The 144,179-nt window shown below is 33.3% G+C and overlaps 17 protein-coding genes across 19 annotated transcripts in view; 14 read left to right on the top strand and 3 right to left on the bottom strand.

Moving 5' to 3' along the window:
* The window catches only part of LOC142972979 (larval cuticle protein 16/17-like), a 1,481-nt gene extending 344 nt beyond the window's left edge, over window positions 1-1,137 (top strand). The window contains exons 2-3 of the mRNA XM_076114445.1: window positions 331-449; window positions 649-1,137. Of these exons, the coding sequence (XP_075970560.1) occupies window positions 331-449; window positions 649-865 (336 nt within the window). The 3' untranslated portion in view covers window positions 866-1,137. The remainder of the gene's footprint in view (window positions 1-330; window positions 450-648) is intronic.
* Window positions 1,138-3,693: 2,556 nt separating this feature from the next.
* On the bottom strand, window positions 3,694-5,080 carry LOC142972977 (larval cuticle protein 16/17-like). The gene is made up of 3 exons (XM_076114443.1): window positions 4,925-5,080; window positions 4,361-4,479; window positions 3,694-4,161 (listed from the first exon to the last, which is right to left on the bottom strand). The coding sequence occupies exons 1-3, from the start codon at window positions 4,988-4,990 to the stop codon at window positions 3,945-3,947; spliced, it is 402 nt and encodes a 133-aa protein (XP_075970558.1). The 5' UTR covers window positions 4,991-5,080; the 3' UTR covers window positions 3,694-3,944.
* Window positions 5,081-8,067: 2,987 nt separating this feature from the next.
* LOC142972978 (larval cuticle protein 1-like) lies at window positions 8,068-9,109 on the top strand. Its single transcript, XM_076114444.1, has 3 exons — window positions 8,068-8,191; window positions 8,265-8,383; window positions 8,677-9,109. Exons 1-3 carry the CDS (start codon window positions 8,183-8,185, stop codon window positions 8,891-8,893), a joined length of 345 nt encoding a protein of 114 aa, XP_075970559.1. The 5' UTR covers window positions 8,068-8,182; the 3' UTR covers window positions 8,894-9,109.
* A 4,762-nt stretch (window positions 9,110-13,871) lies between these two features.
* On the top strand, window positions 13,872-15,149 carry LOC142972976 (larval cuticle protein 1-like). Its single transcript, XM_076114441.1, has 3 exons — window positions 13,872-14,024; window positions 14,496-14,617; window positions 14,770-15,149. The coding sequence occupies exons 1-3, from the start codon at window positions 14,016-14,018 to the stop codon at window positions 14,990-14,992; spliced, it is 354 nt and encodes a 117-aa protein (XP_075970556.1). The 5' UTR covers window positions 13,872-14,015; the 3' UTR covers window positions 14,993-15,149.
* Window positions 15,150-16,458: 1,309 nt separating this feature from the next.
* Window positions 16,459-17,736, bottom strand: LOC142972975 (larval cuticle protein 1-like). The gene is made up of 3 exons (XM_076114440.1): window positions 17,584-17,736; window positions 16,991-17,112; window positions 16,459-16,838 (listed from the first exon to the last, which is right to left on the bottom strand). Exons 1-3 carry the CDS (start codon window positions 17,590-17,592, stop codon window positions 16,616-16,618), a joined length of 354 nt encoding a protein of 117 aa, XP_075970555.1. The 5' UTR covers window positions 17,593-17,736; the 3' UTR covers window positions 16,459-16,615.
* Window positions 17,737-18,976: 1,240 nt separating this feature from the next.
* LOC142973255 (uncharacterized) lies at window positions 18,977-27,182 on the top strand. The gene is made up of 9 exons (XM_076114893.1): window positions 18,977-19,028; window positions 19,325-19,570; window positions 19,835-19,925; window positions 20,182-20,257; window positions 20,559-20,827; window positions 23,300-23,431; window positions 23,794-23,963; window positions 24,263-24,383; window positions 26,842-27,182. The coding sequence occupies exons 2-9, from the start codon at window positions 19,326-19,328 to the stop codon at window positions 27,001-27,003; spliced, it is 1,266 nt and encodes a 421-aa protein (XP_075971008.1). The 5' UTR covers window positions 18,977-19,028; window position 19,325; the 3' UTR covers window positions 27,004-27,182.
* A 4,844-nt stretch (window positions 27,183-32,026) lies between these two features.
* LOC142973362 (endocuticle structural glycoprotein SgAbd-8-like) lies at window positions 32,027-32,836 on the top strand. The gene is made up of 2 exons (XM_076115016.1): window positions 32,027-32,102; window positions 32,339-32,836. The coding sequence occupies exons 1-2, from the start codon at window positions 32,091-32,093 to the stop codon at window positions 32,717-32,719; spliced, it is 393 nt and encodes a 130-aa protein (XP_075971131.1). The 5' UTR covers window positions 32,027-32,090; the 3' UTR covers window positions 32,720-32,836.
* Window positions 32,837-37,610: 4,774 nt separating this feature from the next.
* On the top strand, window positions 37,611-38,427 carry LOC142973361 (larval cuticle protein LCP-17-like). Its single transcript, XM_076115015.1, has 2 exons — window positions 37,611-37,720; window positions 37,867-38,427. The coding sequence occupies exons 1-2, from the start codon at window positions 37,709-37,711 to the stop codon at window positions 38,236-38,238; spliced, it is 384 nt and encodes a 127-aa protein (XP_075971130.1). The 5' UTR covers window positions 37,611-37,708; the 3' UTR covers window positions 38,239-38,427.
* Window positions 38,428-44,679: 6,252 nt separating this feature from the next.
* Window positions 44,680-46,291, top strand: LOC142972974 (uncharacterized). Its single transcript, XM_076114439.1, has 5 exons — window positions 44,680-44,784; window positions 44,954-45,270; window positions 45,388-45,460; window positions 45,735-45,824; window positions 46,050-46,291. The coding sequence occupies exons 1-5, from the start codon at window positions 44,725-44,727 to the stop codon at window positions 46,146-46,148; spliced, it is 639 nt and encodes a 212-aa protein (XP_075970554.1). The 5' UTR covers window positions 44,680-44,724; the 3' UTR covers window positions 46,149-46,291.
* A 9,967-nt stretch (window positions 46,292-56,258) lies between these two features.
* Window positions 56,259-59,408, top strand: LOC142972972 (larval cuticle protein LCP-30-like). The gene is made up of 5 exons (XM_076114438.1): window positions 56,259-56,366; window positions 56,598-56,650; window positions 57,092-57,313; window positions 58,286-58,495; window positions 58,773-59,408. Exons 1-5 carry the CDS (start codon window positions 56,352-56,354, stop codon window positions 59,308-59,310), a joined length of 1,038 nt encoding a protein of 345 aa, XP_075970553.1. The 5' UTR covers window positions 56,259-56,351; the 3' UTR covers window positions 59,311-59,408.
* Window positions 59,409-66,738: 7,330 nt separating this feature from the next.
* LOC142973360 (uncharacterized) lies at window positions 66,739-69,884 on the top strand. Of its 3 annotated transcripts, none has more exons than XM_076115011.1 (4): window positions 66,739-67,053; window positions 67,181-67,291; window positions 67,656-68,305; window positions 69,615-69,884. In XM_076115011.1, the coding sequence occupies exons 2-4, from the start codon at window positions 67,271-67,273 to the stop codon at window positions 69,772-69,774; spliced, it is 831 nt and encodes a 276-aa protein (XP_075971126.1). In that variant the 5' UTR covers window positions 66,739-67,053; window positions 67,181-67,270; the 3' UTR covers window positions 69,775-69,884. The 3 variants fall into 3 exon arrangements, with proteins under 3 accessions (XP_075971126.1, XP_075971127.1, XP_075971128.1); XM_076115012.1 differs by having other exon boundaries at window positions 66,746-66,892; XM_076115013.1 differs by having other exon boundaries at window positions 66,748-66,892; window positions 67,187-67,291.
* A 5,175-nt stretch (window positions 69,885-75,059) lies between these two features.
* On the top strand, window positions 75,060-77,754 carry LOC142972970 (uncharacterized). Its single transcript, XM_076114436.1, has 3 exons — window positions 75,060-75,154; window positions 75,985-76,217; window positions 77,200-77,754. The coding sequence occupies exons 1-3, from the start codon at window positions 75,140-75,142 to the stop codon at window positions 77,678-77,680; spliced, it is 729 nt and encodes a 242-aa protein (XP_075970551.1). The 5' UTR covers window positions 75,060-75,139; the 3' UTR covers window positions 77,681-77,754.
* Window positions 77,755-79,539: 1,785 nt separating this feature from the next.
* On the top strand, window positions 79,540-91,120 carry LOC142973254 (uncharacterized). The gene is made up of 8 exons (XM_076114892.1): window positions 79,540-79,608; window positions 79,685-79,941; window positions 80,129-80,300; window positions 80,737-80,810; window positions 90,163-90,205; window positions 90,342-90,616; window positions 90,701-90,872; window positions 90,979-91,120. Exons 1-8 carry the CDS (start codon window positions 79,597-79,599, stop codon window positions 91,063-91,065), a joined length of 1,092 nt encoding a protein of 363 aa, XP_075971007.1. The 5' UTR covers window positions 79,540-79,596; the 3' UTR covers window positions 91,066-91,120.
* Window positions 91,121-104,794: 13,674 nt separating this feature from the next.
* LOC142972971 (endocuticle structural glycoprotein ABD-4-like) lies at window positions 104,795-119,467 on the top strand. Its single transcript, XM_076114437.1, has 4 exons — window positions 104,795-104,946; window positions 113,492-113,613; window positions 117,988-118,162; window positions 118,923-119,467. Exons 1-4 carry the CDS (start codon window positions 104,938-104,940, stop codon window positions 119,019-119,021), a joined length of 405 nt encoding a protein of 134 aa, XP_075970552.1. The 5' UTR covers window positions 104,795-104,937; the 3' UTR covers window positions 119,022-119,467.
* On the bottom strand, window positions 119,444-125,032 carry LOC142972968 (uncharacterized). Its single transcript, XM_076114435.1, has 3 exons — window positions 123,564-125,032; window positions 123,069-123,168; window positions 119,444-122,368 (listed from the first exon to the last, which is right to left on the bottom strand). The coding sequence occupies exons 1-3, from the start codon at window positions 124,961-124,963 to the stop codon at window positions 122,189-122,191; spliced, it is 1,680 nt and encodes a 559-aa protein (XP_075970550.1). The 5' UTR covers window positions 124,964-125,032; the 3' UTR covers window positions 119,444-122,188.
* Window positions 125,033-125,433: 401 nt separating this feature from the next.
* Window positions 125,434-129,777, top strand: LOC142972967 (uncharacterized). Its single transcript, XM_076114434.1, has 3 exons — window positions 125,434-125,694; window positions 125,990-126,166; window positions 127,239-129,777. The coding sequence occupies exons 1-3, from the start codon at window positions 125,540-125,542 to the stop codon at window positions 129,700-129,702; spliced, it is 2,796 nt and encodes a 931-aa protein (XP_075970549.1). The 5' UTR covers window positions 125,434-125,539; the 3' UTR covers window positions 129,703-129,777.
* Window positions 129,778-136,995: 7,218 nt separating this feature from the next.
* On the top strand, window positions 136,996-141,720 carry LOC142972966 (uncharacterized). The gene is made up of 4 exons (XM_076114433.1): window positions 136,996-137,153; window positions 139,280-139,566; window positions 140,292-140,544; window positions 140,876-141,720. Exons 1-4 carry the CDS (start codon window positions 137,142-137,144, stop codon window positions 140,972-140,974), a joined length of 651 nt encoding a protein of 216 aa, XP_075970548.1. The 5' UTR covers window positions 136,996-137,141; the 3' UTR covers window positions 140,975-141,720.
* The last annotated feature ends 2,459 nt before the right edge of the window (window positions 141,721-144,179 follow it).

The following is a 144,179-nucleotide window of genomic DNA, read 5'->3' as shown; positions in this document are numbered from 1 at the left end:
TCATATTTAGATAAAATAAATGAGGAGCTCAGGGCTTTGTATTAATAGCCGCGCGGATTGATCTCTTTGGTTAAGCTGACCATATTATATTTAGCCAGTTCTCTGTGTTTCGGAAGACACGTTTAAAATTGTGGGTCCCGCCTGTCATTTTCATACAACCTTTAACAATAGTCAATTACTGGTTGACAGACTTTCAAGAAGATGTTACGAAAAATTTCGTATTACACAGCGGATAAGATAATCTACATTTATATGATGAGGTTTTTTTGCTATTAATATGCAACTAAATTGTTGACACTGAATAATGTATTGCATCTTGTTATTTGATAGATCATTGTTGTCGCCCTCGCCCTCGTGGCTGTCGCCGTCGCTGCTCCCTCGGTACCTGAGCCGGTGCAGATCCTCCGGTCTAGCGTTGACCAGAAACCTGATGGTGGCTACGTATTTGGGTAATATTTACATTCTATAAACATTAGTCTGCTAGGGGAAAACGAAATAAGGGTGTCAACATAAACGAGGAGACAACTTAAAATTGAGTTCCTTCCCCAAATTTGAATTCACCTTATTTTTTTAAACAGAAAGTGTAATATTACTATTTTATGGGTACATTTCAGGTATCGTTAAACTAAATAATGAATTCAATTACAGTTTCGAGACTGAAGATGGTGTCAGCCGTGATGAAACTGGTGATCTGAAGGAGGGAGTTGACGAGGAGAAGAAACCTTACAAGGTAGTTGTCGTCCGCGGCTCTTACAGCTACACCGACCCCGAGGGCAAGCTACAGACCATCACTTACCTTGCCGATGAGAACGGTTACCAAGCTCAAGGAGACGCCATCCCCGTGGCTCCCGTCGCACGTAGATAAACTACCAACGATAACTAGTTAACGAGCGATTAACTACTAACTGACCCGTCTAGCTATCTATTATAGATAGTTAATTCGCTTCTACTTATATGACTTTGATGTTGATTTAAGAGATCAGGTAATGACAGTTACCACAATGAAGGGCGTACGGGTGAGCATCACCGTACTATTTACCTTTGCTCTGAGACTCGATGCTTACTGCCATATTAAGTTTCTTCTGATGAGTAATTAATTATGTAAATCATACTGTAAATAAATGTTACCTGAATTAATTTTTGTCTTCCTTTAATGCACACACCCTAGCGTGTCAAGTTGGCATGTGTTAAACAAACACCTAGGAGTCTCCTCATAATTAGAAACAATTCATCAATCTAGCAAACTAACTTTCATAAAGACGTCGGAACTTGAGATATAAATATGTGTTTCGTGAATTAACAAATATGTAATACACTCCCAGTAGCCATTAAGTGATTGATGTCCAACATCGTCAATCTATCCACCCAACCTTGAATCCCAACCGGGGCAAATATTAGGTCGGGGAAAAAGTCTATTCGCATTATAGTATGTATGAACTTGTAATAAAATCTTTTCTCTAAGCAAAAAACTCGATATTTAGGTACCTCACGAGCTCACTGAAAGAAATCTAATGTACCGTGTACTTATTTGTGTTTCTTGAAGCCAAAGAGATTTTATTACAAGTTCATACATACTAAAATGCGAAAAGACTTTTTCCTCGACCTAATACTTGTGTGATGAACACTAGTATTTGTTCTGAGTCTGGTTGTAAGTGTATCTATTTATGTATTTAGATCAACACACTTATATATTATAAGTGTGTTGATTAGTTATGTATTTGATTACTATCGATCGTACAAGCTCTGCTAAGTAAGGAAGCAAATGACCATAATAATATTATTATGTGAGTTGTCCAATGATCACTATTATGATTATAAAGATGCGATCAATAGTGCCAATACCTGCATAAAACAAGTAAATATTTGCTTACTAGTTGATCCGCGCGGCTCCGCTCACGTTTTCTACTTCTCTCCATAAAAACCTTTCCCGTGACTTAAATACAATTTTACAAAAACGGATCCACACCTACCAGGAGATCATGACTTCTTAGTGTTGCTGTCACCAGGTTCTGTTCTTCCTCCAGGTACAAACTCGGTCGGACGGGATAAAAAGTCCTATGTCTCCTGGTTCTCAGTTACCTCTCCACCAAATTTCAGCCGAATTGGTTAAGCCATCCTCGAGTTATAAATAGTATAACTAACACGACTTTTATTTACATATTATTATATAGATATTTTTTTTACCGAATTTGAAGAAAGTATGTATCTATGCATGTAATAAAAAAGTTTTAAAAAATCTTTAAATATTGAATTTTACATTATTTAAACCTCAATATCTGTCAAGGACCGATGACAATAGAATAATTTTAACAGTTCGTCTCGATGTTCTTGCCAAGAATGCCAGGTTAAACGCCCTAATTATACATGTACTATAATATACATATCTGATCTTTACATGTAAAATTACATGTCGATTACGAAGAGCCTGATATACGGAATTGCCTTTTTTGATGTATGCACCCTCTGAGGAACGATTTAGAAATATTGTACTCTAAGGGGTAAAATGGGAGATGAAAGTTTGAATGGATGTTCGTAATTTTTAAAGCAGATTTTTTTAAATTATTATTTGTTAGTTTTAATTAGTTTTTATTTAAATAAAATGTAGTTTCATTGTATTCTGAAAGTCCCGTGAGAGATTTAAATAAGGGAGGAAAGTTTAAATGAGGGGTCGTTTATTATTAGACCTAGAAGTGTTAATATTAAATTTAGGTCTTTTATTTAAAATGAAACGTGTTTCAGTATTTTTAGGAAAAAGTCGTTAAGATAGGGAACTATAGAACATGGAGGATTTTTCATTAATGTAGCTAAAAGCATAAAACTTTTTGTTTACGTATACTTATTTAAAAAAAAAAACATGTCAGCTACACTATTCGTAATTCAAGAACGGCTGACCCGAATTCCCTGGAAATTCAGGAGGTACCTTCGGATCAGGAAACGGACATAAAAAAACACGAAGACGCTTTAAACGAAATCCTACACTAATATTCACCTATGGTTATCGAATCGAAGGATTAGTATAGTATTAGTAATAAAAGAGATATTTTGATTCGCCGGTGTCTGCGGCGCTGCATATACTCAGAGCGCGACATCGAACACGTAATGAGGTAAGCATTGTTAGTGTTTTAGCATCAGGGGACGCTTATTGTTTATCTATATATCTGTCTGTCTGTTACACTTTCGAGCATAAGCCACTAAATTGATTCGAACAAAGTCCTATCGCAATTTTTCTATTCATACTTTGTAGTAAAGAACAATGATAGCTGAGTGGCATAAATTGATATCTCCCACGCAAGTGGTTGCTGGTTCGAACCCGCGACAGCACACCAATGACTTTTCGAAGTTATATGTGTTAAATTTATTGTCACTTGTTCCAATGGGAAAGGACAATATCCTGATGCAACTTTGCATGTTTGAGAGTTCTTTAGAACCGATCTTGAATGTATACAAAGTCCCCAACCCACTCGTGACAAGCGTGGTGGACTCAAGGCCTAACCCCTTCCTCATTACGGGAGGCGACCGTTTCTCAGCAGTGTGAATTTAATGTGTTAGGTTTTTTTATTTTTTTAAACTTTGTATTATACGACTTTGTAGACCGTTAACAAGTTAGCGTTGGTAATTTATGTGCTGAGTGCGGAGACCTGGGAGATAGAGATTCACACTATAATTGGTATACGTATAATAAGAAAACAAAAATATACTTAGGTAAAATTTATTTACATAACTAATTATTCAACAAAAAACTTTATATGGCAGTAAGCATCGAGTCTTTAAGAGCAATTAGTAAATAGTACGGTGATGCCTACCCGTACGCCCTTGAATTGTGGTAACTTTCATTCTTAAAACAAAAACAAAGTCAAAAGTAGAAGCCAATTAACTATCTATAATGGATAGTTAGACGGGTCAGTTAGTAGTTAATCGCTCGTTAACTAGTTATCGTTGGTAGTTTATCTACGTGCGACGGGAGCCACGGGGATGGCGTCTCCTTGAGCTTGGTAACCGTTCTCATCGGCAAGGTAAGTGATGGTCTGTAGCTTGCCCTCGGGGTCGGTGTAGCTGTAAGAGCCGCGGACGACAACTACCTTGTAAGGTTTCTTCTCCTCGTCAACTCCCTCCTTCAGATCACCAGTTTCATCACGGCTGACACCATCTTCAGTCTCGAAACTGTAATTAAATTCATTATTTAGTTTAACGATACCTGAAATGTACCCACAAAATAGTAATATTACACTTTCTGTTTAAAAAAATAAGGTGAATTTAAATTTGTGGAAGGTACTCAATTTTAAGTTGTCTCCTCGTTTATGTTGACACCCTTATTTCGTTTTCCCCTAGCAGACTAATGTTTATAGAATGTAAATATTACCCAAATACGTAGCCACCATCAGGTTTCTGGTCAACGCTAGACCGGAGGATCTGCACCGGCTCAGGTACCGAGGGAGCAGCGACGGCGACAGCCACGAGGGCGAGAGCAACAACGATGATCTGTCCAACAAAAGTAATTTATTAATAAAGTTAATCGTTTCCTAGCTTGATAAAAACAACTTAAAAAAAGTAAAAAGTTTTCAATACCGTCGGTATGATTTTACCGACACCTGTTGGTAAAAGATAAAAATATTGTTTGTTTGTGAACTTTTTCCATTACACATTCAGTAAGTCTCGGTGAATGTTACGTGAAAGTTGTTCACAAAGTAACAAACAGTTACCACATAAGCCTTTGAAATTTATATCGTGATTTCAAAGGATAATTCCAGTAATTATCCTTTGACAAACAATATTTTGACCTATAGCATAGTCTCTTGCCCGAGCTATTACATAAAGATTTAAATACTCATGAAATAATCTTATCTTCAATTATTTTAGCAGGTGAACATTTAATATTATTTTTATTTTATTTACAATAATTAATGACAATAGTTTCTGAACTCACCAATTTCATTTTTGTTAGGTTTGTTAGACAGCTGGTTACCGACTGATGCTTTACTAACATTGACATAACCTTTTATATATGTCTCCAAAGTGTATAGTTATGGGCAATTTTAATGTTGTTTATCTGGATTTAGTTGTTGATAATGGAAATGCCTATTAAAAAAAAACTGGTACTCAAATGAGGCTCAACATCAAGAAGCGATGTATATATTAGAATAACTTATTATAATTTTATAGTCGAAGAATTTGTTACTTCTCTCTGTATTTATTTATGCTGAAAAGCCTATTATTAGTCATATTATAACTGAAGTAAAATAGAGTAAGAGATTAAGTAAAGTAAGTTAAGTTCTTAAATGTTTGTGGATGTGTGTTCGTTACTCTTTCACGCAAAAAATACAGGACGCATTTTGATTACGCTTTTGACAAATATAGTAAATAAACTGGATAAACGCATAAAGGATACTTTAACTTTGGGAAATAATTTGAAGTAGATGAAGCGGGCAGAATTACAGCATTATTAGTTACTAGTTCTTAGTTTACTTTGCATGTGCCTAATAATTTAGTCGAATACCGAGTATTTTAGCAGCTTAAGGTGTTTTTACAACAAAGAGGTTGTCAAGATGTACTAATTGGCCTTTTTTTTATCAATGGGTACTATTTAGTAGGCACATAAAATAACACAAATTCGACTAAATTACTGACCTAGTCTTAACTAGACTAAAGTAAGTAATCTAAAGCTAGATAGGTTGATTAATGAATCGTTGACGGGAATTTTGTTAATTTATGTAATTTTATAATAACATCCGACGCGCTTAACTGTCTAAAAATGCGCACGAAACATAGCTCAAAATACTCGTTTTCATAAAACCTATACTAAACTCCTGTACCAAAAGTCGTAATTAGCTTTTGCACGGGGCTCCACCCACTTGAACTTTGTATAGTTGTAGTTGTAAAATGTAGACAATCATATTAAGAATATCATTGATAATACGTTATTACAAAATACTTTATAATAAATATGCACGTCTTTTTGCATGAATCAGTGAATACATGATTTTGGGGACATTTTCATGTCAGTCCTCTGTGGCGTGTCGGTGTATGTCACAGACGCACAAAGGTCGAATACAAAGCCCAGGTAGCGTCAAAAAGTTATTCAAAGTTTCTGTAAACAATTTCTCAGTGATTAGTAGAGAAGTAGAGGTTGCGGACCTCCGTACCTTGGAAAGCACATAAAGTTGATCCGCATTCAAATATCGGCCGGAGGTGAAAATTAAGGACTACTTAGTGTAAAATGAAATGTTTTTTCTAACATTTCCTAATAAATTAGCTATTTGTCTTTCTCATTCATCAATTCTAAGTAGTTGGTGTAACGGCACGTGGTAATAGTAACGCAAGGACGTTTCATATGTTTGTTGATTTCACTTGTATATAGAGATATTGAATTATACAAACACAGTTACGCCCGTCGAGTATTTCCTAATTCTATTTGACCTCTAGTTTGTCAAACTAAAGACAATTGTGAATAGCGTACTATATTCTTCCGTGATGATTAATTATATATTTGCTTTATTTATGATATTATATATGATATGACAACTATATAAAATGTTTTTTTTTTAATAAGCATGAGCTCATCATTTACCGTTGGTTCATATTTACATACATGTAGGACCAAAGGACGTCACTTGATACAATATTACCTTATGAACAATATATATTAAATGGTTCAAATTTCAAGAAACATAATTATGATAAAGTAGACTAATTTACCTATGAGTATATTTGATGTTTATTTATGTGTCATCAGAAGATTATTACGTTCAAGGCTAATACAACTATGTAAAGTTACTCCAAATAGATTAACTAATACCACTTTACCCAACCTTGATCTTGTAAGCAATACATAAAATAGCACCCGACTAAAATTCAAAATTTACGAGACTCTTGAGGTTATGAAGCTATATAGCATTCGGATCTTGGTCGGTCGCCGGAATAAATACGTGTTCCAATCAAGACATAAGGAGTACCCGGAAGTTAGGGCACCTCGAGATGCGAGAGCATCAAAACAAAATACGATCCTGCATGTGTTATATTGATGCTAAGAATACCAGTCCATAGAGCTGTGGCACCCTCACTCCTGTTGGAAAATAAGGTGTATTTCCAACATCTCATTACTTACCATAAACGTAAAAGTACGCATGTATTTTATTAAAAAATAGATAAATATACTTCCAATATGCCTTTGATATAAATAAATTAGATCGTTCTGTGTCAGTTTAGAATGACATTTCTATTTCATCTTTTGTGTATTCTGAATTAATTTGTAGCTTTTATAAGTCTAATAAAAATATATTGGACAACAACCTATTGACTAATCTCTGTTTTATAATTTTTTTGCAATAGTATTCTAGTTTATGAAACCTTTGTGACATAACATAAAATTTTGTGAGTCTTCTACTTTAGACTTAGATCTCAGCCCTTACCTCGGCAATAAGGAATTAGGCGTACTTATAATTGTTATCATTATAGTAATAAATAAATAATAATTATCGGATAGTACGCAGGTAAATAATAAAACATTAAAGTAGTGATTTGATTTTAGGACAATATAAATTTAATAGATAAGGACGATTTGATTAATGTATAAATATAGTTGTTTTAATCAATTTTACTTATGGACGCATTGACTGCCCAAGGTTCCTTATTTTTTTTCCGGTGACATTTCTTACTCGGGATACCCTACGTAATTACGTGCACAGTTGATGTTTCGTTCGTAATCTATACTAATATTATAAATGCGAAAGTAACTCTGTCTGTCTGTCTGTCTGTCTGTCTGCTACTCAATCACGCCTAAACTACTGAACCAATTTGCATGAAATTTGGTATGGAGATATTTTGATACCCGAGAAAGGACATAGGCTATATATCATCACGCTATGACCAAAAGGAGCAGAGTACCAGTAATTAATGTTACAAAAACGGGGAAAAATTTCACTCATTTTCTTTTATTGGACGCAAGCGAAGTTGCGCGGGTCAGCTAGTATGCTTATATTCAGAAGAGTTCATAATCAGTCATAATTAAATTCGTTGGTTATCATCATTGACTTTTAAATGTGCAAATATTATTCTGTGGTAATGCTATCGCGACATCGCTGTCTATGCTATTTGACATTTTGTCTAAGAGCCAATAAAATGTATAAAAGATAACGCGGTGATCGATCCAGTATCAGTTGCTGATCTGACTTCGAATCAACCAAAAATGAAATCGGTACGTTCATAAAAATACAATAAATCTTTACTTGTCGTAAAAAAAATGTTAACAATAATTTTATGTGGTCCAGATTGTATTCGTCGCCCTCGCCCTTGTGGCTGTTGCCATCGCCGCTCCTGCTGTAGAAGAGCCAGAAAAAATCATTAGTTCTGACTTTGTCAAAAAACAAGACGGAGGCTACGACTACAAGTATGTATTTTTTCTCGTAAAATAAATGCAGTAGTTATTTACAGGATTTTTTAAAGGAGAAGAAAATGTCTATATTTTTATTATCTTATTGAAGCATTAACTTAAACTAATCGACTTTTAAAATTTCTATTTTTTTTCATATACTCGTATTTTCTTATATAACTACTACACTAAAAAGGGACATGATGAATATGTCTCGTTTCTTCGTACATGTATTTTACTTATTGCTAACGAATTAAACCAGGAAATAATAGGTACTAAGGCTATACAATAATTTATAATTGTATCCACAGTTTTGAAACTGCAAAGGGCATTTCCCGCCAAGAGAATGGTGAACTTAAGGAAGTCCTTGACGAGGACAACAAACCCCAGAACGTAGTGGTTGTTCGCGGAAGCTACACCTACATTAACAACGAGGGACAGCCTGAAACTATCAACTACTACGCTGATGAGACCGGCTTCCACGCTGAGGGAGCATCCATCCCTAAAGCACCAGTTGCCAGGAGATAAACTGTCGACAGCCATCTTCGAACTATGTTAAATCTTTAACATCTTAGATTTGACGAATGTTCATTCTACTGTGATCCAAGACTTAAGTAGATATTGTAAGGAATAATTCAAAGGACCATGACACAATGTCCAGAACCTTTGGTGCTAGTCACCCTATATGTTTTTCTAATGTGATTTAGATGTTAAATTAAAAATAAATTAGTATTTTTCCCAACATCCAGTTGAAGTTATTTTCCCTTGTACTCAGCCATCAGAAATGGAACCGCATATTTTACTGTCAAGCCAACTTTCAAGAGATCGTCATAATTTGTTATTATTTTGGAGATATTATTTATGATTATGTTCGTCCTTTTAAAATTTTGCAATGACGAGCACCACACCGACAATTGTCCGTAATTGAGTGGTTACTCAATTACGGACGCCTTGAGAATTCGGGTTTTAGTCATTTGCTACCAAAAGCTTTTTACATTTACAATAATTACTTACATGCAGACAGTACTTCCTAAAAGTGACAGCTGAGTGGTGTAAATCACCTCCCACGCTGACGGTTTGAATCTAAACGGCTTCAAAAGAATGACTTTTCAAATTGATGCATGAACAATTAATGTAATTTAAAATTTTATTTATGAAGAAAAACGTGATGATACTTTACTGCCAGTAGTTTGGAAGTTTCTATCAAGTTTTTCTATTCTTAAAACTAAGGTTTAGGTAACCCAAATATGACCTAAAAAATGGTAAAAATGGTTTAAAACCTTGCTCCTTTAATGAACATCCGGACAGAATTTCTGCGATATTTTTACTTCACTAATTTAATTTATTTTGTTTATGGCTAATTTAATATGTTTTGTTCATACTCTACGCGGCCTGCTAGATTTTTTCTGCCACAACCAAAATACAGGAGGTACTCGTATCATTGAAGTAGCTGTCCTTTCAAACGGCGTATAACTTGTATCAATCGGATGGAGACTGGATTACCACTCGCCTAACCCCATTTTTTTCGGAAGTTGTAATTTGAATTCATCACTATTAGATTATTATCTATCTACTTCTAGCCTTATTTCTGTCAGTTTTATTTTTATTTTTCCTTGTATATAATATTATAAATTATTAAAATATGTAGATCGTATTATATTTTTCTTTTCTTTTTTTATTTAATTTCTCCTCTTCCTCATTATAATTTAAAAATCTTTTTTGAAAAATTACTGGAAATTTGTATAATAAATATGACCAACGATTTCGTTAGGCAAGTAGCGGAAATACAACAGAATTGCCATTGAAAGGAATTAGAATTGCCATAAATTCATTCATTCACTCTGTAAAATATTTAACTATAAAATTGTTTATTGAGCCTTTTACTGTCTTATATCCAGTAGTATCAAACACCGATTAGTGCAAAAGCAAGAAAACAATTAAATAACTAATTTTAATGAAATAAAACGACACATTTATGTATTTATTACAAGAATATGTATATTATCCCTTTTTTACACAAACTAATACAACAGACTAAAGCCTGAAACTGCGTAAAGCGGACGTCCGCGCGGTCTCATACAAAAGTGCTCCTATAAATATTTGAAAGTCTTTTCACGGATTTAATGTAAATTAATAACAATATTTGGCACAAATATCTAGGTAAAATTTGGCAAGTCAGAAACATAACAAATCGAACAAAGATACGATATAAGAGAACAGGAAATTGTTTAGAAAAAGACTCTGGGTGTTTTTTTATCGGCAAAAGTCCCATGTGATGGTTGTATCCCATTTTAGTGTTGCCCTACATCAAGCAACGAAACGGGACCGATGGAGGCAAATTACTATCGGTGTCAGAGGAGACACTATCCTAGGCAATGAGGGAAACGACTGAAAGAGAATAACAATATTGCAATTCAGAATTAAAGCATTGGACCACTTCACTAGGCGTGTCAGACATAACTATGTGAAAATGTAAACCAAAAACATTTTTTTTTGGTCTAATTAATAGATATAAAATATTGTAATGTAGACTTACTGTTATGAGATATTATAAAGAAATGAAAGCTACAGCTGCAATCATTACTATCAAACATGCCAAAGTTCTTGTTTCAACTACTCTTCACAAAAGATACCGATCTCAGTGTCAATTAATTCACATGCTTACATCGAAATTAAGTAACTAATTACGTACGTAGCAACTTTTTAGAACATTGTTACGCATGTCTTAATTAAGGTATTTGTAATTGAGTTAATTATGAACGTTTATATGAGTTTTGTTCTGGCGTAAGATAATAATATTATGACAAATTGACAAATATGATTTTCCAGGCAAGCTATTTTCCGATTCAAACATTTGCTAATTTCCATGGTAATATTCTATGCTATAGTCCAACACGACGAACACCTTAGTCGAGAGCCTTGTATGTAAGATTGGTGGTTAGCGGAGAGTATTCGAAATTCAGAATTTTGAACATCAATGATCCATTGTCGGAATTATTTATGCCATCAAAAACATTCTGTAAAAACCTCAAGTCTCGCCGTAAAAAGTTGAGAGATCAATATAATACCAAGTCGATTAATCTATTTAGTCTCTACTTAAAGGACCTTCTGTCTTAAGTTATTACGTATGTTATTATCATGCCAATTTAAAAAAAATACCTCTAAAACAAATAGACCGACCTGGCCATCGCATGATTTGATTAGTTAATGCTCCTGAAATGTTAATGGCGAATTTGTGTTTTCTTGCGATGACCAAGTCGATCTATTTGTTGTAAAGGTATTTTTTTTAAATTGGCATGATAATAACATACGTAATAACTTAAGACAGAAGGTCCTTTAAGTAGAGACTAAATAGATTAATCGACTTGGTATTATATTGATCTCTCAACTTTTTACGGCGAGACTTGAGGTTTTTACAGAATGTTTTTGATGGCATCTCACTTCTTTTTGTAAAGCGAACATAAGTCCAATTTGTATGGAAAGACGTTTTTTTTTCATAATTCAACATATTTTCCTATGGGAATGTTGTTCAGTTTCATGGGCTAAACACCCTTACCCACCCTATATCCCCTCCCGTTATGCCTCATATAGTAGGTACCTATTTACACCTATTTATTTTGTTTTCTACAGTAATAATAATTCATTAACGGCAAATGTAACCTTGTAATCTTATACATTTATATGGGATTACAAAGTTATTGTTGCAGTTGGTGTATTTAGAAAACTGGACCGAAATCAGAAAATATTAAATTTTTTCCATGATTAAAACACTAAACCCTATTTGTATTCTAAATTTTAAGCTTCTAAGTCTGCTAGAAGTACCTTAGACTTTTGATGATCGGTGAGTCAGTGAGTCAGTGAGTCAGTGAATCAGTGAGTGACAAAATTCAAAATTTTAACAAGTTGTCATTCTTAAACTACTGGTTCAAATTGACTGAAATTTTAAATATACCGTGTTTCTACAATGACTTATTAGTTGCTGAAAATCCAGGCTTCTAGTTTTATCCACAACGAAATTATAGGGGTGTGAAAAATAGCCCGAATTGCTTCGAGAAAAGGATGTTACGGCCGTGCCGCTTTTTTTTTGCTCGACTTGCGGGGGCACTTCCGTGCCCCCAGATTACTAGCGGACCCGGCAAACCTTGTACCGCCTAACAGTCAATAAATGTCGTGTTACCTTTTAGCTAAACTAATTTAGGCTTTGATGAACATGATACAATGATACAAAATAATATTAATGTTATAGATAGAAAAATAAAAGTATTAATAAAAAAAAATCGTTAATCGGATTTTCATTCAAACACCTTGTGGAAAACGACATTCTTTGTATTTTGGTCAGGTGTAAGAACAAATAAACTTCTCTACGTCTACTTTAGCATAATTATGTATCTTGAAATATGAACCATTTAATATATATTGTTCATAAGGATTGTATCAAGTGACGTCCTTTGGTCCTACATGTATGTAAATATGAACCAACGGTAAATGATGAGCTCATGCTTGTTCAAGAAAGATTTTATGTTATTGTCATATCATATAATATCATAAATAAAGCAAATATATAATTAATCGTCACGGAGGAATATAGTACGCTATTCACAATTGTCTTTAGTTTGATAAACTAGAGGTCAAATAGAATTAGGAAATACTTGACGAACGTAACTGTGTTTGTATAATTCAATATCTCTATATACAAGTGAAATCAACAAACATATGAAACGTCCTTGCGTTACTATTACCACGTGCCGTTACGCCAACTACTTAGAATTGATGAATGAGAAAGACAAATACCTAATTTATTTGGAAATGTTAGAAAAAACATTTCATTTTGAATGCGGATCAACTTTATGTGCTTTCCGAGGTACGGAGGTCCGCAACCTCTACTTCTCTACTAATCACTGAGAAATTGTTTACAGAAACTTCAGGAATAACTTTTTGACGCTACCTGGACTTTGTATTCGACCTTTGTGCGTCTGTGACATACACCGACACGCCACAGAGGACTGACATGAAAATGTCCCCAAAATCATGTATTCACTGATTCATGCAAAAAGACGTGCATATTTATTATAAAGTATTTTGTAATAACGTATTATCAATGATATTCTTAATATGATTGTCTACATTTTACAACTACAACTACACAAAGTTCAAGTGGGTGGAGCCCCGTGCAAAAGCTAATTACGACTTTTGGTACAGGAGTTTAGTATAGGTTTTATGAAAACGAGTATTTTGAGCTATGCTTCGTGCATATCATTCATCATACATTATATCATTAAACTTGTACTAGTAAAAGGTTTTTATTTCGTAAATAATGTTTAACCACATTATCCAGTGTGAATGTGAAAAAATATATACAAAAATAAAAATAGGAAGAAAAAAACAATATGCGATGATAAATTACTACAAAGCAGATTAAATTTAAATATTGCCTACTTAACTATACGCTGTCTATCCACATAATATCTCTAATTATTTATTTACTAAATTAACGCAGTTCTTATGCTACGTATAGGCCAGAGTGATTTTTGTCGGACCTGTTTCGTTACAAATATGAATTACAAATGTAAAATTGTGTGTTTACTGATATAAAAGGCGAGACAATAATCGTTTTAGTATCAGTTGCTAATCAGCCATAGCAAATACAAACATGAAATCGGTACGTTTAAATAATTATACTATTATTGTATTTTTTATCGCGGCCAGTTTCTGTTGAACTAACCATTGAGGAACATATTTATGATGATTGAGAGTGTACACTATAATACAGACGTACAGTCTTAATTTCATCACTGTCATATTTTGTTGGCACTAAAGACCGACACGAGCAGTGAGAAGCTGCAAGCAAGATGTGCTTTTGGACACACGCGAGTCTGTGATTCCATCCTCCTATCTGTCACTGAGATATTTGGTCGCCTGTATAGATCAACGGTCTGACTGGATTATTAAAGTGATAGAAGTGAGAGTGTCCATTAAGCACTCACTTGGCTATTATAAACAAACTCCTGCGAAGCCAACTTGACTGTTTTAACAAACATTGTTGTTGTCTTTCTTCTAAAAAACAATCATTGCAATAGTGAAAACATGTCTTCTGCAAAAAAGTATATCTTATTATAATTGTCTTGTTTAGATCATCCTTGTCGCCTTCGCCGTTGCGGCTATCGCAGTAGCGGCTCCCGTGTCAGATGAGGCGCCTAAAGTTGAGGTGGTTGAATATAAGAATGAACAATCCGAGGAAGGATACTCGTTCGGGTACAAATAATGATACCTATTATTAAACTTTGTCTGAGGACATTTCATTTGCAAATTTGATTTTACAGTGTTTTACCGTGTTTATTTATTCGTGCATCTGAATTTTCCGCTGCAGCTGATGAATTGCTTAATCACCTAACTTTTGTCCACAGTTTTTTAACCAGCGACGGAGTGAACAGAAAAGAAACTGGTAAAGTAGAAGAAGTCTTAAACGAAGAGAACAAACCCCAGAAAGTAGTTGTTGTACGCGGATCCTACACCTACCTCAACTCAGATGGCCAGACTGAAACTATCACTTACGTCGCCGACGAAACCGGCTTCCACGCTGAGGGACCCGCCATCCCCGTCGCCCCTTCAGCTGAAGGCAGCAGATAAACTTACTTTAGTCAATTACCAAAATACAGATTATTGACGCAATGTTTTCTACCAGAATGTTAGTCATGCTTGATATATTTAGATGTTAATTGGCGATCGTCAGCAAACTATGTATTACTGTTAAGATGTTAATAAATAAGTCTCACGTGAAGATTTAGTTATGTTCTTTGATTTACTCTTATAACTGTTCCATAGCTCAATGCACTTTAAATATCCTGACAATTTCATTGGTCTCGAAGAATACGTCATATTTAATAGTAAGTCTTGAAGGAACTTCAACTAGTTCGGACTCCAATGTAACAGATGTTCTTTTTTCCTTTATAGACCAGGGTTCAAAAATCTAAATTCTATATATTATTGGATGATAAAATCTATTAGCTGTTTTGTACGAAACGTCTTCAACGTCGTTATACTTTTATGAATGTCTCCTTAGTTCAGATACTGTTATATTTGTTTGTTTTAGACATTAATTTGTGAAAATTATTTATTGACACAAAACAAATATTAAAGTATTTTATTATGATGAATGATGATGAGAACACACTGAATGAGAATAAAAATTAAAAAAGAATAATAATAAACACATGTCAGAAAAAAAATAAGCACTTCAGACACTTGTCAGCTTGGGATACATTCGGATTAATTCATTCATAGGATTATTATTATTATTAAAAATACCGCGTAGGTACTAGAAGATCTAATTGCCATTATTGGTCCCGCCACCGGTATGTTGCATGTTTTATTAAAAAAAAACCTTACTAGAAATTATGATGCTGGATGTATTCATGCAAATGGCAAAAACGAGGCCTACCGCATGCTCACATTCTAATTTGGTTAGTAGAAAGAATTCGGTCAGATCAAATAGATGACATCAAATGTGCAGAGATTCCTGCTCCTGAAACCGATCTAGACCTACACGAATCACGAATATGATTCATGGACCGTGTGGCACTATCAACCGCCAATCACCGTGCACGGTCGACGGCAAGTGTTCCAAAAGGTATCCACGAAAATTGTCTGCAAAGACCATTACGGGAAACGATGGTTATCCAATCCTTGACTATTTGTGGCCTCAATCTAGAAAATGCATGTTTTTCTCATGGTCAATTGTACGTGGCAAGCTCACGTGTGGGCAAACCGGATGATGATTTAAGTAAGTCTAAAACAAACAAATATAACAGTATCTGAACTTAGGAGACATTCATAAAAGTATAACAACGTTGAAGACGTTTCGTACAGAACAGCTAATAGATTTTATCATCCAATAATTTATATAGAATTTAGATTTTTGAACCCTGGTCTATAAAGGAAAAAAGAACATCTGTTACATTGGAGTCCGAACTTGTTGAAGTTCCTTCAAGACTTACTATTAAATATGACGTATTCTCGAGACCAATGAAATTGTCAGGATATTTAAAGTGCATTGAGCTATGGAACAGTTATAAGAGTAAATCAAAGAACATAACTAAATCTTCACGTGAGACTTATTTATTAACATCTTAACAGTAATACATAGTTTGCTGACGATCGCCAATTAACATCTAAATATATCAAGCATGACTAACATTCTGGTAGAAAACATTGCGTCAATAATCTGTATTTTGGTAATTGACTAAAGTAAGTTTATCTGCTGCCTTCAGCTGAAGGGGCGACGGGGATGGCGGGTCCCTCAGCGTGGAAGCCGGTTTCGTCGGCGACGTAAGTGATAGTTTCAGTCTGGCCATCTGAGTTGAGGTAGGTGTAGGATCCGCGTACAACAACTACTTTCTGGGGTTTGTTCTCTTCGTTTAAGACTTCTTCTACTTTACCAGTTTCTTTTCTGTTCACTCCGTCGCTGGTTAAAAAACTGTGGACAAAAGTTAGGTGATTAAGCAATTCATCAGCTGCAGCGGAAAATTCAGATGCACGAATAAATAAACACGGTAAAACACTGTAAAATCAAATTTGCAAATGAAATGTCCTCAGACAAAGTTTAATAATAGGTATCATTATTTGTACCCGAACGAGTATCCTTCCTCGGATTGTTCATTCTTATATTCAACCACCTCAACTTTAGGCGCCTCATCTGACACGGGAGCCGCTACTGCGATAGCCGCAACGGCGAAGGCGACAAGGATGATCTAAACAAGACAATTATAATAAGATATACTTTTTTGCAGAAGACATGTTTTCACTATTGCAATGATTGTTTTTTAAATGAAAGACAACAACAATGTTTGTTAAAACAGTCAAGTTGGCTTCGCAGGAGTTTGTTTATAATAGCCAAGTGAGTGCTTAATGGACACTCTCACTTCTATCACTTTAACAATCCAGTCAGACCGTTGATCTATACAGGCGACCAAATATCTCAGTGACAGATAGAAGGATGGAATCACAGACTCTCGTGTGTCCAAAAGCACATCTTGCTTGCAGCTTCTCACTGCTCGTGTCGGTCTTTAGTGCCAACAAAATATGACAGTGATGAAATTAAGACTGTACGTCTGTATTATAGTGTACACTCTCAATCATCATAAATATGTTCCTCAATGGTTAGTTCAACAGAAACTGGCCGCGATAAAGAATACAATAATAGTATAATTATTTAAACGTACCGATTTCATGTTTGTATTTGCTATGGCTGATTAGCAACTGATACTAAAACGATTATTGTCTCGCCTTTTATATCAGTAAACACACAATTTTACATTTGTAATTCATATTTGTAACGAAACAGGTCCGACAAAAATCACTCTGGCCTATACGTAGCATAAGAACTGCGTTAATTTAGTAAATAAATAATTAGAGATACAATGTGGATAGACAGTGTATAGTTAAGTAGGCAATATTGAAATTTTATCTGCTTTGTAGTAATTTATTGTCACATATTGTTTTTTTTTTCTATTTTTATTATTGTTTTTTTAAATTTTCACATTCACACTGGTTATCATGGTTGAACATTATTTACGAAAAAATATGTACATAGCCCGAGCTTTTTAGAAGAACCTTTGACGAGTACAAGTTTATTAATTTTTCGTTAACCTACTCAACTATCCAATTAAGGTACGCGTTATATTGTAAGAAAATCTGCTACGTACGTAATTAGTTAATTAACTTTGATGTAAGCATGTGAATTAATTGATACTGAGATCGGTATCTTTTGTGAAGCGTAGATGAAACGAGATTTTGGGCATGTTTCGCAGTAATGACTGCAGCTGTAGTGTAACAAAATAATTAAGTTATAGACAAAAAGGCTAACTCATTATATACAAATATAGGTATATAGATACTAAGTCGAAAGTAAAAATACTAATAATTCGGTGGAGGGTCACAGGCTATTAATTCAGACCTTAATATTAATATGTTAGGTACATAATTTAAGAGACTTTGATAGTATATATCCTATTATCCTCCTATTCCTTATAAGTTTTTTCTTGATTCCTTTAAATCAGATTATTACATTGAAGAGACATAAGTAAAGACAAAGTCCTGTTGAGTTATTTATATTGAGTTATAATTACTATGATGTTAATATTACTAACTGCGACTACCACTGCACTAGAAGTAAAGCAACAAGTTTAGTCCGAACCGTTCAACCATGAATACCATTATACCTATACCTAGTTAACATCAAGTTGCAGCAAAAGTGACTAGATAACAATGGTTGCACACAAATAACTGTTAGTTTTACTCATTTCGTACACGACTTAAATACTCGTACGATGTTTCTAATAGGCCACCCAGCCGTTATTTCTGCAACGTAGATAATTGAGTAGATGTCTTAAGGTGCCCTGTAACATTTACTATAATTTTGGTTTCAAATTACTAAATGATTTCAAACATCATGTTCGTGTTGAGCTTTGGTGGATTCCTTGCAGCTGCATCTCGGTTAATAACGGTCGGTGGGCAAATGAGACGTGCGTAACACTCACGTTTGAGCGATGGCATAACAAAAAATATCAGTACAATGTTACCCTGGTGCCTATAAATGGAATATGCAGGTCCCACGCTAACAGTAACACTTTGTATACCTGAGCAGTCGCATTTAGCTATTGTTGAGGTAAACTAACTGTAACATGAATTCACTTATTTTAAATCATCTCACGTATTTGTCTGTATAAAAAGTGCGGTATTTAGTATCTTTTTAAACTGATGAATGTAAAAAAATAAATCTTTTTAACTAAGACTGATCGACGATCGTCTTTTACGGTCATTATCTGTACTCGATTTGGTGACTATAATGAGTAATTGGAAGACTCAACATACAAGCATCATTAGTGACATTTAAAAAGAACTGAAAGAAAAGGCTTAGGAAGGGAAGTATGTGTTTTAATATAAGTGCTTATGACATTTCAGAATGTATCGCATCATTGGATCTATAGTGCTATATAGCACACTGTGCAGTGCCTTTCCGTTTCCGTTACCTGTTGAACCACCAGTTGCACCAATAGGGCCGGTGCCACCACACTTTCCTTTCGGTCCTACCCCTAGGCCTTTAGGACCTGGGTTCAAAAACCCCTACTACAACTATGCTGGAACTGGTGCAGTACCCATCCTGTCGTACTCTAGTGAGCACGGCTTGGACGGGAACTACGCGTTTAGGTATGTATTGAAAAATAATGTGTGTACTTCAAACAGTGTTTTAATGTAAGATTTTTAACTAACTTTAAAACAGAGGGACAAACAAACATAAAAAACATAGAGTACTTAAAAGTCGTCTGTGTTTTTTTATGTTTGTTTGATTAAAATAAGTTTTTGTTTGTTGGTGCTTACTACATGGTGTCATTTAAATTCAAATCTGACTATTTTAGTTTTAATAAAAAGCACATAATATACTTAAATATGTACTTTAATACACAATTTCAGTTTTTCGACTGCTGACGGAAAGCAAGCTCAAGAAAGTGGTTATCTAAAGGACGCTTTCATAGATAATGCTGGCAATCCGCAAGGGACGCAGGTAATACTTGTTCATTTTTCTATACACTACGTTCAAATAAATAAGGCTATATTGTTGATATGTGTCGATTTATTCTGTTCCTGCTTTTTCTATATCAGTTAAACCGTACTACGATGCACAAAGATGAAGACTGGCTCAGCTGTGCGAGCTTATGTTAGCTGGTGGTGGACGCTCAGTTTTGTACTGCGTTAATATAATCGATTGAATTAATTAAATAATAAAGGAACAAGTGTTTAATATATCTGTTATACTATAGGTGGTGCAGGGAAGCTATGCCTATATCTCACCCGACGGTACACCTGTCGAAGTGAGCTACGTCGCCGATGAAAATGGTAACTTTTATACTTAAACTTAATTTCAATCGTTAATGTCAAAATGTTATCTAAACTAATATTATAAAGCTAAAGATTGTTTGTTTGAACGCGCTAATCTCAGGAACAACTGGGTCGAATTGAAAAAATCTTTTTGTATTGAATAGTCTATTTATCGAGAAAGGCTATATAACATCACGCTACGACCAATAGGAGCGGATACGAGTAAATTTTTGACCCATTCTCTCTTATGTGACGCAAGCGAAGTTGCACCAGTCAGCTCGTAAAAAAGAAATAGGTATAACAACATTTCTTTTTACAGGATTTCGTCCCACTGGTGTGCATATTCCGGCTAATGGAAAAGCGGCAATCCCACCATTCGATAAAGACAACAACAAACAAATTTTCAATCCAGCATTTAACCGTCATAACCCTTTTCTCAACCGTAATCATTATTACGGCCAAGATGGCAATGGACGTCACTACGACCCCAGATACCCTTACGACTCTGCAAGGTTCAACCCCATTTATAATAACTTTAACCCCTACCAAATAACACCCAAAAAACCTCTAGAGGCTAAACATGTACCCGCTTAGAAACGATTGACAAATGACTTTTATGACAATTTTACCTTTACAAGACTCGGAAAATATGATGTATACGTGTGTATGTAACGAAAATAAACTCTGTGATATAAATAGACTGTTTTATTTATCATCTGTTGCTTGAGTATGCATAACTTTATTTGACTTATCCAAAAAGCTTTTCTTGAACTTTTGTTTCAAGATGGTTGCTTAGCAGTCGAAAAAATACGACTTTAAAATATTTTACGATATATTTTATTTAATAGTGTGTAATTGGCTGAATTAGGCATAAAGCTAGAATCATCACGAAGCTAAACAAAAACAAAAAAAGCTTTTCTGAAATAAACACAGAAAGATATACTACATGCTGTCTCTTACATAAACATAAACTTACTATTTTCGCTAAAATTAAATGATAATAATGATTATTAATACTAGTAATAATAGACGCATCATTAAAAGTATCGAAAGCCATAGCAAGATTATATCAGGAATCTGTAGAAACATGGAGACTATAAAAACATCAAGATTTCACCGAAATACCTACACGTACACTTTCGTGTACACATACACAGTAAGTATTTTAATTCTCATGTTTCTTGTTATAATACTGACAGAAGCACGAGTATGAATGCAACAATATGTGGGGTGGTGATCAATTTTGTATTTTACAATCTGGTAACTTATACCTCTCAACCAATTCTGCAACTGTCCACGTTTATTTTATACTTTGTAGAAAAGAAAAGTGGATCTCAGCAGAATTATCTTGTGTGAGACGAAAATCACGAAGAACACTAGACCCCAAAGAAACTTATTATTTTTTCAGTTGGTTGGTTGTTAATGGTGAAACACGAGTTTATTTCATACTCCTCTGACCTCATCTTGGGTCACAATCACACTTTGATAAGGACAGACTCATTAAAGGTAATTCTATTTGTAGTTCCAGAGACTTTCTTTTAACTTCATATCCTATCTGATGACAGAAAGTTTTAAAATTCAAAGAGAAATATCAACGAGCCGACCTCAGTGACTATTTACCAAAGCAGCAAAAACGTTTGCAAGTCTCGGTCAAGTTAATAAAATACCGAACAAGAAAGTCGATTGATAATGTTTATTATTGTTTCGTATAGTTTCGTACTCGAAGATGAGCAACACTATATTTTTAGAGGTCCGTTTTAAGAATTCCATATATATTTTTACATACTATGAAGTGATGCCATTAATTTTTTTGTTGCGTAACAGTAAAAAAAGAATACCAAGTTTAAATATTGCTAATCAGATAAAAAAAATATAATAAGAAGCTTTTTGCAATTTGTTAGTCTGACTTCATTATTAACTTGTAACGAGAAGTAATTAATGCGGAGCTTTGGGAACAGTTTGCGGTAATTAGTTATAATATGTGATAAGGAATATTAAATTATCAAGATGAGTTTGTTCTTGGCCGGTTTTTTCCCTTAAACCTTGTTGAAGTATGTCACAAGAGTAAGTTCTCGACTGGTTTTTGAGATCCGCCTGCGCTGATGTGACTACGAGTTGAGGTTAACTTACGTCGACGACATACGTAATATTATTATATCGTTTACTTTTATTGTATTGCAGCATAATATATTTTATAGAAACTGTAGAATCTCTAAGGTTTGTTACGGAGGAATATTTAATAAGTGATTCAATGATCGGGTTATACAAACGAAAATGTAACGTTAATACAAAACTTGCCTAAAGTGTGCCTAAAAAAAATAAAGATTGATACGTCCATATTTTTCTAATCAAGATATTCCGTTCTTCTGAAATAATTTTCTGATATATCGATTACAGATAATAAATAACAAAGCAATTCATCAATTAAGTATTTTTTTATCTTTCTAGCAAATAAAAAAATACTCTATCAAGGACCAAAACATTAAAAATATCCTGATTCCAATTAAAATCCATTCTCTAAGACAACAAGTGAAATGTCTGGAACTGGCTGGAAGTTAATGGCGAAACCTTTTGCCCAGAAGTGAGGAGCCATTACAAATATTGCGTGAGAGAATTTGTGTTTCAAAAGACATCTTATAAGAAAAATGACTAATTACTGATTAAAATACAAATAAACTAAATATAAACAAATCTTAATGAAATCGATACATGCCTGTCACAATAAATACATATATCTAATAACTGAGTTGATCAGAATTACACAACATTTCTATACATGCACCTATTTTAACTAAAACTGGTCTAGTCACTGGCTTTGCATTTCCATTAAATATCATCAGTGTAACAACGGTTTAACATAAGTACCTCAATTATTGGTCACAGGTACGAAATTATAATTAATGAATTAAAATTTCACGCATCGGTCATTACTTTTCATTTGCATTGCTCAAGATGACACTTGTGCCTTATTAATAAAGGGATTGAGTTCTTATTCGCGTCGTTGCATCTCATAAGGGACGCCTGTCCTTCAGTGTACACATGATCATAAAATATATACAGAATCCGCTGCGATGCGTAATTGCGACAAAAGTTTTGGGTATAAATACTGGGGGTGGATCCAAAATGCATCATTACATTGCCTTTGTATTCAACTTGCACTGTACTTGCACTTGGCTCATCATGAAGTGTCTTGTAAGTTGTTGTTTTCAAGTTTTATTTTGGTTTGTAAGTTAGCTTATCAATTCAATTCAAAATAAACAAACGAATTTCTTTGTTCTGGTACTGCCATATATTCTTTGATAAGCTTTACTGAAAATTTAAAAAAGTGTTTAATTTTTGTTTAGATTTTTAAAAAGTGTCCTCCCCAAAAATATTACTTGTATTCATCATATAGTTAGTTAAAACAAAATAAATGTTACGTATATGCCGATTAGAAAACGTTTGTACAGAACACTTCAGCTCGAGTTAATTATTTTGCACTACTAATATAAGAGTATTATTATGAAACAGAGTTTTAGTACTAAGTATTTATATTTTTTTAAATATTTCTCCAGATTTTCTTGGTGTTCGCGGTCGGTGCAGCGTTAGCTGACGTCAGCAGTTTCCAGCCGTTCCAGCAGCAGGTGTTATATCAACAGCAGCAACAGCCACAGTACACCACAGAACCAATACCCATCATAAGACAGGAACAAGTTCTGAATCCTGATGGATCTTACAAGTGGAGGTAACTAAATATTACATGTGTAGCATATTTACTACGTGCATTGCGCGTTGAACTCTTTTGTACTGATAATAATTTACTTAAAGAGTAATTAAAGTTTATGACCCAGATCGACAATTTTAATCTTATTCAGCATACAAATATTATTAGGATAAAGCATTTAATTATATTATTAGAAGAATACTGGTCATAACAATAGGAATTAAATAATTTTAGAAGTACATATACAAGCATATTAAAATTACACATTTTTATAATATGTTGCATGAACAACTATAAATATGTTTCATGTATACTTTCAGTTACGAGACTGGCAACGGTATTTCGGCAGAAGAACAAGGCTATGTGAAGAACCAGGGTATACCGGAGCAGGAGGCGCAGACTGCTCAGGGACAGTACCAATACACAGCGCCCGATGGACAGGTACACTCATTAAACTCTATAAAATACGGTAGTATTTCTTGTACAGCATTTAAGCTATATTAATCGGGGAACAGTATAAGTGCTAAAATAATTTATAAAGGAAGTCTAATATTTCAAGAGATGACTGTGAGGGTAAAACCAGATATAGCTTTGGTTTAGAAATATTAGAATAACGCAAAAATTTACTTAAGATAATTAATTCAATATATACTCGTAACGGGGACCGCCGTGGCTTAATAGTTCAGGTGACCGCGCCATCATGATCGGTGTTCGTTAGTTTGATTCCCAGAAGAAACCTTATCTGAGCGTTCTATAAATAGTTCCCCGGGCTTGGCTATATTTCCAATATGTCGTTACGTTTGTTTCTCAAAATCGTCGCGACATTAGATTAATAGATAAATGCCTAGCCGGGCTTATCTCATTAAAAAAGAAGCCGCAGACGTGTGTAAATTAAATGTCGTCATTGACTGTGTGAGTGGACGATCAACTTATCATTGTTCGAAACAAATAGCTGGAATAAGAATAATATTTGTTATTTTTGGCTAAATATTAGTTTTTAGTTTATACAAAATATTTAAATTTTGGCTATATCATATTTAAAAATTTAAATACATTACATCTTAAAACGTAAAATTTCGATACGAAAAATAACTTGAAATCATGCCAGCTTCTTTCTGGATTTTTTAGGTTCTATAAGAATTTCTAAAGAATCAAAAAGTTAATAATTTCGTATGAAGCTTTTAAGACATTATAACCAACAGAATTCAAATTTACCAATTTCTGTCCCACTGCTGGACAAGAGTCTCCAGCCTGAATGTGGGCTAAGCTTTAAGTCCACTGTACTTTACATTGGGCTAATATAACATATAAAACACATTACTTTTTATATTTACTATCCCATTTTATAAATTAACAAAACGGAACTAGGTGAATTCTCATACATATACATATGTGCATTAATCTACAATCTGTTCATTCACAAGAAGCTCGTTTACATTATTTTATTACTGTATCATTCGTTATGGCTGTTAAATCAAACATATTGATACTAAACATTAATTTAAATGACTATTGCTCACTTTGCTTGGTTTAAAATACACGTCGTTAAAGTAATTTCGTTCAGTAATAGAGCCGTTTATATTCTTCTAGTAAGTAGAATATCTCATATTTGCTTTCACGAGTTATGAAGTAGTCTGTATGTGTCAATCATAAATCAATACATATCTCAGTTGACAACTAGTGTAGAATTGATGGTCACTATTCAGTACATTGCTGCTTTGACGTAACTTGTTAATCATTTTAATCTAAGGGAGAATACTATGTTTAGCATAGTGTCTTTCAGTTGTCATCTGAGATACGTGATAGACCCCCTGGTAATAAAAAATCTATGCGTCCATTGTCTTCTAAATCTATGCAGAAATGTTTGAGTGAAAAAGTAACAAACATCACAAATATTCACAGCAATAATATTCATAGGATTCATTCCTCAATTTAAAGTGGTTGCCTGTCTAAACTAACAGAGCAACATTCACGTTAGCTTGCAACTGTACTCTTGTTGCTTAGTTGTAGTTGTCCCTAGTTCCCGCTAGATGGCAGAATTTAGAATCTGCAACTAAATGCAGTTTTTACGTAACAAACTAAACTAGGTGACTCTACAATGAATTTATAATTACATGTAGAGCGATGCACTATTAGATAAAAATGTATTATGCATCAAAAGCTAACAATAATATATTCATATAAACATAAAACGAGTTATAAAAATTTTCTTAAAAAGGGAAATGAGGTAAAACTGGGCCTCATTTTCAAAAAGTAATTATATTTTGTTAATTATACACAAATAAAACTTCCGCATATTTAAAAAAGACGTTGACAAATTATTATTTGATGTTAAAATTACTCGTTTAGTTGTATTTTTAGTTGGTTTTGTCAACCTTCAATGTCGGTCATCTACATATTGTTTGGTATCGTCTTGCTGTGTCATGCTTAAAAGGTAAAATTATTAATTGTACCGGTAGTATCAAAAACTATACGATTTATAAATAATGAATAATTTTGTATGTTTATTGATCTTTATATGTTGCGTTGTTGTATGACAAAATCTAGTAGTGTGATGATGGTAATTATATTTTCCTTGCCACGAAAGGTTATTCCGGGTGTGACATTACACAAACATTGTCAAAGGCCTCGGTAGTCAAAAGAACATACTACATAACGTCAAAAAACATTTTGTCGTTGAGGAACTATAAAGTAAACTATTAATAGAATAATCCGATGACAGCATCTGCTAGCAAATACTGTAATAAAAAGTCGTTTTAAATATGTGCCGTGTAAACATAGAATTAATAACGTTTTTATTTAAATTTATTTAGTTGTTTTTAATTATCACTTGAGTTAGCTAATCTAGCTAAGAGTAACTGACTGACATGGTATTTTTAATGCCTATTTGTTTATACAGGTAATCCAGTTGCAGTACTTGGCCGATGAGAATGGATTCCAGCCTCAGGGTGCTCATTTGCCTACGCCCCCTCCCATTCCCCCAGAAATCCAGACCTCCCTAGACTACCTCGCCACGCTGCCTCCTCCCAACCCGGACACGAGAGAGTACGCGAGGAACTAAGAAACAACGCAAAATTAGAGGAATCCCATACACTTAAACAATTACAGCTCAGTCATAGGTTAAATGCGCATTTTTGTGTTATCACAAAAGGAAAAAATGTAAAAAAAATGTTGTTACGTAACGTATCTGTTGATAAGTGGTTAAGTTAGTGATAATTTTGTAAATTTTTTGCATAATATATTATGGTTTTATGTTAAGTGTTTCTCGTTTTATTGGTATTTCTATCGAAACCAGTTTTTAAGCATAAAATAAGGATTCGTTATTTTCGTAACAATAATATGAGATTTTTGAACAAAACCTAAAAAATATTATTTAAAAACGTCAAGCGAATTTGACTTTTATCAGAGTAATCTCAATTTAGCGTAACCTTAACACTTGAATTCGAAAAATAATACGTTGCTAAATTCAATTTGGCGTTTGGTTTTTGTGAATATGTAGGTTGATGGGTAACGATTATTAGTTTAAGATAAAATATGAATTGTTCAACATTTACCTAGTCTAAGTGTATATAACGAGATTATCATTAATCGTTTAACTAAAAAATACATAAATAGGTCGCCACTACCTTGAATAAATTTCAAAATAGCAAATGTAGTATCAGAAGGTACTAGTTAAACCCTCAATTAAAAACCGTTTATCGTGATCCAATATTTTTTTCTCATCTTGAGAGATTAAATATTTATTTGTTCATTGACAAGGTTGGCCTTATAATAAACAGTGATTATGCTTTCAACATGTCAAAGCTAATAGTACCTTGCAATTGCATGCACGCATGTTTAGCGTGCGAGAAACGGTCAACATTTTTAGCAAATAAGCTTTTTGTTATAACTTCATTGTACATTTTTAATACGTACTAATTTTTTTTTAAGCTTTTTGCTATCCCGCGCATCGCCAGAATATCGACAGATCATTATATTGACCGGGTACTAAATCAAATATAATTACGCATTTGTCGACATGGGGTTTTAGTCAAATTGTGCAGCTTATCTCTTTCTTAACTTATTTATTTCATAGAGCTTTAATAATTATAGAATAATGTTGTATTTACTCATCAATATGTACAAAATGACTTATGCTGAAAATGTGAATTTGTATGCAGGTTTATGAAGGAAATGCTTATGTAGAACGGAAAATATTAACAAAATTTTACAATTACAGATATCTCAAAGGTTATTTTTGAAACTTAAAAAGACTTGTGTTGTAAAAAGCATGATGTGTGGTCGAGTCCTAAGCGGCTGAAGATCGTTCGGCGTGACCCCTTGCTCAACAACCGGTCTGTTCACTTTCCCTACAGCACGCGTGTCAAGGTTGCACGAGCATCGCGACGCCTCGTACCGCTGAGGTCTAGCATAAAAAATACCAAATAATTCCTAAAATATACTAAATTCTAAGCCTTGTAAATAATTGTAAAGGTTATCTTTGCGCAACTCATTGATGTGTTTCAAGATTAAAATGAATGTGATCTTGCGGATCGCTGTATTTCGTCCTTTTTACCTACATCCGGGTAGGATCCTAGATAATGTGCATTACATTTAATCGATAATACGGTTATACCAAATTAATTAAACCGCGATGAAATTAAATAGCAACATCTCTGATGACCGCCTGCTGCTTGATTGAACGTCGTTATCAAAATAGTACAACATAATCGGATATAAAAACGCATATCTTATATTCGATATACATTTACATATATTTTCATCTAGTTTTAGAGCATTCGACCCGAGTTGTAGTTAAGTGGAATTTAGAGGAATTAATAATATTAAAGTCGGTTACCACGTGTCATCCTGAATGTGTCTTTCTAGACCAATGACTAAAATTTAAATTAATTTTGAAGACAAACGAGTTTGACTGGTCTTATCTTTAGAAACCAGGCTTAACGTTCAGAGATAATAAAAATACTAGTTTTAATATTTTTTACATATTTTAATCCAAATGAGACATCCGCAGACATAAGTTGCGATTAAAAAAAGATTCTAATTATTGATGTTCTGATATTGGAATCTGATGAGGTGGGCCAAGGACGAATCCCTCCTTTATTCTAAGAGTAGACCGATGCCTTGACGTGGGAAGGAATCGGTAAAAGATAAATTTAGTTTGGATAGGGAGTTTGTGCCTAAGCTTTATTTAAATCCATTAATAAATAATCACAACGTCTACAGACGACGACAAGTTAGAGTACCTAAATTAAAAACAGGCCTTCAAATATTGGAATAAATGTATATTGGTTATTGACAAATGAATTTAGTCGCCTAAACTTTGCTTAAAGAATTCTAATATTCGTACAAGTGCGTGTAGTAATATTGATTTAAGACCAGAAGACAAAAGCAAGCACACTCGTGTCAGGGACGTATGCATAACATTACGGGATAAGTGCATCCGAGTTATTTAATGATAATTATTGAATTATTATGAATATATAAATGAAAAAAGAAGAATGTTAATCTTTATTGATGTTGATAAATAGATCTGATGTTGTGTGCGGGTATCGAATTAACTGATGACAGTGTGCACCTTTGTTCCTACTTTTATGTGTATAGGTTTACCTCTTATTGTTTCCAATAAATTCATGACCGTGATTAAACTTTAGAGTTAATTTGTTTGATGATATTTCTTGTTAGCATTACCTACATATGGATGCTAATCATTCGAATGATATTGCTATGCCCTTCACTTTACACGCAGAAACAGCACGCTGCGGGTGGCGCCGGGACGTTAGACGTTATGCAAAACTGTAAAAAGAATATTAACGTTAAATAACTAGAAAAAAAGAAATCGTTATTCATTAGACGAACAAATATTGTACCTACTAGTTTTAAATGTCAAATGACTTCATCAAATTATCATAGCCATACATAAGCCACCCGAGCGCCACTCCCAACAAATAGATGATACGATGCGAGTGCCTGAACATTCTATTCACTCTTTCTATTCAAGAGCCTATAATAAGATTTACATAACAGATATGAGTGAAATCCTTTGTCATCTGAATACCTATTCATAAAGACTACCCAGATAATAATATCAGTTGCGTAATGCTTTAGACAGCTATTGAATACAATATTTGCGTCTGACAATTTATGACTGAAGATTTTTAGATACGTAATCTTGAACAGATACTTGTTATTGATCTGTAAGTGCCTAATAACAAGCTTATCTGGTTTCGAATATCTATGAACATGTTTATGTTTTCTAGGCTGAAATAGTCATATGGTTTGTTTGCTGTTGTAAGTACTCTGCGTATAAACAAGGAGAAGGAATAGAGCAATATTTAAGGAAACTATTTTCCTTAAGCATTAAATGATCCTACAAACTACTACAAACCTTGTCTCTACAGTTAAAAATATATTAAAAAAATAATTACCCAATTTAGTTTAGTTGTTCTAAAGTAATGGGCGTACATACATTTTGGTAATTCATCTTTATTTGGCAGTTCCTGTCAAAGTTGTGAATTTGTGTCAACTTTTGATAATATGTACACATCACCATAGCTGTCGAAAGTAGATCAATAACTGAAACTGTAAGATGAAAACGAAATGAAAGTTTTGAGAACGAGTTTTTGCATTCATGCTTCTGTAAATAAATAAAATAAATATGCACTACTTCCGATTTGAATCTATATTATAATTTTAAGTTAGGTTACAGATAGTAATTCTAAAAAGTTGATGTTTATATTTTTTTTTTCTCGAATGACTGTAAAATGTATTATTCATTTAAATGATATAATCTATTTTAACAATAATAATTAAAACTATATATATTATTATATATATATTATATATTTAAATACAGTTTGCACTTTGGAGTGGACTTTGAGATTGGTTTTACAGTCAATTTAGGCCATAAGCTTTTTGTTCGTTAATTTTAATCAACCATTTTTATTCGGTTTTGCTAGATTAAAAAAGAATCGGAATATCTAAAAATCCTATGCTCGATTTCGGTACCTTTTTATCACGGAATCAGTAAAATATTCAGAGATTTTTACATATTTTGACTATTTAAATTTCAAATAGTCTGCTAATGATAAAACCGGCACTTAGTAGTTGAATAAGATTGCTATTGGGCGCATAGCAAAGGACAATCAAATGTATGTAATCAGCTTCCCACGCGTATCGATAAAGTTTGTACACTATAACGTTCCTACATAATAGGATGTGAATCACCTATGAACTTCATAACTACCGAATCTATTAAGATTCATTGTGATAATAATACAATATGTACGTATGTTTGTTTAAAATATGTACCTACTTACAGCCTTATTTATTATTTAAATGTAAGTGTATATTCACCAGCTTTTTTTGGTCGAATATTTGATTATATCGCAAGGACATAAACGTTAAATTCAATGGTACATCCATGGGTTGAATTACAATAACCATTATTTTGTCTTTCTTTGGATATAAGAATGTCGAGCTTTTAAAATTGATTGTCCGGATCAGTCATCACTTGGAACGAGAGCTTTACGTAATTGACGCATTTGGCTACAGATGACAGCATCCGGTGCGTGTCATTGAAGAAATGATGCTATCACGCACCCGCCTCGTGAACTTCACCTCGAAACTAGACAGTTCGCGTGTATGACAATGATACCAGTTTTTGAATTAATTATATTACTTTAATGAAGATATCTTTAGAAATATCCTTATCAAGACAACAACTGTTTTAAATTTTCACAAGAATTGCAAGAGGACCGTTATTCCTCTCTTTGTGTTAATTTGTAAGTGAAGACATACCGGTGATTGTGACGAATTTGGCCGTGGGTGAGTACCAATTCGTGTGAGTATAAATGTTTTGTGCAAACACCCGGTGTTGCGCTACTAAGGCCGAAACTGAACAAATGGAAAATCCGTTAGGTTTGTTGACAACCATTACGTCGTCCCGCCAAGTTGACATACACGAGGCGAGCTAATGCATCCAATGTTTACTTATTTCATAGATTTTTGCGACATCACAATGAATTGTGAAACTAGAATGTGGGGAGGTGGTCAATTGTCATAACTATAAAAACTCAAATTTTCAGGATTGAAAACATCAGTCGACAACAGTTAACACTGCTTGTTCCATCACCACTAAACCTTACAAAGATGAAATCTATCGTAAGTGATCCTTAATAGTGCTTAGAAAGTAATTGTAACGGATTTTCGACAAGCTCCAGTTATTTTAAATAGGTTCCTTAATTAAAGTAGATCGCGCCCCGAGAATTCAATTTTATAATAAGAGAACCATTTGTTGACAGATATATGCCAATCAAGAAATTTTAATAAACACTGCAAAAGTTGTTTACTAAACATATTCTAATTAACTGTATCTAATCATAATTTTGTATTTTCAGGTGCTGGTCTGCTTGTTCGCCGCAGTGGCATTCGCCGCCCCGCAAGGACAACCCGCCGAACCCATCCCGATTGTGAAGGATGACAGCCAAATCAACGGTGATGGATCGTATCAGTACGCTTATGAAACCGGCAACGGTATTAGCGCTGACGAGAAAGGAGAACTGAAGCAGGTTGGAGACGTCCAGGCCATCTCAGTGCAGGGCGAGTACTCGTACCCCGGAGAGAACGGTGAACAGATCCACGTCACCTACACCGCTGACGAGCAGGGCTTCCATCCCCAGGGCGACCACCTCCCCACCGCTCCCCCGGTACCTGAGGCCATCCAGCGCGCCCTCCAGTACATCGCCTCCGCCCCCGCCGCCGCAGCACCCAGCGCTTAGATTTCATGTTGGCTGATGCAACAATACTCATAGTCACTTCTTAGTGATATGTATTTTTTAATTTTCTACCGTTAATAAATCTGATAAGACACTTTAAATATAAAGTTATTTTTATTACCCGACTGATGTCCACTTTAATGAGCTGGAGGAATGGCTTCAGACGTTTTTATTTTAATTAATGGAACTGGTTTAGCTATCAAATATCTGGTTCCTTTTTTACGGGCAATTTTTACTCTCTTTTCTTAACCTGCGTTGAAATGTGAAGGTCGAATGTAAATATAACATATTACTAGAAATAATTTGAATAATTCCTAGAATTGTCACTAAAATGTTTTTACATGGTTCAGTAGGATAACCTCAAACATAGATATATTATTTTACCGATTTCTATTCAACTGCTTAGAGCTTCGTCCCCTAAATCGTAGCTCTAGTATGGATGGCATTATGTGGAGCTCTATACGCATTATGCCATGCAAATTAATATGTACTATTTCTTCCACATGATTATGCTATTGTATTGGTCAAGAACGACACTTAGCAACTGACATTAAGATATTGGTAGAATATTATTACATTAAACATAATCAAATCCTTTACTTCGTTAATTAGGTAATTAGTAATACAGAAGTAATAATCCTGCATCACTTTTGTAAACATGACATTTGCTGAAATTATCGAAATGAAGATCTTAGTCAATATTCTTATGTAAATATTAAAAGCGTATTTCAGTGTGATTACCCCTGACATTAAATATGCGAGAGTTAATTGGTGTAATTACCGCACCCAATCTGTCTTGGTTAATCCAATCAACAAGCATTTAATAAGAACTTGAAGACGTTTTCGCTTAAATCAATAAATAATAATAGGTCATGAATGTTCAAGAAAATAAATTGAATGCATCTGATATGACCAGCTGTGTAAAATTGCATTTTACTGCACAAATGATTGAGGTCTCTGCTTCGTGCAGATCATATTAAGGCAATAAACGTTTTTGAAATGCTTTACCCATTGTAAAAAAAAAATCAACGATTGTTTTATTTGTATAAGTGTAGGGTCTTCTATAAAAATAGATTCAACATTTGATGTTAGAAAAATAGTGTCTAAATTAGGAAAGGAATGGCAATTTCTTTCCTTTAATAGAGATTTTTATCGAACGAATTAGTCATATATTTGAACGATTAATCGATTTTGGTAAATGAGTAGCTTATATTAATTCACATTATGTATGAATGACTTGTTTGTTAGTTGTCTTGGCATAATTAGGTAATAGTTATTATTGGCCGGTTTACCAGAAAAGAAAACATCATGAGATGGCTCAAATTGTACGATTTAAATATTCAAGTAGATAAAGAGGTCAGGGAAGTCTTGAAGTAATTATCAATATCAGGAAGATAAAACGCGTCTTACCTTATTTTTATAGATTTTATTATTTCCTTTTGTGTCATATATCAAAGGTATTTGTCCTTCGTCATAAATAAGTACTTAGATTTTAAGAACCGTTAATTAAATGGAATGTTTGAGAATTGCTTCCTTTAAAGTATACAACGTTGCTCAGAAAGGGGTTGAAAGATGTGTGAGCAAACTTTGTGGCTTTGCATAAACGCATAGAATTATCAAGGAATTTCGAAACGCATAATCAATTTGATTAGGCACGCTTAACATGGCTCGCCAAACATCGAGTTATTTGCCAAACGAATTTTGTATAAAATACGTATAAGAAATGCCAGATATTTTTATTTGTCTGTCCTTTATTCTCAATACTGTCTATCATGTAACCTTGTCTATAGCAATGAATATTTTATTTTTACAAATTTTTATGTTCTAAAACCACGGTATGTGCTAATATGTAGAATTTATTATTTACCTTGATAAGGGATAGAAAATGTTTTAGTGATAAGCGTCTCGACATGCTTCATGTATAAATGGCAGAGGTCACGGCAGTCGCGTGACTGTTAGAAAGAGTTTTGTAACAGTTTGAAGAATTGGTATTTCAGGTAATTGACAAGGCATTGTTAACTTATTATAGTGCATGCATCTACACAGTCAAATCAAAAACTTCGAGACAAGTTTTGAGATTTATCGCAGAATAACAAATACGCGTTATGGATTTCAATAAAAAAATCCCGATTGATATATATCTTCTAGCTTATAAGAATATGTCTAATTGGTGTTTTATGAAAAATAGGGGCTAATAATCTTATACTGTCTAGACTTTGAATACATTGACTTTATAATATTTTTTTTACTTAATAATGCGATACACAATCAGTTTTATTACTTTGACTTTATTGAGGGTAAACGTCAGAACAATCGCATACTTAAAATATAATAAAAAAAACTATCAAGATTTTTAAAAACTATTTAAGCACTAATAATAGTAATTTTATTATAACAACACAATGAATTCAAATAGAGTTCTACTATTTAAGTAAAAAAAACGATACGTCTATTATATCGTTTTAATTTAAAATCAGTGCAAAACAGAAATCTTTATAAATGAATATTTGTATATTTATTGCTATAAAAATATTATTTAAACTCAACATTCCTCAATAAATTACGTGAAAATCGAAAACTGTCTGGGGATTTTTATTTCTTTGTTTTCTTCTTTGCCTATGAATATTGTAAGAAGCTATTAAATTTTAATTATATTGCAAACAGGTATTATATTACAGATTCCAAATATTATATTCGAGATTCCAAATACTGCGTAATGGCTCATTTGTTTTTTAGAAATATCTCAATGAAAATATAACCGCCATTTATTTTAAGTCTTAGTCTCTGTAGTTTATGTATAACTCGGTCAAAGTTCTAACACAAGAATAAACATTCTTACCATAGGCGCTATGTTTTTATAAGGAACATGACCAATTATAGATTGAATTTATGACTAATATGAAAAACTTAAAAACATAGTAGATGAATTTCATGCTGCATATTTTATGCAATCTACGAATTAACTAAATGAACTTTATGAATATTTAAATAAATTATTTTAATAATCAAACTTATTTTCTGCAGAATTTCTAAACGAGAATCATTAAAACAATTAAGCCTGATATTAATTACGACAGGATGCAAACGAATCATTAGTATATTTTGACATAAAATTGACTGCATAATTTTATAGAATGTCCTGTAGCGACTAGATTTTAGTTATCAACACATTTTATGTAGATATAAGCAGCATACTGAAAAAAGAAATAGATTTATTAAGTATATTCACTACAAAACAAATATTTGCAACTGTGTATGAAAAATAAAACAGCAAAATTAAATCGAAGAAAAAAAGAAAATACTATATTTAAGTATAATATATGTACTATCTTAGGAGATGACCTTGTGTTACTGGTTTTATAAAACTGGTAATCTATTGTGTTCTAATGTTTGAACACATATTTTTATTGAAATTATTGCATAAAATTATCATTGAATAAACATGTTTGAGGGTTTACCTAATCGTACAGAAATAAAACACACGTGTTAAGGAAGCTTTACACGATTAATTAGGATCAATGTTCAAAAAAACAATGTTAACTATTTAAAATCTAAATCAATAAATGTATCCTGTTATTGTCAAATGATATCACCGTTTCCCTATAATTAATATTGAGTCAAATTATACAGGCATCAAAGTACATCCCAGAATGACTATTTGTGGTTGACACAATTGTTTTTTGAGCCCCTCTGGTGCAGTGATAGTATCATGTCGCCTACTAATAAATATATCCGGAAAGTGAGTTTGTATGCGCATTTGAATGCTTTTTTAATGCAAACCTACTGAATGAATGTTGATGAAACTCGATATACAGATGGATGCTGGCTTGGTTTATCACATAGGGTGAATTACCCTGTTACCCTGGATAATATTTCCATTTGGCCAGAGTTTTAAGTAAAAGCTTATCTACATAGATTAAAATTAATCACTGAAATGTATTTAAGGTATAGTGGTAACACAACACAATATGTAAATAATGGGTTTCGATGACAAAAAGTTAAACAAATCTTATAGCTTGTCATCAAACCAGACTTAACTAGGAGGAACATCTACACTGTAATAAAATATTAATTATAAAAGCGAATTGAGCTGTATCAGTCCATTTGCAACCGTTTGACAGGGACACTTTTAAACCAATGCACCTAAAATTGGCATCATGATACATTATATCCTAGAGAAAGAAATATTGTGGCATCAACAAATAATCAAGTATTTATTGTCATTTAATACGAAAATACGAGTCCCTTGTCGGAATTGAGGAGCAACTATTACCCGCATAATATAAGCGGAGTGCATACGTTGGCTCCTATGTCATGGCTAACGACAAAATTACAAAAAAACATTGACAAGATACCATCGACAGCAAAATGGGAAGTAAATACTATCACAGTAGCGAAACAACTACGACATCTCCTAGGATTAAACTAATGCTGATTAGTGTGTCATATCATTTGTTGTTTATTAAAAGCGATTAACGACCTAATCTCACAAATAGAAGAAACAAGGATACACCTTTATTTTTTATGATAGAAAGTATTCAATGCACACATCCTTTCTCGAGAAAAGTGCTAATTGATAGGCAAAGAACGTTCTCTAAACGCTAACATTATAAGGTATAATGATGACAATTGATAAAAAACGGAAACAAAGTGTTTGTTTATTTTTCAAGGACTTCCTTAATTATCTTAGAATAAGTACGCACTGTATAGTAACGAATAAATAGCCCTTTCACAGTCAATAATCCTTATAATCAAAGAATAAACTTTAAAATGAGGAACGATTAAAATATGATGCTGCAGAAAACACGCAAGCGCATTGACTGTTTACAGTAAGCACGCACATATTTTGTCGAATTTTATTCCGTCGTGCCAAATGGTGCAATACCATCCAGAGGTGGTAGGCGGCATAGTGACCCGTCCGTATATATACCGATATAACACTCTTAGATCAACATTGTCTAGTGCCTTCACCGACAAACAAACAACACAAACATGAAAACCATTGTAAGTGCTTGTGATAGTGGATTGGTACTTGAATAAAAAAAAAGTGTTTAGTGATTGCAGTGATGTGTGAAAAATAACTTGGATACGCCGCAGTCCGGAAGTGTTTGCTATTACTGTCATGTGCTTAACTTGTCGTATTCTTGCAGGTCTTCCTCGGTCTCCTGGCGGTCGCCCTTGCCGCTCCCCAGGCTCCCTCTGAGCCCATTCCCATCCTGAAGCAAGAAAGTGAAATCAACCCTGATGGTTCCTACTCCTACTCGTATGAAACCGGTAACGGTATAAACGCTGAGGAGAGAGGATCCTTGAAGGATATCGGTGCTGAGGAGCCCGCGCTGCAGGTGGAAGGCCAGTTCGCGTACCCCAGTGACGACGGCACCAACATCCAACTGTCGTACATTGCCAACGAGAACGGCTTCCAGCCCCAAGGAGCTCACATCCCCACTCCCCCTCCTATTCCTGAGGCTATCCAGCGCGCCCTCGCTTACCTCGCCACCGCCCCTCCTCAGGCTGAGAAGTAATTCAATTCATGTTTGAGTTAGGTTAAGCACTACACAATGTATTATTATTTAATGTATTCCTCTATATTACAATAGAAATACTATTGTATTATGGAGGAATACCGAGACGCCTAATCCTATTTTATACCTTTATATTATTTTGTACATAACGATTTCTATGTGATGTAAATATATTCGAAATTTAAAGTATTTTTGTAATCAGTTTTATTTTATCCTCCCATCAAATCACTGAGTACACTGTGAACTAATTTAATGATTTACGTTTTAAGGGATGCTTGTTCCCTAACAAAATTATTGGAAAGCTATAGATATTACATTGGTAGTAATAACAAATAGTACTGAACATTATACATATTAAGTTATTTACCTGAAAAGTACATGCCTAGTGCATGTACTTGTCAGTTTTTCCAATTAGCTGAAATCTAACTTCCATGTATGTACAAGATAATTTTTATACATTATCTATATATTACATTATACACGATAAAAAAGGCCTTTCAAACAAGAAATTGGATAAGGATAGAATTACTTTGGTAGAATGCAGTTGGCGCTGTGAATAAAACAGGGCAACTTATAGTATTTATAAATTAATTATATTTTTCGGAGTTGCGAGTTATCTGAAATTAATAAGATCTAAAATTATAGTACCTAAACCATGCTTATATTACAGCAGCAAAAGTATCTCCATCAGAGCTTTCGCGGCGAGAGCTGGGCGGCTGGGCCGATTGAAAATAAATAACCTAGAATAGCATAGTATTTTTTCTAAACCCCTCAAATTAACGTGTTGCGTATAGATAGATATTTACCAATTTATTACAAAGATTTTAAATTATTACAAAAGTCTTCTTTAGATTCAGGGGAATGTCGTCAATTAAAGGATAAAAAGCAATTTTCGTCAAATAGTCACCTAAAATTGACGTATTCATAGTATGTTGATTAATGCCAACGTTTTGTAGTCTTGTGTAAGTGTCAATCGCGGGAGATAAGGTTTTGTCGTTCTCGAAGATGACGGATTAGCCATTCATGCATTTTGACATATACATAATCACGACCTTTAAAACCGTTGAGTTTAATTGTGCAGAACTAACTTAATGATTGATTTGCATATGTGGGTTTATTGGATATTCCAAAATCTAAATAAACATGTAAAAAAGGAATTATGCATAAAATATTTTTGAAAATAAAAAAAATAAAAGGTCAACTGAAAATCTTATTATTAAGTTGTTGCAAACATTTTGAATGTTTAATTCTTTAAAAAAAACTTATTAACATTGATAATTACACAAGCATACTTCGCCATTTTACGTCTTCCGTCTGTATTGGGAAATGCCAGAGAATTAAAAAAAACAAATTGCAAATGTGATAACGCTTAGATTATCTAAAACATAAAAACGAGAATATACCCTGATCTGAAAACTTTTGCGATGCATTAAATATCCAGTGACCTTGTCAAATTATGCAAGTACTGAAATATAATAGATAAACGAACAGTCAACCAGTGATTATTTTTTCATATGAAACCAACACAATTGATAAAGGTTTACTTTAGTTTTGCAAACTTTTATCAACTGTGTTGGTTTCTATGAAAAAATAATCGAAATTAATTCAAATCCCCACGTTCAATGTTACCCAAATGATTCAAAGTTATCCAAATTGACCTTAGGAGCGCAGGGATCCCAATATTTCGTGCGTATTCTACAACTTTCTTTAATAGTTAAGATTTAAGGTTAAACTTCGAAGGCCTCGAAGGTACAATAAACGACTTAATTATCTTCACGGCCACTCTTTGATCGGCCTGATGGGTTTTGAAACGATATTGGCCAATGCAAAGAAGATGATCATACTAATTTCAATGATAAACATACGTTTGATATATGTAGCTTTACAAGTGATTCTCACATATTTTACGAAATAAGTGCGAACAAATGAGAACTTATCAAATAAGACGTGCTTTGAGCAATAAAAATTGTGCAGTAACCTTTACTCGTCGGTTTGTCACACCTGATTATCTACCAATTAGTTAAACATTATAATGATTATGGTGAAATATATTAAAATGAAATAACAACAACGCATTGTAAATATTTTGCCAGTTGGTTACAAAAGTATTTGATTTTTTCTGATATATTATATCTGCAAAAGACTGTAGGAATATACTACGTTAGAAATTCGTATTTTTTATTTTCATAGTAATTATCGTGCATTTATTATAACCACAATCAATGATATTGATGATAATATCAACGTACTAGTACACGAACTTGTTAACAGATGTCGCACCATTCGAAGCTTTAAGGCTCCATCTTGCGTTACTACCGCGAACCAGTAAGCTGTTAGATCAGAATATTGATTAAAATTGAATAAATTACTTAATATATTTTTTCCGATATGATGTTTCTAATTTAAATAGATAGATGGCGTTATTTTAAATAAATATTTTACAAGTCCGTACTATAGTTATTACTACGAAAGTATATATTATTATGTAAATCGCTAAGCTAAATCTATTCAACGGATATTGTTGAAGTTTAGCATTGATATATTTAAACTATTCTAAACTAGTCATATTATTATTCTTAACTAAATACAGGTGACGCGTTAATCAAAAATGTACTCCTATGCGACTGAAATAGGAAAGGAAAAGAACGCGTGCCGATATATTATGGATGGTTTATATTAATATATTATGACAACTGAATAAACATCGACAACTTCTGAATAAGCATCGGTTATCTTATGAAATAGATTATTGAGAGACTTCATCATTTCATACATCCCCTGTTACGTTTTATAACTTGTTTTTAAGTCTGTCTGAATTTGGGAAAAACGTGTACTGATAAATTATGACATGGTTCAAGCGCACCTGAGCTCTTCTAACTTGTATATTATGATAAGTATACTCAATGAATACGTGTTTAACTAGGACTTAACTAACCGGAAAACTTGTAGTAAACAAAATTTGGATATTTTTTCGTATACTTGTCACTGAATATGTTACCAACATACACTAGGTACTGTCGAGTATCGAGAGTTTGATATTTAAAATGTACTGCCAAAATAGTTCTTGCGGAGCCCGGTAGAGGCGCTAAACAGATACTTGTGTGAAATTTCTCGTTAGCTAGATGGTTGTAGGTAGTCCATAGTAGTAGAGAATCGTGCTAATCATGAATGGCAATTGCATAATACTGCTTATGATCCATTATTTAATTATATTTTATAATGTTGCGATTCGACAGGTAAAGTAGTTCTTTATTTATTACACACTGCCATTTCTGTTGAGCTTCCTCGTAATAACACTAGTTCATCTTCACACCGAATAATTTGAAAATGACTTGTATTGTACTCATAATGGCATCAACCCGGCATTTCCACTATCTGTCTGAGTCTTAGCTCCATTTCTTCCACTTCTGGATAAATCTCGGTTATCAGGCGGATTTTTGGTTTTCATGCGTTTTCTGTCACTTAAACTCTCGTAGAACTAATTTGATATAAGTTATACGAGATTTATCTATAAGCTGTGAAGGCTCTCAAACTTTTAAGGCTATAAATATTTAATTGCGTCTCGTGACCTATGTCCTCCCGGAGACTTCTTTTTCATAAAATAACACAAGCAAGGGAAGCTGAACGCTATAACTAGTAACAGTAAATACCTAGTGTAATTAATAGGTTAGTCTGTTAAATTACAAAGATGGCTTATTACACTTATAGAAGCTTCGAGGTGATGACCGCAATGATGAAGTAATTTATGTTGTATTGATTTTTTCCAATTGAAGAATCTTTTTAATCAGCATTATGTATGAGCACCCACGTTTTGACATTGGTTGTTTTCAAATAGAGGATGTCTATCGTACATCGCCAGGGTGCGACTTACCGAACTAAGAAGTTTTGTCTATATTCCTGATTGCAAATTTTGGAATACAGACAAAACTAGATCTAGCAACGTTTCATCTCGAGAACGGCAGTCGTTTTAACTTTTGCTCGGTTTGTAATAAATACACGCGTGGTTAAAATATTTTGAACAAGTTTAGTGAAAACGAGAATGATATTTGAAAAATATACTTTTAACACTACTGAGTTGACCTTTACAGTCATGTACCTGGCCATATAAAATACGATTTTGACTTAATCAATAGGCAATAACGACAAGATTAATATTTTATTTACCTCGATTGGTTTAGCATAAGAAAAAACTATTTCAAAACGGAGTTAATTTAAATCAAAGCGACGATATTTCTCTAATGTAGTAATATCGGCTTTTATCATTATTTGGGTATTATTGTCATTACCGAGACAATGGACGACAGCGGAAGATCTTTTCTCGGCGCACTGCGAAAATTCCAACTGTTCTATATGAAAATATTAAAGAGTAAATAAATATTATTCTTTACTGTTCCCCTTATGGGCCAGAATCTCTTTCTAATCCTGGTTATGGAAGCGGGTAAGGTTTTGAGGCTGGCCAAATAAGAGTTGCAAGCAGATTGTAAAAACAGGATGTAAAATTTCTGCACTATGTTCTCCCATACATACCATACATACATACTACATAATCTTTCAAGTTATTTTTATACGATCCTAGGTTGTTAAATACAGAAACATGCGGACTTTGTGGCTATCATTAGAGTATCGTGTGATATCTCTTAACTGCAGATGGTTTGTGAGTGACCCTGGTGACCCGTGGCCCGTAGCCCGCGTAGGTGGTAATAATAGTCGTTGACATTTAGAAGAGCAAACTAGTTCTATAGAGGCCCACGTTTAATTATTATAATATATGCCGTCGTAGATATCACGTTTCCAGAATATGAGCTATTTTATCAAGGTTAAACTTGCTCGCTAGTTCGATGCCTTAATTGGGAAAGCAAGGAAGTGCTTTTTCTGATTTAATATCAACTGGCTTAATTAATATACTTATAGACGTATTTAAATTGCTTGTATGTCTTTTCAACTAAACACTGTCAACGCAAACATTATAAAACAAAGTCACCACGCCGCTGCTGTCTGCCTGTTGGCAGTAAACTCTCTTGATTTTCACCAATAGATAGAGCAATTATCTTCAAAGGTTTATATTTCAGTCATTGTTTAAAGTTTTCTGCATAATAAGTTATTAAACAGCGGGTAGGCCAATAAACGAAAAAAATGAAAGATCGAAGAATTTATTACACTTGCTCTTGCCCGCGACTTCATCCGCTTGGCGTATAGTTACCTACATGACTTACAGCTGTTGGTTGCGATAAAACTATGGTCAAAAACTCTTTTTACAGCTTATCTTACTGTGATACCTAAGCTCAAAATAAAATATTCATTTATTTAAAATCTTGACACTTTTGATAGTTGTGACAATTATAGAAACTACCACTAGCGTGGAAATCAATTCAATCGCCAAAAGATTTACAATGAGGTTGATACAATAATTCATCATGCGAGGAGCTACAGCACTGGCAGGTCGTATTGAATCCGTACAGATTTAGTAAAATCATCCATCCAAATGATGATCAAACAATCGCATCTGTAATGCTAGCTTCGCTTTGCAATTCGTTCTAGTGAAAGTATTTCACGCAGTAATAATTATCCTATATGTTATTTCGGACGGTAAACTATATGTGGACCAAATTTCTGTATAAGTTCAATAGATTTTATGTGAAAGTGCAACAAACATATATACATATTTCACATTTATATTAATAGTAGAATTAGTATACCTAGATAATATAGAATCAAAGATAAATCAGCGACTAATGGACTGAATTTTAATTTGACGAACATGTAATTAGAGATCCTTAGATACAAATAATAAATCTAACTTAAACTATAATTTTCTTAATTATTATAACAAAACATTATTTATTAATGTGTGTATTTTATTTTACAAACAATATTTTTTTCGCTTTTTACTTTAAATTAGTTTTTATTGTTATTTGTTTATACAATTATACGTTATAATCAAGATAAATTGCATTGTCTAAATCGATTACTCAATAAATAAAATGTTTTACTTTTAAAGATGAAAAAAATAAAACAATGCCCGAAATTTTTTTTCGGACATTTTGGTTACAATCTCTTTTAACATATCTTATTATTATGTCTTATTTAAAAAAACCTTTACGTTGATTTCAGAATATGTAGTTTCAGTTTTGTATCACTGATAGCAAATATAAAAATCACTTTTATAGTTAATCGATACTTTAACATAGAGGTGGTGTAACTAGCCGTAAATCACGATCACGTGAAGCCAGGGCGGGTCACTAGTTTTTAATTTATGGTAATCATATATTTTTATACAGAACTAACTACTTTTATTTATTGTCATCGTAGATATAAGGTTCACCATTTAAGCAATTTTATAATAGATCCAGTATTAACGATATTCCACATGACATAGCGAAATCAATAAACATAATCCAAGGCCAAACTTGGTGTCATTACCCTTAAGATAACAAGTCGATGTTTTTTTGTTAACGACTTATTTTAATATAAAAGGACAAAAAATCTATGGGATGGTACCTGTTCGTTTCTGACATCCGTACAGATCTCAGCAATATGAAATTCTTGGTGAGATATCTGTTCTAAAAAAAATTATAGAACTTTCATATTAATTGTGCGATTGAAAGCTTTGACAAAGAGACAATTTAATCAGTTTAGAGAAGCAACCAAATCACTTTCGGTAAATAATTTAACTTATCTTTATACTCTTAATAACAACGTGATCTTTGTGTAACAGGTACTTGCCCTTTGCGTGTGCGCTGCTAGCGCGGCAACCTTCGGTGGTCGCCCCTTTGGCCAGTCACCATTCGGACAGGCCGCTCAAGCCGTCGCCCAGGTCGGTGCTCCCGTCGCCGTCCAGGCCGCTAGGGTCGCGTACACTCCCGCTGCTGTGGTCGCTAAGGCCGTAGTTGGCCCAGCCGTTGTCGCCTCCCCTGTACCCAAGCCCGCCGTCGTCGCTCAAGTGTCTCCCGCTACTAAGAACGTGTACACCGACAGCGACGCTCAAGTCGTTAGTTACGAAAATGAAGTCGCTCCCGACAACTTCAGATACGCGTAAGTTATATATTTAGTTTATTAGTGAAAGTAGCTTTAAAATTGAATAATTATTTTACTATTTTGTGAAATTTTAAACTAATTGAATTGAAATAATCTATGTAATGATATTTCCAGTTACGAAACCAACAACGGCATCTTCGGACAATCCAGCGGTACCCTGAAGCAGGTCGGAGACGCTCAAGTTCTCGTGAGTATACAACATTTCACATAATTTTAATTAGAGATTTCATTATTTATATAGGTTTATGGAGGCTATATAAATAATGAATACCTAGTTTGTTTTTAAATAATTTACTGAACATAAATTCATGATTCTTGAATTTCATATCTATATTCAATTAGGCCTTCGTATTGTTGCCTTGATCTCTCTCATTTTTTAAATACTGTGGAAGTATGATATTTTTAATTTCGATGTTGCTTTATATTCTTGTTTTTTTTAATGAACGTTCGTCTTTCTAAAGGTACAAAGCGGCAGCTACAGATACGTCGACCCCTCAGGCCAGACCATTGAAGTGACATACGTCGCTGACGAGAACGGATTCCAGCCCCAGGTAAATATTATTTATATTTTTGAACATTATCCTTTTGGAAAATAGTAATCGTTAAAATATGATTGATAGTTATTACCCGAGTTTATCACATTTATTACTTTTGCCATATGTATGCCGTAATACATTGAAGCAGTGCTACTCTGGTAGTATTTGCATACTTATTAGATACTCGCATATCTGTACCAGCAGAAGTGAGTAAGTACTTAATTTATATTTTTCTTGCAGGGCCAGCACCTCCCCGTCGCTCCCCCAGTACCAGAAGACATCGCTCGCAGCATCGAGTACATCGCTAGCCGCGCCGCTTACGCCGCCAAGAACGCTTAAATTTACAAACTAATAGGACTTGACCACGAATTTTAACGACGTTTTTTGTTAAAGATCTTTAAATGATCACGATTACAGGCAATAGCACTAAAATTTCAATTCCAAACTAAGGATGTAAATAAAAGAAAAATTATTGTGCCATATTTTCGTTTTTTTAATTTTTACTTTTGAACTTTTGCTTTTCTCAGTATAATTCATCAACATATGCTAAAAATGCAACAATAATATGTAATGATAGAAATAATGCGCTTCCTACACTCCATTTTCTAATATTCCATTGTCGTTCAAACCTATTTATTTGTGGAGGAACGAGGTGATCGTGTTCCTCCAACACAAAGGGAGGATCCTCCGACCAGGTGAGATGATCGTGCCTGGTGGGCCTAGGCTGCCCGACTGTTGTAGTCGGGAACTTGTATATATAGTCAGTTGCAGTGCAAACTTCGATAGCGCGATCTAGGACTTGTGACGTCAGTCACACTGCGCGTGGTGGTTGGTTGTGCGCTGGTCCCAGTAGATGTCGCTGTATGTAGCGAGCCGCTACATATTCATCTACACGTCTAGGAAAGACATGGTGTGTTTTATTGAATAGGCTCCAGAATTAGTAGACCGATTTACAAAAATCCGCTAATAGAAAGCTACATCATCAGCCAGTAACATTATTTTTCTCTAAAAAAATAAACAAGACGTAAGTGAAAATGCTCTTGGGTGTAAAAATCGTTAGTAAGCCTCTTTTTTCTCATTTTAAATAAATTTTATATTGTTATAACGTAATTTCATTAAGATAACAAATAAGTCAATTTCTAAAACCCTACACGAGAATGGCAACGCTCAAACCAGAACAACGGCAATTACGGAGCGGTAAAAGTAAGTGTATAGAGAAAATTGTAAGTAAAAGCTGTTCGGCATTCGTGTCCTTTCCTAATGGTTGTAAAATAGGGGGGCTGAGTCAACAAATTTTCGTATTTCTTGTCCACGATATAGCCCGAGTCACCCATACCAACAAAACTCCTTTTCTTGTGTTGAAGCAAACAATTTTATGCCATGTTGTCCATATTGATCGTAATTATAGTTATAGTTTTACGTAGGTCTTCGTAGGAGCTAAATAATTGTTCAAAAAATAAAATTTTGAAAGCAAATATAAAGAGTCTCTTTAGTCCATTGAAAAGTTACATCCAGGGTGTCCGGTTACATTTAATGTGTAGAGCTCACAATTTTCTTTATTTAATGTGTAGGGGGCTTAAGGTCCACTTTCATCCCCCGCTCCGACCTCTTTTTCCGAGATGACGGTCACTAAACAAGGGTAGCAAACCAATAAACTTGAATTTAAGCTTCTATTGATCCCCCTACACATTAAAAAAAATAATTGCGTTCTATGAAAAACGCAAGATGCGCCTAAAAATTACATATTTCAATGGACTTAAGAAATCTCAAAAACATTTTTTTTTAAATTGCAATTAAAATATTAGCTGGCTAGAACGCGTATTAATTGAGACAGATAGACTCTTAATATGGTCCAAGGAGACACGCGCTGGGTATTTATAACACGCTTAAATATCATCTTAACTTATTAAGATTTAATTTATGTTATTTTGTAAATTAGCGATGAAGTGTAATAAATAACTTTTTGAAGTTTGAACTATAAAAACTACTGCCTCGCATAATATATGCAGATTGGATATCTTGCGAATTGTTATTACATAAATAAACTCACGCCTGTTGTAGGATAAAATGAAATACAACCACATTTATCTAGTTTCTTAGTTTTCTGTATTGTAGGGGGCAAGCCTATTGCCATAAACTAGAAAATTGTCAGATTCCTGACTGAAAAACATTCTTAAATATGTATGAAAATACCAATAGTATTCTGCTTGCCACGGAAATCGAACCCGCGGACTCGTGGACAGCAGACGAAGACACTACCGCACGGGCCACAGAGGCACTCATTATGATAATTTTGAAAGCGCCTTTGAAGTTTACAATTTGATTTGCCATTTATTCAGTTGCTAAGAGAAAAATGTAAGGGTAAGAAAAGCTAGCTTCCAATGCTGCCAGCCTTCTGGGCACGTTTCCCGAGAACGTCGATGCGGAGATATGTAATGATGCCTTATTTTAATTATATTTGTATTTTTTTTTCTTTTTTCATTTGTACATAAAATTTGTATTTATTGAATGTAAAGTTTTAAAGATTTAATAATATTGTAAATTGACTATTGAAAAAAAGTATAACTATATATCGAATGAGAAAAAGAAAATTGAAAAGAAAACTTACAATCTTATGTTGTAGTATTGAAATATTTTGTGTATACATATTATTTTTGGTTCCTAATCTAAAATTATTGATAATACGCCTGACTAGAAAATATCAGCAATGGCAGCTTGTGACTAGTTCCGAGAGTAGAGGCCGCCCGCGACTTCGTCTGCGTGGAAACCCTTTCCGTGTGAATCCCGATCTCTCGAGACCTCCGGGATAAAAATTAGCCTATATTCTGGGTCTTCAGCTACCAAATTTTCGGTAGTATTTGCGTAAAATGTTTGGTACACATTTATACATTACATTATGTATTTGAATTACATACTCACAAACTTTCGCATTTATAATATTAGTAGGATAAAGGTATCATTATAGATGAGGTTAGAGTAGAGTAAAAGTTAACTGAAAGAACTCCATTCCGTAAGGCCTCCACTCAACATTTATACTGTTCAAGTAATAGTCCTTATAACTTTGTTAAAAATATATTGGATTAAGTTACATAGAATATAATATATCGTCTTAATTAATAAGCGCCTTGAACAGCAGCATCGCTTTAGTCTATACTGCGTTTTGTGTCTCTTCGATAACGATTTAGTAAAATCTGTCTATAAGGATGACTGTTACTCTACTTAAGAAAATGCGTACTACATAAGTGAGCTACTAAGCTATAAAATAGTACATGTTACATACAATTTACCTAAAGTAGAGTAGGTACCTATTTTCTATCATGTTTACTACTTCGGGCTTCCAAAGTAGGTATACACCTTTGGACTTCTTAAAGATTTTCCTCATATAACCTCGTAGCCTCTATGTAAAAACTTATTTTATGTACGTTTGAAATCCGTTTTGGCGAGGAAAATATTATTATCTCAAATAGTGTTAAAAGTATTTTCAACTGTTCATACCTTTGTAGTTAAAAGATTACTTTCTATTAAACGTCAGACAAAAAGACGATGCGAGTAAGCTTTTACGAATAAATCTCTAAACATACATAGATATGCATGTAAATGTATTAAAATTAAATAATATTTTGTAAAATTCAAAAGGCAAAGTCAAAACATAGTGACAAAAGTTAAAGGCCACGTTGCTTCCGGCGGCGCGGCGGCTCATTTGTATTTGTATTAATTAGAGCGTTAGAAGATTTAATACATTTTAATGACCAATTCTATTTTTAACGACATTAATATTAAACGTTTTTGATACCATCTTCAGCATTTTTTCAAAATGGACGTTCCAAAGTCTTTGCTCACCGCAATCTATGAATGACGGACATAGCCAATTATTTTCCGCAATACATTGTACATAGTTCATGTGGAAGCTTTACAGACTGACCAGAAACATTCCAATCATCACTTAGAATTTATGAAACTAGCTTTGAAGTCGACGTTATTTCCTAAACAATTACATTAGTAAGTACCATGCTCCAACAAGTTCATTATTACCAGTATATATAATACATTTAATGTGACGCCCAATACGTGGTTAACTTACCCACAATATTATTTTTCTATGAAAACCTTAATTTAAAACAATCGTGGCGGCATTTAGCTCTCATATCTAAATTTTCACTACTCCATCAAAAATGTCAACCCTTACCTTGAGAGTTTGATTAATAAATTATGTTCTAAGTATAATCGTTGCATGTAGTTAGAAACAAATAAAACATATATTGTTTAATTGTTAAAAGATAAAATGAACATAAAAAGTTTCTAACAATTTGAATTTAAATCCAACATATTCTTTATCTCCATTATCGTTTTGACCGTAATTATATTTGTACCAGTTTGAAAACCTTATTCGATCAATCGTCTTAATTAGGAATATATTAACACTTGATATTGACATTTTGATCTAAACAGTCATCAAATTAGATATTTTATGCTTATTACTTAATTTTCTAAAATTGAATGCCATCAAAAACATTCTGTAAAAACCTCAAGTCTCGCCGTAAAAAGTTGTGAGATCTATATACATAATACCAAGTCGATTAATCTATTTAGTCTCTACTTAAAGGACCTTCTGTCTTAAGTTATTACGTATGTTATTATCATGCCAATTTTAAAAAAATACCTCTAAAACAAATAGACCGACCTGGCCATCGCATGATTTGATTATTAGTATGTATCACACTACACAGCACGACAAGAAGTTAATGCTCCTGAAATGTTAATAATAGCGAATTTGTGTTTTCTTGCGATGACCAAGTCGATCTATTTGTTTTAAAGGTATTTTTTTTTAAATTGGCATGATAATAACATACGTAATAACTTAAGACAGAAGGTCCTTTAAGTAGAGACTAAATAGATTAATCGACTTGGTATTATGTATATAGATCTCACAACTTTTTACGGCGAGACTTGAGGTTTTTACAGAATGTTTTTGATGGCATCTCACTTCTTTTTGTAGAGCGAACATAAGTCCAATTCGCATGGAAAGACTTTTTTTTTTCATAATTCAACATATTTTCTTATGGGAATGTTATTCAGTTTCATGGGCTAAACACCCTTACCCACCCTATATCCCCTCCCGTTATGCCTCATATAGTAGGTACCTATTTACACCTATTTATTTTATTTTCTACAGTAATAATAATTCTTTAACTGCAAATGTAACCTTGTAATCTTATACATTTATATGGGATTACAAAGTTATTGTTGCAGTTAGTGTATTTAGAAAACTGGACCGAAATTAGAAAATATTAAATTTTTCCCATGATTAAGACACTAAACCCTATTTGTATTCTAAATTTTAAGCTTCTAAGTCTGCTAGAAGTATCTTAGACTTTTGATGATCGGTGAGTCAGTGAGTCAGTGAATCAGTGAGTGACAAAATTCAAAATTTTAACAAGTTGTCATTCTTAAACTACTGGTTCAAATTGACTGAAATTTTAAATATACCGTGTTTATACAATGACTGATTAGTTGCTGAAAATCCAGGCTTCTTGTTTTATCCACAACGAAATTATAGGGGTGTCAAAAATAGCCCGAATTGCTTCGAGAAAAGGATGTTACGGCCGTGCCGCTTTTTTTTGCTCGACTTGCGGGGGCACTTCCGTGCCCCCAGATTTATAGCTTATGCACACTGCAACCGATTAAAATGTCAACGCGAAGTAGGTACCGTACTATATGTATAACATGGTAAATGTAGATGGCCAAAAGAGTTCAAGGGATCGCTACAACTCAGAGCCCGTGGGCGCGTGAGGAGTTTTTTGCCGCCCATTTTCATTGACCATTTTAACCTAGTCTGAGTAAAATTATTACAATTGAATTAACTTTTTACCTTAGAATATAAGTATGGCACAAAACATCATTAGCTAACATAATTATGAACAAGGTTTTATAAAATTTTATGTATGTAAAGATCAGAACTAGTGGTAAGATGGGTAGCGCTACGTCTCTCTAATATCTTCTAGAGAATTTTAATTAATTTCAAGAGGCATAAAAAACTCATTGTTTTGCTAATTAATTCGGCTTTTATTTATAGTGTCTTGTGACATTATATAACTACCAGATGGCATCATAAGAAAGGTCAAGTACCTATATAAGAATTCATGTGGGCAGTTGATGCAGATATTTTTTTTTATTTTTATAGAATTAAAGAATGAATTGCGACATAAACGAGAAACGCCCAAAATGTGTCATGTCTGGTCTATAATAGGCGGTGATGTGTATCTCTAACACTCAAACGATAATGTGTGCAATTTAGCACCCAATCTTAGTGTTCGTTATATTTGAAATGTCAAGCAATCGTGACATTAAACGTACTGTATTCCCAAAATCGAGGCTTCCAATTTATGCAATTTTAATAATACATAAAGTCCGATGGTCATACACTCAATGCTAAGCAAGCTGTTTATGAAGCGAATATGATTATAATTACGACTGTGCTCCGAGGATGTCTACTGCCATAAGCGATAAACACAACGTATTAATATGTTTTCAACTTAAATATTTGCATTTTACTTACAGAAGTTGTGTCTATAAAATTAGTGGTTTATGTTCAATTATTATATTACTCATAATCACGTTGACAGCTTCAATTACGCATCTGCAGTTACAGAAATGTGATTGTAGGTACTGCGCAATGTTGCACCCAGTTACTCTATAACACTGTGATGAGATAAACTCGTTCATATTAATAAAAAATCTTATCATCCAGACAAGTGACTAATAGATATAAATTATGTATCAAACTAGAGTGACATTTGATTTTATTGGCTACGCAAGGATATTGGATTAAAGAGCAAAAGTTTGACCTATGACATAACGTGATCTATATATTTCGAATGCATGAAATATTATACCTAAGTCAATATACCAGCCTAGGGATTTTGTTTACTCTTAAAAAAACCGTTGGGAAGAATCACAATGATATTCGCATATTATAACCATTAAGATTTTAAAAATTCCTCATTTCTTAATGTACTTCTGTCGAGGCCTAAAAACATGTATAATTTCCACTAATACTATGACCTAGATGAGTACTATGTGACCGTGACATAAAATCACATTTATCTTATGATTTTAAAATAGGTTACTTCGCTAAGGAGTTTGAAAAGTGAACCATCTGGTTTCGAGTTACGCAACATTCAAATGACGGTAATAAAATGAAGATTTTTATGCCAATGTAATAATAGATTTTTTCTAAAATTACAATCCGGATCTTAATTTATCAGAAAAATCAAATTTATTAGTCTCACTTGATGAAGTTTATCGCTGTAGTCTGTAATACGCTGCAGTATATTTGAATGAAAAATATGCAATAATATGTATGTTTAAAAATCTTACGATACATTTATGTACCTGACAACTAGATTATATAACTTTCAAAATTAATATTTAAAGTTAATCACTCCACGACTCAGGGTTCAAAGTTTAATATTTTATATTATATAATTAATAAGATGTCTTTATTTTCTAAAAGCATACAATTAATTTAAATCAATCACCGATTTGGTTAAATTTGACGAAACGTGTGAATAATTTTATGAATTCTTTTGGATGTGCGTTCTTCTGTCAGGTGGCCTGCCACCTATTTTTGTAGTTTATTGCGTTATTTTACCTGTACTACTGTTTAAAAAAGTTTCATTAAAACATTTGAAATCTTATTTTGATTGCATTACCAGTATTATGCTGTAAAACAAGTTAAATTCCGACTACATTCTTGTTGAAAATGAATGAGAATTTGTTTTTTGAAAGCAAAAAAAAGGTGACATCTTGATATAACGACTACCGTTTTACTCCGGTGAATATACCTACTCGTAGTATTTTTGACCTTTCTTTGAATTAAAAGTGCAACAGTGTTTTTGTAATTTTTAATATTGTTATCTATAATATTAAAATCTTAATGAATAGTCTTAACTTATGAAATGTTTGATCCCCAGTGCGGAATTACAAAAGAAACACTATTTGGAGTTGGTACTGTAACAATCCAGTAATTGTGTATTTGGGAGTTCAAACCTAACACAGCCTAAAGCAGGACCAAAGATACATTAAATGAATGCGCCTTGGTAGCAGATCAACTCGTGTAATGTGTATAAAGAAGCTATCATTGTTAATGACATGTACGTAAAAACAAAAGAAAGTTATGGACTAACGCCTACTACATCCCAATGACATGATAACACCAAATATATAATAAAAACCTATAAAAATCACGGTCCAAATCAATGGCTTTTGAGTTTTGGCTGCCTATAAAGTATATTAATATATACAATGTTTGTCCATAATATTTATTAATACAATGTTGTGGATCCGATCTTATTATGAACATAAAATTAATTAGTATACAAAAATCGTTTCTCAAACTAAAACCAGTGATCACATCTGTTTAAAATAATATTTGTAGAATAAAGTATGTTTTTCTTTGTCTATAAAAGTAGGATAGGAATCTTTCATTAGCGTATCATTCTGTCTCTCTCTACCTTTATCAGCACATTCATGATAAGGTACTGGGATAAACAAACATATCCGAAATAAGGGGAAAGGTGATAAACATGTAACAACAAAAGCGTCCTTAAGTTCCATTATCAGCACTCTACGCGTACGTACTTACATATTATTGTTTCATTATAAGAAATATTAAAGTATTTTCAATACCCAATTTTTAATTTTGTTTATGATTTTACAAAGTTGCAATATTTGGTAAAGTTGCCGGCGAAATTTGCCCTAACCTTCAACGATCCAAAGTTCCGGTGCCCAATCATTTGTCGACTTGATGCGCTGTTGATGGTTTACGAAAATATAGAGCGGTTAAAGTTTCTTCTTTAAAGTTGTATACTTGTAAAGAAACGCGATTATGAAATGATAATCTCCTGAGTATTTAACGATATTTTTCTGTAAAGGGATGACATTTTATCACATTTCATATCCCTTAGATAAAAGACATATTTTGACCGCAGGGTATGGAACCTCTAGCATCGTTAACTGCAAAGTGTTTACCCAATTGTTTAAGTTATTGAAACGGTAACAAAATGCGAAAGAAGACAATGCGTGACAAAACCCTACTCGGCCATACACGTCTTGTAAAATAAAGTTTTTGACTCAACAATTTATTTTCTTTTAGTTATCTGTAATCATAATCTACATGCTTTTAATGTTTAAATTGCTTTTGAATTTTCGCTAGGTAAGGTTAGATGCCATTGCTAGGTTATAATGAACATAATAGCGACTATTTATACCCATAAACTAAGTGAAAAGCTGTTAAGCTACTGTAAAGTTTCGTTTATGTCGCTGAAAGCAACGTTGAGTAGCTTGTACAACATTTCAGGAGCTCGAATAATGTAGCTGCGCTGCAAGACAAAAATTAAACACAACTTTCTAAAAACTTTCTGAAGCAACAGATAGGATAAAGTATTTTAAGAGTGCTGCAAACAGTTAAACAACATGTAGGTAGATATATGTATTTAGAACCTAAATTTTGATTTGATTACATTAAACTGTGATGCATAAATTTACAGCATCCTGCTACTTGTATAATACTATTTATTACTCACCTAATGTTATCTTGAGCTTGTATTATTTCTAAGAAAACTGACATTTACATAGATAAAATTTTCAGACCAACAAATTTGTAGATAATTTAAATTAATTAATTGTTCTCCAAATTCTGTTCGCACGTGTAATTGTTTACACGACAAAGAATACAAGCAACATACGTGTTTAACATACGTATTTGACAAATCATTTTTAATTTCTTTTTTAAATTAATGATAGAAAAATAACAAAATTATCGACACCGTTTTAGAGGTTGTTAAAGCTGACAATGCCTTGTTATACTTTATTAAATACATTGATTTCGTTTTGTTTGACGACAAGTGCGTAAAATGTTACATGAAATACACATGCCCATAGTTGTGAGTAATTTTTAATGAGAGAGTTGTTTTTGACAAAAGCCTGACAAGGAGGTGTTTAAGCGGATGGTCTTGGCCCTAGATCGTGCTTGGACGAAGCGGGCTGGCATATTATAGGGAGCACCGTAGTCAAGGATTTGGTTTCACAAGAATTTCATGCGATCAGTCGCACGTGTCAGTTGAGCAGCAATTGTTATTTACATTTTATATTAGTTTTGCGAATTTGGTTTTTATTCCTTAAAATCGAAACAATTGTATGGATAAAATACTAACGGCTAGTCTGAAATATCTGACATTAAGCTATTTGCAATCATATTCAAAAAGCCAACTGTGGTCGCGTGGGTTTTTATAAAGATCAGCAGTAAAGTGAAACGATTTTTTAGATTGATATCATCATTGTTAAAGCTCTGTGAATAAATCAAAGAGGATGCGACTAGAAGATTGAGAAACGCTGTGCTAATGAATTTACGTCAAGCAACACATAATAAATGAGACGAACTGGACAGTAGAACATTATAAAATTAGATAAAAAAGGTATAAATAGGCATTGATCAATAGAAGAGCACATTCAAGTAGTTAAGTTCGCTTGATAACAACGGAAATGCGCGTCTTTTTGGTAAGTGCAGCGCAGTGATACATTACTATAAGTTGACAATTTAATGCACTTCTTGTGTAATATAATAATATCTATGCACATACTTTATTAATGAAAATTAAGTGATTATAAAGTTGAACGGTTATTATGCAGTATTAAAATTATTTATTAGTATTTGAGTCTTGCATTTTATTTCTTATTTCAGGAAGTTTTTTTAATGTGTTATATTGACGGTTTAAATGTTTGTTTCAGGCACTTTGTCTGTCGGTGACAGTGGCCCTTGGCCAGAACTTAGGACGGCTCAGGTAATAATTTTTCATTATTTTTAGAATTTTGCCTAACAAAAGTTGCTGTGTGAAAATCAGTTTCCCATCAAAATATTTAGTTGAAAATAATTATTTTATAAATATTTTAAAATTTTAATATATCAAAAATATAAGTTTTCTTGCTTGCATCAGAAGGACATGTCGGGAAGTTAATACTTTGTGGAGCTTGTACAGTCCTTGTTCTCAATTCTTGATGCGTCCTTTATCAGCGCACAAATCATATCGACCTAAGTGTATTATAATATCAGTATTTTCATTTAAATCATCAATTGAAGATTTAAAAAAGTCTTGTGGTCCTAAAACCCACGCTGTTTATATAGTTTCAAAATTAATAAAATATTCTTTTATTCGCACAGATTTTTTACTTACAATAGCAATTGCATCTATAATAACCAATGATTTCATGTATTTTTCATCTAGCCCGTTCAAGTCCAGCGCGTTCTCGCCGAGCCCGTTCTCGTTCAGCCCGTCAACACGGCGTACTGCATTCATCGCCACGACCCCCGCGTCAGTACTGACTTACACCCCACAACGGAACTACAACCGCGACGATTCTGGACGCTACGTAGACGCCTCGGGCCGTTACGACCCCAGCCGTGATAACTCTGGCCGTTACGTGCCTGACAACTCTGGAGCTTACAAGTAAGTACTTTTTCAAGTTTTATTATAATCAATTTCCCTTTGTAGTCTGAGCAAATAGTTAATACGATTACTGACTACAAAGTCTCGGTTTTCACGGAGGCTCTTGTTTCTTTCACTCCTTAGCGAAATGAAAACGAGAAAACATATTTTAGTAGCTTTTTAACTAAAGTATGTTTATAGTGTGTTTATGAATAAAAGGGTTAGTCTATTCTTCTATTTTTTCATAAGACAAAATTTGATCGAAAAGTGGGCAGCGTCGCTCCCTAATATATGGGAGTAGTAAAAGGCGTGAAGCGGGTGTATTTAACACACCTCTAGCTACATAAATGTGTCAAAATTACCACACCAAACTAAGAAAAAATACATAAATAACCCATAAAGCATGTTTTAGCAATGATGATCAATTTTCTGATTGTAAAATATATTATCCATTTTTGTAAGAAGAACGACAATAAGTTCTTTGTTAGACAACAGACTATTTAGCCGATATACAAAACTCAGATCGATTCCCATAAGAAACTGTCTTATTACCCTGGCATAAACCGTAAGCTGCCGTTAAATTGAAAATTAAGAGCTATTTAGGAACTTGTTACATGTCTTAAGTGGTATGCGTTTTATTCTGTTTTTTTGTTAGTTAGTAGACTTTGTATAACTAAGTAGTATAGTTATATCAGTAATTTGAATATTGACAAAGATATCGCATGTAAAATAGATAAAAGATCACAAGTTTTACAACGTAACTTATATTTGGCATTTCAATAATTTATTAAATTTAAACAATAATGCATATTTAATACAGTTAGGAAGTTAACTATGTAAAACAATTGCAAATCGAAAATCTGATATTCGCAATCATTGGCGTGCACGATTTATAACAACATATAATAATAGGTAATTCCCTTAGAGAGTTAAGGTTTTATGAAGTTATAGAAAATCCGCGGGTTGACATAATAACGCATGTGTTGTGTTCAGTGGTGACCGTGGCGACCGCGGCGGTGCGGGCGGTTTCTACTCTGGTTCCGGATCTGCGGGAGGTCCCGGTGGTGCATACTCCGGCTCTGGTACCGCTGGCGGTCCCGGCGGCTTCTACTCTGGCTCTGGAAGCGCCGGTGGACCCGGTGGTGCCTACAGCGGCGGTGACGATGCTGGCAGATACAGGCCCGACAACAGCGGCGCTTTCAAGTAAGTTCTTCTTTCGTAGATTAAAAATCTTCTTGCTGTCGACACAGCGGCCATAGATAAAAAAGGCAAAAATTGGTGCCTTATTGATTGATTAATTATACATTTTAGTACTAATGTTCCCACGAACAAATCGCCATAAATATTAATATTTAAGACATTGAGGACTTACATAACGTCGTAAATTATGAAGCGTTAATTAACCTATTTAATTATTCACAAATTTACATAAACTGGTTTGGCTAGTTTTAGCGATCTAATTTAAATTGAACTTCAACAGCGGTGACCGTGGCTCAGCCGGAGGTTTCTACTCTGGTGACAAGAACAGCGGATCTGGCAGCGGTTTTGGTGGTGCTTCTGGTAACCAAGCGGGCAGCGGTGCTGCCGGTGCCGGCCTTGGCATCTCCAGCGGCTTAGGTTCCGCAGCTGGCTCAAGATTCGGCTCTGGATCTGGTTTGGCATCTGGTTTCGGATCTGGCTCAGCATCTGGCTCAGGATCTGCCTCAGGAAAAGGCTCCGGCTCTGGCGCGGGAAGAGGCTCCGGCGCTGACTCTGGATCTGGCATCTACCACTACAAATACGGCATCATCCGTCAGGAACAGGAAGTTCTTCCCGATGGTTACCACTACCTTTATGAAACCGAGAACAAAATCCTCGCTGAGGAGGCTGGCAAGCTCGAGCAGATCTCCAACGAAGAGGATGGCATTAGGGCTAAGGGATTCTACGAGTACGTTGGACCTGACGGTGTCACCTACAGGGTAGACTACACCGCTGACGAGAACGGTTTCCAGCCCTCCGGTGTTCATTTACCGCAATAGATGTAATACTAGTTCCTCATCCAATTAAAAATGTACAAATTGTACCTGAGCTATATTTCCTTGTACCTGCACTAGTTTAATAAAGACGCTAATTTTTATGTTTTGTTTTCTTCAATTCTCCTTTTTTTGCAGTTCAATAGAAAGCATGGAATTATATAACTGAATAGTATTAGTAAGAAAAGTAAATATCCTGAGCTCTGAGTTAGTTAAGAAGGAAAGTAAAGTATTGAGCATTTCTATAAATCAGACGTGCACATTAAAATTGAAAGACCGATCATAGATGCACCATAGATGAATTCAAAACAGGATTCTGCTTACGGTACTTCTCTATGTTATGCTATAAGTTTCTTAATATTAAATTACAAAGATAAAAACATCTGATTTTTGATCTCGTTTCCGTGTTAACAAAATTGAAGATTAACATAAGACGTGACAAGTCGTCTAGTGGCAAAGGATGGCTACGACGACGATGGCAGTTCTTTAAGTAAAATAATTTCAAAAAGTCAATGATATGTATTTAAGACTTTGATCAATCAGTAACTTGGAGAACGAATGATTAAATAAGTTACTTGACTACGACTTCACATCGTAACCCGAGGAAATCCCTTCATCTAAGTGCTTGCCTTCCATTTACAGGTAGGTTTTACCCTTCATATTGTAAGGGAGACCCGAACATGGGTCCGCATAAAAGTTTCTGGAAACTGCACGTACAGCTAAAATTCGGATACAGTAATAATTATTTTTTTAAATAGCCCCATGAGTTGTGTCACAATATGTTGTAACATAATATAAGCAATTATTTATTTATTCAACACCATTTGCCCTTTTCTCGTGTCATTTGATATTGACAAATGATCTACTCTTCTACTTAAAACATTTCGCAATTGTTTTGTTTCATACATAATCTTTTCGATTGACAAAGTTTTCGAAGCATTGTACAAGATTTTATAAAATTATATTGCACTATGTTTTGAACTTATCATCTCTATAATCGTTGGAAAAATAGTATTTTACAAACCAGATTATAAAAATACGTCAAAAGTAAGACGCACTAAAATAACTTATAGAATACATTTGTGGTTAGAAGGAATAGAAGATGATTGGAAACGAAATGTTAAAAAGCGCAGAAGTTTACTCTTTCAATTGTCTGTTTCGTCGAACAATTTAAAAATTATTAAGTGTATATTGATACATGAACACACATAAAATGAACAAGAATAACACACAACATGGGCAATTTTTAAAGTTTTTTTTGTTGAAATCTGCCTAATCATATTTGTTAAATATTCAGTAGCAATCTTTTGTTGGCTTAAGTCCATTAATGGTATTTAAGAAGCCACATGCTGAGTAAATAAATTAATATAAAATTCAAATTCGTCAGCTTTAGGTGCGACTGAATTTGTAATGCAACGTTAAGGTCTCCGTTCTTTAAAGCGTAACAATGTTAATTTTTTTTGAAGCTTGTTGCTCCATGAATATTTTAATTGCAGAGTAGGTAAAATTATCTTTGACTCTGGGTATCTTTTTATTTATGGTAAGTTACATAGTTTTAACTATTTTAGCATCACAAGATATCAGCTTAAGTTATATAATTTTATGGTTATAGTTTTATGGCTTATATTATGTTATCAAACTTGAAATTCTCAAGGACTGTTTTTATGACCTGGACGGTAAAGCACATGACTAACCACGAGGGCTCTGATATAATTTAGCTGTATTAAACTAGCAATGTCCTTATATACATTTAGTTTATTTTTGGACCAGATGACCGTTTGTGAGTTTTCCAGAGAATTTATTTATTTTATTGTGGATGTATTTATTAATTTAACGAGATAATTGAACTAACATATATATTAGAAAACCCCCATGTATATCAACTAATAGCTAAATATCGGGCCGAACAGGCGTGGTGTAAAAGAATATGTAATAATTAAGTCGTATTTTAATACTCTAATAATAGCAACTTTAATAGCCATTCTAGTTATTTAACAGCTCAATCAAATGGATTATAAACATAAGTTTTTTTAAGTGTGTGTGTTTAAGGAAAACACACCTTTTTACTACTCACTTAATCTTTATGAAATTGTGACCACTTTGAAAAAGGTATACAATTGTTACGATGTAGTGAACAGTAACGTTTAAATGAACGGGTCAACCGGGTGACCTTTTAAGAAATGCAGCGAGGACGGATGTAGCCTTCTTGTCAATTGGATTATACTGGATTTTGTGTTTTTTTTTAAATAAAATTCATCACTAGTATTTATGAATGCGGAAATTGTGCAGTTGGGAATCATATCAAGTATCAGTGACGCAGTTTTAAGTGGTTTCTTTGTATTTATGCATTATTTTTGAATAGATAATAGGGACTGGTTGTCTCAAGTTTTGATTAATATATTTTTGTATGTATTTACATAAAAGGTTAATGTTATTATTTTTCAGAAAATTCCAAAGGCAATTACAGACTAAGTGAAGTACATTGATATCATAACATATTTATCTAAATCTGTTAACTGAGTTCTAATAATGGTAGAAATGCCATATTTTAAAAAAAGTAATTTGCTATTTTTTTTTATATCAAATATTCGGTAAATATCCGTATCTTTTTCCACGTGAATAAGTCACGATGTAAACCCTGTTACTTTATATTACGATATCCGCTTGGGTTTTCTGTGAATTTATATAAGACAGCGCCATTGACATTTTTATAACACAAGAATGTGTCTGCAGTCACCTTGGAGTCATATTTTTACTAAAAATCCCGGATTATTTTTTCCTCGTATTGTTCTGAGAACCATAAACTCATTGTGGTGTGGCCTATTGACCTCAAGCTTCTTTTTTTAGCAGCTAAAGGCGTTATCATGATTCACATTGATGTCGTAAAGGTGCAGCTTTATTTGTTTATTAGGGGCTTATGCGTTGATACGGATTGAGTACGGGATTAACATTAAACCTTTGGCATACAAATATTTGAGTTGCTTTTAACAATACTTTGCGCATCACGAAGCGTTAACTTACTTTTAGCGCTTTGTATTTTATTATATTAATTTCTGTTATCCATTGCAAATGTGTAAAAATTATATCTCCATATTCAAAACAAACAAACGTATATAGTATGTTTAACGAATAAAGTAATATAAACTTTTTCTTTTCAGCCCATTACCACCCTCTGGTGAGTATAGGTCTCCCCCTCAGTACGCCATTATTTACGTTCCTATGCTTGTCTCTATATAAACTTATAAAATATATTTAAATCTAAATATATACTATAACTCAAAGGTGATTGATTGACTGACATAGTGATCTATCAACGCACAGCCCAAACAACTGGACAGATCGGGTTTTAAATCTAGCATGCAGGTAGATGTTATGATGATCGCTAAAAAAGGATTTTGATCAATTTAACTCCTAAGGGGACAAAATCACTCCACAGTCCGTCACAAACCACGCAGACAAAGTCACGGGCAAAAACTAGTATCTATATAAAATGTAAACTTAGAAATTATAACATCAAGCGCCGGTAATAAAATGTTATTGAACAATAAAATAATTTATAATTGCACATAACAGTAATCAAACTGGTTTATATGATTTAGAGCCGTATAATTATTTCAAGTTTAAAAATGTATTATTTGAATGCATCAGCTATTATAATTCATCGGTCATTGACGCATGACTTCCTTCATACATTGATTATTGTGAGTGATTCAACTACAAAAAATACTTATTTATTTTATATGTAAGGGTATTGACCTAGGCTTCGGATAGGCGTTAGATAAATGGCCAAGATGATGAATGATTTATGTGCACAATTGGAAGTTTCAATGGGTGTAGGTCTTACAGTTAAGAATTTGTGATTGTTCTAGATAAGATGTAACGTTAGAAATGTTTATTGATATTTCTTTCATAATAATTGTGATTCAAATGAACTATTGTAAAGCCAGGACTTGATATAAATATGGACACTAAATATTGTACTCCCTTTCGAAGCAAGTAATAGTTCACATTGATTGACACAAATGTTTACTCATTACGGGAATAGACGTTTCGTTACTGTCACAATAGTATTATAGTGAAATTATGCAAGGGTTATCTGTCAAAAAAACCTTCAAAGGCCCGAGTTTTTCTATAATATATTTTATTTTACACATTAATTGAGGATATGCAACAAAGTCCCGAGTCCCACGCTGGACAAGTCCTAACGCGCACTTAGCCAGCATCGTAGATTCATGACCTATTCCCTCTACCATATGGGAGGAGATTCTGCCCAGCAGTGGGACAGACGACAGTTACAGTAAATCTTATTTTATTCTAGATGCTTTGATAGTTTGGAATCTTTAAATACTTCCGTAGCTGAATTCAATCATTTATAGCCCCATAAAGATAAATAATAAAACAAAATTATTATAACCTTGTTAATTGTGACGTAAGTTTTAATCGATGATCTCGCATCCTGTGATTAATTTAATTCTACAGTAATCATACATGCCAATTGGATGAGTATAAAATTAATATTCAAGTAATAAAATCATAAACATTTTAATCTTCTGAAGATTTTTGCATTGAGATATCAAACTAAGTTTCAATGAATTCATTCTTTTTATAAAACACTAGAGGACGTTCGTGACTTTGCTCGCATGATTAGGTTCCTCGTGATCTTCTAAGTAGCTCTTGTATGGTATTCATTGTTTAACAAATTACATATTTCATGTGACAAAATGTACGATTTTAACGCAGAACTATTAAAACTACTCCATATTTTGATCAAGCAGATGAGTTACAGCATTCACACCATAGACTTTTTTAAATTTTCTTTGTTACCTTCATTCATATTTACACAAAAGATCCTGGCATTCTACAATATTTATTTTTAGATTAAAGAAATACTAAAATAATGAATTGCAAGATATCCGCGTGTACTTATAATTCAATTAAAATTCTTAACCATGTAATGTGTTTGAAACCAGCTATTCATTTATTAATTCTTGGAAAATATGTAAAGAAATAACTATTTTACGTTCCTTTAATTAATGGTAACGTTATCATTACCTTGCAAATGCATTTACATTGTAAAATACCTTGGAGCCGTAAAGATGACACTCAAGCTTCAGTAAATACGTAGCTAATAAACGCTATAGCACAGATTGTGTGCCTTTTATGCAGAAAATACTGTCAACTTTTAAATAAAACATGTTTTTCTCAATGATTTTAAATAATATTCAAAGTTATACTCAAAGCTAAGTGGTTTTAAGATTTTGCTAGAAATGAGAATACCTTGTTCGAAGTTCCGGGTTATTATTAAATATGTTTTGCTAAAATAACGAATAATTTATTGCCAAAAAATAGTCCAAATATCGTAAAAGTGTAACAATTTTTATGACTTTAATCCTTTACTTCTACTTTTGTAGTTTTGATCTATAATACCTTAAATGTCAACGATGTGCCGATGTTCCAAAATCGGCGATTTAGGTTCCATTATTTTTAATAAAAGGTAGGTAATTTGAGTGTGTAGAAAAATGAAATAAATGTTATTCATTTGGGAAGTACACAATAATTCTGAGTACTTTCAGTACTAGATCAAAATAATCATGACACATAGTAAGTATGAAAATAAACAAGTACTAAATAACGAATAAACAAGCAACATTCAAAATAATCTTTACTACGTATCTATTACCGTACTGTTTTGACATCAATAGAATTAAAGTAAATGATTCCGAGTTCAAACATGGACACATTTGCTCCTTTTTATGTTTTTACATGAGTAAAGTCACGCAGGCTGGCCAGTTCTTAAATATAGCAGTTATTTTATTACTAATTGCACACAACGCCTTATAAAAAAGTATTTAATTTGCAGAATTGTGCTTAGCTTAATAATAAACGTACGGCTAACTATAATAATATAGTCAGGCGTCGAAGCAAATCCATTACTGCCTTTCATTCCAATTCTTCAAGATGTAAATACTAAGGTTTCACTTTTTTTGACTAAGGCGTTTTAAACTTCAAAAAACCATTTTTACATAAACAGCTGAAACTTACGTCTATTTTGCTGCTACCATTATTAAGGAATCAGTGCACGATTTACCTCAGTGCCTAAAAGGTGACCGTTTTTGTAAGTAGTTCCAATGTGTATTGCTATGAGTATATTATTTCGGCGCGAAACATGAATTAATGTACGATTAGACGACTTAGCCCATACCTTTTTAAATTGATTTACATTTAGCGTATTCGTTGCAATATAATCTGGTATAGACATTTCTATAGCCCTAAATTTAATTTCAATTTTAATCCTAGGCTGTGAAAAAAGCAACTCAGATAAATAAATTTATTCTATGTTTCTTATCGACTATTTGAGAGTTTTCTAAACACCTAACCAAATTATTTCTTGCTTTAAGTTGAATGTTTTTATGGGATAATTTCAGGTTAAATTAAGGTATTATCGGTGGTCTTTTACGAATATTTATGGAACTTCGTACTAAACTTTGCATTGAATAACTGAAATTCTACTACGGATTCCGAAGTGATGCACGGACTAAGTGAGATTTTAGAGAATTGAATAGGTGGAGTAATCTTTTGAAAAGAAAACAAAATCTTAGACTTATGAATTATTTTATTAGTTCTATGAAATTAATAGTCTTAGTCTAAGTTATTATATAGAATCAATCAATACAGCTATATCGATTGATTCTATAGCATAACTTAAACTAAAAATATTTTAGCTGACATATATATGTTTTTAAATAACCATCAATAATGAAAAATACAAAACTGATAAAAATCCCACAGTAAAACGATAGATATGTATACCTTAACTTTTTTGTAGTCCTTGTCGTAAACATATTAGAATACAATAGATCGTGTATGTAAACGATAAAGATGATACATTTTTAGCAAAAATAATTGTTAAGTAGTGAAAATTAATAAGCAGAAATGAAAAGTGTAATTAAGTAAAGTGAATTCCTCGAATTAAACAAAATGCTAAGATGCGATGCGACAATATGAGATTGCTTAATAATATGAGATTACTGAAAAATATAGGAAGACTTAACTTATTTATTGCTCTTATAATTTATTAATTTCATGCTTAAACCTAACTCGCAAAATAATATGAAGAAATACATTTACAACGCCTAGTTTTGTTATTTCGCATGAGGTCGACGAGGCTGTAAATGTGACTAGCTATATATATTTCAAGATGCATTCCTATATCAGTTAGAAATAAAACGAAACATCAAAATATAAACTACCGTTTAAATAAATAACACTGTAAATGGCACATTAAAGTCGTTTTTTAATGCATATTTGTATTTTGGTGATCCTTATTGACGCCGTAATAGTAAAAGTAGGTATTTTAACACCTACATAAAGGCGGGGGACTAGATTTTGTATGTCAACTAAGTCAACCAAGTCAACAATCTAGATTTAAATGGAATAAGGTCTTGTGAACGCAGTGGGCACTATATTGTTGCATTTTAATCATTTTTGTTTTATGCAAATCGATGTGTGAAGTGAATCTTCAAACATTCCATAAGAAAATTACGACTCTCTTGCAAGTCGGTCGTCTCGAAACCGCACGGGAACGCAAGTTAGTGACTCGAATTATATTTTTTAATATAAAAACATAAAGTGCAAAGTGAATGATTAATATCGTCGCAGTCAAATCTGAACTATTTATTAATTTGTAACCTATGTTAATCTTGAACTGACCTCGTCACACCTTGATATAAGGATTCTGATCCACTTTTGGTATGTATTAACAAAATTTATTATACATTTAAATGCTAATTAAATGTCAATGAAGAATTAGATGATATGGACAATATAAATCTATTTTCTGAGCGGGCTCTTAACCTATGACACATTTTTGATCTAGTTTCAGATCTATAAGAAAATTCGTGGAGTGAACAGTCTAACAAGTCGAGGAGCTAAATACATCGTCTGTATTGAAAAAATATCATCAAATATGTCGAAAGCGCTGAAATTTGTAAGTACTTTCTTAACATTAGTTACAACTTAATTACTAAACAGAGAGAGTTTTGCACTTTGAACATTACTAAACGTTAAACGTAGTCCAATTAGAGGAATATTTAATTAATAAAGTAGCATTACCGAAGTCTTTTAGGTATTGTCCTCGATTTAGAACAAGGTGACAATACAAGTTTGGAATGTTGTTACTCGAGAAACTCAAAACATTGTTGAACTTATGGTCATTTGCCGGTCATATATGATTTAATCTGCACTTTTTTTTTTGCTTTAAATATACCCTTGCGTCTAACATATTTTTGAAATGAATATTAATGTGTATGTGTTTATAAGACGATTCAAGAGTTGCAATTCTGTGTTTTCAGATACTGGCATTATCATTGTGGGCAGCGATTCAATGTTCGCCTTATGATGATGGGAAGTACAGGCCTAGAGAGTACAATGATTATGATGATGGCAAATATTATAGACCATTAGACGAGGGCAAGTACGTGCCCAGCGATGAGGGGAAATACACTTATATATATCAACAAGGTTTATATCCTGAAGATGACGGAGACTACAGATATGTACATCAAGACAGCAAGTACGTGCATCAAGTAGGCCCTGAGGGAGGATTTGGAGGCAATGGAGGTTTTGGTGGAAACGGAGGGTTCGGCGGTAATGGTGGATTTGGCGGTAAAGGAGGTTTTGGACCAAACGGACCCCCTGGCCCTGGTGGCCCCCGTGGACCTCCCGGCCCTCCCGGCCCTCCTGGACCTCCTGGCCCCGGTGGACCCAGCCCACCCCACAAACCGAACAAAATCGACTACAGCAAAAAGAACTACGCTAACAGATATCCCTACATACATAAAGTGATCAAGTCTCTGGTTGACCGATACGTGTCTACTGACAACATCAACTTCGAGTCCGAAGGAAGCTCCAACCACTACAGAAAGGTTTACGCTGACAAGGAAATTGCTGTCAAATGCAAATATTTGGAACCTTCATCTAATCGTTCGGAGTTTGTCACACAGTAAGTAAAACAATAGACTAATAGCTTAACACCGCGGTTTCACTTGAATCATGTTTTTTTTTATTTAAATTAGTAAGTTTTAACTATCTCTATGCGAAATTTATAGAAAATCAGTTAAGGTTTAAGCGTGAAGCTGAACAGACAGACTAACTTTTCGCATTCATAACATAGTATCGACTATTAGGTATCTACTCCGCACTTCTTAGAAATATAAAGACGCATATGTAGCTTTTTCTCGGTATCAAGCTAAATAAGTTCTAGCAAACATAATCGATTAGGGCAATAAAAGGAGAACTTATTTCATTCTAAAGGGCAACCATAAAAAGGCACCTGGTTAAAACAGTGCAGAATCGGTGCTTAGTCATTGGTCTATTCGATTTGCAGTGATAGCCTCCTACGATATAATATTATTATAATAACTGTCTTTATTAATAGTCATTCTTACCTATTATGGTATTCACGGTTGACGTAGCGGTATTAAATATCGTGCCCTTTACCTACATTGATAGGTTATTGGAAATTTAATATTGTGCACTGAGGTTAAGTTCAATTGTTGATTAAATCAGATTTAAGTGTTCATTATGCGTAAACATGTCATTTGTTTTTACGGGATAAACTAGTTATGCAAAGTTTGCTACTGGTGTTTTTAATGAAGTTACTAAAATTAGCAGAAACAGTACCAGTTTGAGGAGTATTATACATATATTTTATATTATAAGGCCGGTATTCAACAGCGAACAATGCAATTGCTGTGATATGTCATTCGATGATACGATGATACATTCTCTTTATAAGTTAGTCAGTTATATTTGTTCTAAGCGCTGTCACGATTAGAAATTTCTAGTCACTCTATGTATAATTTGCTTTAAATGTATCATTACATAATACTAATATTATTATATAAGTCGCGGTCATTATATCTGTTATTTACGTCCTTAGCTAAATATAATTAAGCTCCAGTTTCATATTACAGACGTTTTTCGCAAAGTTTTAATATCAATAAATTATATTATTGTTAATTTTAGTGATCGTTAAAGACATTTTGACGTTGCAAAAGTTGTTAATTTGCATCTGGTCGTGAACTTGTGTGGGTAATTAAAATTACTGGTGAATCGTGATACCCGGAACCATGGCTAAGAATTTTAATGGAGGTTCTCGAAGGATATAATCTTAATTTAGATGCAAACTTCCTGTAGTCTTATTATTTCCGAAAGTTTTGCTATTGAATTAACAGATTCAGAAAAGTAAGACTTAATCGATGATTAAATATGTTTTTTAATATAATTCTAACAATCTGTGTAAATTTCAGGTACCCCCCAACGCACCAGCTGCCTGAGGGCGAGAAGTTTGGGTCTTACTACAGTTTTAGAGGCACCAAGACCCTCAATACTGTGGCCAACTCACTTACGAATAAGATCAAGTTAGAATACGAAGTATTTGTAAGAGTCGTTGACACAACTTCCGAATGAAAACCTTTGTTTTGAACTAGACGCCTATGTTAATTATAAAAGTGATATTTATATTATGTAATTCGGCAATATTGTTATTTACTTTAAACTAATATAAGCTTTATGAAATATACACTTTTTGTTTTATTGTAAACCTGTAAATACCGTTACCAATGACGTATTAGAAAGGAATGCTTGTTAATTAAATTTTGCCTAGATTTTGATTGATTACTCAATTATACTGACTGTGGGGAATCTTTATCAGAATTTTAACTTTAGAAACTTGAATCTACTTCTACAAAAATACTCTACTAGCTCCTTGATATAAATAGTTTTAGCTTTGGCTATTACTGACGACACACGCATACTTTGGCTCAAAATCCTGCTTTCTACGACAGTTTTACAAGAATTAATTTACAAAGTAAAATAGGCAGTAGAAGTCAAAAGAAAGGAGCATGCAAAAGGAATAGTCTAAATTAAATATCTACATTTGAGGGTATTTTTGATTAAGTATATCGATTGTGGTAAACTCAAATCTGTCTGATTCAATCTTTCCAACCACTTCACGTTCAGAATAATTTTCTCATTCAAAACTGCGTGTGTAATTAAAATAACAGGCTTAATACAATAGTTATTTTTTATTTATTTTGTATACTTTTGCTTTACTACTTGCGTTTCTTGACACCTCTATTAAATTTTTACATCCTTTTTCGTTTCATAAGATTAATTATAAATTATTAATTGGTGGCGCCACGCCGTTGACAGGTATAATAAAAAAAAGAATACCTATTTATTATTTTGTGCCCCGTAAAATACCTATCTATTGTCATGCTTATGGTAGCAGAACATTTTCTTCGAACTAAAATTGTATACGGAAACTGCTGTTGAAAAGTCAATAATTGGAACGTAAAAAATAATAACAGAAAGTCCCTGTGGACATTATGAGGTAAATCAACATATTAGTTTAATTACCGCATAAGTCATTTTTTTTGCCGGTTTTGACTATGATTCCATTTCATCATTTAATTGAACTACGTGTCAAAATCTATCAAAATACCAACTTTAGGGTAAGGAACGCCGCTAATTAGACCCGTCCAATGAAAACAGTACGTGAGTTCGTTTAACTGCGCTCAGTGTTTCGTCTCTCCTGAAAAGTTCCTAACAATATACTAGGGTAGATAAAGTGTGTATTTTTTAGTGTATTGTTCTTTTCGGAATTAAAACAAGAATAAATAGAATACTGTTTACGAATCGATGTTACTACAAAATCTGTTGAAATAAAACTATTACAAACCATACTATCAAAACAACATTAAGAACGTTAATTGGAGTTTAAATAATTATTCCAAAAAGTACATTTTATGCTTACTTCGAAATAATGTTGACCTCAAGGTATAAAAAGGAGTAAAGTAGGGTTTTAGTTTTAATTAGCATTTTGATGCAAATATGCTATAGGACGTTTTTCAAAAATAATAAAAGCAAATGTAGCACATATTAATAATAAGTAATATTGACCTTTCATGATAGTGATATATTGAAATCAATTTATGTATAAGGTTTTCTTCTATGTCACTTTGCTTTGACTTTTTAAAGATCATATAAGACACAAATGCATGCAAGAAAAACCCACATCAAGGTAAAAATTTACAAAATAAAGTGCAAGGTTTCACTAATAAATAAAATTGATCTTCAATGTCTCGCTGTATACTGCCACTAAAAAGAAACTAAGGTCCTAACCGCAAAAAGATCGTAATTTAACAACAAAAAGCTTGCATTTTCTTCGAAAATGTGATTCACTTGTTTCAAACAGGATTCGGTTTTTGACCTTCACATATTATTACAAATAACTATGCAATAAATTCCTTGCAAACAAGTTTACACGATAATAATATGCTACAGATACATCTCATTATACAGAAGAGCATCAAGACATTTTGAATACAATATATGAGCTCGCTATTATGCAATGAATAAAAGAATACAGAGATTTGAATACTAATTTTGATTTTTACATATTTATGACGTGTTTGTATACTAGAGGTTATAATAAATAGCTATTAAGTGTCAAAATATCCTGTAAGAAATGTTTTTTGAGGAATTCCAGATATATTTTGGTCTATCATCTAGAACAACGTAATATATAAATTATTCGTGGTATTTTTATAAAGATTACATAATGCTATTCTAAAATGTTACGTAAGTTTTGATACACATTTGAAAAAACAAACCTATCACGTTTGTTTTGGTATTATAACGATTTGTGCTATCTTATTAGACTCCTGCGGTGCTGATCAAGTGAACAAAAATTAATACCTATGTTGGATGACGTATTTGAGGAGAAGTTATGTTTGGAACAAAATCGTATTAAATAATACATATACACTATACACATACATAATTTAATTCCTGTAATACCCAAAGATTTACTTAGATGTGTATGTTATACGTTTCACCATTAACAATGCTAGTCCCAGGCAATAATCGGCGAACCAATTGCCAAACTCCGAAATGAACTAATCTAAATATAGTCGCTGATAATAGTTTAATGGTTGCAGGTACTTAACAAAAAACGTTTACTTTACAATATACAGTACATAGTTAATTAAACTATAATTCTTTATATTTGAAGATATTACAAAGATGTATATTTGGTCAATAATTCCATATAAACAGGTACCTACGTACAGCATATTTTCGGTTATTTCAGGCCATCTTTATCCCCGAAACAAAATAAAGGTATCGTTTGATAGCAAAAATCAATTGTAAATTACATGAATGAAGTGTTGTGAACTTAATTTGTTGTCATTTAAGAACGTTCATATATATAATATCGTATTGTAAGCAATTTATAGCAGTCAAATTATTATACAGTTTTACTGAAATTTTTCATATTCGTCCCTGAGGAGTTCTCCAGGGATCGTTACTAGGTCCATATACAACTTTCTTATTCTAATTTAAGCCCTTCTCCCATTACGATACGCCCGCGCGACTCTAGTCTCGGAGACTAGTCGCCACGAAGTATCTCACATACATTTGTATGGAGACTCTCACATTACGATACTGGTAGTCTCCATACAAATGTATGTGAGATACTTCGTGGCGACTAGTCTCCGAGACTAGAGTCGCGCGGGCGTATCGTAATGGGAGAAGGGCTTTATACGTCGAAGGTCTTCGGGCGGCTTGAACAACTTTGACATTAGGTTTATCGCTACGACTGAAATATACGACAAGAAGAAGAAGATCTGTATGTGGATGACACGAAGATTTATTTGATGCAAATAAGTTCATATGACGAACGAAACTGCCGCCTGCAAGAGGACCTTCACCGATAAGGAGACTAAGTTGAGCATTATAATTACATTTCAATTACATATATTAATTTCAATTACAAATATAAATTACATTTCAATGTTACAAAAAGTGTTAAATAGCCCAAATAATCTACATGGTAGAACTCAGAACCTGAAATCAAATGTAAGAAACGCTCAAAGCCTTCTTACAGTTATAAATTAACAGTGACAATATTTAAGTAGGATTATAGTTGAAGACGTATCGGAGTGCATTAATGAATTACCATTTATACACTCTTTTGCATAATAGTATTTTTTTTTTTGTGGTTAATGTATATTAGAATTTGTTACATTGTTTCTATAAAGGAGACATTTTTTTTAGTTCGGGGTGTGGAGCGCATGTTTATTTGTTCGTTATAATATCTAAAAGACTAGAATAATATTTTAGATCTTATGAATCTAACCGTAATCCTAAGAAATCTAGGTATGAAAGTTAATACAACGAATATCACTTACTTCGGATAACAAATGTCTGCGCACATTACGTTGAAATAGCACTACACAATTAACACAAAATGTACATATATTATGGTCTTGCAGATGATATATTGATTAAAACCCTTGAAAAACTGAAGCAACAATAGTACTTTCACGAAACTTGAATAAAACGGAAATATTTTGATTGGTCAAAGTGACAGATGATTAATAAATGACATTTTGGATCGTGGGGTGGTTTTTATAGAAAAAAGAAGTTACATGATGAAAAGGATTCTTTTAAAAAATCATTAAAATCAAAGTTACAGAATATCTAGTAATAATAAAAGTATTATGACTTCTTTTACTGTAAATAAATATTAGAAAGTATTTTTACTAAAAAAATAACTTTTCGTTTTTTATAGTTTTGCATCAACAACTCGAGCAAAAAAGATTTGAAAGATATGTCAAGATATCGTCTTGGTGGTCAGTTTTATGATTTCCGTTACCACGTAAAAATCTACCAAATTTGAAAATGATAAATTAGTAGTTAAATTAAATTAGTACTTTGTATACTTGTATTCTATGATTAATTTACGCTTCCTCAGTCTGGAACTTAAATCATCTTTCTCTTTGATTGGTTTCAGGTGATAAAAACATTTATAGCTCAAGATATATTCAAGTACAGTTATTATATTTGCAAAATAATGATTGATTTCGTTATGTAAACATTCAATGTTTAAATTACGGATTAACGTTAACGTATGTGTAGATTAGAAACTTGTAGGCTTGGATAGTGTAGACTGTAGGTATATTAAATTAGCACCATTAAATGAATTCTGACTTTGGACCTTTATTTACACAAAAAGTGCAAACGAACAAATTGTTTCGTAAAAGCGACATTAAAATGAGCCAGTAAGTAAAAGGGCAGTTTATTTTTTTCTTTATAGCTTTATAGATTATTAATAAATTAGACAAGAATATGTGTGTTAAATAAAATGTGACTTTTTTGTTCTGAATAAAATATCAGCTAACAGAAAGCTCTACCGTTATTTCTCCACAACTCACACTTCGATGATTGATAGGTTTTAGATAATATCAGTGCATGAGATAAAAGTGTTATCTCATATTTTTATCTTTTATAACGTAGAATCAACCAGAAAAGGCAGTAAAGGAAATACCCAATCGATGACTGTGTGGATGAGGGAACCCTAAATGGCAGGTAAAGGTCAACATACTCACTGATCTCTCGCATATAAACAAATTGGGCTCATTCATGGTTCTTTGCCTTCCTTCATTATACACTAATGGTGATCCAATTTATAGTTGACAATACAAACATTACCTGTTGTTTGTGAACACTCAAGTATGCGTGCAGTGGGTGGAATCTTCTAAGAGTGATCTAAGTATTCTAGTTTTGGGCGCGGTTGGTTGTATAATATATCACTGTGCGGCCCAAATAAGCCATCTTAAATGACGCCTTCACAAATAAAATTTACATTTTTGCAACTTAAACCATTGTATTGTTGCAATAAATACTCCATTTTCGATTTTGATGATCGTATATAAAGAAACGATAGGCGTTTTACATTTATTCTATAGTTAAGCCTCCATAGGAAACCATGAAAACGATAACGGTGAGTAGGACAGAAAGGTTTGTGATATTAATCATAACAATAAAAACTAAAACACTCATTAAAATCCTGTAATTATATAATCAGAAAAATATGAAATATAACAGAAACATAGACTTTTTATAGATCCCGTTCTAACATCTAACATTTCACAATGTTCAGGGATATTTCCACTTTAAAACTATAGGCTAGTAAATATGCCATAGTTAATATTTCAACTTAGTTATACATAGGAGAAGATAGAAAATATATGAGCGCCTATAAACACACTAATAGTAAGTTGCGTCATAGAAAATATTCTCTGTTGATTGCTGATGTAAAGTAATGTATCTAGTGCCTCATATAATATTTACTATTTGTTGTCTAGTGATAGATTGCTAACAAAATGTTAATATAAGTTTTTATTATCAAAACTTGAATTTGTTCTACTTACTGTCGTAATCCTAGAATTTAGCATCCTTGAGATAGAATTTATGGGTTTAATAAAAGTTTCACCATAAGGGGCATGAAGTAAAAATTAAAAAGTATAAGTTGTCGTTATTAAATTTAAGCTTCTGTCTATAACTTCCTCCGCGTGAGAATATTTATGGGGTAAAAGGTATCCATGTTAATTAAAATTATGTTACTTAAAATTTTACTTAAACTATGTACATGTGTGCACAAATGGAATTTTAATGTTAATTTATTTTGTTCAGTAGTTTAACATTAAACATTTTACATGTTTACTTATTTGAGTAACAATTATCCACTTAAACATCCAAACTTTTACAATTATAATATTGGTATAGATGGGAGCTTTAACGCAGGCTATTTCTTATTTCTTTTTTTTTCAGTTCATAGCTTTAGCTTTGACCGCAGTCAACTTCTGCCAAGCTGACGATGACGGCCAGTACCGTCCCGAACATTACTCCGATGTACGGAGCCGACAAGCGAACAACGCTTATTACAGGAGCCTAGCGGAGAGGAACGGCAAATATGGCTCTATTTACAACGCCTACCGCCCGTTCTACTATCAGGCGCTTAATAGAGAACTTTTGTCCCCGCTACAAGTCAGCTACGGTGACAGGTAATCTTCTATTCTTATATCTAAACCATATCTTTGTCCTAAAAAGCTATTTAAGTTTTACCAAAAGGCAATCCAGTACTAAGAATCTGCCTTATGTCACAAGAACTTGACTTAGTACAGCACGTTTCTCGCACCTTTGGCTACTGTCTTCATTTAATACCTTTAAAAACAGGCATAATTTTTGAATGTTTGTTTTCATAAACGATTCTAAAAATGGTTGTCAACGTTTTTTTCAAAGGGACATTGCGTTGTTCACTTTACACTTATCGTTATCTTATCTTATAAAAGAACAGTAGGTACCTAACAGTCTTACTATCAAAATAGCAATAAAATGTAGAACACATAATGTCAAGTGCTCTACCCATGCGAATTGTAAAAGTCAGTAGAAGGAAGAGCGATTACTACATACGCTCAGTATTAGGCTAATTTGCTATTGCTTAATATGGTTTTTAGGACTTATACAATTTGTTTTGGGTAATCTCGAGTATTAAATGACAAGTTTAACTAAACGTGGGAGTACAAAGTGTTTTTGTAAGCAGGATAAATTAAGTTGAAAAAGTAAACATTGAACAGATGTATTTTGTGCGGTTAAATGTATTGGAAAATTACAGCAATTAGCATTCAAACCTTTTCCTTTAAAGGCTGTACCTACATCCAGTGTGAGCTCATGTTATGAGATGCTCCATGCTCCATATCCGCATTGCTAGCAGTTCACACCCAACGTGATGAATGACATTGGCTGACAGTTCAAGGACATTCCACATAAAATATGAATTATAACGAACGAGTGGGCTCCTCCACGGTGCCTTACAGAAATAAGCTGATTATTGTTATTTATGTCTGGTTAATCCATTTTGAGTAACAATCTCATTTAGAATACCAAGGTTCTTATACGAAATTATTAAGTAAACGTTTAAAGCAACGTCGACCTTTAAAAGCGCTAAAGAAATACCTTAATTCAATCTTGTTTTCTTTGTTTCAGTTTCGATCAAGCGACTTTCCCTACGCCTGTGACTTACAGTTCGACTCCAGTTGTCCCAGTGTCAACTTTCCGTCCAATTGTATATTCAACACCTAAGCCTTTTGCTAAGTCAGTGTACTCCACGTCTAGGCCAGTATATTCTACTCCTAAGCCCGTGTACTCTACTCCTAGACCCTACTCCGTTTCTCAGTCTCCCTCTGCTATCTATCTCAAATCAGTGACAGACAGCGCTGCTAACATAGTCCGAGATGACAGAACTTACGATGAAAACAACTACCATTTCGCATATGAAACTGACAATGGAATTGCTGCCGAGGAATCTGGAGTGGTTGATACTTCAGTGAACGGAGTAGGTGGTGGCACCAAGGTCAGGGGCTTCTACGAATACATTGGCGACGATGGTCACAAGTACAGGGTGGATTACGTCGCAGACGAAAATGGCTACAGAGCCAGCGGAGCTCACTTGCCCAAAGCTCCCTAAACGAATTAGCCATATATAAATTATATTCGACTTGTAAAATATTTCGAATTCCGAAATAAAAAAGTATTTGTGCATCCTTTTATTTTATTTCGCTCGACAGCTGGGATATTTTAAGTTTTATATCCTTACCTGCAATTTTATGGGCCTGTAGGCGGCGCTACATCCTTTTCCTTACGAAGCGAACTCATCTCTCAGTTTATTGGCCAATCGTGGTGAAATAATTTATCAAATAACAGTATTGCACATGTTTGAATAAATATTTTAAGGATGAAAGTAGTCGTGGAATCCAGTTTCTGTTCGATACAAAATATTAAAAACATGCAATCGATTTAAAATATAATATATTATTCATAACCCAAATTAAAATCGCCTGCCGTCAAGTTTTTTTAGGTGTGACTCAGAATGTAAAGCATAGACTTACATATATTACATTATCTACCTTTATCTTCACATGATAATGAGGATGGTAATATAATTTAGCTCAGGAAAACTACGTGTTTCTGCTTGTCGATGTCTGAAAGTTTCACTTTGTCAAATGTTGGTGACATGATGTTATCATCTTGCGATGTGTTTTTTAAAAACCAATCCTACTACAAAACAGGATAAGTAAATTAAATTAAAATATTATTAAACATGAATCCCATTATCACAACGACATGACGAATATGATTACCTGTCAGTCTGTATAATCAAAAATATAAAAGTAAGACGAGTTCAATCAGTGAACTTGTCGTTTTTTTCTAAAGATGATCTCTGTAAAAAATCTGAAAAAAATGTCTAAAGCAACTGTAAAGCTATGATTAAATGGTACACAGACACTAAAAGATTAATGTCTAAATGTCTAATGAGAATACAAAAACACAAACGATATTAGACAGATGCTTAATCTCAGAATTGTAATATAATTTATTACAATAGGTTCAAGTTACAAAGGTTCGACAACGCTTTGGAATGTTAGATTTAAATAATGTTGTAATAGCCATCAATATGAAGTGTCAATGAACAGTCAAATATGTTATTTATCAATGTTTTTTTTTATAATATTCGTCCTTAATCTAGCCATTGTGGTTGTTTAATAGTAACTGAAGGAAATCAAACAAAGGGCTCACCGCATACTCTTTATTAACTGCAACTTATCTTCACAACAAATATCCTAATTTATAAGTACATTAAATTAAAGCTTCGTTTTCAAAAATATTTTTTGTGTACATAAGAATTTCTCTAAGCGTTAATAGACCAATAATGCCTAATTGTAAATTATACGTTATTTTAACATAATAATAACTCACGCTACGAAATATATAAAACATATTCCGGTTACATAAATTAAGTTTTTGGCGCGCTCGTAAAATCAAGTATTAGATAAGTACAATATGACAATGTAATAAAAAGGTGATCGATTGAACGTCACTTCAATACAACGAATTATCTATATGTGTTGTAATGATTGCTTTTGAATTTGAATAGCCTACCGATTGTGATACTTTTGAACCTTCAATCTTGCTGGTGTAATGCAATTTTAACAAATGTGTAAGTAAATGGGAATTTGTCTATCTGATTAACTATATTGTTAAATTAGGATTCTTTTACCGACCTGTCACTGTTGCAGCCAACAAGAGACTGATTTGACTTTTTACAGTAAGTTATGCAGTTTTTGTCGAGCACTTCATTATAATATATTTGTAATTCTATTGCTTTATATCAGTGCTTTCTGTTGACAACGGCATGTTGCATCTTCTGTAATTAATATACATATGCAAACATTATGACAATATCAATGCCGACTTGCGCAAACTAATACTCGGGATTGGTATAAAAGTAAAAAAAATCTCATCAATAGACATCAGTAAACATTCAGGTCTTCCGATCTACTCATCTCTACTCCTCTTCAGTAGAAAATAATAACTTTTTCTAAAATGAAATTCGCTGTAAGTGTAATGGCAAATTTTATTGAAAGTGAAATTTCAAATACTGGAAAAGTGGTAACCATTGAATTGTTAACAGCTCGCATTTGCCGCCGTCGTGGCCGTCGCTTCAGCCCAGTACGCCGGTTTCGGCAACAACTCGCCGGGCAGATACAACGCTCCTCGTCCTGTGGCCCCTAAACTCCCTGCTCGCCCCATAAGCCAGCCTGCTCGCCCCCTCAGCCAGCCTCCTCGTCCCTCTGCCCCTGCTCCCAGCCGCGTCAGCAGCAATGACCAGAACGCCAATGTTCTGCGCTACGACAACGACATCGGACCCGACGGTAGCTACAGCTACACGTAAGTCAAACAATTATTCGTCAATTCTTTTACGCATTTTCTAATACCTATTCATAACGCTAAATTATCTCCAATGTAAAATGTTAAATTAATTACCTAACCGCTACCAAATCTAAATTTGAATACTCAAATGTTAGACCACTCCTATCAGATGATGCAAGATTAATACAAAATATATTTAATACAGTCTCCAGATCGACAACGGTATCTCCGCTCAAGCCCAGGGAACCCCCCGTGACTTCGGTGGCAACCCCCCTGTAGTCCCCGTCGTCGCCCAGGGTGCTTACTCATGGACCTCTCCCGAGGGTCAACCCATCACCATCACCTGGGTCGCTGACGAGAACGGTTTCCAGCCAACTGTAAGTAATAGCATTTTCAGTCATTTATTTTATGTAAACTTTTTATACGTTAAAGTTAATTGACAATTATTATTAACACTTCAATTATAATTCGATTAGAATGATTAAGCTTAATGTGTTCCATAAAATTGAAAATGCCAGCACTTCCGCTATAATAAGAAGAAGCCAAAAGGTTAAGTTCTCATCACCACAACTGTTCAAAGAGCCAAGTCCATAGTGACGTGTGCAACGTGAGCAAAAAAGATTACCATAAAGATATATGAGAAGAAGACCGGTCGCTATAAACATGCCAGTGTTGAAAGGATATTGCGTAAAGCTTTTATTTTTAATTTTATTGCAAACGTAACCTTTCAGAGTTACATAGATAGTCCTATATGCATAAAATTACTTCCCTTAAACTTCATTGTTTTTAACTTGTTATTTTGTGTGGTTACAGGGTGACGCCATCCCCACTCCTCACCCCATCCCTGAGGCCATCCTCAAGTCCCTCCAGTACATCTCCAAGAAGAAGTAAATTGACTGATATGATCACACGACTGACTTAGCGATTCACCTGAGCTTTTGTAAATACCTGCACATTGTACATACCTAATCATTATTTATAATAGAACGAACGGTAACATCGGAGCCTCTAGTGAAATGTTTTGTTAATTGTTATTTATAAAATGTTAAAAAAATTGTTAATAAAGGTTTACCGAATGGTTACCGTAAATAAATAATGTAAAATGTATTCAATCTTTTATTTCGTCATAGATACCTTTAACCTAAAAGTTACTACACAAAAGCGCTCACTGCAAAATATAAACATATGAAGAGCATTCATTTACTTAGATTATCTATTAAATTGTATTCGAGTAACTCGACAGTTTCAGCTATAAACGACAATGACGATAGAGGTCGAAGCATTTATTATAATTGTCGGAAAAACAATCAATAATTTCTAACATATTCAAAACTATTCACAATATTAATCATATAGACGTATTTGGTCATGATCATCCGTTTCGTATTCAAAAATAGTCAGTAGTATCGACAGATATTGAAGATTTGACATTGTCGAATATAAATAGCTCTCAATTAACTTTCTAAAACCATGAATTAATAATAAATAGAGCAAAAAGGTTTACAGAAAAACAAAATTTTGTTGAGTCATGATGCCCTTTTATGTTTTTACTAAGTTTATATTAAGGATTTTGTAATAGAAAATTAATGGATAAATACTAAACGATTCAGCTTCAGGCTAATGTCCATCTCTTAATATTAATCGCATAATTGCGTGACCTACAACTTGCGCTAAATAATCTTAAAAAAAAACAAAAGCTTCACTTTGAAAACAATTGGATACGCAGTTTTCGTTTCCAAATCGCATTTACTTACAGTTAGAAACAATATACATGCTGTTCAAGGTACAATAACAATTTACATGCAAGCTTCCCAAAAAAGATGTTGTTAGGATTTTTTCAAACGAACTTGACAAGTTAATAAGACTTATCTTGGATGTAAATAAAAACTAAATGAAAAATCAGAATCTGTGAGATACTGTTGTACTCAGTTGTAGTGGATACGGAAAGCTCTTGCGAAAAACATCAAGAAACACAAACAGGTTTCAATAAAGGTTCGATGCAGGCAGCGGTAGTTTTTGTCTCGGGTTTGCATCGTGAAGAGGTTCCTGGCTTTTGAACTCTATCTACCGTGACCTGGGTTCAATCACCTCTGTGACAGACACGCGACCAGATTAGTAGTTTAAATGTATTTATAAATGTCGAGTGCCTGTATGTTTATTTTAATATACAGTTAATATTTTTAAAGGATTTTTTGAAAGCACTACTGAACATTACTTACAAGATTTTAGTACGCACGTACGTAGAGACGATGAGTAGATAAAGGTTTTTTATGAATATTTGCTCAAAAATAGGGTCAATTAATTAAACTGCATATCTATGAAATAGTATATACTCACTATAACAATAAAAAAAATACATTAAATTATTGTTTTTAGGTACTAACATTTGAAACGCAAAGTAGTCTGTTAAATTAAGGACGGGAGTATAAAAAATATATTATATTAATTTACTTAAAACACAAATTCCAACACAAAAATGATCTGCATATTTTACAAATTATTCATAAAATCTATGTAAATTGCTACGCAATACCTGAACTTTGTCTGTATCAAACATTTCTCTTTCTGCATATATTAAACGCATGTTACTGGCAATAAATTTATCATCAGGTTTTGTGTAAAGTATCTAGGTATTTTTACTAATTGACTAGGCTACTATTTTGAAAGTTTACCATTTTTGTGTTTAAAATGTTATCTGAAATCAAGTGGTAAAAACATCTGTATAATATTTATTAATATTCATTTATAATTAAAGGAAATCAAAAATAGGTGATCATCAAAAGAAAGTGCCTAAATTCAAATAGACACATCGGATCGCAAAATATTCGGTTATCGATTATACAATAATAGTCCGCACCAGCATGTGTACCTGTGCGCGATAAACTTAAAATCTATTGTACAGATTTTCATGCTATTCAATGGCAATAGACTGATAAAGCCAATAAAAATATTTTAGTATATCTTTATATACATATAAAACCAAAAGGCACTCATTTTTCATGAAATCTCTGAAAATACAAGTAAGTTTTAAGAAATTTAAAATGTTTATAAAATTATTTTCAGGATTAAGATACTCACTAGGACGGAATTTAATGAAATTCAACCCTTAAGAGTTTAAAACAGGGGATGAAAGTTTGTATGGATTTTGTCAATTTCAAAGCTAGAAGTGTGAAACTTTCTGTTGAGGTCTTTGAAAATTAGAAATAAATATACACGTCTTTTTGGAAAATCATCCCATAAAGGGTAAAAATACTGGACAAAATTTAAAGGCGAGGTTTTTCGATCTGGAGGTAGAAGCCTGAAGCTGCATGTTCTTTAATTACCAATAAATTATATTTTTCCACCTAGGGCGTTGGAGACACGGAGAACAAAAGTTAAAATTTTGTGTAGATATAGAAGAAAACTCTAAATTATTTTCAGATATTACTGCTCGATTAAACCCATACCACTATAATGTATGTTCAAGACATGTAACTAATACGTTATACTTGAACATTACATAAAAAACGCTTCGACATTATTAACAATGGCAGAATGATGTATACTACAAGTAACATGAATTATTATGCACAAAATAAGTTGACCACTAGCGGCGCAAGGTTATTTTGACCCCACTTTACACGTGTTCGTCACTGTTACCGAATGTTGTTGGACTCATTAATCAATAATTTGTTAGGACTGTTACCATGTTGTACCAATAACCCTGCGTAGCATATGTTTACAGGAAATTTTGTATGTGTCTTTTAATACATTAAGACAATATTAATATAAATTAAACTTTATGACAAAAAAATTAGAGAATTAAAAAATGCTCAGTTGCGGTTAGAAAAACAATTAGAATTAGAAATTTCGTCTTAACAGTAAAAAAAGCTCTTATTGAGTGAAGGTTTTATACACCAGCCAAGTGCGTTTAAAATTACAGCAGGTCGCTGGTCATATAATTGAGTACTTATTACATCGTAGCACATTGAATAATTAGAATGCGTAGCATGTGCGTGCGCCAAACTTGGACAAGGATATTTCTGTAGCACTACTTCAAGCTTTTGGCATTATCGCGTCGCCTTCGACGCAAGCATTTCACACTTGTCTAAATTAGTTCTTTCTAAATACACTAGGGGCGCTGATGTATTTATTTATTTATGGTATTCGCAAGTTAAGGATATCATGCTAAGTTCGTTATCACTACAATACAAACATTAGTTAATTCCACTTCCTATGCATGTTTGTCACAGAATATTGTGCGTACGATGATGGCAAATGCACTCAGTATGCTCTGACAGTATTAGATCACCTGATAAATAATTCAATAGAAGATTTGAAACTTGTTGATTGATCGCATCTTATTAAAATTTCACCGGTTCGTTATTGTTTATTAACATAATTTATTAATGACAATATTTGTATTTTAAAATTGCTTAATCAACGTGTTTTGATAACTTTTGGGTTATTTTGTAGTTATTTTATGAATTGTTACTAATATTCGTATATGTCGCATTACGCAATATTTTAGGGTTTTGTACCCAAAGAGTAGAACGGTATCCCATGACTAAGCCTCCGCTGTCTGTCTGTTTGTGTCCAGGCTTTGTCTCATAAACCGTGATAGCTAGAAAGCTGAAATTTTCACAATTGATGTGTTTCCGATGCCACTATAAAGAAATCTTTGATCTTACTGTATTATATTTAAAGGTTTTAAAAAATTAAAATACGGGTTAAACAATATAATATGGTTATATTAGTACGCAAGTACCGTTTTTATTATCACGTTGAAGACCATTTCAGGGTTTAAAATCTCAGTATAATATTTGAACGCATAAAGAAAAGGTAAAGTGTAATAAAAGTGTTTAAACCTGCCATGTTTATATTTGTTGCTATAATAAAAGTGCTGATAAGAGGTTTCAATATTAATGATGATAATAAAATTAATAAATTTATTTTCGACACAAAAATTGGCCAGCGAAATAGTAAAATACATTTTTATAATGGTTGTTCGATTAGACTATCAAATAAAATTTATTAAAATGTTCTTTTCAATTCCGTCCTCCATAGAAAATAATATTGACTGTAATTTTTTCAAATCACTTAATTTCCATGTAATTGTTAATCATAAAGTATTGAATTATTACTTAATCGTATTTTGAATGTTACGATCTACCTAATGTAAAAATCCATTTAGACGTTAAGTTAACAATTACATAAGGCGACTGGTTCGAGTTCTAATATTATAATTAAATTATCAAAATCTCCGAAATAAATTGCATTTCTGATTTCAGTTCTAAGATTAGTACAGGCGGCCAAATAATTTAAAATGTTGGAAGCTTCTGTGGGTAATAAGGCTATAAGAAATGGCGGGCGTTAATCAGGCAAGTTAGGTCATAAAAGTAATTTCAGGTTTTAATTTACGACGACGAAATTAATAAGAATGTTATTTGGGGGGCTTTCATTTTTCTCGGTTGACAACTATTTAAAGGGCTACGAAGCTGCACATTGTTTTCTCTCTTAGATTATAGTGGTTAACATGTTAACTAAATAGTGGCCATCAAAGTACATTTGTTGATTACTTTTCAATAAATGTACTTAATATGGGTACTGGTCAAGCTTTCTATTTAAAATCATCACTCGTCTCTTATGTATAATTGGGTTCGTCTCTGGTGCACGCACGCAACAAAAAACCATTCCAGTAACTAGTTTTCTTTATTACTATAATTCCAAGATTAGATATAAAGACGTCTCGTTTAAAACTAGATTTCGATCGAATAGAAACAGCTTTAAGGCAAAGAAAAAAACACTTAACTGTTTTCATATGATCCGGGGAAAGGATATTTAAAACTGGCTATTTTAGAAAACTTTAAGTATTTCTATGTTATAAGTTTGGGGATAATTCCTGAGCCAATGTGCTCCAAGTATTATCCAACTGAAAAACTAATCGTCCCTTGAATTACATATTACATATTGTCAGATAAACACATGAAAGGTGTGACTAAAGGTTGTAAGTTGGTTAGTTGTGTAGTAGTTAGTAGATGTTAATATGTTTCTACTTTGATATAAAAAAGGTACCACAAACCTGACACGTGCGCCACTCGTGATGATGCGACGATATTTGGCTCTAGTTCGCACCTAAACCGTGAACTTGCTCGCGATTATTGCAATATCGATTACGAACTTAGGGAAGTATAATCAATGCCATCAAAAACATTCTGTAAAAACCTCAAGTCTCGCCGTAAAAAGTTGTGAGATCTATATAATACCAAGTCGATTAATCTATTTAGTCTCTACTTAAAGGACCTTCTGTCTTAAGTTATTACGTATGTTATTATCATGCCAATTAAAAAAAAAATACCTTTAAAACAAATAGACCGACCTGGCCATCGCATGCTTTGATTATTAGTATGTATCACAACTACACAGCACGACAAGAAGTTAATGCTCCTGAAATGTTAATGGCGAATTTGTGTTTTCTTGCGATGACCAAGTCGATCTATTTGTTTTAAAGGTATTTTTTTTAAAATTGGCATGATAATAACATACGTAATAACTTAAGACAGAAGGTCCTTTAAGTAGAGACTAAATAGATTAATCGACTTGGTATTATATTGATCTCACAACTTTTTACGGCGAGACTTGAGGTTTTTACAGAATGTTTTTGATGGCATCTCACTTCTTTTTGTAGAGCGAACATAAGTCCAATTTGTATGGAAAGACGTTTTTTTTTCATAATTCAACATATTTTCCTATGGGAATGTTGTTCAGTTTCATGGGCTAAACACCCTTACCCACCCTATACCCCCTCCCGTTATGCCTCATATAGTAGGTACCTATTTACACCTATTTATTTTATTTTCTACAGTAATAATAATTTATTAACTGCAAATGTAACCTTGTAATCTTTTACATTTATATGGGATTACAAAGTTATTGTTGCAATTGGTGTATTTAGAAAACTGGACCGAAATTAGAAAATATTGAATTTTTCCCATGATTAAGACACTAAACCCTATTTGTATTCTAAATTTTAAGCTTCCAAGTCTGCTAGAAGTACCTTAGACTTTTGATGATCGGTGAGTCAGTGAGTCAGTGAATCAGTGAGTGACAAAATTCAAAATTTTAACAAGTTGTCATTCTTAAACTACTGGTTCAAATTGACTGAAATTTTAAATATACCGTGTTTATACAATGACTGATTAGTTGCTGAAAATCCAGGCTTCTTGTTTTATCCACAACGAAATTATAGGGGTGTCAAAAATAGCCCGAATTGCTTCGAGAAAAGGATGTTACAGCCGTGCCGCTTTTTTTTTGCTCGACTTGCGGGGGCACTTCCGTGCCCCCAGATTAATTATCATATATAATACCTAGTGTTCCTTAGTAATCAAATTGAATATGTATTATTAGAACTGTCGGTGAGCGCGTCAGCTATGGTGAACCTTGCCTTTTGATTTCCGTTTTGCGAAAACATAGCGATTTATGTTTCGGGTTGTTGCAGATGTAATGTAATTCGCTATTTGAAGAATTATCTCTATCATATTAATGGATGTAACAAATAATAGATTGAATAATTACATCCTAAGCCACACGTAATGTATAGTTAAAATATTATGTTCAAACCCCCCCTGCTAATCCTTTTGTGGACATAAGAGGGTGATGTTAAATTAAATAATGTCAAAATAAAACCATTTTTAGAACCGATTGCGTATCAGTTTGACAAGATTTAATATTCATTAACGTTACAAAAGTTGAAGAATATAGATCGATTTGAAAATCTCATGTATATTTAATTTAGTTTCTCTAAGTGATCTCTTTTATATTATCACATAAATCACTCGGCAGTGACGTTAAGGATTCTGACTTTATATAAAACTTTGTGAATGGCCCGAGGCATCAGCGATTATGTTATTAAATTATTGAAATTTCGGCGCGTTAGTTTCCTTGCGTCTTAAAGACTACCATTTAAAAGGTTTTTAATTATTAAATGATTGATGATGTTATTTTTCATCGATGACTTAAACTTTGTCAGTACCTAGTGTTGTATTATGAACTCTATTGAATGTCATATTATATTTGTAAAATTAGCTGCGTTATGGATTTACTAATATCTTAGTGGTTCTCGCTGCATCTTTCTAATAAGTTTATATAGAATAAGTAATTATTTATTGGATGTAACAACAAGTAAAAGCCACCAGAAATCAAATTAAATCCAAACACAATGACACGTAGAGTCATGCAGTGAGGAGCTTATCGCAAAAGCAAGCATGGGCATGAAATATTGCACTGTCATCGCATAAATTTGTATAATACATGCAAAAATACACCGTGAAAAGAAGACAAGATTTTTATCTAAATTCACGGAAATACTACAGTTTTACCTATACCTATTTGAATTTTATGCATGATCATAAAAAAAGCACCACGCCATGTCTGTCTGTTAAAATGCGATAAACTAAAGAACTACCTGTGGAATTTTCATTTAAGTTTCACAAATTATCGAGTTATATAGAAGAAAATCTTATTATATTGTGATGATGATCGGTGTGAAAAGAAAAATTCTGCGGAATTCACAATTTTAAATAATCATAGGTGATGTCGCGGTGAAAAGCAGTATCTCATATTATACGTTTGTGAAACTCTGATACAGATATCCTCTAAAATTTTTAGTTACTTCTTTCTAATTTATTCAAGTGATATAAATTATATTTTGCAATGCATTGTATTCTGTCTGATGAATCTTTTTTCACCTTGTGCGACGATACAAGGATCGGTCGGTGCTAAATATTAATATGATAGATAAATAATAATACGATTTAGGCAAAATATGTTAAAAATAATTTAGTGTCAAACTAAAATTAATGTGATCACATGTTGTTGCAATATTGTTATAAAAAATAACTTGTCTGATTGAATATTCGATAAAGTTCATTAAAGTGAAAATTATCATGTTCTTGTGATACCTATTTATTAACATGACATTTTATATCTAAAATTAGAACCCAACTTGAATATAATGAATTGGCTTGTAACTAATCTGATTCGAATTTTTCGATTTTATCTGATTCGAACAGCGATTAATTGAAAACTAGTGTACAATTACATACCTAATGTATGTAATTGTAAAATGTTTATCATCAGGATGCATGTGTTATTTAACATACAATGCCGGTGGCATGGTGTACTTGCGATGCCATCATAAACAAAATAAGGCATTATCTCGGGTATGGAAACATTTATCGTGTTCAACATTATTAGGATAACATGGTATCACATCACATCCAGATGGCCAGAACAGAAAAGTACTGTATACTTTTAATTCAGTTCATAATTTTGTCAGCTAAACAATAACATGGGCACTATTTTAATAAGTTACAGTTATGTCAAAATCTATATATGCCTTCTTTTCAGCATCTATTAGTCTCCGATACTCCTTCACGAGAGGGTTATCAAAGTAATACTACAGATCTATATCAAGCACTCAAACAGTAAAAAACATTCAAGTAAGGATATAATTATTTTATTTAAGTTTTATCTTGCATTTAAGATACCATTTATGGACGAAATTAAATGTCTGTTTTTAGTCATCCGCTTTTTTTTTCAAAGTCACATTGAGAGAAGTAAAGCGATAAAGTAATCAATGAATTCCGCATAATTTTTATTTTATTTCTGAAAAACGGAAGACATCAATTTATTCTTATCACCCTTGGGATCTTCTGAGCCAAAAAACTAAAAATAACCAACTTATCTATATGAAGTTAGCAAAATTACTAGTAGTCTTCTTAAAGTAAGTATACCTGTGAAACTCTATAACAATAATACAAAAGTTTAATACTGAACTTTGTTTTATTCTCAGTAATATTTATTTATTATTTACAAACAATAAAGAATTTATAGTGATCGCCAAAGCACCATAAATGACTTTATATAAATAACTTAAAATATTGTGTCACTTATTTCCGACATACATGACAAAAATTTGCAAAACAAAAAAAAATATGTTTATCAATGTTCCGCGTTATAGTAACAAAACGTACTCAAATTATAATTCAATTTTCAATATGTATTATGACCCCTAAAACGTGTGATGACCTAATGAATCTTTATGACGAGCAGGATGGATAGCCCAAGTGTTATTTTAAAACAATTTCTAGTCTCGCGTCAAATTATTTAAATGTTATTGCAGTTCGACGTCTAAAGTGGGTGGTTCCTTGAGCGATATATAAGCCTGCGCGGATTTTTTACCCGCATCATTCAAACTAGTTCATCGCTAGGCAATCATAGAAAAAACAAAATGAAATTCGCAGTAAGTAAAACGATATATGAATCGATAAAATAAAAAAAAACTTAGAGTTAATGGCAACTGTGAAATAAAGTGACAAAAATTAAAAAAAATAAAATAAAATGAGGTGACATCCAGTGATATATTTTTGTGAACACAGGTGGTGATTTTGGGTTTGGTGGCTGCCGTGAGCGCCCAGTTCAACAACAATGGTCAATACAGCCCCTTCAACTACAATCGCAACCGTTACCAGTATTCCACCCCCTCGCCATTCCGTTACACGCCCTCCGTGACCATCGCGCCTACTCCCTTCTTCGCTAGCACCCCCTCACCCATCCCGGCTGTGCAAGTAGCCAGGATTGTGTCCAACGACCACAACGCTGAAACCCTGAAGTTCGGTAACGACAACGCCCCTGATGGCAGCTACAACTACTTGTAAGTTTGAGAGACTACATTTAATACGTTATTAGTTTTCAGCTGTTATCATGAACTGAGATTAATCCAATGTTTTTCTAATAGCTACGAAACCAGCAACGGTATCGCTGCCCAGGAACAAGGAGTTCCCCGCGTGTTCGGTGGCAACCCCCCTGTAGCGCCCGTCGTCGCTCAAGGATCTTACTCATACACCTCCCCCGAGGGTGTCCCCGTCGCCATCTCCTACGTCGCTGACGAGAACGGATACCAGCCCTCTGTAAGTTACACATACAAATTCATCAGTATTTTTATAAGCCATAAGTTAATTATGGTTCAAATTATGCATTTTGTACAAATTATTAATGAAATGTTTTTATTTTCAGGGCAATGTTCTTCCCACTTCCCCACCCCTGCCCCCTCAGATCGCTCGTGCCCTCGAGTACATCGCGAGAAGCGCTCCCAGGAAGTAAATAGCTCAATAAACCACGAAACTCACCGCCATACTCATTATTAGGTATCCTACGTCATAGGATTTAGTACAACTTAAAAGTATTCTGAATTATATGAAATAAATTGTGATATGTTTTAATGAAAACTTTTATTTCCTTTCGTACATCATGTATCTCATATACCCAAAAATTTATGGATCCACGGTAAACGCATTGTAGAGTTTTTTTTTAAACATGAAATTCGTCCTTAGCCGCGATCATATTTACTCATTATTATTAACAGCTGAGCAATCTATCAATTTTAAATAATTTGTAACATAGACGTAGTAACAAAAATAATACTAACAAAATTACAGGCAAACTTAAAAAATACTTCAATAAAAAATAACTCTTCTAGTCTATAACTTGTTCGTAACGAATCTTTATGTAATGTCACAATTTCAATTACTCGTATGAATATGAAAAACAGTAGATGGGCGGATTTAGGGCGGGGCCTAAAAGATAGTTATTTAAAACACCTGCAAACTAAAAATATTGACCAAGTATAGATTATGGTATACTTATTTAATAACCTTTTTAACGTTAGATATAGTTATTCTACGTAGTGCGATATTTGCATTTACTAATAAATAATTGAACAAAAACGACTCTGTACAAAAGTGTTCAACAGTCATTTGCGCCACTTTTACCAGGATTCAGTTAAAAAATTAAAGTAAGCAAGTTTTAAAAAAAAGTTATTCTTTTTCATTAGCTAAAATATGGACACTTTTGAGCTGAGCAGAGCATTGTCTGGTCTACAGGTAAATTCATCAATCAATCTTATTGTTATAGTTCTATACACCAAACTACTATGTATTGACGTAATGTTTAATTCCTAAGGGTATTACATTTTATTATGTAATCGGCATAAACGCCGTCATAATATATCACCTCCGTAAAAAATATAGTAAACCATTTTTTTGCAAGTTTAGCGCTTGTATAGATTTTCCTTAACCAGAACATTATATCACAATGTTTCCGCATTGACCTTTAAAATGATCGATATAATTTTGTGGATTACTTAACACATATCAGTAACATGAACTCCGAAATCGATTATTCAAAAATTAACATTAAATATCATTTTAGAGTATTTATTGCTAAAGCTATTCGTCATAACCAATGCCACTCAATTTTATATTGATCGTTATATTTTAGATTTGATAGGTATTCATTAGTCTTGGGAAATCCTTTATGAGCATATGTTGAAAACTCATGATAGCTGTTGAGCTCCGATAAGTGTTGGATAATTACAGGTTGTAATGTAAATCCAACATAAGCCTGTACGTTCTTTCTAAAGGGCATCTGATAAATTGATCTTAGATAGTGATAAATAACGAGACATTTCTGTTTGTGACAGAGTTACTTCGCTAACTTTTCCAACTATCTACTTTGTAGCTAGCCAGTGTCCTCATAATATTTCACAGATTTAATTAAACATGCGTGTCTAAGCTAGTTTATAATGAGATAAAGATGAGAGAGAATTAAAGTTTCAATGATTATTAGTTTGTATAAGAATTAGATTAAAATTGTTTCATCTTATTTGAACGGTGCTACATTTTTGGGTAGGAAACAGTAATTTATCTGCTAATGAGGCAATATATCGATAAGAAACCGATCACATTGTCTCGTCGCTATGCGTCCTTGGTTTTTATAGACATGGCAGCAGTTTACCACGAAAAGTATCGGGCTAACCCACGCGATTGCGCTCTGCCCATCTATCTTACATTATGCAACATTAACAGAATATATAGAAAACAGGTTTAAAAGATTTATTTTGGTTTCAACCTCAGGATACGTTAAATAACATCTTTTTTAATCTTTGCTCGTTTATTGATTAAAATTGAGCCGATGAGCTCAATTATCTTATCATTTACATTCATCTAATGTGTATTTCAAATGATAGCCTTTCAAACAGCCAATGAATTAATCACCTTTAAAAAACCTGTTACGGATCACAAAAGCGACACATTCATTTTACAGTTTTAAATAAATTAATAAACCCAATATATCATACAAATGGCAGAATTCAAAAAGTTCATGTATTCGCTTCCGCCAGTAACATATTGTTATTATTGTATACAATATGTAATAAATATTCATTTAACTAAATCGTTTTACGTAATTGGTCCAAATACTTATTAGATTAAATATCAATGCCGAATGCCCTTCTTCAAAGCTTCACCGACCAAAAGTGGTATTGTGTGACAGATTAATGGCAGTCAAAGCAAAAACTGACATAATATATTAACCTTTACTTTATTAAGACGCATAAGAGTTCAATGATAGAGCATTATTGTGTTGTTTTCGTAATAAATGTATGCGCTAAAGTTTAATAGGTATTGTTGAGAGTTGAGACAAAGCTGTAGGTGCGATCTTCACCTCTCGATGAGCCTCCATCGTGATGCTATGCCGTCCATTCGGTCTCGACCTTAGCATTTGACGTGTACACTTACAAATGAACGATGCATCCAGTTAAATACAATAGTTTTGCTTGTTTCTGATAATCATGCCTTTGGAATTATATGATTGTATAGTATTACAAAACATCCATACATTGTACGCCACTTAGCCTAATATATGCTTTAATAGAAGTTGTTAAGTTTAAACCCAATCATACGTTTTATTAGTTTTCACAGTTAGCTTTATTCGTTAATTAGCCGGTGGCGACTGTGACGAAGTGAACGCAACGCCGCACGCTGCTACTGCTTAGTCCTACGCTACACTACTTATGGACTACTAGAAATTCACAAACCATAGCTTCAGGTCTGTTTGTATTCTTATTGCCTTAAAGCCTTAAAAAATATAAATACTCAAACAATTTTGTATCTACGCAATTGAAAATCAATTGAAAATTCTTCTTAAGGATAATTACCATTATTAAGAAAAGGTTAGTAGTACCTTATGCAAAAGCCCATCGAAATTAACCTATATGGTGTGTTCTCACGACAAAGGCAGGTTTAAATCGGCTTACATATATTATTTCAATTAATAAACTGATGGTTGGTATTTATTAATCCACGGTACATGTTGTTCAGTCGCTCCATGATTAATGTGGAGGGCTACCTTCGCCCAGTTGCCTTGATGTGATGCTCTTTGTTTTTACTGCCAGTGTCATTATATAACCCGTAATTATGGTCATAAATAAGATCACAATATATTGATGATCCCAATTGATATACTTAAAGTACGTTTTTTTCTTTAAATTTTGAAGGTAGTCATAATTATTCCAAAAAATGATGTGCCGATGTTTGAACCTGGTTAAAAAGAAAAAAAAATGGTTACAACAGTCCTCAAGGATAAAGCTAAAGCAAATACGTACGAGAGTGTTCATAAAAAAAGAACTTGTTATTGGGTGGTCTAAGCGTATTAAGTGTTGATAGTTTAATTGGTATGTAGATCGTTTTATTGGTAGTAATTATCAGCTGTTAAATAATCGTTTTCATAAATCGGAAGTCGTATATGGAATTTATGAGACTCTCATAGAACGCGAAGTGATAATAATTACCTTTTATGGTTTAATTGTTATTTGATTATAATACAATTTATAATTTATTCGAATGTAAACAGCTGCTCTATCGAAAGAAACCTTGCGTTAATATAAATTTTATCGATATCGACATATTTTAAGCAGATCAACTTATAATCCGATCGTTTTTTATCCATGCCTAATCTATAACTTTATTTGAAAAGTTCACGGCAAACAAACTAGATGCCTACTCGCTACATAAGTTTATGCAAGTTATACTCAGGCGCGGCAGAAGATGCCTCGTAGCTTTATTATGTCGTAATCGTATCATCATACGAATGGCTCTATATGATCGCTTTTACTCCAAATATCCCTCTAAGTATAGATTACACAAAACACGAACATTTTAAAGGTCAATTGCTTTAATGGCCTATTGCTCTATTTCTAGTAACCGTTTGCAGTGACATTGTATTGAACGATATCTGTCGTTATTGGCCTTTCGATTCAGAGGCCGAGTTGATTCTACGTGAATGTATTTGTTTACTACCGACGAGTATCGAAATAAACCTATTAGTAAAGCATTAACGCGCTTCTTAGTAAATTGCGTTCGGATACATCAAAGTGGTGGTAATACTAACACTTAAATCCATTGACGTCGCCGCGGGGCGTTACTAGTATGTACGATGTACGTGGCATTTGATATAATCATACAAACAAAAAGTAAATACAAAGTATATTACATTATTTGATCATATCTTAGACGGAGAAGTTTCTTGTTCCAAATGGTAAAATTATGTAGACGACTGCAATTTGAACAGATATGTTCGTGTAATAATGTCAAAGTTCGTATTAGGACTCAATATTAACGGAACAGGCTTTACTGATTGCATATTTTGTAATGTAGTAAAAATATCATGTTATAATTTATGTGAGTTTATTTGTATTTAATTATTTTATTTGACAAAATAGTATTTGAGAGACGACATTAGCTTATGAAAAGGTTTAAGTAAAAAAATAGTTGCAAGTAATAATAAAATGAAAAAGATCAATTATTTAATAAAAAAAGAATGGAAATAAAGCGTGATTATACATGTATTTATATTAATTCTTTGCATAACGTCAATATTTTACACTTTTCTAAATCTTAAACGAGTAGGAATGGGAAAATAATTTAAATGAGACCTATATCGAGACAGAAATTACCTTAATAGCTTTTATTAACTGCTAGTTTTACATAACACAGTGTTCTTAAATTAGAAAATTAAAAACTGTATTAAAGAATAAAAATATTTTTATGTAAATGATAAAAACGAAAAGCACGTGTACGTATTTTATTATTACTAAGTAGGTTTTAGGTATTAATATTTTAAAGACATGAAAGATGAATTGAAAACCTATACTATATTTTATAATTAGATAATTTAGTTTCTGGGGGTCCGATTCCATCAACAAAAAATACATTTATTATATACTTGCTCAAGTATCTAAATACCACCAAAAACTTTATTCCTGCTATAACTACACGCGAGGTAAATGTCCTTTCCGAGTTTACAAAAACGGATTGAACCATAACAAATTTTATTCGCCAATTACAACATTACAGTGTGTTGACGTCACACTGCATCGGGTCAGAGTAATACAGGCCCTGGCGCCAAACACTACCTACAGAAGATCAACATTCTTTATTTTATGTAGTTATTTATATCCTAAGGAATTTTATATCCGCCTAAATCCGGCCCCAGTTCGTTTAACTTAAATCAGGCCCACTGTAAATCCATACTTAATATTATAAATGCGAAAGTAACTCTGTCTATCTGCCTGTTACTCAATCACACCTAAACTACTGAACCAATTTGCATAAAATTTGGGATGGAGATATTTTGATACCCCAGACGTAGGCTACTTTTTACCCTGGGCAAATGACGCATTTCCATGGGGAGATTCAGGTGGCAGACGAAGTCGCGGGTAATAGCTAGTATGTCAATATAATGTCTCTGTAAGCATTTGATACGCACGACTTGTTCGCGTGAATCAATAAAATAAAACATGATTTCTATACGAATAATATTACAAGTTTAATTTTTAATTTATGTATGTATTTTATTTTCTACATAAAAATTCGCAAAGTGAACTAATATCGTGAGTTACAACCATTATGTGTCAAAGATTTAGTTTTTAGGGTCCCGTATCAAAAGGTTTTAATATGAGTTTGGGTAACTAGTAAATCGACTAACATACGTACTAGGTAAGTAAGGCATGTGAGACATCTAAAAATAATATAATATTATTTTATGTGCATAAATAATATAAAAGCTTCGCTGTGTAATCCTTATAGAGCAACAGGAAAATAACGAGCTTTTGAAATCGAACAATGTACTATCGAACCAACTGATTCATGACCCATTTTGCCGATAATTCGCTTGACACCGTCAAAACAGTAAGAATTTCGTCTCTATCGTCGAAGTTGCACTTAGGACATTTTAAACATGCATACGACTGTGTTATGATGTATCTACGACTACATACAACTTTGACCTTTGTTATTACAGTGCGTAGATACGTTTTCGATAAATCACTCTTAATTTGAATGTAGAATGTAAATAGTCTAAACTCTTTTCACTACGAAAAAACCTATTTGTGTCAAAGATCAAATAGCACGTCATTTAGAAATCTGTGAAACGATTAGGGTAACCATTACAGTCATTGCCCATCATACAGTGATTGCCAATGTTAAGGAATAATACTTTTATTTTAATTTCTAAAGTAACCAGTTCAAGTTAATTGCGATATATGTCATTTTTAGAATATTGGTAACATTTTAAATTTATAGAACTCATGTCCGACGTTTGTGCGACAGGCGTGTAGTTCGAAAAGAAAAAGTAAAAGTTTGTTGCAATATTTGTTAAGGATAACACATTTGAATTAACAGTATTCGCTAGTATTTATGGTTTTTAAGTGTTTTATATTGAATTAGTATAAAGTTATTGAAACAAAGGACTGATGTTCTTTTAGAAAGAATATTTAAGTTGCGTTTATAATAGAGTTTATGTCAATGTTTTACTAAATAAAGACACTGTTGACCAAAATTGTGTATCAATTCCTTAACCGGGTAATAACTATGCTGGTTACCCTATATTATTTAATTTTTATAGTTACATTATTTCCTATAATGGCCGAATAAACCATGCCCTGAGTGGGTATCGAACCCACTCCTGACGCGTCGCAGTCGTAACATCAACCCACTACGCCACGGAGCCTGTTGAAAACGGTAGCAAAGCATTATTGTATTGGCGCACAAAGATTTGTCGCAATAATGACAGATAACAAATTCATTACCAAGGAAACGAAAGGTTCAAGCCAATTTCGACCTACGCGTATATAGACGCGTTTTAGAAAATGAGCACATGGTGGGTCATGATTCAGTTTGTTCGATAGTACATAAGACTTTATTTGGTGACTGCTGTACTGCACATATTATACGGAACTTTTTTAGTAAGAGATGCTCTCAAAGATGGTCAGTTTTATTGGCATTTATCGTTCAATCAAGGATGTCTAGTATCCATAATACAGCGAGAAGGCGGTTTGTGTCATATAATTTAAACCTTTTTAGCTTTAGGCATTCTTACGAAATTAATATTTTAAATCGCGGAATAGGGAAAGGTTTATTGCAAAATAAAACAGCAGGGGAATGAATTATAATCTTTTCCCCGTATAATTAAATACCTATGAAAGATACACTGTCAGGATTTGTACAAATTTCGGGTTTTGCCCAATTTAGATAATAATTTTATCTAATTCGGAGCTAATCATTTTGATAGATTTTTTACATTATAACCCGTCTGTGTTATTTCACTTAAGTGCTTAGGACATTTCATATTAATGTTTTATCGTTTATATCAACGTGTAAGGAATCAATGACCCCTAGCCGGCTCACGGTTTTCAAGAAATTGTGATATTCACAGGTTTGTCAAGACGGGTTCTTAATTTAAACATCAATTTGTTAATAGTTATACTAGTATTCCTACAAAATAAACTTCACCGCGCTTGAAGCACTCTAATCATAAAGCCATGGATACACTGGCAAATATTATACGACAGTGTTAAGACAAGTAAAGGTGGCCGATTCCTTCGGACATCTGGAGGCATCGCGAGACTTTATGTTGTTGGTGACTTGAGACGACCTGCGAAGTCAGGCGACATTGCACCTCTGCATACGACCTCGCTGGTGCCACGTGTCGCAGGATATTTGTTACCTAGGATACTCTAGGGCTAGGCTAATTTACAAATACATTGTTTTAAATGCCTTTGCAACTTCACCAAGCATTAAGTCTTCAATAAAATTGTATGACGTGTTCTCAAAGAATGCCAGTAGCTCTTAGATGAGGTCAACCATTACTTATTTACTATCAATCAGTTAGTTGTTATAGCTACTGTTAACTGTTGAATAATCCGCTCGTTAGCGGCTGATTAACGTAGTTTTATTGTTACAATATGGTTCTCTTATAACTTTTCTTAATTAATTAATTAACAAGATACTAACTAGCTAGCTTAGTGTGTCAAATGTGCAATTAATTTTAACAACTTTTATATTGAATTAATGAATGTGAGTGTTAATTGGATCTAAAAGTTGAAGGTTTCCTTACGAGAACTTTTTACAATTGAATAGACATAATTTTTTTTATTAGCAAGCGCGCAATCACCCAATGAGATTGACCATCAATGGACTACAATGAGGCTGCAAATCGATTATAGTTAAAAATTAAAGTGACATTTTAAAAACATTATTTTTGAAAGACTGAGGCAAAATATATTGTAGATTTCCTACTGCCAAAAAATAAGGATTTCTATGTGATTTTTTAATACATAGCCGAATACACGAGTAGCCAAACAGATGTTTGCATTGTGTTTCAAATTAGCATGAATGTGTCAATCCTGTTTGTGGGTCGACAGTGATTAGCAACCCTCGAGCTGACAAATTTGAGACAAACGACAAAGCCGATGATATACATTATGTTTCGTAACCTTATAATTTGTTATTCGAAATGTTACTCTAGGTTACTGCGGTTCAATCCAACTTGGAAAATGAGCAATAATAACCGTGGAACCCGCTTCGACGACACGTTGCATCCTCGGCGCCATCGCTAGGCCGAACCACTAGCATTAAACAAATAGGTACGCAGGTACGTGTCATAGTTCAGAGGTCACTTGCACCACAATTTATTTGATTTACTTAAAACTCTGTACACAGTCACTTACCAATAATAAAATGTACTAATGGATGACGTAGTCGTCATAAAATTGGTCGTAGGTACTTTAAGGTTGTATGCGCCTAATATAAAATTCTTATGGCAGCTAACAAAGAATGCAATCTACCTACCAAAATTATTAAACGTTGCTGAAAATATCAGTATTATTTTGCATAGAAAAATATAAAAAAGTTATGTGTACAATGCGTAGAAGATCTCTTTACAACAACGAGGTAGTCACATTACATATGTGGCGATTGCAAAACTATTTTCAATTACAATATCTTAGAGGTCGCGATTTTATGTGAATATAATGTCCTCTGATGCTCGATGTAGGTTATAGTTAATGCTATAATGTTCGTATTACTGTGAGTAATCGTTCGTTAGTCGCATCAAAATGTCAGAGTTCTATTAAATATCGTGTTTGTTAAGCCTACAGATGCTAAGAAAGCAGGCATCTGTCAAAACATTGTATAATGTATAACTGTGTATGGAAAAGAGCGATGTATGGATATAACTTACTGTAGACACTCATCCAAGCTAAATAGTCAAAATGTTGGAATGATAATTCACCTTTAACCTTCACCCATTTTTTTTGAAAAAGATAAGAGTATGTGTTGGTTATATTGTGTGTGAACTTTCTGTTTGAGGGTCATATAACGCAGTTTTGATATAATTATGACGTACAAACTAACTTGTGGATCCTCATATATCCTCGAATACCTTATTAACCTTACAAACTGTCATATTTAAAACACGTTTGGTGTATCTTCATTCAGAATCTTCGATTAAATCATAAACATTAAGTTCTCAGGTCTCCTGCGGGGTCCAGACGTCGCAACTATTTGAGGTGCGGCTCGGATTTCTAAAACTGGCTATGTTTAGAACTAGATTTTTCACCGAATGATGTCACTCTTATCAAATATCCCAGAGAAATGTCATAAACGGGCTGGTTTGTTGCCGCGTGACAAAGATCCGCTTTGGACAGGTTTTAAAACTTAAAGTTATAACGCATGAATTAAATTGCGAAGATGTGTGAGACATCAGAAGATTAGGAGTGTAAAAAGGAGAATTTATTGGTTGTAATTCAACATGTCGTCAAATGCTTCTGAGTCAGTGAGCGGCCAGTGTTACATCGTAAAGTTCATTTATCCAGTAGGTATTTTTTGCGATAGGTATGTTAATCGAATGTCTCTTTGATGTCACCCTTGTACTTAATGATGGTTTGATTGAATAAGAGTAGGCGCTGAGTGTCGTCTTCATAATGCGTGTGATTGCAATTTATTGTTATTACGTACCTTATTGAGGTCGTTTGAAAAACTAACAACATTGTGACAAATTATAACTTTTTTGCTTAGGTCTACATGAGTATGACAACACATAATTTCCCTTTTAAGGTAAAGTTATTTGTGATTCATCTTGAGAGAAGTTTTTTTTGCTTCAGTTACATAGTTCATGCTTTAATTAAGTCTTATTAGGTACTGTTGGAAGCAAATATGGGATTAAGAGTAAAACCTCCAGCAAACATTACCTATTCTACGATATAAGTTAAAGAAAAAACGATTGATTCCGGTGTTCGATAGCGTACATAGCTCAGTAATTACATTGTTCCAATTACATCAAGATAGACGAAAGCAATGATCGCGTTAGCAACGTTCACGCCTCCATTCACCAAAGAAACAAGAATTTTATTACAAATATACCATTGTTATTGTTTTTATTAGAATTTATTGGTTCCCCATGTAATACCTATCAATCAAAATAAACTGCTTGTTGCTACAATATTATTGTTCACTTCATAAATATTTATTGATTCTTTAAAAGCAAGTATATCATACACTAGCTGACCCGCGCAACTTCGCTTGCGTCACATAAGAGAGTCATTTTTGTAACATTTTTCACTGGTCCTCTGCTCCTATTGGCTGTAGCGTGATGATATATAGCCTTCCTTTATAGATGGGCTATCTAACACGGATTTTTTTTTTCTAAATCGGACCAGTAGTTCCTGAGATTAGCGCGTTCAAACGAACAAACTCTTCAGCTTTATAATATTAGTATAGATTTTATGTGAAGCATTGTTACTATGAGGGCAAGAAAATGAAAGAGAATGAATATTATTCAATTTTACATTAGGATATTTAATATCGCGAAATGTCTTGACTATCTTCAGAGCTGGAAACATTAACGAAACTATCAGAATAAAAGTCTCCACCAGACTACTAAATAATATTTTACATCCTTAAAATTACATTTTCATACAATAATATTAATCTCATTTTACATACGTAATTTTTTTTTTATACAGTATTGATAATCTCGCTATTACTTTAGACATTTATTTCAACATTGAAGTATTTTTAAGTGGCTGAATAGTGGTAGGAGCGTGTGACACTCGCACATACCTCGTCCACCAACCGCTAAGGTGTGTGAAACTGTCCCACACAAATGATCCCTCTAATCGCCCATCTACCACACCAATGAGATTAACCTCCACTGGAATTCGCATACACGCTTACCGTAATTAGCTTTTGTGCACGAAAACAATACTATAATAGTTTTATTGTTTTAAATTTGGTCCGATGACCTGTTAAAATAAAGGTTACACAATTCTATCTGATACGTTTTAATTATAATTAACTGAAAATTACTTTATTACTTTATCTAGGATAAGTTTTTCAAGTAAAATATGCTGCACTCATAGCTACTTCAAATTGACATGTTATTTTTTATTGGTAGATTATTTTTCTCACGATCATTAATATGCATAAGTAATTATCTTGAATACATTAGCATAATTAGAATAAGTAATCCGTTCGGATGAAAGTAGATTGCATTTTTTATGTCTTAAATTTGTGGTCCATCATGTATACAATTGAAATATAAGACTAGTTTCACATACCCAATGAAGAGATTATTTGATTTAATGAACTAACATAATAACGCACTCATTCCTCTGCCCATTTGATAATGTTTTTTTAAAAGGAATGTCGTTACTATCTCTGGGCTCTATGGTCTACTTTTTATCAGATAAAATGAAAAAAAATAAAGTAGAAAAGATATATGACATCTTTTAATATGAAGTCCTTATTAAGTTATGGGCATAGAAAAGCTCAAAACACGTTAATAATAGTTACTGACCTCGAAATAATTTGGTAGTAAATGATTGATGATGATGACGCTGTGCATAGACAATCTGAAATAAATGAACGTGAAAAAATAAATTATATACCAATTTGCTAATACATCTCTAATTATAATATTTAGGATAACATAATATCATTATAAGGCTATTAGGTTAAATAATAACACGAAAATTCGTCCACGAAATGGCAAACAAACCTGAGATGCATTGTATTCTCATATTCTGTTTTGAACATATTTCTTTATCTGCATCGAGTTGTTTCTAACAATTAGTAATTCAATCGTGTAAGTAACAATTGTGAAGACCTTTTATGGGTACTTCTTATTCATAAAAGCTTTTAGTGAGACTACAAACTAATTCAGATAAAGCAAAACACAATACTGCACGATAAAACCGCACTTAAAAGACTATTAAAGTCGGAATTAGCATTTATGATACGGAAATAGAGTTCAGATTCAGTCATGTTTTGAAATCTTAATGTATGGACGAATGGGCGAGTAATTTGAATAATTAAAGGTACATATGTCGTATGTGTGTCGCCGTGTTAAAGAAGCTAATGGTCTAAAAGTTAAATAAAATTGTAAAATGCCAAGCGCAGTGGCATCTTCACGGCGCAATTTGCAATGCATTTGACATAAAGCGTGCGTACCATTTAAGTGTTGGGTTGGCCGTCGTTTTACGAGACTCTTGATAGTTATTCTATTGTACGTTGAACGAGATAATGTTACAACAAGGGGACGGACTATGTGCACGCATGTTAACACCCTTGTTTAATTTATTTATTTATTCGTCTAAAAATATTTAAAGCCTTGACGATTCCACTTCATAATTAAATTCCATAATCTCTCTTGCTTATTTTTCATTGTTCTGAAATAACAAAAAAGCCATTATAACAGGTAAAATAAAAGAAACAAAAGAATCAAAAGTAATTATTTACTGAAACTCTAAGATTACAATTTGTGTGTAGCCTTTACATAAATTAAAATTGACAGCAAGACCACTCCAACAATGTTATAAAATATCTAAAAATTCAGATCAAAACCCATCAAATTAGAATATTACAATCTTGTGTATTGAAAACACCTTTTTGTGTAATAAAAGCAGTTAATAAATTCGACTCACTAAAGTAGAGCCCTCGGAAAACGTCATATCTTATTCAAATAAACCGACAATATTAATATATTCGGTCTAGTTTGTTGTATAGTGCACAATAAAATCAATGTCACTTGGGAATTTATGGCTTATTTAACAAGAGCAGACAGGCAGATCATAAAATTAAAATTTATAGCGACTGTTTTATTTAGTGTACTACTCATTATAATGCTACTGCATAATATGACTAAGAACGATAATACAATAGCTTATAGTGACGAAAAACCTCACAAAAACCAGCGGGAGATTATATTCATGTTCTTTTGTTTTTACGATGACGTTTAAATTAATTAAAATAATAAAAGATGCATTTTAGTTGAATAAAATTAACACATCATTATGACTCAGTCATTTAAATTGGTTCAAAGCGACGAAGAAGTGTGATAATCTCAGGGTTTTGGTGCAGTTAAGACACCGCTATGTGCATTTATTATAATAATTTATTCTCATTCAACATTTGTTTGCATATTCTTGAGCATAATCTTAATTGATTGTCTGAAACGAGCTGATTAAGAGAATTATTGATGATTTTTGCAGTCGGGTGCAATAAATAAACGAGAAACGCGATTGCACTTTTTATTTAAAGAGTTCAACAATTTTTTCGAAGTTTTGATTTATTCTGTAGAATACATTTTGTATTTAGTGTGTAACGCGGAGGCCTAAGTACAGCCCTGTACTGTGCAGTCAGTGCAGGCTCCCCCGGCTGTATGCAATGGCTAGACAAACTCGCGTCTCTATAAAAGGGACAGGTGATTAGGCGACTAAGTACAATCGGGCGCACACGCCGCCGGTACTCACCACATGGGATATTATCACAACTCATCCTGAATAATCAACTGTGCTACATGAAAATGGTAAGTTTTTACTTTAAATTAATAAGATAAGTGCTAAAAGACTAAGCTCTGATATCCTTCAGCAGCATAGTAATATTATTAAATTAAAAATATCTTATGAAAAATATGCTGAAACTTGTTGCGTCAAAAACTGTTGACCTATCCTAATATTGCTTTTAAATTACTGCAAAGTAATCGATGTTGAGTTAAGTTTTTTTTTATTTTTCAAATGATTATTTTATAGCTGATGCAGTCTTCATTCAAAATAACAAATTACTTCTGTCATTATATGACTGATTGATTTAATTAATAAAGTTGTATCAAATTTAATCACAATACCAGAATTGCATATTAATAACAAATCACTAATTTGATTAATTAATTTTTAAATTGAATTAAATCATTCCTAGTTTTTACGAAGATCATTTTAGGTATTACAAATAATTTGGCCCCTCCTTAAATTGACGTAAATGATTGTATAAATTATAAACGATGCTGGGACATGAACTCCTGACCTCTGTTGTAGGATGTTGCATGTTAGCATTTAGGCGAAGAAGGGCAGAACATAGCAAATACTCATTTATCTTTGATTGAATCTTGAAGGTAACAGTAATTTTGTATTTCCCTATTACGGTGATTTAAATGAGGTCAAATATTTATATTTTAAATAACATACACATAAATCGTCTTTGTTTTTCGTCCTCTGAGGTAAATACAACCTAAATTTGTATAATATGTTAATATTATTGCATTGTTATACAACACATTTTTGTCACATCACTTTATGTGAACATGGGCCTATATTAATTTATGGACATAATTTTTCTTTGGGAGTGGGTTCATATGACCTCAGTTCTATACATGTAAATATAGTAATATTTAATTAATATTTGTTTCTCTATAATGTCAAGCATATAATATGAAAATATTCACAAGTTATTTTTAATTACTGTAATAACAAGATCTATTTCCTAATTTTGGCAATATTAAAAAGGGGTGTTTATCAGAAATATTCTGCTCCCGAGTCTTAGCACAAATATATTAATAAAAGCATTTATTCCAACAACATTCGGTCAATTACATTTTTTAGCATTTTTTTGAGGTATCAAAACAATTGTGTTTTACTGTAATCAAATTTTCTAGTGTCTGTATACATCACAAATAAAACAACGTCTAATATAAATATACCTGTTAAAAATTACTCATTAAATCATTATTATAAAGGAAGATCTAAATACATAGCAGATTAACCTGGTAATTAGACAAATTACACATGTCCATATCTATCTTGTATAATCGCTTTATTAATTCAAAGCATCTACGAGCATTTATCTCGTTTTTAAGTACGTGACCATAGTCGGTGCATAGGGCACGGGTTTGCCGCGACTTCTTATGCAATGCGTCGTGCATTTATTGCATCCACAATACATAACCTTTGCCGACAACTGTGCTGCTTACTTCTGTGACAAGTCCCATCGTTTTATGCAGATTTTAGAGTAATCTACAGCTTTATTAAATATTCTTAAAGCTTAAGCCGTAAATTGTAAAAAATATGCTTCCTTTTAACTAAAAATTTACTCCGCAGGAGCCATTTTTGGGTATATACTCGTATATACTACGTTCTACAAATAAACATATTACTGATCAAGAAATATTTCTATTCTATTTAAAGACTAAGGATTCGTATAAATGTATGCAAATATTTTGTCTAAAATTGGCACCGACTTTATTAGTTCCATCTTTATTTCAGTTCCAAGTAATTAACTTATCCGGTGCAGAATAAATTAAAGTTAATGTTTACTATAAATTCATTTGTAATAAATATATTATGCAAGTCATTACATTGACATTTTTATGTCGTTATAATAAATAAAATAATATAAGTAGACGAGCGATCGCTGTTTGAAATTTGCTTCTCATTAAATAGCTTGCGGAAACCAGAATGCAATTAGAATACAATAATATTGACAGTTATTGCGCTTTGAATGAAAATATAGCAAAATATTGTGATGAGAACTCCTGCATTATTTTTCCGAGATGAAGTTTTGAGCAACTGCCCTTATAAGAGACGGTCTTTGTAAAATTTTATTTCGTGATTGCATTTTCTCACACGGAAAATCTATCTCTCTACCAAACTCTCTACTACTCGTACTCGTACTAGAGTAGCAAAAAGAGATACAGGTGATTACATTTAAAATACAAAGTCAGGTAGAAAACAAATAAGTACTATCGGCTATAGCATATTAGCATGGATTAATACCGAGTAGGTATAACGTTACAATATTTTTGTAAATTATAATGAATAATATAAATAATTTTAAAGTAATTTTATACATAGTCTCGACAAGGTCGCGACACGGGCTACATTCAAGTTGACATCTTTATTAAAGTGGGTGAAAATTTATTAGATGCAGACTGTCAGCGGCATTTTTTAGTTACTTCTCACTTCATGTTTTTGTCTTGTTCACATTAATAACAAAGAAGTAGGTGTTCATATTACACACGTAACCTTCTTATAGTTTTTGTTGTATATTTTGATGTTAAAAAAAATAAGCGTCTGCTTTTTGTTAACGTTAAAAAAAAAGATTAATGCTATAGTTATATGTTTGAACTAATTCCAACCATAAGATTTATTGTCAATATCTTTTTTGCCTTAGGTAATTAACAGTTGTAAATTAAACTTGTACGCAATTAACTCATATTTGTGAAAAAGAGAATTAACACGTGGTATCGGTTTACACAGAAACGTACAAATGTCGCTCAAATAAAATACATGTTTAAAAAAACTGCCTCAACATAACACGCTAAAGTGACAGAGACAGCACGAGAGTAGATCATCACTTAAGAGTGAAGGCTGAGTAATCGGCTATGAGAAAATGATAGCAAAAAAGTTGTCAAATCCGTGCCTGTAATCCTGTGAAGGCGTGCGAGCGGTTAATTAGGTGCACACCTTTTGTTTTTGCATGTAGTACATTGTTTTTCGAGGCAACTCTCGAATTCTATGACATGTTCCCACAACTCAACACACTTGCAAAATAGCGAGTGTGCCGACATCTGCATACCACACAGCATCCACTGGTATTTAGGCGGTGCTAAGAATAGTTTGTGGGTGACAAACGGAGAACACCTTTGTTGTGACTTGTGCTGTACAAGCAGTTATGCCATTGTTGTGCTTACAATAACCGTTGTAGTTAACAAGGTTTTATGTGTTATAGCTGAATATAAAACGAGTGAGGTAGCTTCATGTCGAGTCGTCGATGGTTCGATTATTCTAAGCCTTTTTTATACTGATATATTTTGCCCCAAGGCGTGTAATCCAAATGACTGCTTTGATTTATTTTACTGTGTAGAAACAATCTATTATAACATATAGATCGGCGGGCGAAGACACAGACAATTAAGCTAAAAATGTTAATTAATCTCTTTAAATTTTATAATACTCTAACTTTGACGTTAAACTATAATCGGATTACTAAGATATTAGATTTTCCGAATAGATTTGCTTTTTAAGCTTGTTTTATTCTCCAGTATATGGGACTAACGTCACATGTTCAGTTTACATCGATATAAATATTTAATTAAGGAGACTCAATTGTGTGGTGTAATATTTGCTCATGAGAACTTAATTTGAAAACAGTAAGCTAAATTGTAATGGCACAAGCGCACTTAGAAGCTCCTAAAATTTTGAGCTGTGGAGAATTGAGTTAGAATTAATGACATGAGTATGATGTAAATCGATTTGAAGAAACAGTATTTTTCGCCGTCAAGGAAACTATACCGATAGATTTGCTATTCTGAAAATATGACGGATTGGAGTAAGAAGTATTATGACATTTTTGTTAAGATCCAATGATATATCTTACTTTAGCTTCAGGTGGCCCATTATTTGCGGTTTATATTGTGTAATTATTGTCGTAGGTTACATATTAGTATATAATTCTATACACTGTCCTGTATGTAGGCGAAGTTAATGGTCCATGAAGCGCATCAACCTTCGTAATCCTAACCGTCGTTAGCACTGGTAACCAATACGCTATACTATGATGTATTACGTCATTAATACTAGTAGTAAAGTAGCCAGGAGTTACTTGATAACCAAATTTGTTCAATGTTCAAAAAATGCCTGAAAGCTTAATCATAGAATTCTATTACTGTTTTTAAAAATACGAACTTGAAAGTTTTTTTTTAAATAAAAATGTAGAGAGGCATAGTACCTATAGTGTAAGAACCACATAACGTTAGGCATGGGTCTTTTACGATTTAAAAATACAAAATGTTGTATCCAACCAAAAATCTTACCCAAGTAGAAAATTGGATACGCTACCTAACTTCGCAAAAGCGTTACTCACAACGACTAGTATTATATCGCGATGATATTGAATACATATTCTTGATAAATACTTTAGGACCTTTTGTGATACCTATAGAAATTGTATTATATTGCCTTAACCCCGATAAGTCGTGGATCTGCTTGACACCGTCTCTTCGCCATTTACGTCGCCGAGTAAATATTAATATAATTATATGCACTCCGTAACATGGCTTTAAAGTATCCCATGACCTACAATTTAACAATGAGTATTATTATTTATTTGAGAAAATAGCGTATAAAATATCATATTATATTATGTCTGCATATAAGCTTCCCACGACATTATGTTGACTTAATCCTTGAATTTCGAGCCCATTTTGCATTGACTATTTAATCGCGTTAAAGTTACCATAATAAGCTTACAACAGGAAAGTTTACGGTCAGTTTTTTTTTAAATAAAATTTAACAACATGATTCTGTTGGGCCGTCTCTGTGGTATCTCACACATTTCTTGTGTCATATCATGGTCTTCTCCAATAGATCTATTGCAAATCCTTATATTTTTCCTGTTTTGTCAAGCTTTTAGTGTTGTTTTTTCATCACATTCAATAGTATATTTTTTATTAGAGGGTACTTACGGCAAGGTTGTTAATTAAATACTATCTTTACCTTATACTTATATGTGATAATTACACGTTTAATAAGCATAATTAAATTCCAATTAAATATAGCATTAGTGATCAAAAGCTATACCGATGCAGTAGGAAGGCTATTTCCATATTATCATCTTAATGTGTAGTGAAAAGGCCGGTGGGTTATCGAGTTGATCAATAACATGCTCGGAGTCAAATGGCAGTAGTACGAAGATGAACATTGACACTTATTAAACAACGATTCAAAGTACGACTTGAATAACTTGATACACCACTTGACTTCACCTCTGAACTTAAAGTTTCAAAATGCATTGAACTGTTAACTATACTGTCTTTTTACTTAGTGTAACTTTAAAAGCTCTTTATAGTCTGCTATAACAGCATTTAGTATCAGTCCCATTGATTTAGAGGAAAAATTCGTGACAGTGACAATTAAGAAAAGTTCTTCATAGTTTAAAATAGACGCTAAGCTGGTAACTATAGAGGTAAAGTGCCAACCAGTTTTCTACAAACAAAAGGCGCTCTACAATTAACAATTTAGTTCTTTATTCGTGAATTACATATAATAGTTTTTATGGTAATTCGTGGTAATATATAGACTTTAGTTTCGCTTCGAACAAAAGGGAAATTCAATATGTAACATTCACAAACTTATTAATATTCACAGCACGAGTCTATATTGATACAATTTTGACATCGAAACTTAACACCATTTGAACTATATCCGTAAACAAACCGGTCTAATTAACTTTATAAGGCTGTTAATCTCAAGATACTCTTACAAAATTGATATAAATGTGAGCCAAGATTCTAAATTATCGGAATTAGCATAGCTAATTAATATTTTTGATGAAATCAAACATATTAGTACGTTTTTGGTTTCCGTATATGTATCGTATCTATTTTGAGCATCAATCAAGTGCAACTACATCTTTCTTCATCGATAAATTATTTATGTATCGCCTTTTATGTTACTGTTTTAAAATACACAGAAACAATCCGATCTCTTTCGTTTATACAGATACAATATAATAGAAAGCTGCTGTAGGCAGTCGCTTCTATTAACAATTGGATCAAACAAATCGTAATTTAGATTAAAACTAGTTTTTCACTTATTTATTACCGATTGTTACTAAACCATAGATTTAACAATTTAACAAGTAAACTTTAAATAGTTAATAAACACAGCGTATGTCAACCGGCGGATCTTCAGACGAAGGCCGCGTGCCAGAAACGGTCAGGCTCTATATCTAATTGTATTTGTCTTGTCCAGTAGATAACAAGGTGTCTCATATATTTGTTTATTTATGCATCCCATTATAACAATTTTAATGACTTCTTAAATGCACTTTACAACAATGTTTAAGAGTCTCATCTTCAAATCCTAATTGAGTCTCACTTCGACTTATACAGCATTGCCCTTAAAACTTATCAGCGCCCCTAGCGAGATTCAAAAGAACTATTTTACGAAACAAGAGTGTTACGATAGTTTAATGACATTGTTAAGTTAATAATTATTAAAACATCCTAACTAGAGCCTAAAATCCATATGCTGAAATGTCATGAAAATATACATTATCTTTAACATTTTTCGATCAATAAATTGTACTAATTAATCAAATGCCCAGGAAAGAAAAGGTCTCAAAGATATTTAATGGCTGTTGAGGGGTAATAAATCTACGGCTTCCACAACCAACGGAATGCGATGGTCTAGAATTTAATAATACCTTAGTCCTTGTGTTTGTAGGTCACACTATTAAGTTAAACAACCTTGCTCATCTTCGCTATTATTGGCATAAACGTAAAGTTATTGTGCAAATTACCATACATCGCTACTTCGGGGAAGAAAGGGCGTAAAAGCCACTTTTGGCGAAAATGAGTTAATAATGCAACTTTGTTTAGTTTTCGACGCTCTATCGATCTGTATATTTAAAATTTCAATATTCCCAAAAAAATGGCTTTTACCCCCATGATTTTTTTCTCACCAAAACCATTTTTATTATAAAACATTGATGTATATGACATTATTTAATTATTTCAAATTAATAAGGGCGTATCACCATAGTATGAAAGAATATTTGGTCGTAAATACAATATTTATTACGTATAAATTAACTAAAATTGATAAAATAGTATAAAATAATGGTATGTTTGTAATTTATTCTACTAGGTAGGTATTGGTGTATTAAATAAATAAATTTAGTTAAGATGCAAATCAGTTTTATTTATTCATAAATCAAATCAAATTGACAATAATTAGTAATCTTCTTTTTTTTCTATTTCCTTTTCTGTTTTTTGTTTCGTTTTCTTACTTTTTATTAGATGATAGTAATTATTTATCACAGTTAACTTAAAATTTAAATTAATGAATATAATCAAAGTTCAATTCAATTAAATCTTTTCTTTTGTGTCACTATTCATGAATCGTGTGCATTTAACTTAACAGGTAGGTAACCTAATTCGTTATAATAAATTTTGTAATATAGAACTATGATAAATCAGATAATAATAATTATTATGCTATTATTTTGAGCTTCTATGCACCTTAATTTCAATATTCACCACATTAAATCTTACAAAATTATAATAATTGTAGGTTTACTCACGATAATTGTTATAAGTGGTGCAGTCATTAAGACCTTTTCACTGTCTAAAGATGGTTTATACGACACGATGTATGTTAGCATTATAGATATTTGTGGATTTACGTCCTATAGTACGTATTTATAGACGGTGTAAAAGCCATTTTTATTAAAATTTTGGGTCGTAAATCCATCCTATCTTCTAAACCATAAGGTCTACTTAAAATTAAGCTTCTTGATATTAAAGAGCACTTAAATGTAAGTAAATATCACCAATTCATTCGAATTTAACTCTATTGGAAAAAAAGTTATTTTCCAAAATTTAAAAAAAAAATCGTTTTTTCGCTCCCCTGTAAAGTTGCTATTTTGGCTTTTACGCCCTTTCTTCCCCGAAGTAGCGACATAAGTATCGTTTGCGCCTGAACATAGACGGCTAGTGTGTTTATATCTGACACGTTGCTATTTATTTGCTGTTGGCGATATAAAAAGTATGTTTTTTTTAAATTCATCCTTACAACTATCTTTACCGGTTTACTCCAATACAATAGTGCAAGTACATTATAATAATTAAATATTTAGGTACAATAATATAATACTAAACAATAATCTACCCCCTATACCCTATCACAAACTGAACAGTATGTGGCCTCTGTAAATTAAGTTAATTAAATACAAGATTATAATAATATACTTTGTTATCTGTCAGAGAGTAGAATAGTGTCTCATAATCTGTTAGAGTGTCGAGATATAAAAAAAGAACTTTATAATACTTAATTAACTAACGGCTAGTAGAGTGAAACAATAGTCACCCTTTTGAAAAAAAATATGAATGTTTTAAAACACACATACAATGTTCGAAATCTTTTAGTTTACGCCTTATTACTATAGTTTACTTTAAACAATGTTAAAGTCATGTTAGTTAAACTTTGACATCGTCTCTATCCGATTTTTTATCTGCTCTAAATACTGTTTACTGATCTTATACAATTTAAAAACTCTTTTTGCTTCTTTCATTACAGAGGGTGATATTTCTGTTAGGAGTTTTGGCAGTAGCGTCATCAGCGCCGCAGGCGGGAGATAAAGTCATAGAAATTCTGTCCCAGGAGTTCGACCAGCAACCAGATGGATCTTACAGATACAGGTAATATTCACAAATAACAAAACATGAAAATTAATTCAAGCTACTAAAAATAAAATAAGACATTAATTCAATTCGTACAAGCCGTAGCGCCTGCGAAATTGTAACGACTAATTTTGAGTTTAAGGTATTGATCTGACATAATGGTATATGTATTGGTAATTGCTATTAATTGCTGTAACAATAATTTTAAAGCCTCTTGGAACATGCACAGCCAACAATTATTTAGCAAGTAGACCGTTTGTCGCTGCAAAGGTGCATATTTATAGTAACTTTGTGAAGAACCATTATTACGTTTAAAAAAATTAACTAATGATCGGCTTGCATGTATCTTTTATGCGTTTATACAAAGTAACTTATATTTGCGAAATTTTACTGAAACATATGTACTATCGAACAAACTGAATCATGACCCACCATGTGCTCATTTTGTAAAACACGTCTATATACACGTAGGTCGAAATTGGCTTGAACCTACGTTTCCTTGGTAATGAATTTGTTATCTGTCATTATTGCGACAAATCTTTGTGCGCCAATACAATAATGCTTTGCTACCGTTTTCAACAGGCTCCGTGGCGTAGTGGGTTGATGTTACGACTGCGACGCGTCAGGAGTGGGTTCGATACCCACTCAGGACATGGTTTATTCGGCCATTATAGGAAATAATGTAACTATAAAAATTTAAATAATATGGGGTACACAGCATAGTTATTACCCGGTTAAGAAATTGATACACAATTTTGGTCAATAGTATCTTTATTTAGTAAAACATTGACATAAACTCTATTATAAACGCAACTTAAATATTCTATGTAAAAGAACATCAGTCCTTCTTTTCAATAACTTTATACTAATTCAATATAAAACACTTTAAAATCCAGAAATACTAGCGAATACTGTTAATCCAAATGTGTTATCCTTAACAAATATTGCAACAAACTTACTTTTTCTTTTCGAACTACACACCTCGCTCCTTCAATGCAAAAGGGCCACAACTCAAAAAAAAATGAAAATCGTTTTATTGCAAAAATGACACCTGAACCGACTATATTTTATAGTAAAAAAAAACCCCCATCATTTTTGCTTATATTATGGCTGCACTGACTTACTGCCCTTTTTGCATTAGCTCACTTTGACAGGTAATGTCAGTGCAAAACAGCCACTTTGTGAGTTGCGCCCGGAGAATCATCGCAAATGCTCGTCAGTTGCGTGAAAAAGTGCCACAATCCAAAATATGTCTGTGTTGGGTGCAAAATTTCAAGTTAATGTGATTATATTTTACAATACAAAACTGCCATATTTTGGAAAACGTCCTTTTTGCATTCTAACTATAGTATTTGTTACCATATTTTGTAATACAAAAGTGCCATATTTCTGAAAACGACCGTTTTGCATTCAAACACTAGTATTTGTTATTATATTTTGTAATATAACAGTAGCATATTTTGAAATACGTCCCTTTTGCATTAAATTATTGTGGAATAAATAATCATTTTTAGCGTGCTACAATGGGAAGGCCAGAAATATGACCGTTTGGTATGATAATAATTTTAGTTTTCGTTAAAATTTTAAAAATAAAATAATACATTTTGATGCAGGCAAAGGCAAGAGGCACCCTTTCCTTTCAAATTCCTCTTTCAGGGGCAAGATCCGACCAGTCCTTTTCAAATGCGTCTAGGTCATCCCGCCATCTCCATTTAAGGCTCCTGGCGTCTGCTATGACCATCCTCCGTCAGCCAGTTGGTAGATATGCGGGTCCACCTTACCGAATGCATGTGGATAATGTGGCCTGTTCAGTTCCATTTCAGCCAGGCGGTCTTCTCCGCTACATCGGCTATGCGAGTTTGGGAGCGCAGTATAGAATTTCGGGCGTGATCTGTTCTTTTGACGCATAATATTCTATGCTCCATCGCTCTCTGGCTCTTTCTGGTTTTCCGTAAGGGACCATGTTTGGGTAGCGTAGGTAAGGACGGGTATAAACATGTCGACGAGCTTTCACTTCAGTGACAGTGGAAGGTTACCCTTCATTATCTCTTTCCTGGACCAGGATCTCTTTCAGGCACTTGTGACACGTTTGTCCAACTCTTTGTCCCGCCGGTTGTTAAAAGAGGTTATCTGGCCCTAGCAAGTGTACTCGTCGACATAGTCTATGACGTGCCCGTCTACCTCGACCCTACGTTTTGTGTTGTTGGTCATAACCTGGGTTTTTGTACGGTTCTTACTTAGTCCAATCTGAAGGTTTGCCGTGCTCAGATCTTTGAGCATTGATTCGAGTTCCGATGCCGAAAAAGAGAAGAGGACTATGTCGTCTACAAAACAAAGGTTTGTTAACTGTTTACCACTTACAACTATGCTTTTGATTGCCATAACACCGCCAGGCTCCTGAAAATTTCTCCGAGGGTGCTGGTAAATAATTTGGGAGATAGCGGGTCTCCCTGTTTCACGCTTCTTTGGATTTGGAATGATATTGTTGTCTATTGCTTTGATGAGTTTGATGTATGAAGGTTCGATTCTACATAGTATCTTTAAGTAGGACTTGGATGGAGTGATGATTCTATGGCGGAATGAGTAATGCTGTCAAAAGCTTTGGAATAATCCACGAATGCTAAATATAAAGGCTTATAAAACTCAAAAACCTTTTCTATTATCTTATTTCTTTAATACTCCTGCTGCACTCGGTCTACTCGTCACGTTACCCATTGATTGATGATGATGATTGATGTTTAATTTTACTAAATAATGAAAGTTACGCACAAAGTTGATCTCAATAATTTTACTTACTTAATAAAAAGTTAAGATTTTTTAATTTAGATTGTTTAATACAATGTTTTCCTGGTCTATTCAGTTATGGTTTTACTTTGTAATTATTATTAAACTTTTTGATACGGTTTTTTTACCAAAAAAGTACAATTAACCATTTTTATTTGTAAAACTGTGTTTAATTTTTGACATATTTCTCATAATATTGGTTCAAATTTTGAATGCAAAACGGACTTATATGCTTTTTTCTCTTAATAGGTAACAGCTATTACAAAGTTTATTTTGTAGATAGATAGAGCTAAAAAATACGCATCTAATGATATATTAACATCTTATATTTAATAAATAAATATATGAAATGTTATAAAAAAACAGTTTTAAAAATTTGTTTTGGCTCTCCTGTAAAATTTATAGTTTTCGATTTGTGGCCCTTTTGTATTCAAGGAGCGACCTGTCGGACATGAGTTCTATAAATTAAAAATGTTACCAATATTCTAAAAGTGACATATTATTATATCGCAATTAATTTGAACTGGTTACTTTAGAATTTAAAATAAACGTATTATTCCTTAACATTGGCAATCACTGTATGATGGGCAATGACTGTAGTGGTTACCCTAATCGTTTCACAGATTTCTAAATGACGTGCTATTTGATATTTGACACAAATAGGTTTTTTCTTAGTGAAAAGAGTTTAGACTATTTACATTCTAGATTCAAATTAAGAGTGATTTATCGAAAACGTATCTACGTACTGTAATAACAAAGGTCAAAGTTGTCTGTAGTCGTAATACATCATAACACAGTCGTATGCATGTTTAAAATGTCTTAAGTGCAACTTTGACGTAATAGATGAAATTCTTACTGTTTTGACGGTGTCAAGCGAATTATCGGCAAAATGGGTCATGATTCAGTTGGTTCGATAGTACAAGGTCTAACTCGTCCCGCGTTCGTGAGGAAACGCTTGCCCATCTTTGGGACAGTTTTTCAGTATTGGGTAAAGAAAAGTACAGTTAAAAACTTAGAGAAGAAAACATAACACTCACAAATGCATTATACAATACCTAAATTTTAAAAGAACTTCATAAACCATATTTTCCTAAACTCTCAACGTATCTATCCATAGTTTGTTACTAACTTGGAGCACGTTGGCATACCTGAGCTCAATTAAGCTCAATATAAGTTGATTAGAGTCTTTGTCATCATTGATTTGACCGTCTCTTGACCGTCAACTGGTTTGTAATAAGGTCACACACAACCTTAGTGTCAAATGTCACACATAATATGGTAGGTATTATATAATATTTAGAATTGAAGCTTTGTCATCGAAATAACTGACATTTATATTACTCTACGTGCTTTTTATTCCAATTATCTGATATCAAGATCACAGCTATAACAAACATTAAGGAAACTTAAGAGTTGTTGCACCAACCATCCTCAAAATAGTCATCTCGCAAACTATCAATGTGTTTGACGTTCCAAATTTGTAGAAAAACCAGTCTTCTACTAAATTGTCTGTGTGGACTTACCACTCTCGTTATTTTAACTCCCGCAGAAATAACACAGTAGATTTTCATGTTCTAAATGATAACTAGTTTAATTTCTATATTCCAGCTATGAGACGCAGAACGGTATCAAAGCTGAAGAGACCGGCTCTCTGAAGAAGGCCACTAAGCCGGAATCAGCTGACGTCATCATCGCACAAGGAGGCTTCAGTTACACTGCTCCAGACGGCACTGTCATCAACCTGAACTATGTAGCTGATGACGATAATGGATTCCAACCTCAGGTGATCTAATCCATCTTTTAAGAGATACAATTGAATTGATTTAGACTACGCAAATACTTACAAAATAAAACCTGGTATGTGGGTACAAGACGGGACTTCTTTAAATCGCTGATGACAATATAGGTTATTTATCAATCGGTATTCCGTTCCAGGATTGTTCCAAGACTACAAAAGTATTTGCAATTTCCACCATGACCTGATGGAGAGTACGATAGATTTTCTCCCAAGATGTTATTGCGATGATAGTATTTTTTTTCGCGTACGATCAAGCTCTGTGACGTGTTTTCTCTTATCATAGACTCATGCCATTCCGCAATCAGGTGATATTGTCCCATATTAGGATGAAATGTGTTAAAACATATAAATTAACCAAATAAATAAAACGGTGGACCAATTCTTGGTAAAGATCTGAACCGGTCGTCAAACAAAAACACATTAAAATACAAGGTCGTTAGGAGTATGTTGGGATTTAACGAACAAATAACCTTTATTTAAGATCTTTTTTCATTTTTGTTCTATGTCGTCACTGTAATAGAATAGACTGTGATGACATACATGCTTCTATTTTTATGTATTTCCCATTTTGTTCATGGCCTTTGATATTTAAAACGAACATGTCGTACACATATGAATATCAAGTGAATAAAAGTGTAGTTAGTTGAAACACGAATTTAAATGTACCAGTATGATGACACTCTTGATTGTTCAACGTGGCTTCTAATATAACCTATTTAAAAATTTCGTATAATATATTTTTCAGGGTGATCATCTGCCGACTCCCCCACCGATACCTCCGGCGATTCAGAAGGCTCTCGACTATCTCGCCACACTTCCACCGCCACCACCAGGCAGGAACTAAGCCACTGCCACATGACACTGCCTGATGCGCCGACGACCTCAGCATCCAATGTACCTGTTACCCCACGAATACTCGTTCTGTTTTGAAAATAGAATTTATGCTTTTGTTATATTTCAAATTTATATTTTTTAATGGTTAATTTGGTTTTATTTATAGTAAAGAGGATCTCGTAATACTTTATGCATTGCCAGTCTTTTAGATAAGTAAACATTTTACGACGTACTTAAATAAAAATGTTTTGAATTTAACGAGCATATTTATATTCTGTTTGCAAAACAGCACTAACGTTATTACAATATAATATAGTAAGCAATAAAAATATATAAAAAAAGAATGTACCTATAACGACTGAACTGTGATAGACAATGATTGAATTTACGTAAAATGTTTGTGTATTTATTTAAATAAAAGCAAAATCAGTGCCAAAGATGCATTGCAAAATGTAATCTGTATTTTCAATATCCGATATTATAACAACTGTTTTAAAGCCACATTTTTGACAATATTTAAGTTGGTTTTAGCATAATTAAAAACATTTAAAAGGCTATACATACTTGACCTGTTTACTCAGGATTTTATTATAATTATTGGATTTTCCAGTAAAACATGAATAACAAGATTTTTATCTATAACTACGCATGAACAATAAACTAATTCTAGTTCTTAATTAAAGCCAAAATAATATATACATAGGTATAAAATTGCCTTTACAACTGACATGATTTAGAACCTCACATTTCAATTACTTACAACTTTTTTTGCTGTAAATCTTGCTTAACTTAAACATATATTTATTGGTAAAACATCAAGGTTTCCTATACACGAATATGAAGACAATAGGCCAAGATTATTTAGCGAGAAACATACAAACACGTATTGTCACAGAGATGCTAAGTGCGTTGATGTCATTTCCTATCAATCTTATTTTTTTAAACTTCTTTGTACCACTATTTTGTCCTGTTAGGAGTACAACGTATTAAAATATAATAAAATTTGAGCAATGGTAAATGTGGTTGCTTGTGTAAAAAGGGGAAGAAATTAACTTAAGCACAAAAGGAATCCTAAACATAAATTGCTGCCAGATCCATTAAAATCTGCAAACACAATTCAGAATTAATTTTACAATATAAGACAAATCGGTTGACGTAAAGTACAGCCTATACAACTAAATACCTAATTATAGTAAACAATTAAAACTATACGTAATGTAAAAACATAGTAAGTAGGTAATTCTTATACTATACAATGGTATGCAACTGGGTAACTGACTGGATTAACGAAAAACTACTAAACTTGTACTTGTAAATAAAATATCTAAAATGCTCAAGCTATTTTACTACACACTAAAACATTTTATTAGGCTCCAAATTGATACCAACGACAATACGACACTGTGGCGTTGCTACACCGTATTACTTGCATTTTTGTCATTTTCATAAAGAATAACTGATGTGACTGTAGTCAAGTACCCAATTATACATTAATATGCGTGAAATATACGTGAAACGTATATACACTTTATCACGAAGGCAAAATCCAATACGGACGCTGCCGAAACAGATGATGTTTCAAAAACGTGAAAAGCAAAGAAAACACATAACTCCATAAGTTTCAATGAAAGCAAAAGTGATTCAAACAGTACTTGTTGTACCGACATTCCTCCCATAACCTGTTTGCAAAAGTGAGCGTCGAGCCAAGGTCAATGATGAGAACATGAAACAATGTGTTAGATCTATGGATTGTGGTGCTATAAATCTTCCTCCTACAGTACCGGCTCCATTTAAATCCACCAATATTCATCTTTGAACTTATGATCTTTTGAAAGTACGGTTTGAAAATGTTGGATTTAGAAATAAATGGGTCTGAATATAATTATTAAGTAAAAATGTTTTGGCCGGTTTTTTTGCTTTCCGGGTTAAATAAAATTGAAAACATGTCTAGGTCACCCTAGTCGTAAAGCTAAAGTTGTGGTATTTCGATTGTTATAGTTTTGATTTTAAGGAATGAAGAGTTATACGATTTAAGAAAATACTAAAATAAGCAAAGAATTTTAAAAGAATAGGAGTTTAACTATTACAGAGAAAGTATTTTACTTGAAAAATATGATAAGAAGAGTAAAAACATTAATGCCCAAGTAAGTTTTTTGTGAAATTGAAAAACGCTCCTAAGATTAATCCAAAGAAAGAGATATTTTAGGAAAAGCCTGGTAGTCTAAAGAAATAGAAATGTTATTAAAGTACAATAACAGACAATACATTAGGACTGTGACGAAACAAAAAATTACATTCGTTTTTATGCAAAACGAATGTAATTTGATTAAAATTGATTGAAAATTCTTTTGTTGCGGGTACATATTATGTACCCGCAACAAAAGAATATAATTAACGTAGTACTTACGATTACTTTCAACCGATAGTAGATAATTATACTAATCATCGATTATATTGTTTCAAGTTAAACCCGCGTAAGAGTTGTGTTTGTTACGTTTTGTTTACGGAAACGCACTCTGTGTAGCGGCCGTTGCATAATTACTATGTACTAGCAAATGTGAACAAGTGTTCTTATGCATAATATAAAAAATAATTACTTTTAAGGATCCAAGTTCACAAAATTTTTTTTTCATTGTTTTTCGGTTTTTACAGATAAGATACCGAGATGGGTTTTTCTAGGAGTGTTTTACTTTTGTTAGGTATTTAAGAAAATTGACACGTTCCAATTTAGCAAAATGTTTGCCAGATTGCTACAGAGTTTTCCGGTCGCTGCCAAATAAGTTTTATTTAGCGATAGATGCAACGATATTTCCGTCAACAATAGTGACATTGAATATATATTTCTGATCATATTTGAATTTGAAATCAATTGAATTCAGCCGAGGTTCATTGGACCCATATAATACAACTTATTATAGAAATATAATTATTATTTCTAAGATATAATGAAATGCTGATTTTTAGAGAGACTTAAAATATTTGAGAAAAACAGCTGAATGGATTGTTGTCTTGTTACCGTAACTTATAGAAGGTACATCCAAACTTAATTATTCCAATTGACTTGGAATTACGGAAAAACGAAAATTACCAGTTTTCTAATAAGGAAGCTAACAATGATAAATTAGGGCTATTATAATACATTTTCAATAAAAATATAATAATAAAAAATAACCAGTTTCAATAAAACTTGTGGAGTTTTTCTGTGACTGGTTCCGGAGTAGTCTTGGTGGCCAGTATTTCTAAAGCACGTTGGATTGCTAATGGAATGGGCGGAGGTGTCGGTAAATGGGCACCGACGGGACGATAGCCATTCTCATCTGCAGTGTATGACAAGCTGAAGTCATTGCCGTCCTTATCCTGAAACAGTAACATACAGACCAATCAAACTTTATTGTTCATGAGAAATTGACATATTTTTGTGGTTAAATAGGTTAAAATACACGTAAATAACATTCTAGAAACACACTATCTATTCGCAGGGTAAAAATGTACTGTGATTTTGATATTCACCTATATAATATTCGTCTAACTGATGTCATTTCAAGATTACAACATTCCAAATAAAAGGTATAAACCGTGTTATATTGCTACAGTATGTAAAAAAATAAAGCACTAATTTCTAAGAACCATATAATTTCTGTTTGCTCGTCTACTTATGAAGGTCGTGGGTTAGAGAATAAATAAAAAGTATCGAAACGTTCTATGCCTCATAAAATAAACAAGCCACATAGTTAAGGTGAGCCAGATATATTATGCGTTTTTATTTAAATAGTTCAATGCCCCGCGACTTTTGCAATATCTACATATTTATTAAGTCTGAGAATCGTATTATATATCTGGCTATATTAGTTTTTTAGTCTTAAATAGCACGATGTAGTTCTATTGATGGAATAAAACATTTAAAATAACGTTGGTAGTGATAATAGGTATCTACTATTTTTATTAACTACTATACTAAAATCTATTGTAGATTCTATTTTCGTCTACTGTCCTAGAGAACTGCGGCGACGAGATATTTTAGAGAATTTTTAATTGCTTTGTAATAAAAGATACTGACCGTGTATGAGTAGCCTCCGACTACTCCTCCACTTGAACCATCGTCCGCAGGTTTCAGTTCACCTCTAGCGAAGGCTTTTGTGCCGTCTCCGCCTTCGTAGCTGTGGAAAATAAGAAAATATTTATTAATTTCTGTCAAATACCATAAGAATTTCAATTGCATACTACTATCAATCGAGAAATGTATGAAAATATGATGGTCGTTATTGACTTTTATTGAACGAACACCAAATGCTTTTTTGTATAACTTACTACTACTAGTTTAATGAAATAAAAAATGCTACGAATGTAGTACAAAATTTTAAAACAAGCTGAGAAGGTAGCGTCAAAAGCTAATCAATTGTGTGTTCAAAAACCCTATTAGGCCGATACTGAAGTTTGCAAAATATCTAAAAGGCACTAAAAACTAATCACCTGCCAATGAATACACTAGACATGAGGTACGAGAAATAGCTAGTAGATTATAAAAGAAAACTCCAATATTATTCATACATACCTGTAGTGGTAGTCACCATTATACGCGTAGACGTAATTTTCAGATTCTACAATTGGTACAACAGGATCAGGACCTTCCGTCCGCTTCTTGAAATTGTACTTCGGTGAAGGCTCATTAGATTTTTGACTCTCTTTAACTCTTGATGATGTTACCTCTATTGGAGTAGCAATAGATTTGGGCTTTTTAGGTTTTTCAACTTTTTGAGTGGTGACCTCTACTTGAGCTGCTGTGGTTTTGGGTCTTTGAAGTCTTTCAACTCTGGATATTGTGACCTGAACTGGGGCTACAGTGGTTCTCGGTCTTTGAAGTCTTTCAATTTTTGATGTTGTAACCTCAGTTGGAGTTGCAGTAGTTCTGGGTATTGAAGACTTCACAAATTTCGGTGTTGTGACTTCTACTTGAGCAACAGTAGCTTTGGGTTTTTGAAGCTTTTCAATTTTTTTTGTTGTTGTTACCACAATTGGAATTGCAGTAGTTTTGGGTATTGGAGGTTCTACAATCTTTGATGTTGTAACCTCTACAGGAGCTTCTGTAGTTTTAGGCTTTTGAATTTCTTCAACTTTTAATGTCGTGACCTCTATAGGAGCTGCAGTAGTCAAGGGTTCCGTAATTTCTTCAATTTTTGATGTGGTTACTACTACTGGAGTTGCAGTTGTTTTGGGATTTTTGGGCTTAAATTTGGATACTGTCACTCTTGGAATTACAGTAGCTCTGGGTTTTTGGAATTTAACGTACTTTGATGTTGTAACTTCCACAGTTTTGGGTTTTTCAGTTTCTTCAACCTTTGGTGTGGTGACCTCTACTGGAGCTTCAGTTGTTTTGGGTTTTTCAATTTCGTCAATTATTACAGGTGTTGTAATTTCTATTTGAGTAACAGTAGTTTCAGGTTTTTCTTCATTAGTAATCTGGACTTGATTGACGCTACCCAGGTTGGATCCAGGTAAACGTCTAGGATTCTTTGGTTTAAACTTACTCACAGGACTTTTTGTAGTTATGCTTACCGGAATGTTTACTGCTCGCCCTTTAGGCCTAAGATAAGGATTATACCTTTCTATTGACGGAGGACGATTTGCATATCGTGGTGTTGGTCTAAATACTTTTGGAGTAGATTTTGCTGTAGTACTATCATCATCATTAAAATTTTCCTCATAATCTTCATCGCTATCATAGTCTTCTTCAACACTTTCCCTCGACAAAGGCTCATCGTCTTCTTCTTCATCATCATCATATTCCACACTATCCGGTGCGTATCTTTCTATTGACGGAGGGTGATTGAAGCCGTATCTCGATGCCACATTTTTAGCTTGTCGAGGTAATCTCTTCGTTTCATAGATATTTGCACAAGTTACACTGTGTACTAATAATAAAACAACCGGAAAATTCTTTAAGGAAATTAACATAATGATTAATTAAAATATATTATAATTAGATACTTAATATTATTGAGTAATCAGTAAACCTTCTCTTACGCGACTGAGATAACAAATGAGGATGAAACAACAGCCTAAATAACGTCGGATTTTATTAAATCGATTTACTGGTTTGACCAGAATTTAAATCCATACTATTTGTTTTTGTTCCGTACCTAATGATATGTATCCACGTCTATTATGGGTCATAGATAAAAATATACAGCATGTTCAAAATTATAATGTTATTAATCATGCAGGCAGACCAACTATGTTTTGATTCGCGACTGAAAAGAAAACTGAATGTTACAAAACATATTGTTTACAGCGGTTATTGGTCTAAACATTGTCGTCATAGATTATGTCTCATTGTTGACACCTAAACGATTGTGTAATTTCAGAAGAACATATCAGTCGGGCGTTAAGGCTGAAATATTTAGCGTCCGGTGAGGTTCAGTCCCCGGAAAGCGGGGGGAGTATAGAGTAAATAATTGAGCCTTACATATAAGTGCTCGATAAATCTGGAGCGTCATATAATCGTGAAAATTGACAGTGATTACAATAGACATGTATTTAAAATTTATTTGTTTGTGTTCAGTGGCAGCGTATGTATTTGCTGCGCCCCCAACAGATAAAGTGCCTCCAGAGAGAGAACAACCTACAGTGATACCAATTGTTTCATTATCTGCAGAATACGAGGCTGATGGAAAGTTTAAATATAGGTCAGTAATTAAATTTGTTTTGATTGCGGATAGGTACTAAAAAAAAACTGGTTAAAGCACAGGCTATCTTTTTATTTTACCTTTAAATTTATTAATTTAAGCTTTTTAATTTATACATAATTATTTACATGATATTAAAATTTACTGTAAAACAAACTTGAGAAAAACAAGCAAAATATAAATATTAAATACTTATTAAGAATTAAGTATAAAGCTAAAGCATGATTTAGTTTATTTGTCCTCTGAATATCATGTTAAATCCTGGCCAATTTTCTCAGACTTTTAAAATTTTCAGTTACGAAACTGGCAACGGGATCAAACGCGAAGAAACTGCGTACGACAAGGAATCTCCAGAAGGAAAATCGCATTCTGACTGTAGCAATGAGGGAGGCGAAGATGACAGCGGTGAAATTCACGTGCAAGAGGGTTCCTATTCATACACAGCTCCCGATGGAACCCTTGTCAGTGTGAGGTATTGTAAAGTGATTTATCACATTAAACTAATATTTTATGTTAGTTATTTAGTTGAGAGAAAAACTTTATCAGTCCGTAGGTCCTTATACTTTGTTGTTGTCTATTGTCGTCGTCATAATACATTAGCTTTTACCTACGACTTTATTCGCGTGTAAAGATTTAGCAATATAAAAATACTCAGTGTTAATTCAGGTTATAAAGTAGCTATGTTCATTTTATCAGAATTTGTTTTGTAGATTTTTTTAGGGCTTAAAGCATAATATGAATTCAATAACACAATCTTTACAAAATATATATTTTCTCGTATGCATGAGTTTACTCGAAATAAGTAACGGTTTATGATTTTGCAGAAAACATCCTGTGTTTGTGTTAAACTTACCTGTTCAGATTTTCAAAAATATGACTTGCAAAAAACTCTACTGGATACATTAACAATATCTTGTAAAAGCTCTGAAACGAGTTTTGTAAAATTAATGACTAATAAATATCTCGATTAAGTTGACAGCATGGAACCTTTGAAATTAAATCTACAGATCTGGTTATCAAACAGAACTAGTTAACTGTATGTATATTTACAAATAATTTTAATTAATAAGCCTAAATGTTAAGTTATTTCATAAACGTTGTTTTTAGAATTCCGTATCTAAAAAAAGCCTTTACTAATTTGTTTGTCTGTCAAGTGCGTTTTTCCATGATGATAATTATTAGATATCTAGTCTATAATTGGGAACCGTAACATATCAAGCTTTTAAGTCTTCTTAATCTTATTTTTTATAGACAATATAATATAGCAAAGTAATAAACACCTATAGGGTACATCTCGTTAACTTACAATGGTGGTATACAGGCAAAGTAGATAAGAAAAGCCGAAAACCATATCTAATTGCTAATTTACAAAAAGATAGAGCAGTTGGTAAAATATTTGCCCATAGGTTTACATATTGGTAAAATGTTCGTTATCTAGTGCAGGACACGTTTTTCCTTGGTTAGTTAGTATCTATTACAGTAGTACTTTGTTAGCATGATATAGTATCAATTTTATAAATAATCAATCGTGGTTTATTACACAGGTACATAGCCGATGAAAATGGATTCCAGCCAATTAACGAGCGTATTCACTTTGGATCTCATACTCCAAGTACTCAGTCATCTCAAAAAACTTCGAGAAAGCCAAAGAAATCTGAGGCTGAAACAAAAACTGAAAAGCCCTTAAAATTCGGGGACAAAATTATTAGCAAAAGTGGTAAATTAACAAAAGCCGATGACACGGAAAATAAACCGAAGGAACAATCTTCACTTGTCGAAAATAATAATATTAAGAAAGAGAATGCGTCCACAAGCAAGTTTACCAAAGAAGAAGATAAGTCCGTTGAAAAAGGAGTAAAACCATCTAAAGTAGAAAAACTAGCCAAAGAAGCAGGTAAGTCTAAAAAAACAGAGGATAACCCAGCCAAAAATGAAGATAAAATTGACATCAAAAGTTCCGAAGATACTAAGGAAAGTTTAGACTCTACTAAAGATGCAGGTCAATCTGGGAAAATGGAAACCAAGCCGATCAAAGATACAGATAATTCTGCCAAAAAATCTAAAGCTGCTAAAAAAGATGAAGCACCTGCCAAAGATGAGGGTGAATCTGTCGAGGAAGGAGATGTACTTGATAATGAAGACGCTAAATCTCCCAAAAACAGCGTCGAGTCTGTAAATAAAGGTATTAAGCCTACTACTGATGGAGGTGAGCTTACTACAAATAGAAATGAAGTTGCAACAGAAGGAGATGCAGTTGCAATGAAAGGAGACGAACCAGTTACGCAAAAAGATGAATTTGTTACAAAAAGAGAAGAATCTGCTACAGAGAGATTTGAATCAGCCACGGAAGGAGATAACCCTATTGTAGACGATGGAACTGTCACAGAAGGAAGTGAATCCGTCACAGAAGAAAATGCATCTAACACAGAAAGTGATAAACATGACGAAAAAGTAGCTGAAACTACTACGGAGGGCATGGCAGCTACAGAAGAAGGAGATGAATCGGTCACACAAAGTGAAAAATCAACTATGGAAGAAGATGAACCCGTCACAGAAGAAGTCAAGCCGGCCACAGAACGGGACGAACCTGTCCTAGAAGGAAATGAATCTGCCACACAAGCAACTGAATCTGCCACTCAAGCAACTGAATCTGTCACACAAGCAACTGAATCTGTCACACAAGCAACTGAATCTGCCACAGCAGTAACTGAATCTGCCACAGAAGAAAATGAGTCTGTCACAGAAGGAAATGGATCTGCCACAGACAAAACAGAAAATGTATCAGAAGGAAATGAATTGACCACAGAAGGAGATCAACTTGCTGAGAAAAAAACCGAAACTACTACAGAAAATCTGGAACCTACCGAAGAAGGAGATGAACCGGTCACCGAAAGTGAAAAATCGACTATGGAAGGAAATGGACCCGTCACAGAAGACGGTCAATCTGTCACAGAACGAGGTGAATTTGTCTTAGAAGGAGATGAATCTGTAGCAGAGGATAATAAATCTGTTACAGAAAAAAATGAATCAGCTACAGAAAAAAATGAATCGGCTACAGAAGAAAATGACACTGCCTCAAAAGAAGTTGAGCTTACTACTGGAGCTACAGAAACTACCGAAGGAGATGAACACGTCACAGAGGACGATAAATCTGTCACAGATGAAAATGAAATAGTAACAGAAGGATATGAACATGGTAAGGAAGGAGTGAAATCTCAAAAAGAAGGAGCTAACATTGCAATGCAAAAAGTTCCTGAGGAAGAAAATAATGCACCTGTTGGGGAACAGAAAGTTGATAAAGAAGAAAATGTACAAACTAAGGAAGGCAACAAAGCTGATAAATTGGCTGAAGAATCGGCTAAAAAACCTGTCGTGGAGGAAGAAAATTTAGAAAAAGGTGAAAATGTAGATAATACTGAAAAAAAACAATCAGATACTACTAATTCAGGACCAGATAGCACGGCTGCAATTAAAAACCTACCAATAGAAGCTCAAAAGCCTATAAAAGAAGCGGCCAAGCACGAAAACGTAGCTGAATATGCTGCAAAACAAGCCGTGGAAGCAGCGGGAGTAGCCGGAAATGCAGCGGATGCAGCTGAACAAGCAGCAAAAGAAACGGAAAAGTTTGTTAAGGCAGCCAATGACCCAGGAAACAAAACAAGGAAACTTGCAATTGCAGCGGCTTTGGAACACGCAAGATTGGCTAGCGAAGCTGCTAAGGAAGCTACGCATGCCGCAGAAATGGCTAACGCTGCGGCTATAGGCGCCCAGAAAGCTGCCAAAGCAGCTGAAAAAGTCGTTAAGTTGGTTCAAACAGCTCCAAGTGAAAATACGAAAAGATTAGTCCAAGAGGCAGGCGATGCCTTACAAAATGCAAAAAAATCTGCAGAAAATGCGGTGAGCGCAGCTATTGACGCCAAAAATCAAGCTAGTCAAATTGAAGATCATGATTCTGATGACTCGAAAATAGACAAAGCCCATCAGAAGCCTCCTCAAAGTAAAAAGTAAAATAAGTAATAATATACAATGCAAAAGAGCATGTCTTTGCAATTTACTAATGTAGACTTTATATTGTAAATAATAAACTAGGTACGATTTAATTTTTGTAAATGTACGTATAATTTTGTAAAATAAAATGAAATACACTATTCGAAAAGATTTTTAATAACTCATATTACATTCCAGTGAAAATGGGGTATATTTTTATGTATGTTAGTTCTGATCCGGAAGGCCTTGGGCTACACATAATAATATAGCCGTAAATGAAGTTAACGCCTAAAGCTTTTAAGCAAGAACATTTATTTGACAACATTTAAAACAATATGTCAATGCAAGTCAGGCGTTTTATTTCATATCTTTATTATGGCCAGATTTAAGAATACTTAGGAATCTAGACATAAGGCAGTGAATAAGTAATTATTGTACTTGTGCATAAACGAACACAATTTATATCACGGATTTGTAAGGCAGTACTTGTAAGGACGAATACAATAGCTATTATGCCGTACTTGTATTCGATTCAATGGTTCATGCGGTCATTACCCTGTACGTGAGATCGAATGTACCCAAAAGTAATTACAGACATAGAGATTTGATGGTTTAATATCAATTGCAACGGATGTAATAACTAAACAGGTTTTGATTTGCTGCCGCATAGCTTGTCGTCTGGCAAATTCACTTGTTTTGAAAGTTAATTACAAGTTCGAGAGTTAGTCCTTTTAAATCGTGACCTCCAGAAGATGAAAAAGACATTTATTATAATGTTTTATTTATTTAAAGTTTATAACTTTCAGTTTACGGTTCAGTTTATACATATTCTTTATGAAATATTAAACAATCAGAGCATAATTGCTCAAAAGCTAAAAGTTATCAAATCTTTAAGATGGGATAATACCCCACCTTAAAAACTTGATAACTTTTCTTGATCAGATATATAGAAAGCCAGTTAAAATATTTGAATGAACTATTTTAAGTACATTATTACAACGTGTTCCAAGCTGAAACTATGTTAATGTTGTGGAATCTGCAAAGATAAAGTTTAACCTTAAGCTTGATCTCAATATCGTTAGCCACCGTCTTTATGTATAAACTTTGCATTCTTATAATGCCTTTATTGTAGAATAAGATAATGGAATAAATACTTTAGGGAGTATCAAAGGAAATAATGTTGTTACGAATGTTGATGAATCGATAACTCTCGTACATGCAATTGATTGGGTAATATATCCGTAACCGTTTAAAGAAAATGAAAAAGAAAGTACCGCAGTCGAGCTCTAATCCACCTTGCGTGCCATACCAACCGTTGTAAATTGAAATATCAGTTCGAATTAAATGTCAAGATCAGTTCAAGTCTTCGACGCATAGCGAAGAGAAGCGCCCGTTCCTCCTCTCACTTTTGTTGTGAAACCAATGACGTTTATCTAAGGCATTAGGTGCATTGACATAATCTTTGTATGAATGCTCTATTTTGGTTTAATGTTAGTAAATACGGTGCACGTCTGCAGCTATGTATGCATCACTGAGAAAATTCGTCATGGGCTTTCTTGTGAAACGTCGCAGACATTCAACGACGAAACTCCTCTAATGAGTAATCGAAACTGATAATAATAATTCAATATAAGCGATGAATTCTATTTGTTATTTATTTTCATTCTAAAAAGTATTTCAAGTATTTTAATTACTTTTAAATAACTAACAATATATCTAAGAATAGTAGAAGTAGTAGTAGACTATATTAGTCCAAAATATATAAAATAACAAATTGATCATAATGTCGCTACACTTACAAGTATAATTGCGGTCCATTACATATAAGCTAACGTGAACGAGACACTAGAGTGTGATTCAAGTTTAGCTGCTTACATTTTAGGTAAGTAGGCTATCAAACTAACATTCCTGCTTGTTTTTCTACACTTTAAACTGGGTAAAATGTTTGTATAAATATTTGGTGTATACCGAGTACTTACGACAAGGTTTAATAATGTACTGTCTTTAATCATGGATCTATTATAGATAATCTAGATATTAACATTTTTTGTTCAACAATAATTAACAAAACCTATTTGTTTTAAAATTGGTTACTAAAGCCGGTAGTTTTTTAATCGATTTTTATGACACTAGAAGTAACATTAAAGTAATTATATTATTAATAACATCTTTAGCGTGTATTTTTTCAAGCAAACTAACGGTTACAACTAACTTACATTCGAATAAGTATTCTTTATTTGCAGAATGTTATCCTTAGTACAGAGTATGTGCACGCAGTCAGACATAGAGTACGTGTACTAAACGTAATTCAGAGCATTACTGACTGTTTACTGCCCCTTGAGTCCAACTAGCTGGTTCAGGTTCCTATTATTGCTAGAGATTATTACACATTACAGTTATGTATTTTTTAAATGAACCATTAGTACAGTTTGATAATATTGATTACGACATAAGTAAGAACCCGCCCCACGTTACCATACCGACTTTCACCGTTTAGACATTTGCAAAAGAATATAGATTTAGTAGTTATTGTTCTTTATATAATTAATATTTAAAACTGGTTCGTTTTATTCGTCGAATTTTAATGTTCTTTTTAAAATTGCCCTGCTTTAACGGGTCGAAAAGATATAGATCCGGTCTAGGTTTATGCGTAAAAAAGAAAATGTCAAGTGAATCGAAAATACTTCTTTAAGTCGTAGTTTTTTGTGGACTGGTTATATCCTTAAACAAGCTACATAGAGAAAAAAGTACTGTTCACACGATACCAGAGTTGAACAACAAAGGTTAAGTGCTGTCGGAGTATTTCAGCTTGTAAAGTATATAAAATTATAGATTCATCTAGGATGTTTTTTATACTTTTTTTTATAATAATAGTACAGGAAAAAAATCTGTTCTATTTTATTATTTACTAGCATCTAGCTTCACTTGGTCCACGAAAAGATCTTTGGTTTAATCCCTGGGGATATATCCAGGTTATAAACTATTCGGTACCTATCAAAATTCATGCAATTTCTTGCGTTAAAGAGAAATAGACATACATATAACCATTCTCACAAACTTTTGCATTAATAATAGGTATTTGTAGGACCTACAAAAACGAGGTACGTTTATGTTTTAGATAATTTAGTCAAAATTAGTTAAATTGCAGACTGCACCATGATTAGTATTATGTAGGTTGTGTTGCAAATTGCTTTGTGTCATAATGTAACCTCTTGGCCCACGTCTATCAATAAAATCGTAACACTGATATAAGAAATGCAAATCACGACGTAAAAATACAAGCTTAGATTGAACAATCGCAGAGAAAGGCTAGAAAATTTAAAAATACGATGACATATGGTTTGATAACTTTTATGTAATCAGCAGAACCTAAATTCTACAATAAGTTGCCAAATATGATAAAAATATCAAAAAAGATTCAATGTTTTCAATATTTATATTATCTACCTACGCGTTAGGAAAATAATATATGTGATGAAATTGCTGAGAGAATGCTCATCTCTGCAAACAATTAAACTAGTGTACATAGCTCTCTGTCAGTCAATTTTGTCATATTGCATAGGAGTCTGGGGTGGAGCAGCCAAATCATTCATGCTACCCCTAGAAAGGGCCCAGCGCGTAGTTTTGAAAGTAATGCATCATAAACCCTACCGGTACCCCACCCATCATCTCTACATCGAAGCTGATATCCTAAGCGTACGCAAATTATATATATTCAAAGTTTCATGTCAAACACACCTAAAGTTATTGACAAGGCTCATAGACTTCACGCCAAACAGTCGCACAAACAAAATACCACCAGTTCCCGTACACTCCTCTTTCGCACAAAGGTTACCAAACTTTCTTCACATACATGTATATAACAAACAGAAAACGAAATTCAACATTCATAATTTTGAAAGACCTAAAGCAAAAAAGGAACTTAAAGCCAACCTACTACAAACATCGTACGATGACGCGGAAGATTTTGTAACTGTAATTAAATAGAGCACACGAACATGCACGCACACACGCACACACGCACACACACACACACACACACACACGCACACACGCACACACACACACACACACACACACACACACACACACACACACACACACACACACACCCACACACACACACACACACACACACACTCACACACACACACACGCACACACACACACACACGCACGCACACACACACACAGTGTATTAATAATGTATACTATACTTACCTTGACGAAATACTTGCTGTAACGTTTTATTTTGTTTATTCTTAAGTTTACATAACATACCTATGATAATGATTTTATTTTATTTTGTCAGTTCATTTGTGTACAGGTGCCCAAGATACAGGCCTAGCCTAGTTTGGGACCTATTGTTAATCTTATGTAACTTTGTACTTTTTCTGGAATCTCGGTTAATTTCAGTTCAATCAGTCGAGAATCTAAAGATTTATTTATACCTAGTTAAAATACTCATTTCTGCAAAAAATTGGCACATTTTTTATGCAAATGACAGATTAAACTTCGTACTAGTTTTCGTTAATTTGTCATACAATATTTAGCCTCGCGAAGATCAAGGAGATTTATTAATATATTTTAATTTATAAGTAATATTATTCATACAAAATTATAATCGCTAATAGTTTCATTAATTTTCTTTAACATTGAACGAATGTCATTGTCAAAGTTAATATGGCAAAGATATAAACATTTTGCCTCAGACGACTCAGGTGAGTACACAACTGAGTTACTACCTGTTGAACAATACTGTGAATAGCTATTGTACAGTGTTCCTAGACAAGTATTAGCATCATAGGTTCTGAATAAGATGCCTATAGAATTGAGAAACGTTGACAAAATACCTTGACACAGAAAATGTTACGAACAAAAAGAAATTTTAAATATGCCGTTGCATAGTCATGTAATGTAATATACAATAAGAGTGAAAATCTGCACATATTGTTTACATCGCGTGGTTTGAATAATTGTTTTCTCGGCTAGTCCTTTTTTTTAGACCAAGTTAAAGCCGTGTACTTGTGTTATATTGAAGAGATACCTCCTCAGGGTAGGTAGAGAATGGCTCGTCATTTTATTGTCCTTGCATACCTCTTTTGTTTCGCCTACGTCGATTAAAATCTATTCAACTGCGCATACCCTTCGGTGTGGGTGCTCTTCACTCGAATCTTCGAAATCAGGGTCTTTAATATATTTAATACAGCTTACGTGTTTATTGGTTGCTTCATAGTTTATCACTAAAACAGCTCTACGTTTATCTTTCTCCAAACTCGCACGAGTATTAAGCAAGTGTATTAGTACACTCTTCAGTTTGACCCGCAAACATTCACAAGGTTAAAGTAATTAAATAAGAGCTGTAACGTGCACCTAGTTTCAACTCCGAGTAAAGCACCTTAGCGGTAACATTAATGACTAATGGGTACGAAACATTTAAGATTGGGCGCTCCATGCGGCTCGCAGTAGTGTCAGTAACCTCAAAAGCGCAACGTTATGTAACAGACTCATCTCGTGTCCAAGACATGCAATTGAAACTATATATGACAAAACAGTAAGTACAATTGTGAAGACACTAACGATAGGACTCGTTACGATATTTTATGACAACTGATGGTATGTGAAATACTAACACTACAGCTCCATGATACTGATGTATGAATGCTCGCCGGTTTAACTTTAAAGTTTATGGTTCATATTGTGTAAGAACGAATCTTAATTCGAATTTATTTCTGCGTAATCCTCGGCCTATAAAAATAATAGATATAAAGATGTTTATCTGTAATTAAATATGTGTAAAAGGTTAATGTTGATTCGGTAGATGTGGCCTGTTGGCAAGTCAAATAAGAACACGATAGAACCGTTTTAAACAAGTGTGAATTTGTAAAACGAGCAGTTCTTTATTTCCCACTTCGTGCGCAAAAATGGTCGGAAATGAAGCGCATCGCAGGCGTGCCCGCGTCCACGCACACTCCCTCTTGTGCCTATTGCATAAGTTGCCTTGATAACTGATAGCAATGTGTTGCTACACTGACAAGCGAAAACAACGCCTACAATTTATGTAACACCGACTACTGCCAACATAAGCGAGACCACTTACACCATGTGTTTAAGGCAACGCCATGGAGATGAAAGAGTCCAAAAGATTTGGGGAATTTGTGAATAAACCTTGCCCGAAACTTTCGTTCGGATTGAGATTGAGGATATTTAGTTTATTCATTTAATAACTTAAATTTACGATGAATTTAAAACCTACCCATTGAGTACCTGTCTGTTTGTTCCTAGCAGTGAGTTAGTTCTACGATTGTTTTAGGAAATCTCCCACTGTGCAATATGTAGGTACTTAATTGCTAATATTTTATAAATCATCATCTATACAAGCCAAGGACTTTATGGTATGAATGGAGTAAAGATCTTACTATTGCGTAACTACATACGCAACCTGCAAATTCTCTTGTTCATATCCTGTTATGAGTAAGATGACAACACAGCCTTAGAAAAATGTATGATACCGTATATTGGCTAATACATGATAAGGTTTACATCGTAATCGTCTGTCACTGTCTCGTTAATGTCAACGCTGATTATGTAGCTGAACATGAATCGTCATTATAAGAGAGTTCTAAGGAACTTTATAATTACTCCATTGGTCAGAAAGATTAGGTAATGTAAAGATAACTGGCACACGTAAGGATGGGCCCGTCTTACAAAACCCATGAGATGAATGACCTACTTATTGTGAATAGAGGACTCCGTTTTAACTTTAACTACACAATATTGCATTTCATTTTGTAATCTATAAATAGACATAGGTATAATGTGTTATAAAAGAGATCAGTTTCTTACATTTCATCGGAAAGTTTAAGTGGAACTAATCATTTATTGATGTTGAGTCATACACTTTTCAATGAAATTAGTTATGATTTGATCAAAAAATGTTAAAAGTCATGCTGTAATTTCTATTGGTATTTCATCGTTATGATCGATTACGATATTTGCTTTTTATAAGCTGACTTTACATTTTTATATACCGAGTCACTGATCAAGAAAATCAACTATATTATGTAGAGATTATTCTTATTTCTAAGGATACAACCGTTTATATTATTTACACATTAATCTAGATGAATGATATGTCTACGCATTGTGAGTGCTATATATAGGTAACAATAGCCATGATCATTGGAAAGCTCATGCAGATTAAGATCTAACGAACCATGATAGGCATAGGTATCGACCGAACAATGTCATGATTATTGATATCGAAAAAATCGCGACGTCGATCGTGGCTGCACCGTATTGCAGCGGCAAGTCGGCTATGAAAGTGAGATGGCTCGGAGCAGCTCGGATAAGTGGCAGGGGTGCAGTATAAAAGCGAGCGCACTACTACTACTCTGACATAGTTCACGACACGCCACGTGCCACTTCGTTGCAGCACGTCACACCACACATAAACAACAATGAAACTTCTGGTAAGTGCAGACATACATCCCTCATTTCTTCTTTCTTCGACCCTTCATTATCTTTCCTCTCCTGTTATATAAGAGAAAGTGTATAATTATGGTCTATTATAATATTATGATGATTGGAATATATTAGCGTTGCGTTAATTCCCCTGTTGAAGGATTTCCCCGCGATCGTGTGTTGTGAGAGGCGGCACTAAATAGGGTCGGCAGATATGTCGACGCTCGAACTTTGACATTTAAATGTCTTCATCTTTAAATTCCTACATTTAATTATCCTATTTGTTTGTTATCGTGAGTACAATCATAACATCAACAAGGACTTTTTGGAGATTCTGCATATTTTGTTTTATAGGGTATTCGGTATTCGTAATAGCGATTTCTGAATACAAGTTTAGGTGTAAATTAAATAGAACTTGATTGTGCTTGGAAACTTATTATTACCAATATAATTATATCCCAGAATTTTTAAAATAATGGCATTTACACAACGGGTTTCATTAACATAACGGGTCTGTTTTTTTATAATTCTGTATGGATTTTTAAATATTAAGAATTTGTTTGATTGCAACAATTTATTACTTTAATATTTAATAATGATTAAATTTTATTGTATTAATCTTTAATTCTATATAATTTAATTGCAATTTCATAAAAAAAATAAATTAGTTAATTCTTATTTCATAAAATTTTAATAAAATCCATTATTGTTAAATTGTTAATGTAGTTCAAAATCAAAGAATATATCAGTTAATCACTTATATAAGAATTAAAAAATCCTATTAAGTACGACTCAGACTTGCGGATAAGAGGTTCCGGAACATTATATATAATTAACAAATTATACGGAGCCACTAATTTAATATTTATTTTATTCGGTTTTTGGCATTTGATATGTTGGCAATAGAAATGCATCATCTGTGAAAAAAGCATTTGTCTAGCTATCTTTTATTCTTGACATTCGACTTGGTAATAAACGTACGATTCCAATTAAACCCTTTGAATACAGATCGCTAAAAAGAAGACAAAAATATGATGTAACAGACAAAAATATCGTGCTTTAGTGAAATTTCGATTGATTACATTCAAAGCTATACAGTACACGCGGTAATGTAACATCACGCAATCCAAGCGTATTTATGATATAAAACCAGAATCGCTTATGCACGAGGAAAGAGCTATTAGCATATAAAATCAACGAGAAACTATTACTTTTCAATTGACACTCGCAACCTCGTTCTAATGAACTTTCTGTTACACAAATGATCTTGTTCTGAATATTTGGTTATATAACACTATTTCTAGGCCGTATTATTATATATTACAATCTTAAAGATATACGCCTGATTGCCATTTGAACTGCAAACCTTAATTTGATCAGAATACCTACTGTACAATGTACCGTAAAATTTCAAATTACAATTACGATAGATACAAAAAGCATGCAACACAATTCGTTGTAAATTTGAAAATTATGTAGCCATTAGCGAATCAACGGAGCAAAGATTACATTCCTAATTTACTCGTCAAATAAAAGAACTGTATGGATTATAAAATTGGTATAATGTAACAAGTTGTTACTGGCGACTCGTAACACAAAACATCAAGGAGCTTGCGATATGATCGTTGTGTTGTGTTGATGCTGATTTAGTTAGATCACCTCCTCTGCTCACTAAATATTACTACACATTACATAAAGCAAAACTAAACGAAACCTATTAACATTTGTCTGCCAAACGTATTACGTTCAATAAACATAGTGCCCAAGACGTTTAAGTTGGCCACACTCTATTTACCTACCTTTTGTAATCAAGTACGAGTTACATAATTAAAGACAAAAGATGCTCTTTGTTACCATAGCATAACTAAAAGTTGGATGATCTCAATGAAAACAATGCCATGCTCGTCTACATGTAAGTGCCAATACATATTATGTTGGGGCCCACTTTCGCCCAACCTGCGTGTCGAATGAGCCGGTTTCACAAGATGCTGCCTATTGTATCCGTTCCATCTTATCTTACGACATTACGAATATGATTAAGCTCTTCTGTCTGACATCATTTCGTTATTCAACGTATACCCTTAAGTTCAAGAATGATGATTTTTATTTATGATTGAATTTTTTGGGATTCCAGGTCGCGACTTGTGCACTGCTGTCCCTTGCGGCGGCTCTGCCACAGAGGAGAGTCTCCCTCAAGCCGGAGGCGGAGTCTGAGTTAGACGACCAGGCAACAGCAGAACAGAACTACAACAACTTCCAACAGCCGCAAGCTGATTACAGACAACAACCTCAACAGCAAGAGTACAGACAAGCCAAACAAATCGATGACTTCAGGCCTAAGGTCCAGTTGGAGTCCACCACATTCATCCCTATCATCCGTTTCGACAAGGAGCAGGGCACTGATGGAAGCTACAAGACAGCGTAAGTATCAATAGCAACCTTGTTATAGTTTATATCTGGACCAGACTGTCTAGATCTTGAAGAGCAAAAAATGAGAGAAATGAACCCACTTACATTACTCAAGGTCACTCACTCAATATAGAGTCGACGTGATTATGCACAAACTGCTGTAATAACGATATTTAAACATCGCGTGCGCCAACTCACATCTGTTGTCGACAAAAAACTGTTTTGTACGAAAGTTTGCATGACCAACTACTTGTTAATGTTGGTAAGATCGTTTATCTAACAAATAGTCTTTAGAAATATTTGTATTATAACTTAGTGTTTTGTTTGCTAAAGTACTTAAGAGCATAAATTTGGAGCAGCTATTGCATAAAATTATGTTCAACTCTGAAGTACTCTTCTAAATTATTGCGACATCATTCGACCTTGTGTACGGTAGTACTAATGTTTGATAAGTTTCGATTTTTCCTATAAAACTTCAAAACGACCTTGACCGCGCACTTTTACTAGATTGAAGATTGCGCATATTTTAAGCTTAAATGAATAAATTATCTATTAATTTAACATATTTCGAACATTTTAGCGGCCCCACTTCGGAACTATTAATAGATGGAGACTTTATAGGGCACACGAGTAATTTTATTAATTACTTATTATTTTATGTTTTCTTGAATAGCACGAAATTTAGTATTTTAATTTAGTTACAAATCCATTTTAACAGTCTTATTCCTCAATTTCAGGTATGAAACCGGTAACAACATCCAGGCTTCCGAAGAAGGTTACCTGAAAGCCGTTGGTGAGGATGCTAACGCCCTCGTGCAACAGGGTTCGTACACCTACACCGCTCCTGACGGTCAGGTCATCACTGTGGAATACACCGCTGATGAGTTCGGATTCAGAGTCAAGGGTGACCACATCCCCACTCCACCCCCCGTTTCCCCCGAAATCCAGAAAGGTCTCGACCTCATCTACGCTGGAATCAAAGCTAACCAGGTAAAACTTACATTTCAAACTGAACGAAACATATTACAAAATGTACTCTTGCGTAATAAAATATTTAAGCCGAATATATTGAAAGATACTATAATAAGAAAAGTAATTCTTACACCTCAATATTATCTACTTTATTACTTTGCATAACGCAGTAATCAAATTAAGAGGTTTGATTGTGACGAAATTAATAACAGTTTGTGACAACATATTACAACAACCACAATTTCTTTTGGATGTTGGTCAATTCTCTGAAAACACGGATTAACAAGAGCTTTTTGTTATGTTGTCAAACTACTTTATGTATTGATCCTAAACTTACATCTTTTTTCAGGAACGTGCTGCGATAGAAGCTAAGAACAACCCCGAGGCTGCCAGAGCTCAGGAAGAGAGGGCGGCTCTTGACTACAAGGGCGCTTACTACCAGCAGTAAAATGTAGTGCGTGTTTCCACAGAGACTCAGTGTTATGACCGTGAATGTTCTCGTGGCAGGACCCCAAATGCCATATACCTTAAGACTTAACTCGCCTATTACCTGCATCAAAAATTCCAGAGGCTTGTCCCCCAATCATACGAAAAACGTCTCCCCATGGATCAAACGTGATCATGATTGGGTAAAACTAACTTGTCCATTCTTGAGCCGATTACAGTATTGTGTTGTGGTTCTAGGCTTTAATTTTAGAGTAAAAGAAACAAATTTTAATACTCAACTGTCACTGTTTTATGCCGTCAAATTTAAGTGAGCTAACACCCAGAACAATACTTTAAGTTACTGATATATTTTCAAAAGACTTGAAACTAACTATAAATTCTAATGATATGAGGATCAACGCGTTCATTGAAAGCAGGACTCTTGTTATTTGGACGGTTGATTCTCGTATTACTGTAACTGCTTGTTCTTTTCAATGACATTTACGAAAGAAAAGAAGATGGGAACAATGGTTTATATGAGTGCACTATTCATATTCGTAGAAATCCAACAAGACTTACAGAAGTCAGTAGTAGATATGAATAGAACACTCATTTAAGCTACTTTATGTGATACAACACCAACAAAACACGTGTTCAATAAATAATTTTATACTTTTGTAAATAAATACTTTACCATTATAATTAACTTATCTTTGTATTTTTGATTTTTGAATAAAAATGTTGTAAAATATGATGAGTTCAAATAAATGTTTCATTGTTAATTTTCCTCTCAAAACTGGCACGCACTGCTAGCAAATATACCGACTATTACCAAATATACCAAATTATCAAAAGAGAAGAATAAAACTGGCTGTAAGTACCTACTATAAAGTGGTTAGAGACTGGGTACTTTATAAAGCGTAATGGCATTCTACGGTTAGGTCTGTCAAAAGTAAAAATATTAAACACTAGACTTAAATTAATGTAAAAATATTTTCGTCTACGAACCACTAAGTCAAAATTGCAATAAGAAATACTAGTTACAGTAACGAGTTAAATAAAACAGCACATTAAGCATGACAAGACAATTTTGATGTAAACTTGACAGGTATACAAGTTATTTCAGTTAGAAAGTAAGTAAAAAGACAATTATACAATTGCAGGATACGAAACTATACCAGATTGTGACGTAACATGCGTTTGGTTTCGCCGGTGCTATTTAGCTGTCACTCAAGAGTCGCTCAATTGAACTAGTTTTTTAGGGTTCCGTACTCAAAGGGTAAAGACGAGACTCTATTACTCACATTCTGCTGTCTGTCTGTTATCAGACTGTATGTACCTCATGAACAATGATAGATGGTTGTTTATTTTTTTCAGATGGTGTATTTTTTTTGCCACTCCCGCTATAACAAAAAATACTATAAATCAGAATAAAATTACTATCTATGGGGGGTTCCAATACAACAAACGTGATGTCTTTGCCGTTTTTAGAAATAATGGTACGGAACATTTCGTGCGCGAGATAAATTCGCGCATGACTGTTTTTTTGCCATGTAATGTTACTTTCTTTATGCAAAAGTCACGATTTACTACTTACTTACGCTTCGATAAATGTCTAGTAATAGCAAGTTAGGCTATCAACAAAACATTAAAATTAAGTTTATGAACTAAGTGGCCTGTTAAATGTTTAAGATGCGTGTGGGTTGGGTTTATCAATCATACAAAAGTCAGCTTGTTGCACCTAATAGTTTATTGTATTAAAAATACAAATAAAAATCTAATTATTAGCTCAAATTTGTATTACTTTAGAAACTAATCAGGGACAGTGTTCCAGTCATAAAGAAGAAGTTATTTTTTCCAACTCTGTGAAGGTTTGGTTTATTTCTTTTGACCTTTCCAGTACAAAAAATTCTAACGCACATCCTACACAATTTACTTCCATAGCCAGTATAATGAAATACAGGCACAAACTTTATTTTTTATTGTGAAAATAAAAAGCGGTCTCAAGCTCTGGAGCCAATTAACTTTCAGTAAATCTTTACGTCAGAAAAGTTATAGCGCTGTAATTGTGTACCTCTGATTTCATCTACGGTGCCCCATAGAATATTGGCTTTTTATGTGCTCATTACATAGTTACATGTACTTATACACATTAACATTTAGAATCAATCATATCGTAAAATTTAAATGAGTAAGTGAGCATAACTTTGACATTAAATAACTTCGGGAGCTACGTTGATTGGCTTATATATTTTATTGGCTTCATCAAATGCCACACGTAGAACTGGCTCTGCAGGGGTCAGTGCGTGTCGATGTGACTAACACATGCGTATTTCACAAGAAGCCCTCCACACTTTATCGGACATTATCCTGTCTAGTGCATGACGGCTTTGTGCAATTTTATCTAAAACCCTCAACTTACGGTGTAGCTCGATCGGTTTGCGCAACCATTTAATTAAATGTATGAACACTCGTATGCAGATTATGAGATATTCAAAGTTGCAAAGCAATGGTGAAGATACTGCTGACAGGCAGCGAAATGTAAATACGATTTATTTAATGATGTTTATAGGTAGAATCAAAATACAAACTAACTTGTACCTTCGGTGGTTTTGCGATCTTTTTATTAAGTTCAGTGAAACGGCATGATACACGTGACTGTGTATAACAATTATATGAATGTTTGTTGTACGTTGTTACGTGAATATATGTTAGTGAAAGTCTCACGAAAATCTTTAAGCTCCTTTTTGTCAACATGTTGCATTGAAACCCCGTCCATTATTCTAAAAGTTCAATGACCATATAGTCACTAGACTAGTGCACTGGCACTAATCCGTCCTACGTCCGATTATAACAATACAAAGATAGGCGAAAGTAGTCTATCTGCCTATTCGTCTATTACTGAACCATTAGAGTTGAGATTCAAGCCAGGTGCAACATTGGGCATTTATAGTTCATTTAGTTAATATACATATAGTATGTACCTCGATATATTTTAATTATTTTTGTAAACGAAAAACTGAAACCATAAAAAATATGCGTTGACAAAAGTGCTTGAATCATGTATTTGTTGAACTCAGTAGTAATTGCTATCAGAACCTAATGTAATTGGTAACGATTAAAATGATATTTAATTGCCATCTAATCGCGAAGACTTGCGAAAGCAGCGCAAATCGCACCCTTTGGCCCGACTACACAGCATCAATGACCCCACTTTAACTATATTT

Source organism: Anticarsia gemmatalis, chromosome 5 (genome assembly GCF_050436995.1).
Source record: "Anticarsia gemmatalis isolate Benzon Research Colony breed Stoneville strain chromosome 5, ilAntGemm2 primary, whole genome shotgun sequence".
NCBI classification, from domain to species: domain Eukaryota; kingdom Metazoa; phylum Arthropoda; class Insecta; order Lepidoptera; family Erebidae; genus Anticarsia; species Anticarsia gemmatalis.
This window is presented reverse-complemented; position numbering and strand designations above follow the sequence as displayed.

Bases quoted from the DNA above. Each gene is read 5' to 3' on its own strand.
- LOC142972977 (XM_076114443.1), bottom strand. From the start codon at position 4,990: ATGTCAATGTTAGTAAAGCATCAGTCGGTAACCAGCTGTCTAACAAAC. The intron at 4,480-4,924 runs GTGAGTTCAGAA...TTTGTTGGACAG, and splicing joins ACCTAACAAAAATGAAATTG to ATCATCGTTGTTGCTCTCGC. The intron at 4,162-4,360 runs GTAATATTTACA...ATTTAATTACAG, and splicing joins GATGGTGGCTACGTATTTGG to TTTCGAGACTGAAGATGGTG.
- LOC142972978 (XM_076114444.1), top strand. The intron at 8,384-8,676 runs GTATGTATTTTT...TTGTATCCACAG, and splicing joins GACGGAGGCTACGACTACAA to TTTTGAAACTGCAAAGGGCA.
- LOC142972976 (XM_076114441.1), top strand. The intron at 14,618-14,769 runs GTACAAATAATG...TTTTGTCCACAG, and splicing joins GAGGAAGGATACTCGTTCGG to TTTTTTAACCAGCGACGGAG.
- LOC142972975 (XM_076114440.1), bottom strand. The intron at 16,839-16,990 runs GTACAAATAATG...TTTTGTCCACAG, and splicing joins GAGGAAGGATACTCGTTCGG to TTTTTTAACCAGCGACGGAG.
- LOC142973255 (XM_076114893.1), top strand. From the start codon at position 19,326: ATGTATCGCATCATTGGATCTATAGTGCTATATAGCACACTGTGCAGT. The intron at 19,926-20,181 runs GTAATACTTGTT...GTTATACTATAG, and splicing joins GCAATCCGCAAGGGACGCAG to GTGGTGCAGGGAAGCTATGC. The intron at 20,258-20,558 runs GTAACTTTTATA...TTCTTTTTACAG, and splicing joins CTACGTCGCCGATGAAAATG to GATTTCGTCCCACTGGTGTG.
- LOC142972974 (XM_076114439.1), top strand. From the start codon at position 44,725: ATGGGATGGTACCTGTTCGTTTCTGACATCCGTACAGATCTCAGCAAT. The intron at 45,461-45,734 runs GTGAGTATACAA...GTCTTTCTAAAG, and splicing joins TCGGAGACGCTCAAGTTCTC to GTACAAAGCGGCAGCTACAG. The intron at 45,825-46,049 runs GTAAATATTATT...TTTTTCTTGCAG, and splicing joins AGAACGGATTCCAGCCCCAG to GGCCAGCACCTCCCCGTCGC.
- LOC142972972 (XM_076114438.1), top strand. The intron at 56,651-57,091 runs GTAATAATTTTT...TTTTTCATCTAG, and splicing joins CAGAACTTAGGACGGCTCAG to CCCGTTCAAGTCCAGCGCGT. The intron at 58,496-58,772 runs GTAAGTTCTTCT...GAACTTCAACAG, and splicing joins GACAACAGCGGCGCTTTCAA to CGGTGACCGTGGCTCAGCCG.
- LOC142973360 (XM_076115011.1), top strand. From the start codon at position 67,271: ATGTCGAAAGCGCTGAAATTT. The intron at 67,292-67,655 runs GTAAGTACTTTC...CTGTGTTTTCAG, and splicing joins TGTCGAAAGCGCTGAAATTT to ATACTGGCATTATCATTGTG. The intron at 68,306-69,614 runs GTAAGTAAAACA...TGTAAATTTCAG, and splicing joins CGTTCGGAGTTTGTCACACA to GTACCCCCCAACGCACCAGC.
- LOC142972970 (XM_076114436.1), top strand. The intron at 76,218-77,199 runs GTAATCTTCTAT...TCTTTGTTTCAG, and splicing joins CAAGTCAGCTACGGTGACAG to TTTCGATCAAGCGACTTTCC.
- LOC142973254 (XM_076114892.1), top strand. The intron at 90,206-90,341 runs GTAAGTAAAACG...TTGTGAACACAG, and splicing joins AAAACAAAATGAAATTCGCA to GTGGTGATTTTGGGTTTGGT. The intron at 90,617-90,700 runs GTAAGTTTGAGA...TTTTTCTAATAG, and splicing joins GATGGCAGCTACAACTACTT to CTACGAAACCAGCAACGGTA.
- LOC142972971 (XM_076114437.1), top strand. The intron at 113,614-117,987 runs GTAATATTCACA...TCTATATTCCAG, and splicing joins GATGGATCTTACAGATACAG to CTATGAGACGCAGAACGGTA. The intron at 118,163-118,922 runs GTGATCTAATCC...TATATTTTTCAG, and splicing joins ATAATGGATTCCAACCTCAG to GGTGATCATCTGCCGACTCC.
- LOC142972968 (XM_076114435.1), bottom strand. From the start codon at position 124,963: ATGTTAATTTCCTTAAAGAATTTTCCGGTTGTTTTATTATTAGTACAC. The intron at 123,169-123,563 runs GTATGTATGAAT...TATTTTCCACAG, and splicing joins AATGGTGACTACCACTACAG to CTACGAAGGCGGAGACGGCA. The intron at 122,369-123,068 runs GTCAGTATCTTT...TTACTGTTTCAG, and splicing joins TCGGAGGCTACTCATACACG to GATAAGGACGGCAATGACTT.
- LOC142972967 (XM_076114434.1), top strand. From the start codon at position 125,540: ATGTATTTAAAATTTATTTGTTTGTGTTCAGTGGCAGCGTATGTATTT. The intron at 125,695-125,989 runs GTCAGTAATTAA...TAAAATTTTCAG, and splicing joins GATGGAAAGTTTAAATATAG to TTACGAAACTGGCAACGGGA. The intron at 126,167-127,238 runs GTATTGTAAAGT...TTTATTACACAG, and splicing joins GGAACCCTTGTCAGTGTGAG to GTACATAGCCGATGAAAATG.
- LOC142972966 (XM_076114433.1), top strand. The intron at 139,567-140,291 runs GTAAGTATCAAT...CCTCAATTTCAG, and splicing joins GATGGAAGCTACAAGACAGC to GTATGAAACCGGTAACAACA. The intron at 140,545-140,875 runs GTAAAACTTACA...ATCTTTTTTCAG, and splicing joins CTGGAATCAAAGCTAACCAG to GAACGTGCTGCGATAGAAGC.